At 53.6% G+C, this 126,270-nt stretch overlaps 7 protein-coding genes across 19 annotated transcripts; 3 read left to right on the forward strand and 4 right to left on the reverse strand.

The window, feature by feature from the left end:
- Window positions 1-11,868: 11,868 nt before the first annotated feature.
- LOC107322608 (S-adenosyl-L-methionine-dependent tRNA 4-demethylwyosine synthase TYW1-like) lies at window positions 11,869-55,766 on the reverse strand. 5 transcript variants are annotated; one of them, XM_015880804.3, is made up of 16 exons: window positions 55,610-55,766; window positions 54,462-54,610; window positions 54,234-54,374; window positions 53,881-53,982; window positions 52,988-53,182; window positions 52,396-52,677; window positions 51,850-51,972; window positions 44,249-44,375; window positions 41,852-41,904; window positions 39,668-39,786; window positions 35,812-35,921; window positions 32,655-32,832; window positions 30,246-30,381; window positions 21,728-21,838; window positions 18,372-18,539; window positions 11,869-12,583 (listed from the first exon to the last, which is right to left on the reverse strand). In XM_015880804.3, the coding sequence occupies exons 1-16, from the start codon at window positions 55,764-55,766 to the stop codon at window positions 12,362-12,364; spliced, it is 2,373 nt and encodes a 790-aa protein (XP_015736290.3). In that variant the 3' UTR covers window positions 11,869-12,361. The 5 variants fall into 5 exon arrangements, with proteins under 5 accessions (XP_015736290.3, XP_015736289.2, XP_015736288.2 ...); XM_015880803.3 differs by having other exon boundaries at window positions 54,462-54,604; window positions 55,593-55,634; XM_015880802.3 differs by having other exon boundaries at window positions 55,593-55,634.
- Window positions 55,731-59,663, forward strand: SBDS (SBDS ribosome maturation factor). Of its 2 annotated transcripts, XM_015880808.3 has the most exons (5): window positions 55,731-55,886; window positions 56,778-56,907; window positions 57,318-57,518; window positions 57,738-57,902; window positions 58,225-59,663. In XM_015880808.3, exons 1-5 carry the CDS (start codon window positions 55,759-55,761, stop codon window positions 58,351-58,353), a joined length of 753 nt encoding a protein of 250 aa, XP_015736294.1. In that variant the 5' UTR covers window positions 55,731-55,758; the 3' UTR covers window positions 58,354-59,663. The 2 variants fall into 2 exon arrangements, with proteins under 2 accessions (XP_015736294.1, XP_085377930.1); XM_085521804.1 differs by lacking the exon at window positions 57,318-57,518.
- A 958-nt stretch (window positions 59,664-60,621) lies between these two features.
- Window positions 60,622-65,499, forward strand: LOC107322611 (coiled-coil domain-containing protein 183). The gene is made up of 14 exons (XM_015880807.3): window positions 60,622-60,839; window positions 61,223-61,344; window positions 61,479-61,544; window positions 62,098-62,265; window positions 62,339-62,443; window positions 62,541-62,663; window positions 62,834-62,962; window positions 63,038-63,098; window positions 63,190-63,290; window positions 63,406-63,566; window positions 64,000-64,165; window positions 64,484-64,609; window positions 64,828-64,924; window positions 65,318-65,499. The coding sequence occupies exons 1-14, from the start codon at window positions 60,773-60,775 to the stop codon at window positions 65,428-65,430; spliced, it is 1,605 nt and encodes a 534-aa protein (XP_015736293.2). The 5' UTR covers window positions 60,622-60,772; the 3' UTR covers window positions 65,431-65,499.
- Window positions 65,500-67,396: 1,897 nt separating this feature from the next.
- SEPTIN4 (septin 4) lies at window positions 67,397-80,720 on the reverse strand. Of its 6 annotated transcripts, XM_085521803.1 has the most exons (15): window positions 79,482-80,720; window positions 79,286-79,327; window positions 79,069-79,076; window positions 78,608-78,727; window positions 73,214-73,507; window positions 72,979-73,072; window positions 72,820-72,906; window positions 72,030-72,153; window positions 71,655-71,789; window positions 71,446-71,563; window positions 71,162-71,263; window positions 70,734-70,830; window positions 70,456-70,618; window positions 68,933-69,032; window positions 67,407-68,718 (listed from the first exon to the last, which is right to left on the reverse strand). In XM_085521803.1, exons 1-15 carry the CDS (start codon window positions 80,620-80,622, stop codon window positions 68,659-68,661), a joined length of 2,685 nt encoding a protein of 894 aa, XP_085377929.1. In that variant the 5' UTR covers window positions 80,623-80,720; the 3' UTR covers window positions 67,407-68,658. The 6 variants fall into 6 exon arrangements, with proteins under 6 accessions (XP_085377928.1, XP_085377924.1, XP_015736286.2 ...); XM_085521802.1 differs by lacking the exons at window positions 78,608-78,727; window positions 79,069-79,076; window positions 79,286-79,327; window positions 79,482-80,720 and adding exons at window positions 73,785-73,919; window positions 77,431-77,517 and having other exon boundaries at window positions 67,397-68,718; XM_085521798.1 differs by lacking the exons at window positions 78,608-78,727; window positions 79,069-79,076; window positions 79,286-79,327; window positions 79,482-80,720 and adding exons at window positions 73,785-73,919; window positions 74,717-74,897 and having other exon boundaries at window positions 67,397-68,718.
- Window positions 75,677-81,474, forward strand: LOC146757416 (uncharacterized). 2 transcript variants are annotated; one of them, XM_085521805.1, is made up of 3 exons: window positions 75,677-75,815; window positions 76,140-76,285; window positions 76,418-77,134. In XM_085521805.1, exons 2-3 carry the CDS (start codon window positions 76,173-76,175, stop codon window positions 77,022-77,024), a joined length of 720 nt encoding a protein of 239 aa, XP_085377931.1. In that variant the 5' UTR covers window positions 75,677-75,815; window positions 76,140-76,172; the 3' UTR covers window positions 77,025-77,134. The 2 variants fall into 2 exon arrangements, 1 of the variants encoding a protein (XP_085377931.1); XR_014936415.1 differs by lacking the exons at window positions 75,677-75,815; window positions 76,418-77,134 and adding an exon at window positions 81,262-81,474 and having other exon boundaries at window positions 76,146-76,285.
- Window positions 81,041-88,950, reverse strand: LIMK1 (LIM domain kinase 1). 2 transcript variants are annotated; one of them, XM_015880805.3, is made up of 16 exons: window positions 88,734-88,950; window positions 86,853-86,949; window positions 85,147-85,285; window positions 84,915-85,024; window positions 84,632-84,838; window positions 84,263-84,368; window positions 84,003-84,187; window positions 83,740-83,923; window positions 83,543-83,629; window positions 82,987-83,118; window positions 82,843-82,902; window positions 82,693-82,758; window positions 82,445-82,601; window positions 82,322-82,377; window positions 82,085-82,242; window positions 81,041-81,991 (listed from the first exon to the last, which is right to left on the reverse strand). In XM_015880805.3, the coding sequence occupies exons 1-16, from the start codon at window positions 88,789-88,791 to the stop codon at window positions 81,805-81,807; spliced, it is 1,989 nt and encodes a 662-aa protein (XP_015736291.1). In that variant the 5' UTR covers window positions 88,792-88,950; the 3' UTR covers window positions 81,041-81,804. The 2 variants fall into 2 exon arrangements, with proteins under 2 accessions (XP_015736291.1, XP_085377923.1); XM_085521797.1 differs by lacking the exons at window positions 86,853-86,949; window positions 88,734-88,950 and adding an exon at window positions 86,503-86,717.
- Window positions 88,951-89,245: 295 nt separating this feature from the next.
- On the reverse strand, window positions 89,246-107,083 carry LOC107322692 (elastin). The gene is made up of 34 exons (XM_085521794.1): window positions 106,897-107,083; window positions 102,468-102,521; window positions 102,081-102,119; window positions 101,924-101,956; window positions 100,812-100,856; window positions 100,283-100,384; window positions 99,992-100,093; window positions 99,865-99,915; window positions 99,729-99,779; window positions 98,725-98,796; window positions 98,544-98,570; window positions 98,285-98,356; window positions 95,937-95,963; window positions 95,708-95,773; window positions 95,436-95,480; window positions 95,230-95,313; window positions 95,081-95,140; window positions 94,268-94,390; window positions 94,126-94,176; window positions 93,514-93,678; window positions 93,375-93,431; window positions 92,986-93,177; window positions 92,823-92,873; window positions 92,142-92,306; window positions 91,902-91,955; window positions 91,607-91,801; window positions 91,478-91,525; window positions 91,268-91,309; window positions 91,003-91,062; window positions 90,612-90,638; window positions 90,248-90,289; window positions 90,087-90,116; window positions 89,922-89,972; window positions 89,246-89,828 (listed from the first exon to the last, which is right to left on the reverse strand). The coding sequence occupies exons 1-34, from the start codon at window positions 106,973-106,975 to the stop codon at window positions 89,779-89,781; spliced, it is 2,412 nt and encodes an 803-aa protein (XP_085377920.1). The 5' UTR covers window positions 106,976-107,083; the 3' UTR covers window positions 89,246-89,778.
- Window positions 107,084-126,270: the final 19,187 nt, after the last annotated feature.

Consider the following 126,270-nt stretch of genomic DNA (forward strand, 5'->3'; position numbering starts at 1 on the left):
AGGAGGTGTAATGACAAAGGGTGTTACAAAGGGATAGTGCTTACCCACCCCTAAAGATCTGGGCTTGCAAAGAAAACTCCACAAAGAAGGCATCTCCAACCAGAGATCCAGAGAACTTACTGACACCAACATGTAGGTTGAAGACATAGAAGAGCACTATCTGTGTTTCCAGATAATGGCTGTTTGGGATGGGAAACTGAAAGAGGGACATTTAGTTTCCACAGTGAGCAAATGGTGTTTCATGCAAAACCCAGAGAGAGCTGCAAGCAGGCGAGTGATGGGAATCCCTACATCCATTGGCAGAGATTTTGAAAGAAAAATGTGAAGGAGCCCTACAAACATCCTGCTTCAGGACATAAATCAGCCTCAAACTAACCCTGTGCTCAGTGGACACGTTATTGATGGGCTGGTTTAGAGTTTCAAATGTTAAAAGAAAAAGCAGGAAAACATTTGCTCACAGTTTTAAGGACCGCTTTTTGTTTTATATCCTTAGTCTAAGGCAAAGCCATGGAGCTGGTGCTTTAGTGTCCACCCATCAATCTGTTCTTCACTAAAAATGCTTTGCACATGTTGGCCAACTCAACCTTAATTTTGTGCTGCAGCAATCTCAACAAACTGCTTTATTAGTGAGTTTCATCACAACTGGATGGATAAAAGAGAAGGACCAAAACAATGTCTATAAGAGGAAGAATCAGATTTAACTCGTGAGCATTTAAGGACACAAATCCGTAACAGAAGTACATCCAATCCATTTGACTACTCCTTTATTTCCCTTGGGCTGACTGAGAGACACAGTGGGAAAATTTCAAGTTGCTTTGGATGAGGAAAATGTTTAAATAAAACCCTGCAATCTGTTCTGCTCCTGAGCAGAACCTTTCAGCAAAACACCTGCAGGACTGGATGGAGCCGCAGGGCTCATCCATCACTGCGGTTCCCATCTGCCGCCCTCTGCTGTGGCCATATCGTGGTCACCATCCTTCATCTCTCAAAGCCAGGTACTGTCTACAGGAGTAGAAAGCCAAGTTTCAGTCTCATTCCCAGTACATGTTTCTTACCTTTGTGGTCATTTTGTTGTTCTTTGCTCCAGCCTGATCCATCACATGCAGTGGAGCAAGCCAAGATGATGTCTTTGCTACAGCAAGATGTCTGTGGTACCTCTCCATTCCTGTGGTTTTCACCATGTGTTGTTTCACCATCCAGATCAGATCTAGAGAGGTTCAGGTCCAGTTCCTGGGTGATCTTGGGGTAACTGGTCCTGATGGGTTACCAATCCTGCTGGGTCACCCTGGGGCTGCCAAATAACCACAGAGAATGTGAACTTCCAGCATTATGTTCATCAGGTTCAGCCTTGGGCCCCCAGCAGCTGCCACCCTAATACAACCCAAATCACAAATCCCATATAAAGAGCACTTAGGAATTGGCTGTTTCCATGTTCCCATTCTTCCATGGAAAGAGCCAAGAAGTGACTGGAGCTCCCTGAGAGAGGAGATGGCAGCAGGTTCTTCCACTGGAGGATCCCACACCGAAATGGGATCTCTCACCAATGTCCCATCCCAGTGTCCCATGCTGGTCTCAGGTCCCACCATCTCCACATGGAAGTTTTCCCTCAATGGATGGATTAGCTTGGTTCCCCTCTTCCCAATAGAAGAGCACTGCCTGGCACTCAGGGGGTCTTTCAGGATCTTTCCAGCCCCTGTGTTTAATCCATGCTGTGACTGGGGATGGATTTTGACACATCAGGTGCAGCCATGTTGGGTGCTACAGCTACACCACCTGCCTTGCAAAAAAAACACTTGAGCCCCAGCGTGTTCACAGGCACTAATTGGGTTTTTATGAGTTCCTGCACTGCTCTCATGTGAGCAACTCGGAGGGCTCAGCAAGAGCCATTAAGCAATTCTTTGAAGTGTAGCTATTATTACCTAAAATGCAAAGCACGATGTAATGCTACCAAATTGTGTAACTTGCAATGAGCCACATGCAGTGCAGCCCATGCTCACAGTTGTACGTGCAGCTGGCACGTGAGAGCACACGGGAGAAAGAGGAGGGAGCTTTCAACCCGTGCCTGGATATTCGCATCCAATGCAGACCAGAGGAGTTTCCTTAAAGCCCAAATAGCAGCAAGTGACCCTGACCAAGCTCTGTGCTTACATCTGCGTGGGGCACTTCCCTGTGTTCCATCCGAGGCTGCTGCAGGACAGGGTGAGGTCCCCACTCCTGGGATGCTGCTGGGAGCAGCCTGGCTCTAACTTGGCTTTCTGTCTCCATGGCAATGGCTCTGCGTCATCCCTTTAGCTCAGCAACCTCAACCGATGCAAAATCTGGCCTCATTTTGGGATCCCAGGGTGGAAACAAGTGTAGGCAGCTCTCCTGAATGATGAGGAGGGCACTGGAGCCAGGACAGCCATCACTTAAACTATGGAGTTGGGAGGAAAAGCTGATGTAGGGGTTTGGGAGGGGAGAAAAGAGAAATTCCATTCCCAGCAGCCATAGGTGGCCACTGTGAACACCATCCACCCCAGGGATGCTGCCACTCTGTGCCCATTCCTCTCCTAAATCATCATGGCACAATCACCAGAGTGATTTGATTATTCTTTTAACGAGCTTTAGATTAAAATGTAAGAGAAAGAGATTCTTTCTCCTAAGCTCTTCTTTTGGGTTAATCCTGTATTTATACTGATGGGAATTAATCGAACAGTCGAAAGACTGGGACAGCATGATGACTAATGTCTCCATGCAGCGCTTTCCATCAGTGTGTGCCAGATTACATCAGTTCAGTTGGGTCCTGGAGAGCAAAGATTAAACATTTGTGTGGTCCTTACCTCCTTGCCCACCCATACCCAGTATGAAGGAGAGGCACCGGGAGCAGCACACAGTACCAGCTCAGGGGGAGAATGGCCTTTTCTAGTGCCACCCAGGATGTGCTCACATTGACCCCCTCTAGTTTCATTGTTGGGGTGAGGAAAGGAATAAGAGACACTGGTTGATGCTGAATGTTAGCAGATGGGGTGATAGGATGGGAAGAAATTCAGTGACTTGGGGGAACACTGGGATTAGGTTCACTGAGCTGCCAGGATTGCAAATCCAGGACTGTAGGGGTTATTCAGACTGCAGGAACTTCCAAGACCAAAAGGAAACACACCTCTGCATTGACGTCCAGCTAATCCAAAGGGATTTGGGTTATGATTATTATCTTTCTTCTGGTGGGAGCTCATTCCATTTACAACATGATCTTTTCCAAAAGAGTAGAAGCTATTCAGCATTTAAAAAATATTGATGTCATAATATTTCCCGTGTGACTGACGGCATTACAGGCACTGATAGAGCATTAGACCTGACATCACAAGTTTCTATTATTTAAAGGGACAAAATCAAGTCGGAATTAACAGCCCTGCTTGCTCATTCCATGATAAAAGATAGGATAACAACTCTGGCTTCAGTCAAATTGCCCTTGAATTTTGTCAAAGTGATTTGATTTTTCAAATATGTGTCATTTCCTTTCCCATTATGTTAGGGCTGGAAAGAGACGTGGTGTGGTGATCCAGATCAAAGCAATGGAGCGGTAATGGAGATGGCAGGGGCTTAACAGATGGGGCTGTCCTTCAGGCAGAGCATCCCTGTGAGATGGGGCTGGTGGAGCTGTGACCGAATGCTCCCCAAAATGCTTTGACCCCCATATGTAGAGGAAACATCTCACAAGGAAAACCTTGGTGGAACAGCACGAAATGCTTAAGAACCACTATATTTCATGCCTGGCTCTAGGAATGGGCTCTGACTTATGGAGGCAGCCAGGGAGGCTCTGGGGAGGCTCAGCCTTGATGGAATGCTGCCAATTAGAGCTCAGGATATGAAGCGTAATGAACCCGAGTGAGTGTGGCTGTTTGATGGGATGAAGGGATGAAAGTGGAGCAAGGGACCGGGCTGCTCCGCCTGCTGGAAAATAATTAGCACCTAAAATGAAAAGGAAACAGAATTTGAAGATGTTGAGCAGCATCTTGGCATGGAAGGCTCAGGTAAACAGAAATAAAGGTGTAACAGAGACACTAAGTGAGATTGCCACAAGTCCTGGGCTTCGCAGATGTATAAGAAATGGAATGTGGGGCAGCCAGCAAATTTGCCCAAAATTCTTGTTCTACGAGTGGATGTTACTGAGCATCTGGCTCTGAAGTGTCGTTTTGACAACTGCTCCAAGTGGCTCAAAGCCACTAATAAAGCCCAGAGCCGCACTTGGAGTTTGTAAACAGAGCCCTGGAATAGGCAGCAGAGATCACACATGATCAAAAAGGAGAATGGAGCGATGGCAGAAAGGAGCCAAGTCCTGCCCAGGGGACACAGTTACTGCATCTGTCACAGACAAAGACGTGCCATGGAGCAATGGCGCTGCAGTGGCTCAGCTGCACAGGGAGGTGATGTTCACCATCCCTGGAGGCGTTGCAGAGCCATGGGGATGTGGCACTGCAGGATGTGGTTATGGGCATGGTGGGGGTGGGTTGGGGTTGGACTTGGGGATCTTAGTGTTTTTCTAGCCTTAATGATTCTGTGAGACTATTAGAGCAGAGCCACGCAGTGACAACAGTGAATGCAGGTGAAGTTTAGCAAACCCTAAAAGAAGGGATGGCTGGGATGGCTGCTGTGTTGTCATGATCCACAATATGATGCTTTATTCCATCCTTATTCAGAACCATTCATCTCCAACAGTGGGGTTACATTGCCCCCTCCTTTCCATCTTTAGAGGGCAGATCCATCCTCCAGGGGGAATGAGAAATGAGCCTTCTGCCATGCCCACAGCCTGACCCCAACCAGAACACCATGGCACCTGAAGGCTTTGTCTTCTGCAGGTGTTGCCCTGTTGGGTCTCATTCAAACCCACAACAAACACTGACCTCCCACCTGAGCCCTCCCAGCCTGTTGTTAGAGCCCTCTGCAAAGCAGCACCTTCCAGCCTTCAGGTGGGGATATATTATCCTGAGCACACACACGGTGCTCGTTGGAGGAGGGGATGATGTGGCTGCGGCCCCAAACTGCTGCTCTGGGAATGATGCTGGTGATTCAGCCACTATTGGTGGTGGGAAGCCAGACAAGGCCTGAAATCCCCACGGCTCAGTTTGCTGCTCTTAAAACCAGGATGTTTAGTGATTGATTCTCTCCAGTCCTTCTCTATTCTTCTATTATTATTAAAATATCTCTGCCACAGACTGAGATGGCTCAGGCAACAATACAGCCTCTGGGCTTTTCCTTAATGCAAATAAATACTTCCATTATAGCTGCGATAACCAAAAGCTCAATAATACTGACAACACCAATAACAGCGCCCTTAAGTGAGTAAGTGCAACTATTTGGGATCTCTGAACAGTCATCCCATCTGCCTAATCCTTTAGGATTTGATGTACTGCTATAAAAACATCAGCTGTGTGAAAGCAGGCTGATCTGGCCAATAACCACTGCAATACACTGAACTACCTGGGTTGGCACACACTTAGGTAGACCTGGCAATGCTCTTTGGAGAGGTAAGGGGAAAAGATGCCCCAAATACCCCACGTGGTCCCATGTAGCTCTTATGAATGATGCAATGAAGGCAACCAGATGTACACAGGTAGCACCAAAACTGCTTAGATTATTACTGCTACAATTATTACTGGAGCTGAAAAGATCCTTGGGCACAGTAAGACCATTATGGAATAAAATATGAAAGCACACCGCAGAGGAAGGCAAAATAATTGGAAGCTGTAAGTGAAAACACATAACACACAAGAAAACACTGTAATCCAATAATGGCTCTGTGTTACAAAACTGGAAGGCTTCCATAGAGAGAAAAGCCCTGAGCAACTGTGCCTATGGCTGAACCAGTATTCCAGTGCTCTCCTCTTGAACCACCTGAAGGAGCAGCCCACCCTGTTCCAGTCCCTGCAGCCCCAGCAGGTGCCACAAACGAGCTGCAGGCTTTGAAGTGGAGGAAACATCACCACAATTAAACTGGATCCAGCTTTGCCTTCCACCTGGGCACTGCACTCAGCACCAGCTCCTGCCACGTTGGGAAAGGAGAAATGTCTGCAGGATGTGAGACTGATGGTCTGGGTTCTTGGCTTGCTCACATCCAAAAGTGATTGCAGTGCTTATGGTACAATGAGTCTATGGAACAAAGAGCTAAAATGGAACAGTAATGGAGCACTGGGCAAAATCCAGCTGGAGAAAGGCACAACCATCACAGGAAAGGTCTCTCCTGAGAATTGCTGCCATTCCCACTGATCTCTTCACTAACAGCCTCAGGTGCAGGGAGCAAAGCACCTCCTGGCATTGGAAGGATCGTGCAGAGCAATTTCTTCTCCTGCAGGATTTGTTTTCCCCATGTGTCAGGGTTATCCCAGCTTTAACAGGCACCATGAGGAATGAGAGGTGCATGCTGACACCAGGGACTGCTCCCCACAGGCACTAATGATGGAGCTGTCATCATTAGACAGAGCTGCCGATGCCATTGGTGGGGGATAACGAGTTCCCCTGCAAAGAGCACCTGTGAGGAGGTGGGAGGCTATTTATGGCTGTTTTGTTCTTCCCAGCTCCTATATACCCCTCTATGTAGGGCTGGAAGGGCTCAGTCCTGAGTTAAGCTGTATTTCTCACAACAGCACCCAGCCCTCACCTACCTGCTGCTTCCAGACCACGTACCAGCAAGGCTTGTTTGGAAATATCAGACCGTACCACTCCTGATAGAGCTGGTTCTGTAGGAGGTTACCAGCAAAGCTCTTCTGAGCCCATTGCTGTGATGTTGAGGGACAGCCAACATGAGGCTGCCAGCAAAGCTCCCTCACATAGGCTGGGCTGATGGAGAGGCCAAGAGCCCCACAGAAGCAGATTCTTGGTCTTGGGACCTCTGGAACCCTTTCCTCCCCTCAGCCACCACCTGCTCCTCTGGCTGCAGGATCCCAGCTGGCTGCAGCCCAGGCTCCCACCTCTCCTCCCTCCAGCATGGCTTTTCTTGAAGCCAGGTGCCCATTTGCTCCAGAGCTGTTGCAGGGACCCATGCACAGCCAGCCCAGCCTGCTTTTTGTTTCACTTCTGGCTCCCCCAGGCTCTGCCCTGCAGTCTGCTTCCCCTGGCACTCACCCATCTGCATGTGCATGACTTGTAAAGAGAGGTGACATGGGGAGCCCTTCCAAACCCCTTCTCCTGCACTGAGTCCTGCATTACAAGTCCTCCTTTGGTGGCATCTGCTGCAGCACAGCTGACAGCTCAACACTCCCAAACAGCCCCTCCAGATCCCCGGAGTTTTCATCTGAACAAAACTGACAGCTCTGGGTGACGTGAACAGAAAGAAAAACACGAGCAAGGAACTAAAAGTTTGGGAAGGACTCACCGGTCTGTGTGTGAAACCTCACTGGTGTCTGATCAGCTACAGCAGAAAGTCCCAGGTCAGGCACCATTTAAAGGGGGTAAGAGCCTTGGAGGGTCACAGGCATTGGGCAGAGCAGGCTAATGGCTGAGCTCGGTGCTTTTAATGGCCTTTTCCACCCCAATGATCCCATGATTCTGTGCTATTAAGCTCACCTGTGTCCAGGCATGGAGCTCAGCTGGACCTGGTGCTGGTGATCAACCCACAGATCCCTTGCTCAGCATTCATAAGCACAGTTCACTTCGGGGAGGATTTCAGATTAAGCTCTTTAAGCAACAAAGCAAGATTTCTCCTCTAAACCTCTGTTTAATCACATAATCCCGAGGGAAGACCTCTCCTCCCCTCGGGGAAAAAGAGAAGTAGGTTTGCTGAGTAAGACTTAATTTCTTTATCCTTATATAATTGGATTGTATTTGCTGATTAAATACAGAAATAACTGGGGACAGTTTGATTTTTTTGATAGCGATTCAAAGATCTCTATGAAAAACAGATATGCCCTCCCCCCCCCCTTAAAAACCCTACAAAGATAATGGGGAGAAATAGGGTGTCTGGTGACATCCTGCTGTGGGGGGAACCATTGGAGCTCCATACCAGAGATGGGGTTTGGAGGAAGGGAAGGGACTCTTCCTTTTCTATGAGCCTTCCCAAGTTTGCACAGCACTACTTTACTTATATTTAATGTGATTTCGGCACATCCATATGAAGAAAACAGCTTATGTCAGTTTGAAGCCTGTTCCGTATGTTGAGCAGTTCATTGCTGCAGGTGCTCCTGCAAAGCCAATCCTTCATCCACTGGTCAGAATTTAGGATCAAAGGCTACAAAACTGTTAAGAGAGCAAGGAAATTGTTCACGGTGCTGGGAGCTGCTCCTTATGGAGCTCAGAGACCACAAATGGTAGGACTCACCATGGGGGTGATGCAGTGCTGGCACAGGTTGGAGGGGTCTCCTCTCCTTGGATTGCTCCAGAAGCTGCCGAGATCCCTGCCCACCTCAACCAGTTAGATTGGGATACAGGGACAAGAGGTGAGCAGTGCCCATTGCCTTTACCATCAAGGCCATGCTGTCCACAGCATCACCCCCCAGCACTCCAGTCTACCTGCACCTTTATCTCCCACAGAGATACGATTTCCAAGACCAGAGTGATCTATGGAGCTCATCTGCTGGGGGTGAACCAAGGTTTGGTGGCAGGTTTAGGTTTCTATTGTTTTTAATAGGTCAGCAGCCATGGCACAAGTCTTGGCTCATACCCAACCCAACGTCCTTGGCTCTTCCAGCAAGATGCTGCTGCATCAGGAGAGCAGCACAGCTCCTTTTAAAGCCGACATCAAACGGGGGCTTTGAAGAGATCAGAGCTTTGCAAGGATTCTTCAAAAGGCTCCGAATGTTCCCCGTGTTCCCATTTAATCTTGGGAGGAGGAAAGAGAAAATGGGGAGGAGGAGTAACAAAACTGAGAAACACTTGCTGCATTGGTGAGCGTGGCAGCTTGCTATGGCAATGGGCTCAGCCCAATGGGGACAAAGCAAACACTTCCCATCCCCTCCATAACAAAACTGGGTACCTGGGGGCAGCTGCCAACGCTGCCATCCAACCACTGATGTGTCCTCACTCTGAAGAGCCAGATATAAAATCGACGTGTGAAGCAGCTTTAAATAAAGCCATCCAAGACCACTCCATAAAGGCACAGCTGGCTGTGCAGAGATCATTTGTTTTGTAGTGAAGCTTCACAGGATTACAATGATGAGCAATGATCGTTTTTATGCACTCCGTTATCGCAGTAATCGTTGGGAAATAAATACCTGGGCCAGGCAGGCCAGACAGGAGTAAGAAAAGGAACACTCACCTACAGATTATTGTCTAAAACTCAAGCTTTTAATATAAATATTGGCAATTTTGCCTTATGTTTTCTTTCCCCTGGAGGTTCTGCCAGCACTGATGCGTTGCCAGACCCAGAACTGGGGCCAGGCTTGCACAAAGCCATGTAGCTTGGAACACAGGGGTGCTCCTGTGCCTGGCCCCAGGTCAGAGCAGAGCCCACACCCCCATAAGGGCTCAGGGCAGCATGGAGCATCGCGGTCATGGTGACAGCCAACACATCTCCCAGCCCTCAGCTGGAACTGGCTGAGATCGTACCCAGAGAGTGGAGGTCAATGGCTCAGTGTCTGGATGGAGAACAGCAACAAGAGGCGTCCCTCAGCAGTCAGTGCTCTGTGATATCACTGTCAACATGGGATCAAGTCCCCAGTGATGCTGTAGTGCCAGTGCCAGCAGCCCCTGTGAACATCCCCATCCCACAGCCCAGCAGCAGCAGCAACACGGGGACACCTGGGGGTGATGGAGCAGCAGCTCAGGGCACTTAACAGCAGCTTCATGTTTCCTGGGGAGCTCCCTCGAGGAAGGCAGCATTGAGCTGCTAATTATTCATGGCTTTGATGCTTTCTCTCTGATTCCCAAATAACACGTATTTAGTGCTAAGATGATTTAAACAGCTGATCTCATCTGAGCCCCCAGCGCAGGAGGGATGCAGCCAGCAAATCCCAGTCGCTGCTGTGAGGAGTACAGCACTGAGCATCCCCTGAACTCCTGGATGTAGGGAAGGAGGGGACAGTGCTGGCAGGAGGGCAGCAATGGGCTCTAATCATCCAGGATGCTGCCCTGTGGGGCATCCCAAAGGTGATGCTCTCCCATCCGAGGAGATGCTGGAGAAGGGCTGCAGGAAGGATGTGAAGGTGTGCTCAGCAGGGCCAGCACTAGGAGAGGAAAACTGGGGGTGTTTTGGGGTGGGAGAGAGAAGTTTGGGGTCTGAGCATCACCGCTTTGAGAGAGTGAAAGAGTTTTTCTTCAGACATTAGATGTTCTTTGGGAGAACCCATCCCAGCTTTGCCTCTGGGAGGGCCCACAATCAAAGCCCATGCACCACTCATGAAGTGGGGTCACTGTGCTGATGGCACCTCGTTGTCCTCAGTCTGTCCAAATAGTGATGGAGAAAATTCGTTCCTGGCTCCATTTGCAAATGATGGAATGAAAAAGATGCCCTTCCTTCAATTAATTCGGACGTCTTTTTCCTCGCCCCTCGAGGCATGATAGCAGCTCCAACATCATAAATGATTTAGGATGGGAGCCAGATAAAGAGAAAGCTGATGGATGACAATTCTCTATTTGGGGGATGTTTTCCAGCTGGAGATTTTTGGAAACAAATAGATTTATCCCCTTCAAGAAGCAGCACAAAGCCACGGTGTGACTCACACTGTGAGTCAGGGAGGGAGGGCAGGAGCTGCAGTGCCCCAACCCCAACCCTCAGCCCCTCCACTATGGGCCTTAAGTGGTTCAATTCCACTTTGCCTTTAGGATCGACCTCTGAGGCTCCAGGACATCACACCGTGCCCTGGATCTGGGTAAATCTCCCCAAACCAAAGCAGGGGCAGCATTTGGGGGGCTCCTGGGACAGCAAAGGAAGGAATTGTGCCATGCAATGCTTCTGCGATGCCAAACCTGCAGACAGACAGAGCCCAAAAGTGCCTACATCCTGCAGCAGCCCCAGCAGCCATTTGTATTAAGTTGTACAAGTGAAAGCTGCTCATGTAAGAGGATTGCTCTGGGATATGTGCATTGAAAGATTGACTTTATGCACGAGGCAACACAAGGGTAATTGCACGTGTGAATGCTGTCCAAATAGCTCTCTGTACGGCTTCCAGTTGTTAGATATGGCCCAAAAGGGACAAAAAGAGACAGCTGTGGGGCTGCTCAGGACAGACCTACACTGATAGCAGGAAGGTCAGGATGGGGGGAGCAGGGGGAGGATCAGGGGGAGGGATGGAGGAGTGCAGGGATGCAGGGAGGGTTGGGGTGAAGGCTGCTCCGAAGCAGCAGTCAATGCTCAGGTACCTGCATCCCACCCCTGCTGTTCTCACTTGGACTGCATTAGTTCTACAAAATCAGCCATGAACACAGCAGTTTGTAACCTGGACGTGGCACAGCACTGGGGATTTCTGAGAGCTCACGTTCGTCTCACAGCATCCCTGCCATCAAAAGCAGAGCTCGAGAGCACAGAGCACAGAGAAAAATACAGATGTTCTGTTAACAACTTCAAATCTTTCAGCCCAGAACTCCTGGGCTTTCCAGAGCTGCCAGCATTCCTCCCAAAGGCCAGATGTGAGCTAAATGGTGACAAAAGTGGCCATGAACAGACCAACAACTGAGCACACACAACATATACCTCCTCAGCAAGGAGAAAGAGAGCATCCCTTAATCATGTTTGTTAAGGAATCCAGGCACAATATCTGCCTCTGCTCAGCACTTTAGTCTGTCCAAGCAGCCTCCCAGCAGAGCCCTGGTGCACAGACATGTGGGTGCTCACAGACATGTGGGTGCTCTCCTCCTCTCCACCACAGGAAAGGCAGATGTTTGGCAATGCTGCACTTCTGATCTTATGATCCCATTAACATCCCCTCTTAGAGCCTCCTGTGCAGTAATGACACGTGCAGGTGGCCTAACAGAAATCACTCTTTTATTTTCTTTCTATTTTAGACTCACTTTTTAACAGTTGAACAAAGGAGGTTCTACTATGAACAGTTGCCACCTGGGTTAACACTCCCACCAAAAACACACGAGTTCCACAAAGCGCTGCCTGAAGGTGCTTATGGACCTGGACTGTGTGGTCAGAGTGATGCTGGCTCCTCTAGGGCTTGGTCTGAGCCCCCACTGCTTCCCATCAGTGGAAGTGCTGGGGCTGCAGCCTGCAGGGACATTGCATGAACCGAACGGCACATGGGGGTGGTGATTTTCCCAACTGCAAACCATCCCCAGAGATAAAGAGCATAATAAATATTTCTAAGCAAGAAACTCTAAAAAACAGGAGGGCAGGGTTCAAAGAGGCACTACCCTCCTTCCCAATATCGGACCTCAGAAAGTCTATGTGAACAGGTTTGGAAATGGAGACCAATGCTCAGCCTGGGGGCGGGCAATGCCCACCCAGCCATCAGCACCCAGAGACGTCTCTCACTTTGCCTCTCCGCTGGTATCTCACGTCCAAGGGATCGAAGCCACGTTGGTTGGACCCAAAGAGAGCCCAGAGTGGAGTCCTGGCTGTGTAGTCTGTGGCTGTGAAGGTCTTTGTGCCCCCACTGTCCACGTGTGCCCTCACCAGCTCCTGGAAGCGCTCGTAGTCGATCCACGTGTACCAGTCACCGTTGATCTTGAACTGGGGAAAGAGCAAACGGAGTCAGGTCAGGGGATGCTGGGTGCAGGTTAAACTGGGTACTCAGCTGCAGTCTTTTCCTAACCATATTAAGGTCCATGTAAAGCCATCCAGAAGCTCTAGAAGGTAACTGCTGTCACAAAGCTCACACAGCACAGGACAGATGGCCTTGAAGGTCCCTTCCAGCTCAGTCTGCAGCTCCAAGCTCTGGCTCCTATCAAGTTCTCAGCTCCACTTTGCAAACACCCATAGGAGCAACAACGGAGCCACAGGCTTTTAAGGAAAGGATTGAGATAATTCCTGAGAGGGGCAGGAGGGCTGTATTTGGGAATGGGGAAAGATAAAGAGTTTTAATGACACGAATCCTCTTCCCATGCAAAGATGTTAAGAATTGCTTATTTTGACAAGTCGGAGGCGCATTTGTCTCCCAGACCCGCTCTGCTAATTTAGCAACAGCCCCGACTGAATCCTCAATTAGGATTTATCTGAGCTAAGAGCTTATTATGCACTTCATCCAAAAGAAAAAGAGGGAAAACATAACGGCTCCCTGCTTTTTTTTTCAAACCTGATGGCGACGCATTTAAATGGCACTTGACTTTCTGCCCAAGAGCTAAAAGCTTTTTTGGTTGGAAAAACTGCTGATACCTGCAAAATCACCAATCCAGCCTTGCCAATGTTCATCTGTTGCCGTGCAATTGCAGCGAGTGCTCGCAGGAGGAGTCCTTGCACAGGGCACGGATACGGGGCTGCAGGGAGCAAAAAGCCTCCAGCACCCAGGACTCGAGGCTCTCATCGCAAGGCAGAGCTGCTCAGCAGCTGTCCTTCTGTTGTGCCATGGCTGTATTTCAATGCACTACAAGTTCCTATGTCCATCAACAAGGCTAAAAGCTCCCACACTGAAACTGCTTCCGTGGGGCAACTGGGGCCACATCCAAAAGGAGGATACAGGGAAGCACAGCACCAGACCCTGCCCCCAAACATCCCTACACCCAGGGGGCAGCTGCAGCAGGAGCCTTGCAGTTCCTCACCCCTGGGAGTAAAGCCATGCATGTGCCTTATGGAGGACAAAACCCCTCTCTGCATGGAGCTCTTCCCACTGCTCTGTGGCCACAGCAGCTCCCAGCATCCAAGCCAACCCCCCAGGCTTGTGCTAACCCTTCCTACCCTGAACCCTGGCTGGGTCACCCACAGCAGACATTACCTGTTTGCTTTGGGTCCCAGCAGCACACTGAGGCTGCTCCCCCCACTGACCGAGCGAAGGCTGCCTGGGGTTTGTTACAAAAGCAGATCAAATGATATTAAATACATTTTACTGCTGAGACACCACAGCAGTAAAACACAAAGAAATGGGGGCCATCCCTCACATGTGTCACGGAAACCATTTACTTCTGCAAAGGAATGAAAACCAGACCAATACGGGGCGGGGTGGAACAGCCTCAATGGCCCACGAGATTTACAGATGGGGTTTTAGCAATTTTATGACTATTCGGCAGATAATGAAAGATTTAAGGCACAGAACAGTTTCACAACAGCCATCTAACAGGCACCGTCAGCTCCGAGTAACGCAGCGGGGCGTTTTATTGAATCCTTCAGCACGTGGTTAAGTCTTTTAAGGTGATAAACACATCGGGAAAAGACAAATGGTTGGAGCCCTCCCCTGGTGTTTTTGCTTTAAGTTACCATCATAAAACGAGCAGTAAAGCTTCTTTGAGAGGCGCTGAGGCTGCGCTGTCTGCAAAGGGATACACAGCATCTCCCTACGGCTTTGGGGTGATGCTGGGGCCGGTGCTCGCTGTCCCCACAGCCCTCATCCCCACATCTCCAAGATCCCACTGTGGGTTCCTCCATCCAGGATCATAGAAGGGCTTAGGATGGAAGGGACCCTGAAGAGGCTGCACAAAGACCCATGAGTGGCGAGCAGGTAAAACAAGGCACAGCTGCAGCAGGATGTGCAGATCCTGAACAGCTTTTCTACTTCCAATTCCCAGCATTTAAAAAACAAAAACAGTTGTGGCCAATACTTCAACCAACGCTTGTTTTGCTTTGCACACAGCAGAACAGCCTTTTGCAAGAACAAATCCACAGCAGTGCAGCAAGGCCAGCAGCACAGCTTTTAGTTCCTCCCTTCCCTATTTATACTCTTGAAAGTCCAACCTAGGGCTGCATATTTCCCAGCACCCACACAGCTCTCTGCCAGCAGCGTGGGCTGCATCCCCACTGCAAATCTCATTGATCCACAGCAACATCCGACTCGGAATAAGGAAATAATTCTGGCTGGGAGTGGCCACACTGAAGCCAACAACCATCACTATTTTCCTCGTGGGTTCTCATTGCCGTCAGAGAGCAGAGCCACTCACCGAGCCCAGCTCTGCTGCAGCACATCATCCTGAAGAGACAGCACAGAGAACCTGTCTGCAAACCAGATGTGATGGGGCACGTGCACATCTGGATTTCCCATAACATACTGAGGCTGTGGGCTGTCTAGACGGTGCAGCTGGGCTCTTGCATGCAGAAGGAATTTAAATATCACAGGCATAGAGGCAGAGAGCAAGGCTGGGACGGGACAGCCCTACTGCTGCCTCCAGGACTCGGTCTGTGAGGCCCCACCTTGCTGAGCCACTTCTCAGGGCTGCTCTGAAATGTCTGAGAGCTCTGGGGTCTCAAAAGAGGAGAGGTGCGAGGTGATGCTCCATGGGATGTGCTGCTCAGGGAGGAGATCCCACCTCCCTCATGTAACACAACTGCTTTCAGCTCAGGGTTTCCTATTGCTGCCCTGTGCCTGGAAGGGGGGCAGCTGGAAAATCACCCCTAGGATCACAATCCTGAGCTCCTTCATGTAGACCTGAAGACAGATGCCCATTTCAATAAACACAGCAGCTCATACAGGCCGTATCTGACTGCACACACCAGCACCACGCAACTGCAATGAGTACTTTTGCCACTACAAAGCTCTCTGAAGTCAAACAAATAATTCATTATGCTATTACATGCATAGACAAGTTTCTCATCTAATTAAGGCTCAAAATTATTTAAGGCTCCCTTTCTTCAATGGCAAAAGTGACAGAACTGGAGTCATTCCAGGAACAAAAATAAAGGAGAAATACTGTGTTAATCCTAAACAGGGCCATACAGCTTGCTAAAAACTCTTCCTCTTTTTCATTACCAAACGTAACTTCAGGAGCTGGGCGGGAGAAATTCAGCTAATTCAGTTACAAAACAGGAGGTTGCCACCAACCCATCCGTATCACACAGCCCCATTGCAGGCGATGGAGCACACTGCAGTGCTGCAGCCACACTGGGACATGGAACTGCGGCCCCAGCCACTCGCAGGACCCCTCCTCTGCTTCTATTTATTACATCTAATCTCGTGTGAGCTGTTCTAAAGAACAGCCTCCTTATTGCAGGGCTGTGTTTTTTATTTCACTCTTTAATCTGTGCCCGCTGCTGAGCTGAACAACTCATCTGCCAATTACACCGGCGCTGCATCCAGACGGTTTTAATTCCTGTGGATGAAAAATGGATTACTTCAGCAGAGCTGTGATCTCCTTTTAATAACTAACAGATCAAGCACAGCACAGCCATCATCCTATTTGGAAAGGGTGGAACAAAACTCCAAACCCATGAGATGTCACAGCGCAGCCAGGCTGTGATGTGGATACTGAGATGTGTCCTGCAATGGGCAGTGACCCTGTCCTGTGTGTGCTGCAAGCAGCAGGATGGGGTATGGATAACACCAAGGTAACCTCTGTGGGAGAACAAGCACATTTACCAGGTTGGATGAGGCCCTAGGCAGCCTGGTCTGGTATTAGATATGGAGGTTGGTAGGGGGTTGGAGCTTGGTGATCCTTGGGGTCCCATCCAACTCAAGCCATTGTATGATTCCATGATTCTATGACTCTGGATCTGGGCTGCAGGGTCACAGGGACAACTTGCACTTTCCAAATGATTCTCAAGGCAGGAAGGAAATAAGCAATGGACTATTTTTCCCTAATGTAACCCTTGTTAGGCATTCTGCAGCTGGTAGTTAAGTGCTTCCTTTTCCTCCCTAAATATAGACAAAATGCTCAGCATGGAACAGCATCAGCGCCTTTCACCCGGCCTCTTGAGTCTCCTGCAAGTGCAGCTGGGATGTCAAGTCCCTGCACCCCACCAGAGCCCAGGGGCAGTGCTGGAAAATGGACAGGAGAAGGTTGAATTGGCGTCTGCTGGGGAGATCTGGCTGATGGAGAGAGATGAGCACCACTGAGCAGAGACCGCCCTCTCCTCCCTTTCATTTCCATCTGAGATACAAGCAGGTGCCAACCAACAGCACTCCCAAAGTCAAGATGTGGCTGTACTCAAGCTGCGTTATCCCCCCGATGCATCCAGACACACCAGCACTTCAATACCAGCGGTCCAAATCATGACTATTAGTATTGTTTGAAAACCTCCCATCTCACACAGAGCAGAACCCAGTGAAATAAATCACATTTTTAAATGATTTTTATTACCTTTTCCCTGCAACTCCTTAACTCTTTAAGGACGCCTTTGATTTTGCAATTACTCACCGCAGTTTGATCCTTCCCAAAGCCCACGTTTGCTGCAAGTAAACTACACTGACAAATTTTATTCTCCACTGGAGCCTGAAGTTCTGAATTAAAGGTAATAGAAATAAATTCATTTTTTATTAGTTGTTTTAGTACCGAGTATAGATTGTTTCCAAAAGACGCCCCCTCCTAATGGCTTTGGAAAGCAAAGCAGCTGTTGAATTCCTCCTGGGCTGGTATCAATCTGTGCTTGTTACTAACGGTGTTACTTGAATTATGCATCACTAACTGAGGTGGTAATCTGTTTCCTTTCTTTCCCTGGGCCTTGCACCTCAGAGAAGAATTATTTGCATTCAAGGATTTGCACAGGCACAGTTGCCAGTGGCAACAACCAAGAGACTGTAAAAAAAAGCATCCCGAAGGTGACTTGAAACAAAGAAAGTGTCAGCTGTCGTGCTTTCCTCTGCTCCTTTACAGCTGTTCCCATAAAGCAGCAAACCAAGGAAACAAAGTTTTGCAGCAGGACAGACATTTCCAACAATGGGATTCCACTTGTTTTAAAATACTGACCCAACGTCAGTATTAACCCAGGGATATGAGGGCTGCTGCCAGACAGCAGCTCCACCACCTCTTCTCCACCATCAGGATGGAGAAACAGCTTTGCAATCAGCAGCTCCAGTTCAACAGAGGCAAGCAGACAGTGTTAACATCCATCTATCAATCTGTTTTTTGTTAAAATTACCCCTCCAAAAGAAGAAAAATGAGTAATTCTGGCTCTGGTGAAGAGAGTATGGAGATGTAGAGCTCCAGTAGGTGCTGGAAAGATCAAGAGGAGGAAAAGCACAGCCCTAACCTCATCCGAAGCATCACTTCCCTCCCAAACTGCACACACCACTGCAAAACGGGAAGAAGAAAAATAAGGCAATGAGACAAAGTCAGCTGATTTAACGTGGTTTCATAGAATCACAGGACTTGCTCTTGCCTTTCTCAAAATACAAGGCAGAGAGTGTGATGAAGCACAAGTGTTACTGCAACAAGCTCTTCCTGGGCTTGTTATATCACAGAATCACAGAATATGTTTCCTCTTTGCATTGCTGTGGCCGTGTTGTGAACTACCACTACCCCCTGACACCCTGCAGTGGTTTCATGAGCCCTCTGCAATAACCCACCATGCATTTCCATGCCTTCCCTAGAAAGATTCAGGTTAATGCTGGAGAGGAAAAGCAGTTGGAAGAAGGCAAACGCACATCCCTCCGAGGTCTCACCTTCTTGTGAGCTATCAGGAGGCAGTTGGAGTGCTCGTGCTCGCAGGCGATGCCGTAGTCTGGGAGGAGCTGGGCCAGCTCCTGGACGAAGCGCACGACCTCCTCGTGCCAGGGGACATTGGCCATGGTGAGGCTGCTGGCCGAGCTGTCACCGCAGTACGTCACCCCCTGGGGAGAAACAAGGGGACAGTCAGCGGCAGCTCAGTGCCTCAAGGTGGGGCCTGTTTTGCCCTCCCTCATGTAAAAGAACGTAGATTCAGGGATGGCCTCAAACATGGCTGTCCCTTGGTGTGCTGGGAGCAGCGAACTGCTTCAGGCCCAAGCAGTGCTGTGTAAAAGCTGAGCTCTGAAACGCTGGATGCAAACTTTCCTCACAAGCCATCACCACGCATTCTGTTTCCTATTTACTTTGGCTGCTAACCTTTATTTAAGCATGAGAGCCACCTACTGAAGCCTGGATTTGCACCAGGCTTGCCTTCGCACCCGTGATCTCAGAAAGGCCCTTCTAACAGGCTGGCCTGAAGATTGGCTTTTCAACAGAACGGTGTGGCAGCTTCACTTCCACACTCCAAATTTAATCACTCACCTGTGTTTGCAATGGAGCTTGTTATCAAGCCTTGCTAGGTGCTCCAGGCACGAAAAGCACGCAGCTGCCAAGGCAAACTCCTCACACATGTCTATTAGCAACTTCTAGCTGAACCAGCAGAAACAGCAAGCTGGCTGCCTGCCTCTCTCACCCAGATGTTAATAATTAAAGCACCAGAGGCTGCTCAGCACCTATCCAAAAGCAGCCCCGTGCCTCCTGCCCCGCACACAGTGCAGGGATGCTTGCAGACCTGCAGCTTGGGGAGAATAACACGTGGCCAGTGTCATGCCGGGTTGTCTTTTTTTCCAAGCCATAATATATGGCTTGGACTTGTTTCATAGCAAACACAAGGACAGGTGACTCTTAACTTTGTCTTCTCTCCATCTAAACACAGTCTGGAATGGCACCAAGGCTCCGAACAGCTCCTTGACAGGTGGGGCAATCGCCTACAGGCGCATGTAATTAAAAACTCATTAAAGCAGAGCTCATTTTCCTCATTATTTTAAGCACTTAAGTCATCTTTACTGTTTAAGATGACAAGAGTGAGCAGACTGGGAGAGAGCCATCCCTCTGGTCCTTCCTGCCAGGCATTTACTGGGTCACTTGAATTTCACAGCAATGCCTCAGCTGCCAAGAGCTGGAGCTGCAGCCCAGAGCCTCGTCCTTAGCCCTGCAGGACACCAGCACAGCCACAGGCACCAGGGACAGGTGCTTTCAGGCAGCTGAATGCTGAGGGGAGGAAGGCTGAATTCTTCCTTTCCTTGGGTTCTGCACACCAGCAATCACTGCTAACTTCTATTGGCTTAAGTAAGAGAATAGGGTCCTGCAGAGTTCCGCGGCTGTAAGATACTCATGTAAATGAGAACAAGTATTAAGCCCCGCAAGAACCTAAATCTCTGCCCACTCCACCTCATGAGCCTCTCCGGAGCAACAGGGGATTAGCTACATTCATTTTAAATGAACGTCATTTATCTCAAGTATTTAACCAGGAAATCCCACAGAGATGAGACTCGTCTGCTGGCAGATGCTTCGCAGGATCTTGTAATGTTTGTTGTTTATTTGCTTCAAGCAGGACCTGGGCTTTGCCTTTTTCACCCATCTCACTGGGGTGGTGAAGCAGCAGAACAGCTCCTAATCACACACCATTCAGATTCAATAACACTGGGCTCCTGCATGACAGCATCCCATACACAAGCCTACAAGTGGCATCAGTATCAGGTCTGCTTAAATACAACCCAGGAAAGGCTTTACCCCTAGTTCCATGAGTTGCTGAGCTGTTGGGATTCCCAAGACATGGGACTTTCCTCGTGCCACCTGCAGAGGGCTTCCATGGCCACAGCACAACACCCAGCTGGGTGAGGAGGAACAAACTGAGGCAGGAGGACAAAGCGCGAGCTGGCCAAGGTCAGCATCCTGCCAGGCCTGGGGCTGGGAGAAGCTGGTCCTGCAGCATTGACAGAGCCTCCATTTGGACCCAAGCAAAGGAACACCCCCGACCACCTCGAGAGGCTTCTTCCTCACCTACTTCCCACAGTCCTGGTGGGGTTCTGCTAGGAAAGCCATGCAGAGAATGTTCATCTCCCCACTGCTGTCAGGCTGAGGGAACTGCAGCCCTGAAGGCAGATGTTCGCCCTGGGGGAACCTGCACTCCAACACTGATTAACTTACACCTGTTTCATCTGACTAATTAAAGTCTCAGCACACAACAGAGAGTGGAGGCAGCACATACAGCCTCCCCTCCTCTCTGCCCTCCCTGCTGCAGTGAGACAGGGAGCAGACATGGGCTGGGATGGTCCCACAGCAGCAGTTCTGCTGACAGGTTTTATTTGAGGAGCATAAACCAGTCTGATAGGCATCACAAAGCCGCGGTTCTTTGTCCCAAAGTGCACTCAGCATCTTACTCTGTATTAAGCCATCAACTTCAGCAGCACGCTCAAAAAGAACGCTCCGATAAGATCAAAAAGCTTTGGGTTTTGTTTCATAAGGAAGTCGCTGCAAACTCCAGATCCTTCTCCAAAGCGGTGGTAAATAAAGGCATCAAAATAGGGAAAGAGAGAAAGGGCAAAAAGAAAGGAAAGGATGGAAGCAATGGAGCTGCACATGGGCAGAGTGAGGCAGATGTGCAGGACTGCAGGGGAGCTGCTGGAAGGAAACGCAGGTAACGATTCTTTGCACAACCAGTGTGATTTGTCTTCTTATGTTCTCTATATACTAAATTGATTAATCCCAAGATAAAGCACCTTCTGCCCCCTTGTATCTCATGTGCTGCTGTTAGCAGCTCCTTCAGGCCCCAGGGCACTATTTCTTCCTGTTTTGCAAAGCCTGATCAATTCCACGTCAACCAGGCAGACATTATCACCTTTCCCCCTGGCAGAATTTGAGACCAGGATGGGAAGAATAATTCCACCAACTATCAGCTTGTCCTGGAGTATTTTGCTTCTAATGCTGGTTGATAGAGAAGAAGCAAGTCTGAAACTATTTATCTGCCTCTGCTTTCATGAGGAATACAAAAAAGACCCGGGGTTATGGTTCTGATGGGCAGAAATTGATGCCTGCTGCTACAAGGCTGGTTGTGCAGAACACTAAGGACTACCCCAAATACACACATAACATATTAGAAACCTGCCTGCCTCATGTTAAAAGCAAGAGATACGCTCCCTGCACCTCGGAGAAGAACTAGGTTTGATCATGTAATATTAACTCTGTGTGTGGGAAAATGGGGAGGAGAAAGGGAAAATATTGATGGCAAAAACAGCTCCGTGCAGCTCACCTTGACCTCGATGAAGTCTGGTTTTCCAAGGGACACCAGGTCAGCATAGGCTTTGAGCTCATCCACGTTCCAAGCTTTCACCAATGTCAGCCTATAGACTGTGCGCTGTTGCTGGAAAAATAAGAAAGGAAACAACATCAGTGACACTGACACAGGGACGATGATCCCATCTCCCACATTGCCTCTAAGAGGAAATAAGCAGACCCAGACCTGGAACCATCTGACTTGTTGTCTGAAGGAGGAGCCCTGTTCTACTTCTCATCATGCCCCAGATCTATGAGCAACCTGGGGCCAGCAAGGGTTGAATCCTTTGGGTGTTGGGCACAAAGAGATCCCATTGCACCCACAAACCAACGTCCCCAAGCACCGGGAGACAAAGAGAGAACTGGATTCCTGAAAGGACCCAATGGTGTTTTGAGGAAACAATTCTGTAATGCAGGGTCTTTAATGTAAGCCTATGGAAGAGTAGCTTTAATTAGAGAACTACTGAGAGAATGATTACTGAAGGTCAATTACGTGAATTGAAACACATAGCCTCTGCTTTCCACGCAGCTTATGAAAACATACTGAGGAATGAGAGGCTGCAAAAATAAATGCATCATTTACCATCTAACAAGGAAAGGAGAAACCAGAGGGAAAATATTTAACAAGAGAACAACCGATACGTGCAGGCCCTGATGTGATTAGGCACCCAATTAGTCGAGAAATGTCTCCCCAAAGGTCAGCTCTCACTGGTAAACAAAGGCAGGCAGCAGTAAACAAAGTCCCACACCAGCAGCAGCCTTCAGAGCCCACCGACAGACCCAGCCAACAGGGCCAAGGATTACATCCCACTGCAGTCCAATGCAATGCATCGTCATCCAGCTGGTTATTTCAGTAGTGGGTTACCCATAGGACATGAGGCCCCAAGTTGTGCCAGGGGGTGACCAGGTTGGATATTAGGAATAATTTATAAAGTGGTGCTGCATTGGCACAGCTGAACAGGGAGTGGTGGGGTCACCATCCATGGAGGTGATCCAAAGCCTTGGAGATGTGGCACTGAGGGACGTGGTTATGGGTATGGTGGGCTGGGGTTGGACTTGGGGATCTCAGAGGACTTTTCCAACCTTAATGATTCTATTTGGGGCTAACAGCAGATTTCTGGATGTCTGAGTTGGGTATGGAAAGAGAAACTTGACAAGGAGCAACTAGGGAAAATCCCTCCTGCTAAAGTAGAAGAGGAGTGAGTGTGACTCCTACTGCACCACTGGTGGGAGAAAAAACAGGACAACAGGACCCTTCCTCCTCCTAATGACAGGGAGCAAAGAAACACAGGAAATCTTTTGTAGGAAGTGGGGGAAAGTGTTACAAATCTGCTTGATTTTGGTACAGCTGGTGTTCATTACTGGGTGAATGTAAAGACAACACACAGGTAATGGGATGCTGGAGACAGGCCCAGGCAGAAACTGGTCTCAAGTGCTGGAATTAAGCAGAAAGAATATTATCCATATACTTAAGGGTAGCTCCAGCAGATTAATAACAGCGTCACCCCTGTCCCTGCAGGCAGGGGAATGTGCCAACAGCATCCACAGCCCATAGGTGACCCCCCTGGGGCGCTGCCTGTGGCTCAGGAGCTGCTCACATTCCCTGTCAAAACTGAACAGAAGCAATGCATTTTAGAAATAAATAACCGCAAGGCTTTTCTACTCAAGCATGCATGAAATCAGCTCGAAGATTAACAAACACGGCTGTTAAAAAGGAAACAAATGCACTTGGTTCTTATCAGTCAATCCTGCACTTTAGGGCTGTGGTGCCAACACCACCACCCATAGCACAAACCCTGTGTCGGAGAGCAGTGTCCAACCACTCCTTGAGATCCAGCAACTCGGGACCATGATCCTACAGACCCTTCCCCATCTCCTCTGGGAAATGGATGATGGGCACAAGCTGAAGGGCAGCAAATTGCACCACTGCCAGGACAGTGTAACAACAGGTTCTTCCAAAGTCTCTTTTGGGGGAGGACCAAAGGCACCTCATTCCCAGGGAACAATTTTGTGCTTCAGAGAATGCTCCCTTTGGTCAGACACAGGCTGCTCAATAAAAGGGTCTGGGGTGACAGTGGGAAGCACACACTGTGCCTGAGCAGCCTCAATACAGCAGGAGCCCTACTGACCTCCCTGCAGGCTGCAGCCGAGGGGAAGGCAGATAACCAGCAGTTCAGACCTTAATGAAGAACCAGGAGCGCAGGGAAAAGAGCAGCCAGGTGTGCCAAAGCAAAGCCAGTCAGGGCTGGGGAAGTCAGAATAACTTGCAGAAGATAATACAATAAAAACAGGGAGCGCATCACAGCAGCATCCTGCTGCTCTGAGCCATTATGCTAATCCAGCTGTGCAAATTGGGAGCATCCATCAGCAATTTTCAGCCTTCTCCTGGTGGAGATTGCGGCTGAAGAGCGCGCTCTACAAAGAGCCGATCTGAGAAAGGGAACGCTCAAGTAACAGGCTATTAAAGGATTATCATTTTTGCAGTTAGGAACTTAATGAAGCTGCAGTCCCTGTGTAAGGCAAGGCACTGAGCTGCTGGGCTCTGCTGCGTGGGATCTCCTCCATCTCTACACAGAGCACAGCAAGGCCACTGCAAGCAGGGCATGGGGCATTTACTGCTTAAGGCTGGAGGAGCTGAGGCTGCAGCCCTCTGAGAAGCCTGGGATCATTGCTGGGTCCCTGCAGGAATCTATTAGAGCTCTGTGCCCCAGGATCCCGGTGACAAGCAGTAGGGCCAAGGGGTTCATCTTGGGACGATGGGATTGAGTGCCCCCTCAGCAGCACTGCTGGCATCACCACGCTGTGCAGTGCAGTTGATTCGACAGGAGATGCTTAACACTCCCTTTCTGTTTGGAAATTGATACAAAACCCCAACTTTGGTTTAGAATCCCCAGTTTACAGCCAGAACACACTCACATACCTCCCTTCAGTACAGATGAACTCTTAGCAATAGACTCCAGACTCTACATTCAAAACAAACAGCCCAACAGCTGACGGCACGTGCCACCCTGCAGTGGGACCATCCGTCCCCCAGCCACTCGCTTTGCCTCCCGTGCTCAGGTTATGCAACGCCTCGCCAGGCAAGTATGTCCTGAATAAAGATATCAAAGCAATTTTCACACTTGGAAATCACTTGTCGCAGGGATGTGATCAGGAAAAAAAAAAATCCCTGCAGCCAAACATCCCTTCACCATATTCAGCAACGCGCATCTTTATGCATAAAACCCAGCAAGGATGAAAGATCCGAAGCGCAGCAAAGGGGAAGGCTGAAATGGCAGCACGCCCCAGATTTCACAGCTCTCCAAAGCCTTCCAGCTCAGCCTGGAGACACTACAGGTTCAGAGAGTCTATGAGACACATCCTGCCTCTGCCAGCCCCACCACGCTCTGGGAGAGTATCAGCAGGAAGAGACTCAGTGCCCTTGCAGGGATGGCAGATTAATCTATTAGTTTTTTGGCAACCGGGACCCTCCCCTTAAATAAAGGGCTCACCCCTTTGCTCAGCTCATCCATCACTGCACCCAGCCCTGAGTGCTGCAACAGGAGGCATCGTCCTCAAGTCACATTGCAGGTACCTGTGAGCGTTCTGCCAGGCAGATTTGCACAGCAGAGGGATCTTTTTCTTTTCCTTCCGAGATTAACTCAGCTCAGAGCACAGAAGTTTTCAGCTTCCTTTCTTCAGGCTAATACCATCATTAAAGCAAAAGAGTTGAATAGTCTGTGCTGCGTAGGTATCCACCAAGATGTACATTGTTGAGCATTTGCTATTAATACAGCAGATTAAAGCAAGTCGAGGCTTTGTCTTCATTGCTAAAAAAGGTGCATTTTGCCATGGGATAATTCGTGCATGAGCTTCTCTGCTGCAAAACCAGAGCAAAGCTCACAATTCAACTTTGCTGCTCAAAAAAGGAGAACTCCACAGCAGCACCCACCTGGGCCCAGCACTGCTGCCCTGCATCTCCTCACCCAAGCTCCCCCAACACAACAGCTGCACGGGAACGGCTGTGAAATGAAATGCTGTATCTAACAGTCACCACGTATTTCTTACTGTTCTACAGCCCTGAAAATAAAGGCTCTAAAAGCTCCCATCAGCAATACACACTGCCCTCTTACCTTCCTGAACGAGCATCCTAAGTCATGCTCTCCATATTATTCTTCCCTCGTCATCTATTGCTTTTAATCTACTTTATTGCTTCGTACCTGGGTAGTAATTCCTCAGTTTTAGTTTAAAACCTCTACAAATAAAGCCACGTACAGCAACAGCTTTTTTTATGAGACCTGAGAATGTTTCGGAGTAAATGAGAACCGTGACTGCCCCTTATCCATCTTCCACAGACTCACTGTTAATGCACTTCCTCTTGTAAATCACAGGTGACAACATTGCTGCAGTTAATTATTGCTTTTTATGGTACCTAGAGCAGTTTCAAGGAGCTACGTAAGATTTATACCCAGGGAAAGAAAAAACACAGTGCACCGTTACTTGAAATCAAACAGCGTTAGAACAGACCCTGTTGAGTCGTCAGCAAAACCCAAGTGGAGATTGCCACAAGCAGAGGATGAAGAAGTGAGATGTGCCAAGCCCTGCAGAACAGAGCATCACCTCCAACAAAATCCTTTACAAACCAAGTGTCCAGCTCTCCTGCAGCCTCTAGGAAGAGTCTCAAGACAAAAGACAGATCATGTTTAATTCAGGGTAGGAATTGTGAATGCATCTAAATGAGAGGGTTGGCAGCAGAACAGGCGAGCTGCAGCCCCTCTGAAACTCTTGCTCTCCCTGGTAAGGAAGGAGCAGCCAAGCCAGGAGGGGATGATGGGGAGAAAGGACAGATTGCACAGGGAAATAATGGGGTCACTGCCCATGGAGGTGTTCAGGAACTGTAGAGACAAAGCACTGGGGATGTGGTCAGTGGACATGGTGGGGGTGGGTCAACAGATGGACCAGATCACCCTGGAGGTCTTTCCCAACCTTAGTGATTCTGTGACTCCACCACAGGGTCCTGCAGCAGTGGGTCAGCACAGACTCTGCTCTTGCCTTGAGGCACCTTGCTTCCTCAACCAGACTCATCCTCGCTTCAGAAGTCATGGTAGAGCAACTTGGAAAATCATGTTGTTTTGATGATGGAGTGTTTTATGAACGTTTTCCCCTTTTCCTGCCTGCAAGCAAACTAAGAGATACTGGAGCAGACAGCAGAAGAAGGATTGCACTCCATATGATGCCAAGAATCTTGCTGAAGCCTCATTTAGACTGCTGCTTGCTCCAAGCTAAGCTGAAAGGAGATGATGTATTTCAGACACCGTAACTTAATATTAACATTGTACCTTCGTAACACTCATTTCAAAAGGCTGACACCAGAAGTCTCATTAGCAGAACCATTAAAACAAGCACACAGCTGGTGGAGAGCATTTACTGTGCAGAAGAGTCAAATTCTTCTAAATTTACCCTGGTAAAATTGATTACTGATTCCAACATCTGCTGCACATTTTGCATTTCAATTCTCCTTTAAAAAGTCACCCAGCTCTCACACCAGACTGGGCTCTACAAACCAGTTCCCCTTCCCACTATACACCCAACCACAAATAAACTCCATTCAAGTCAAATGTGCTCCTCTCATAAAGCCATCATTACAGCCACAGGCACCACAGCCTACGGAAGGGCAATGTGCTGCCAGGTGTGTGATCTGCAAGGAGAAGAGCTACCAAACCATCTTTTGTTGGTCCTTTTTTAATAGGGCAAGAAAGAGCTTTTCTACACCTCGCTCATGACCCTGTTTTGCCATGAAATCTTAATTCTCCTGAAGTAGAAAAAAGTGACGGCATTGTTTTATCCAAGATCTAAGGCAAGAACAGCAAATGATGTATAAAGACAAGGCTGTACCTGACCTCCAGAAAGTGCCAATAAGCCATTTCTTTTGTTCTACTGTGACCCTTCAGGAAGGACAGGAAGGATAAGGTTCTGCTTCGTCATCACATCCTGCAGTGCCATAACATCTATTAACCTAAAGGGCTCCCCCCCCCATTTGCTTTGTGCACGGCTCTGATCTGTTTAGAGAACATTGGCACCTGTCCCCTGAAAGTTAAAGCAGCTCAGCAGTGCCCACTTGGTGTCTGGCAGCACAGCAAGTACTTGAGGTACACCGTACCGAGCAGACAGGACAGGATTCATCATGATTAAGTCAAGAAGACACCGACAGAGGAGGTGAAACCACACCAAGGTTGGGAGAGTGCTCAGCCACGTGCCGACAGGAGCAGACCCCAGCACCAACATCCACGTTTTCCTTCAGGAGTTACCATATTGCTCCACCAGATGGGAGCTAAAAGCATGGCTCAGCATTACTCTGCTGCACAAACAGGGCATGTTCTGCTGGTATGCCCAACACCATCTTTTCTCCTGTTGTTTTTAGCGTGCTCGTGTAGAAATCTATAGGTGCTTCTGCAACCCAGGGTCACTGCCTCTCCATTTGGTGTACCAGCAGCAGGGCATTTGTCTCAGTCACCAGCTCTGCTGCTTGGGATAACACCTGTGATTGATAAGCAACACATACCACCACTTCCACGCCTTCTCAACCTGCTCTAACAACGCCAAGGGAAACAGAGCACAAAGTCGAGAAAGCAAAGCAGCAGCCTTATGGTCCATTTATCAGAGCTCACAACGTCAGCTCCTTATTTCCATCCTAAGGCAGTACATTTGGTTAATGGCTTCTTCGGGGGGCGGGGGGGGGGGGGAACCATCAGCTCGATAAAACTCCAGGGTATGTGAAATATAGTTCCTCCCTCCTGAGCATCTGAACCCTGGCTCTCAATGAGCATTTAATTCCTCATTTGGATACAGCGTTAGGAAGAAACAAATGCTGGAAGAAATGCCTTTCAACGCCAAAATACACCTCTCTGATCTGGAGGCTGATAAGTATTCACATCCCTGGTGCCTCCTCCAATGGCTCGTCCATCACACCACGGCACCTCGGATTGTTCTGATGAACTCAAAGCTGCCAGAAGACAACTCTGAGACTCTCTAACACAGCATCTGCAAAGGGTGCGCTCTAAATTGCACAGAGCATCCTTCTTTTTCCTCTCTATTACATCTGGAGGGCAGAAGATGCACTATGAGAAACAAACAGAGCCTTCCGGGAGCCTACCTGCTGCTTAACAGATCCCTCTCTTGGGAAACACTTCTCAGCACAAAAAAAAGCCAACAAAAGACCATCTCAGTGAGAAAGGCAAAAATAATTTGTTCTTGGGAACAGCAGCCGACACATGAGCTCTCAGCACCCTTCAGCCATCACAGCCCTGCAGAACAGTGCTCAGCAGCACACACCAACACAGAGCAGCACACTTCAGAGGAAGACAACTGCTTCTGCCTCAAAGCAGCTCGAGATGATTCCTGTGTGCCACAAGCAACACTGAAGGACAAACTTACACACAGCAGCTTCTTGCAGCTGCCTCTGTTTAATGATGCAACATGTGCAGCTGAGCTGGGGCTGGCAGAACAGCATACTGTCCACTGGAGCAACTAATAATTGGCTCTTCTGTTATCAGTGCTTCAAGGACCCTTCCAAGTGCAGTTGCTTTTAGGAGAAAACACACCTGGTAGCTGAGCTGATTTTTACCTCCTCTTCACCTTGACCAGAGTATTTTTAGCTGTTTGGACTGACTTGCCAATACGTTCACCTTCAGTTCTTCCCTAAGAAATCTCTGCCAACACACAGCGAGGAATGAACCATCTCTACTAAGGGTCAAGAGAGGTGGGAGAGAAGCAACGTGCAAAATCAGCTTCCCAAAAGTCATCAGCATTTGTGCTCTTGGTATTTCAGCCCCTCTGCTTTTTCCACAGCCTCCTCCACTGATGAACCTTAATGAAAGGTTTATACCCAATTTCAGTCAGCTAAGAATTTGGCCTAAGCTTTGGTTCAGCAAGATCAGCCAGTACCTACAAACACACTGATAAACCTACGTGCCTTTGCAGAAACATCACTCAGTTGCATCGAGTCCTCAGGTTCTCCTAACATAATTTGGCAGAAAATGGCCCAACACAGTCAGCTCAGAAGGTAGAAAATGTAATTCAGCTGAAGCAGTCTCTCTTGTCAGCTCATCTCAGCAGGGAGCACAAACTTCTGCCAAAACAGTAAAGAGAAGTGCTTGTTCCATCAGAGCGCATTATCAGCAACCAGGAGAGGGAAGGCACGTTCATGAAGCACTTCTTCCACTTCATGTGATGTTGGGCCCATGAGTGGTTCACTACTTACAATTTAAACCTGTAACATGGTGGACTGAATTGTGAGCCAACAGCAGCAGATGGGAGCCCATGCCTTCAGGGCACCAGCTGGCTCTTGGACAGACACAAAGGAGCTTGCTGAACTCTTACATGTCTTGTACATAAGATAGCTAACATGTCCAGCACATCCAGGGCCCACTCTGCAGTCTCCCTTTAGCCATCCCACTTTTGGCTGAGAAGGTAACATGCAAAAAGAGGAGAAAAAGAAAACATTCATAACCAGGTACCTTTTCAGACAAGGCCTTTAAGCTGTCCAGGAACCTCTGCCAGAAATCTTTGAAGAGGGGTCTATCGATTCTCTTCAGGCTCTCCTTGGTGCTGGCATCCACGCTGACGTACAGCTGAGTGACAGGCTCCAAGTTCCTTGATAAGAGATAAGAAAAGGAGATGATTCTTTTCTGACATTACTGATTTTTTTAACTTCATTTTAGCCCCTGGGGTCAGAAATGTTGAGGCTCAGCCCATTCCAAGCCATCTTGTTCTCCTGGCCCATGGAAAAATGAACTCATCCAGCAGAAAGAGAACCTTAATTCATCCCAGTTCCAGTGCTGCACACAATGAACTGACTCGATCTGCAGTTGGCCTCATCTGCTAAATAAGTTTTTTGACGGAAAAAAATCAAAGGTGCTTAAAAACATAAAACAAATCCCAGCGTCCCCACAGTGCTCTCCTTCTGCTCCCAGGACTCTTATTTCATATCAACAGTGTCCAGTCACAGTGCTGGTGAAAGCAGCATCTGTGAGTCCAGCACAGATGGAACCTTCTCTGTTGTGCAAAGAATGTGGGTCAAACCCAACCCACCCCCAAACCCAAGGGTAGAAAGGAGAACAAGCAATACCGAGGTCTGTTAGCAAAGGGATAACAAAGGGCGAAAAAAGGGACAAACTAAAGAAATCTCCTCTGCCAAACAGAGCTGATAAAGGCAGCAGTGTAACACATTCATTCCTCATCATCCAGAGGGAGAGGAGATGACAGCCTCCAGATTGTGCCCCGTGACTCCGCTTCACAGCAGGTTTAGGACAACAATTTGGTAAGTGCTTTTTGTGAAGGCTGCTAATGAGGAGGCTACAGTCCCAAGCTGATTTGGTTCTTTAGAAGATAAGAAATTAGCAGCTATTGTTCAGCTGTCAAACAATGGCACCCAAAAATACACCAAGTCTCTCGCTGTCCCCAGAGGTGAGATGGCAAGAACTGACCAGGAGGAGACTGAACACAGCTGCTGGCAGCCACCAAACCAACCACTAAACGTGAATACTCAAACAACCCATCTAAACATACCTCCTCAGTGTGTATTTAGACAGAGCACAGCTCAGAACAAATGGGACGTTTCAGACAGCAGCCACGGGGTGGTTTTACAAGCAGGAGACAGGACACGGGGTAGTTAATGATACAAGAAAATGAGAACAAGCACACAGTAAGCAAGTACTTATTTTTATGAGCAGTAATGAGCACCTGCTCGTTATTATTAATGACGCTTATAAATGCAAACACATCTACGTAAGCGTTCTTGTTCACAGCCAATAATCAGAAACAAGGAAGAGGACAAGAGCCAGGTAGCTGTTCAATGAGCTTGCACACAATAAAATGTTCTGCTTTATCTGACGAAGCTGCAGCCTGTATGTGAGAGGAGGAAGATGAGAGGAGGAAGGCCCAGGGAGCACCACCTTGGAGCCCCATGGGACCTCCTGAGCCCACTGAATCCCCCAGGCATGCTCTGAGCTCACACCGCCTATTTCAGGACCAACTTGTACACTACATCTCCCCTTTGCTGACAACAGGAAGCCAAACTTGGTGCGCACTTCAGCTTAGGTAAGTCATTTGCTTTGATTAGCCAAAGATCAGTTGCAATTTTCAATGGCAGCAAGACTTGCTTTCTATTGCTTTTTTGGTTTCTTTTTAACAACAATCAGCAGATCCTACGAGATACAGCTTCAAAATATAGTATGCTCTCCTTCTGAAAGGCTATTTTTAGGAGGGAGCAATTTCTGTCGATCAGGCACATAATACACGACTTAAAGTAACTTGATTACACAATTATTCAATCATTTGGAATGCCTTTGTAGTGTATAATTACTCACTCAAAAATTGTATGCCCTTCCCCCCCTCGCTGCCATATTCAGACCACAAGAGGGAAAGGAAAAGGAAGCTCTCCGAGTGCTCGCATGGGAAGGCAGCGAGCTGAAATAGGCTGAGCTGCAAACAGCCCTCATACAGAGCAGCTCAGCAAACTGCAGGGACATCTTGCAGTGCAAAGGCATTCACTGCATTTCCTTGCTTTGGTTGGTTAAAAGCAGCCCGGTAGCTAAAAAGCCAACAGAACCAGCAGCTCATCGTGTTTGCAAAAGGAAAACTCTGGGAGTACGTTGAGGTGTTGTGAAAGTTTAGCACAAGTCCCTCTGCTGCCTCTTCTGGAGGGTGATGTGCGCTGTGCTTTGTCCCTGCTGTTATAACCATATCCTGGATCAAGAGCCCAGACAGAGAGAGAGGGAGATGCAGGTGGAAATCCAGCAGCTGCTGGGTGAGCCCTTTTTGCTGTCAGTACTCACACCAAGCTGAGTGATGAATGACAAAATGGCATTACAGCACGGCTCAGCACTGACATGCTGTAGTGGGGACCTCTTTTGTCCAGCTCTCACCTGATTTCCTCTGGGAACTGTGCGTTGGTTACCAGGAAGCTGGAGATGCCTCGCTGGTGCAGGAGCCGCAGGAAGCGGTTGATGTCGGGGTACATGATGGGCTCTCCCACCAGGGACAGAGCGCAGTGCTTCGCTGTCATCGCCTCCTCCAAGCGCTCTGCCCTCACTCCTGTCACTCCTGCAAAGAGAGAGAACGGGCATGAAATACACCCAAAGGACATGCCCCAAAGAACAACCACAGGTGAACAGCCAGAGAAACTTCAGAGCAAAGATTAAAACAAGGAACCCAACTGCAGCATCCACATGAAAATGCCATCTGCAGGTTTAGCAGATGTGAACTGCAATTATTCCACCCATGAGCAGGCAGGGGAGAGGGAAGGCTGCTCCATCCATACCCAGCTCTGTGCTCAGGAGCCCGTATGAAGGCACCCGACTATAAGCAAGCTTTTGTTCCAGATGTGTCACATCCCATTTCCTCGGCATGCCTTGATGGACTCGAACAATATCTGAGGTTTTGGGTTGGGGGTTGGTCTGCTTTAAAAAGCAAAGAGTGAAGTTTGAAAGCAGGTCCTCAGCTCACCTCCCGTTGCCTAGATGCTGGAGCTCAAACAGCACAGAAAATTACATGCTATGCTGCAAAGCCTAGATAAAAAAGAGGTGTTGGTGGATATTGCTTCAGCCTCACACAGAAAAGCTGGTCGGTGATCAGAGTGAAGCTCAGTGCATTTAAACCAGCCGGGCTTCGTCCTGAATAGGGACAGGACAAATGGCTGCACTGCAGCAACCTGACAGCAGTAAATGAGAGCTTTATTGGGAACTTATTGGGAAAGAAAGGAGCATCTCAGCCACACACGGAGATGAAAGGACTGACTTTTGTTTTTCTAGAGCTACTGTGGGCTGTTTGGGGAATTAACTTCTCTGTCTCAGCATCTGGCAATAGGACTACAGTCATTACAGTGCCAGCTTCAGAAGAAAAATTCCAGCATCACAAAGTTGGAGAGGAAATTTCTCAAATCAGTTTACATCACAGCGGCACATACAGCAAACACTCTGCAGATGAGGGCAAGGGTTTTATATGCAATCATTTGCCCACATAAATCTCAAGCTAGACAGGAGCAAAGCAAACGGGATTAGTGGGTATTGCTGCCTCCAGCTGTTATCCTACCAGCACACGTGGAACAGGAAAGGAAAGCATAAAAGCATGGCCCAGCACAGCCCCTGCACAGGCTGCTGGATGCGGATGTCACTCTGCAGCTACCTGTGATGCAAGGGACTCGAGTGCAGCAGCAAGCACAGGCATCCCCAGATCTAACTTTAAGACCCCAGTGGGGATTGCTCACAACAGACCTCCTGTAAGCCCGCAGGATTTCCTCGTCCAGGTCACGTCTTTGTTTCTCTTTGTTCATTTTTCCCCCCCCAGCCAAACCAGGGCTGTGCTGTCAGACATCTACACTTATTTCTGAGTTATGTTTCCATTCCGTGTGTGCCCTTCACAAGGGCGCAGAGCCTCAAAGTCCCTACCTACAAAACGTATCCATCAAACAAACTGCTTCACACCTCCCCACCTCCGCTCCCTGTCAGGAAGATGTCTCTCCAACAGTCCTTCTTCAGGAGCATTACGTGACATTAACTAACACTTATGGTTTCCAACACCTGTACAAACCACGGCAAACATGAAAAGAGGAGGGAACAGAACGTTTCCAGAAGCACACAGCGAGGTTCCTGCAGGACACTGACTGCACTCTGGTTGCACTCTCACAACTCCTGGCCCTGGGTAATGCTGCTAGGAAGCACATGCACGTTTCAGAGAACGTTTGGCAATTGGTTTAATGGAAAACAAGTTCCAGAAGAAGGAACGGGACTGTCTTTGCTGAGCTCTTAATACTTTACTTCAGAGACAGCTTCTGCCAAATCACTATGGAATCTTTCCTCCTCGCCAACCCTTTTTGGGAAGCACAGTAAGGGGAGAATCAGAACCGCAGAACCATAGGGGTCAAAAGGGATCCCTGGAGATATCCCTGCTAAGGGCAGGTTCCCTGCAATGGGCTGCACAGGGAAGTGTGAGCAAACAACCTGATGTGACAGGAGCACTTGGTATAAAAAGCAAGCCTGACGTACAGATTGCTGCCAATTGTTATTGCATCCAAACTGGAACAACCAAAAATCGGGTATCCCAGGGTTCTGTTGAAGCAGAGCCCTGCTGCTCAGTGTGCTTCCCACCCCTCTAAATTAGGAATGCCTGCAGTGCTGCTGAGTGTGCATTCAGTCTCACCATCCATTCACTGAGATGTGCAACCAGGCTCCTGAATCAACACTGGAATCGCCTCGCTTGTTATCAGCCACCAACCAGACCTGACCCCATTGAGCATAACCCCTTCAACCTGCCAAAACACTTTCAGCTCCTTTAAGAGCCTGGCTACCAGGAGCAGCCCAGCACCGCACGCACACAGCAGCAAGGCTGGGTCTCCTGGCTGCCCTCCCTGCAGCTCAGAATGGGAGCTCCCAGGGATCTGAAACTGCAAAATGATGCAAACCAGCCCCTGTGAGCAGCTCAGCTCGTGAGGCCCCAGCTCCAGTTATTTTTCCGCCTACTGCATAAGTGCAATGAATGAAGCAGAGCAATGCTGCTCCGCTGACACAAGTTTTCTCGCCTGTCACATTTTTAAGCCATTGGGTTCTCTCTGCACACAGCCAACATAAACAAACGGGTTCCCAAAACGACAGCCAAGGCTGAGGCTCCTCCTGCACTTTTAATGGATGCTTCATTTCACTCCTGCTGCTCACGCAGCCTCTGCTGTCAATTAGGAGGAGCAGAGTTCTAGACCTGTCCTGCCAAGCTGGCCAGCACAGTGAGCACAGGGCTGACCTTGGCAGAGTGACCGAGCTCACTGCGTGGGGAGAAAAGAATAGAAGAAAGCAAACATTTCTGTACATACAGCTGAAAAAGGAATAAGTGAACACACGAGGATTTGATAATGGAAGCAAAATAGGGTAATCTGCAGATCAGCAAACAACTGCAACAAAAAGCTCAAGGTTTCCTACCTTCTGAAATTACAGATCTTATGCCTCTTTCTGTCCTGCAGGTGACCAGGATGCTCTGATCTAAGCCCTAGAGATGCTTCTGCACCTTCAAAAAGCATCACTGACGGGAAGTTACCTTTGAACTCCTTGATCATGTTCCGATGATTCTCAAGAGCTTCCCTCAAGATCATTTCAGGTTGGTCCATTTTCCACCTCCACTCCGTGCCCACGGGGTTTGTGTGATGTCTGGAGGAAAAAGAGACCAGGGTGACTCACTGCAGTTCGCACAGACCCATCTCTGTCACCCTGTGGACTCTGGCAATGCCTAACAAAATTGGTTAACATTCTAGATGAGGGCAGGCTGCTCAAGAGGGGCTGCAGCATTCAGAGCTGTGTCTGGTGGATGTGGTTGGGCTCCCGGCTTTACTTAGCAGGAGCTCCCATCATTTCTGAGATCTGCCGCTAACCAGGTACTGACACTCAAATGCAGACAAGTGAGACTGACGCTGATTTCCCCAAGTGATTAAAACCTGCAGTTCCACATTTGGGCTGCGCTAAGGCAGATTGTACACCCAGCATCAACAAAACCAACCTTTGCAAGCATCTCTTTATCCACTGGGCAAGCAAAGACTCAAATGCAGCTCTCACACTACATTACCATCCCAAAGACCCTTCAAGCTAAAAGCAGCCTTCCTCTCTAATTTTTTATTTGCTGCCAACATGGAAAATATTCTGAATACCAACTATAAAAAGGCATTTATAAACCACTTACATGTTTAAGTACATAGCTTGTACCCTATATATTTAACAGGGCAAGCTGGCAGAAAATCAATAGGCTCTTAATGCATGCTGGACAACTATTAATTACCAGTGCCAAGCAGTCCTTGCTTTTCTAACACATTCCAACTGTTCACAAAACACACCAAGTCGTGCCTGCAAAGCAGCTCGATGGCAAACAGCAGCTTCTCCTTCCCTAGGAAACAAAGCACTGTGTGGTGGCTGACAGGATCACTACAAAGGCCACAGCACAGCCATTGCCTGTCCTTACCTCCTGAGTTGTGCACCTCACCAGCTACTTGGGTCTTGGGCAGGTAATAGGGCATCCCTTCCCAGCCTAAAATAACTTCTCTCTCTCACACACACAGCAGAAAGCCCTTCCTTTATTAGAATATGCTGCTGCTGGAAAACCGTGAAAGCAAAGGGCATGAGATCCCTAGGAAGGGATGGGAGGGAGAAAGCAGAACAAAACCAAGAGTCGATGACCACAGGCTGCAGTGAGCCCCAGAGCCAGCAGGTGAGGTCCCAGAGGAAAGAGAAAGGCTTAAGGGCAATGAATGCTGGGGAACTGGCAGCTTTTGAAATCCTATTAAGGCAGAAGTGCAAACTGTGGCAATAAAAAGCAAAGATACGAAGTGTAACAAGAAACCAATCTGGCAGGATCACAGCACTGCTGCAACCTTGCAGTCCTCCATCTGAGAAGAACAAAATCACAGGGTCACACTCAAAGGTCGAGCCATACAACCACAGGATGCACAAAGGGGCCAGCAAGAAAGACCTCCATGTAATGACACGGGGAGCAAGCAGATGGGCAAGGAAACAGTCCAGCCGATGCACAAGGACAAAGTTTAACGTTTCTCTGTTATGCCAAGAAAATTGTTGGCACCTCCCAATGGCAAAGGGAAAAATGAGGTGAGATGATGTTAGAAAGGACAGGTAAATGATGCTCATCTGAAAGTGCTGTCACAGGGTCAGTCCCCCACTACTGCATCCACCATTAACATTAATAACAGCTGCATGAGACGCACAGATGTCAGTCCCAGAAATTGGTACCAGGATCCTTTTCCACCCCATCATGACCCTTCTGTGTAACGATGGCATCAAAGCTCCTCACTGCCCAGCAGTGGGAATCCTCCATGGCAGATGCTTCCAGGTTACAGGAATACAAACCAAATTCTTTATGGAATATTTCATTCTGTCTGGTTTGCCTCTTCCTCGGGTCCAAAAGAAACGAGGTTTAAATGAATAGGATTTATTAGCTGTTCCATCTCTCCACAATAATGGATTGTGTTTCAGACGCTCGGCCAGAGGACGTAATCAAATCACTTTGGATTGCAACACAATCACCAGCAGCGTCAGGCAGCCTCAGTCCCACACTCGCCCTAATTGATTAAGAGATTTGGTCACCCGCACATTTCCATTTAGACAATTAAGCTAAAGAGGCACTACAAACAGCGAGAGCAACTGGGAGCAATAAGGGACAGCAGCAGACTATTTTTACAGGGAGAGCTATGAGTTAGGGATGGTGCAGTAATTAAAGCCCATTTTTTAATTATTATTATTTTTTTAACACCCCCCCCTCTTTCTTCTTACTGCAACAGCCTCAGCAGTTCAACCCACAAAGGAATGATTGGGAAATAAACAAAAAAAACCCACACTGCTCTGATCTGCTGCTCAGCGCAATGAGCTGCACAACGAGGCCAAAGCATAAAGCCTCTATTAAAACATTTTGCCAGCAGCAGATCCAAACTATCACTTCCCATGTCCCCAGCAGCACAGATGGTGACTGCTAATAAGGTCTGTGTTCATACAGCTCAGCCAGTGGTGCCTGGAACGCAGCATTCAGCCTCATGGGATGAAGAGCCTGCAGGGAGCGGTGGGTTTGAAATAAAGCTACTGCTTCCAGGATTCCTCTTAAAGGTGAGGAATGGCACCTCCAGAACGATGGGTCGGAGTTGTGTGGAAGGTATGACACAGTGATTTATCCCAGTTCACACCTGGCTACTCTAATTCAGCCCCATTCTCCAGACACAGCCTGATGCTAAAGGAAGAAAGAAAAGCCAGCAGAGTTGGGTCATTTTGAAGAGGAGCAGTGTTAAATGGCCTGCACTACAATACCAGGAGCAGAGCGCTTCGTTTCGGTGATGTTACTGCTCTCTATTTGCTGTTTATGGTGTACCTTCTGTGTATGGACAAAGGGACAATAACACGCATGGCAATCTTCCCCCATCAGCACAGCCAGAGCTGCAGAATTCAATGCACCATTGCAGGCTGATAGATGGAAAAAATGAACAGGCAGTACGTTTTTCTTCAGTCATCAAATTGTTATTACACACTCTGAAGAGAAGTGGCAACTCTTGCACATTAAACATGCCATTTGCTGTGTCCTTTCAAGCCAGCACAGGATGAAAGCCCATCAAGAGAACCAATTAACATTCTGGAATAGAGTCCCAAATGCAAACTTAACAGGATAACTACCGCCTGATGCTTATACTTAATACTAACACTGGAGACAGCTTCAAAGTGCATTCAGAATTACAGCTGTATTTCTGCATGGATGCTGTCGCTTTAACATTCTCATGAAATATTTGCATTATTAGAGCTCGAAGATTGAAAAGATGGGAAAATGCTCAGAAGGCTTCAGCTGTTTTGGCATGAAAATAGTGGCACACTGGACACTGAGGCTTAGGGGTGGAACAGCTGTTACTGGCAGCCAGCCCCCTAAAGCAGACATAAAGAGCAGAGGATGTGCAGCCCCCCTGATTTGAAATAGCTAGCAAGGTAAGAGACAAGAGCTGAAAGAATAACCTGTGTCCTCCCACTCAGCACACGTCCACGTCAGCACTTCTACTTCTGCTGAGCCTCAGTGACCCCTTCGTATTCCCCAGTCCAGCAGAAGCCTCCCTCCAACCCAATCCATTCCATGATTAAGTCCCAGCCCCAGTCCAGGAGTCTCACAGCACTTGGACAGAGGAGTGCAGAGACACAAAGCAAAGGGGAGCACAGCTCCCTGACAGTGATGGAGTGGCTCAGAGCCCAGCTGGCCCACACAGGGCTGTCCAGAGCAGGTTTAGCACCACAGACACTGCCAGCCCTGCTGCTCGGGCGCTGCGCTGCCCTTTTCATTGCTATGGCACAAAAGACCACAGACACAGCAGTAATACAGTATGTAACCAGGTGACCTCTCCCGAAGTAGAGCTCCATCAGCACTTTACCTCCAGCAGAACACACATTTGTTGGCACAGGCCAGGCTCGGTGTGGCCTCCATGCAGCGATGGCTCTCGATTCCATAGAACGTGTGCTTGTAGCAGCCGCCTCTGCCTCGGAGCATCGACTGGCAGGAGAGAAAGAGACACACAAATACAAGGAAGTTAAAACTAAGTGCTTCAAATCTGCTCCCTGGGCACATTTACATTCACACTGGTGTGTAAAGTCACCTGTGATGGGTGCTGCAAGCCTGGCTGCAGCTGTGGGGCAGCTCAGAGAAATGGCAAATGCACTCCAGCCTAAGAAATACACAGCAAGAGCAGCAAACATCTGACTGCTTACATACAGCCGGACAGAAACAAGGTATTATGGTGTCAAGATTAACTGCCCTAGAGGAAACTTAAGCGTAATCAATACTTTCTCACTTTTAACAGCAAACCGTAGCAGGGTGCTTATAACTGAATTAGCCAACAAAGGAAGCAAGTGAAGCCACTTAGGCTGTAAGAATTACTGTAAAAGCCCAATAAAGAGTAACAGGGGTCAATTTAACAGCTGCACTATGAAACACTCAATTCTTCCAGGTTTTTTTGTGCAGAGTACTTATTCTAGCATGACATTAAAAGATACCCTGCCCCTCCAAACCCCAACTCACACTGGCCGCTGAGCTTCCTTCCCAGAGCTGCAGACACCTTCCCACCACACTCCTTTCCTGCTCAGCATGCAGGGAGCATGAACTGTCTTCCATTATCTCAGTTTAATAATAATAAATGAGAAAGGTTCTTCACCGCTCTCCAGAGAAAATGTGAAATATGACCGTGTAACTTTTAATCTATCTTCCTCTACCTGAAGGGTCCAAGCGATGCAGAACCAGCCTGCAGTGAGCCGTGGGGGGAGAACTGAGGTGATCTCAAACTGAGGCATCACTATGGAGCTTTCCCTACCACTCCTCCTTCCAACCCTGGTTTGTTTCTCACTGATACAAATCTGGTCCAGTGCTCCGGACGGCGCTCACACATAGGTGTGAATCTGAGTCAACGCCGCTGCCTGTAACCCATTTCAGCTCAATTTATTAGAGTTCTGTATGTTCAACTCCTGCTTAAGCTAAAAATAGTAAGGGCCTATCTAAGCACACAGAGCTGCTATTTATTTTGTGAAATGGCTTTACAGTACCGCATTAAATTTCAGTTCTTTAATAAAAATAGGTTCTCTGGTTTTCTCTCAGCCCCAGCGCTGACAAAACCTGACAAGTTTTCCTTTAAACACTTCATGGCCTTCCCTGGCACCAAGAACAACAGAAGAGAGAAATATTTGTCAGAGCGAACAGCAGAAGCATCGCTGGGATCAGCACGCCTCAGATGTTCCTGGCAATACAGCGGTGGGCTTGCTAAGCTGTTCACAAGGAGCCTTTGATGAGACAGTTCATTGATAGCGAGCATTAAATAAAGCCTCCCTGCAGCCACCCACTTCGGTGATTGCCATCCACACAGCTCTGCTCAAAAATAAACAAAGTTAATCACGTAGCAAAAGAGAGTGAGACTGGGAACTGATCGCTGCCACTGCACAGGAGCTGCTGGCTCTCTGATGAGATGCTGATCACCCTGCGAATGACAGCCTTAGCATGTTAGAATCAATGCTGCTCCTCAAATGCACATCCGTACAGAGTAGCTTTCAGCATGCGAGCTGTGAACTGTTTCTCAGGGACGTGCAGAGGCCAAAGCAAGAAACACAGAGCAAACTTCAGCCGCTTTGCTAAGCTTGCTATATGAACCTTCCAAGGGGAAGAACAGCAGAGGAGCACTGCTTGTTGCCAACCAGGTGCATCAGCCACAGAACAACAGGTCTGAGTGCCCACGTGCCATCTGAGCTCTGCTACCTTTGTCTCTCAAGACCTCACACCTCTGATACAACCTCCCCACTTCAATCCATGGTGTTCCAGTCCTGCCCTGCATTTCAGTAAGCAGGAGGGATTTCAGCAGGCAGCAGAGATCAGACAGTGATCTTTCCAGCTCTCTGCTCACACTCTGACTGCTGGCAGTGGGGCTGTAATAGCCTGGCACACAGAACTAGAGCTTGGGAAGGGAAGCATTTTCTTGCAGGTAACCGCACATTTTTAAAGGTTATTCCACTTGGAAGCTGTATACCCGAATAAGTCTCTAGCCTTCAATTTATAATCAGAAACTGTAAGAGCATACCTTTGTCCACCGACAGAGCTTCACTCCGGAGTGGCTTCCTATCAGCTTATAGCCTGAAAACAAGAGGTGAATCAAACCATCAGTTTTAATCTGCAATAACTGAGTCACGAAACAAACTAAATGCTTTGCAAAATTAAGCATCTCTATTCTCAGTACTGCTCCTCCCTGCTGGGAGGAAACACAAGAAAATGTAGCAGGCTTAACTTTGCTGGTTTGGGGCATTACCTTTACTCTGACCATGGGTATTCACAAAAGGATAATGTATATTTTGCAAACTGATGCTGAAATCTTCCTGTGGCCAGCAATTGAAGTCTCTGGCTCATTTCAGGGACTGCACCAGCGCTACCAATCCCTGACCCAGCTGTGAGCTGCTGGTGCCACCTGGAGTTTCTGAGCTCCATGTAAGTGACACTGACTACCAGCACTGCGTGCCAACATCTCAGCACAGAGCCTGCAAAGCAAACACCCCCAGCAGCACCAATCTCTGGGCAATGTCTCTGCAGCAGATCTCGCTTCCAATGCCAGGATGCGGAGCTCAGCACAGCCAGCCAAGCCGAGGCAATGAGGAAAAAAGAATATCAGTAAGAACAGGCAGCAAGAGCCACCAACTACTTTGAAAGGCAATCTCAAGCAAGGTCAATAAGCACTTGAAAAGCCCAGTCCTCAAAGTTCTTCTGAAGTCAGCTCCTGATTTTCAAAACATGCTGAAAAAACACACAGATCAAAGCTTATCTCTGTATCAAACAGTGAGTCAAAGCAGGACAGAAGTGGTTACTGAAGTAGTCCAAACTAGTACAGATACAAGCTGTCTCCTAACAGCACTTGCCTTTGGATACGAGTAAAACAGAGACATTATGGACACCCTGGTGCTAAATTTAAGCAGTAAAGACAACAACCCAACTGCAGCTTGGGGAAGCAGAATGATTTCTTCAATACCAGTGGGGTCAGCCTTTGGGTAACATTAATCCAATCCTGTTGTGTTATTGCCTACCACAAAACTACAAGTACAGCTGTATTTCGAAAAGAAAGAAGCAAGGAGCCACCGAGTATGAGCAGATTAAGAAGAATATCAGCCCGGCAAGGATTGTTTCCTGAATCTACAAGGCACTGCAGAAAGCAAATGAGAACATCAGTTAGGCTGCGCCTACTAATCACCACAGGAAACACTTGCATGAAAGGTTTGCTTCTATTTTCAGTTCATTTCATGACATTTACCTAAACAGATGAAGCAGCAGGAGCACGCTGCCAGCCTCGCTCCAGCTATACTTGTTACTGCGGGTATTAAGTGGCTCGTGCTGTATTTGTATTTTATGCAAGACTGAACAGTGATGGGAAAGAAATCGGCATCTTCTCACAGCACAGGACTGGCTCTGACTTTCAAAGCAGCAGCAGCTGTTACAGAGGACCTTTATGAAGGTATTTGCAAGCAGCCAGCCACAAGGGCCTCCAGCTACACAATCCAATACTTCAGGTTATATTTAGCGCTGGCTTTGGATTCCAGCTAAAACAAAACTATTGTTTAAGCAATATTTGGTTTACCTATGGGCTGCAGGCTAAATTTGTCCGAAGGTGATTAAAAATAAGAGTGCGATGGGGGGCTGAAGAGATGCTGCTCAAAGGCAAACTCCTGTTACACAACCACAGTTCAAAAGAACAGCTTTCTTGTGTATCACCACCACTGTTGTTGCTTTCTCTTGGGCTAATTATGCCCTTAGGGATAATGCTGAAGAGACACTGCACCTATACCCAATGCAACCAGCTGCTACATAAATTAGGTGATCTGACTGTTGCACTTGTTATTTTCAAGGGGACGGTGCTGAGGGGAGGAGCAGGTTTTATTTCCTTACAGCCTCATAACACTGTCCTGGTGTGTTTTATCTGCAAGAAAACAGCTATGACATGAAAAGAGAAGAAAGGCAGATTCTTTTCTTTCTCTCTTGTTGGCTCCTGTCATTCAGCCTGCAGATTTAAAGAACAGTTCTTTACTTTACAGTTAATGAAAATAAAAAATGAACAAATGTGCCAGACACTTGATGGGCAGAACAACACAAGTCACATACAAACGCTTGGGCTAAAGAACAACTGAGATCCTGCAGAGCACACATTGTGATCCCCCCAGCTGCAGCACAGGGGAGCTCACATCGCCCTCCATTGTCCTTCTCCCAGCTTTACTCAACTCGTTAGCGTGTATCATGCTGAGACGCATTGCAGAGCTTTAGATTCCTCCCCTGGAACAACGAAGCAGACAGCCCTAGCCCAAGCTGTTCTGTAGGCTCTAACCAGGGGCAGGACTGGCAGTTCCATCAGCAGCTTTCTCCAACAGCAGCAGACTCGCTTGCTCCATTCGAAGTCTGCCATCAAGCCTGGTCCAGCACACCCAGGCTCACAGAACCTCACCTTGTTTTGTGAGTGCATCCCTCAAGGCTGCAGTTATCATTTCTCTCCTTTCACCAGCCTCCTTCCTCCCAGATGTCTCTCCAAGCAAACTTGTTCCAGCATCTCCATCCTCCAGTTCACGTTCTCTCTGTTTGAAGACAGGGAATTGCACTTAGATTCAAGCTTGTTTTATTTCTGGGACAGATGAAGGAAGACAGACATCACTACAGCGATTTAGACAGCCCTGGGAGCTGTGCTCTCTACAAATCACACCAAGAACACCACCAAAATTTGGTGATCACCAAAGACCCTGCAAGAAAAGGCTGTTTCCTTCATGCAGCTCCAGACAATGAGCTGCTGCATCCCACACATCCGGCTTCCAACAGCTGCACCTTTATAAACATGCTTAAGCTCCTGGAATTTACTTAAAAGAAAGAAAACAACACAAATACTGAAGTACCAACTATTAGCATAAGTTAAAGGAGAAACAAACAAGCGCGTTAAGAAAAGCGTGAATCTGCCACTATGTAAGTGTCACTTCTGAGACTCTATGGGTATTTATTGCTTTATGTCTGCACAAAGAAGCATGAAAGTGGAAATAATTACTTTGATATTTCATGCTACTTGTAATCTGTCAGTTCTTTATGGCTTTTTTGAAGTATTAGAGAAGTTACGGATAAACAACACAGACCAACAGAGGACATTCTGTTTCCACGCAATAAATTCAACATAAAAGTCCTTTTTGTGCCATGAAGTCATGAAGAAGTTCGTGTTGCTTCCAGTTTGAGTTTACCCATTATTAGCATCACTAATGAAAGCAGTGCTCTTCGCTACCCCAGCTGTGTTCTTTGCACAGAGAAAGCATCCCAGCCCCATCACTAACCTGCATCACCCAGCACCACCCTGAACACCTCCAGGGATGGGGACTCCCCACCCTGTCCATAAGGAAACTCTTCCTAATGCCCAATGTAAACCTTCCAGCTGCAGCTCCAGGCTGCCTCCTCCCAACCTCACTTGTAGCCCCAATAGATGACTTTGCAGCCTCCTTTCAGGCAGCTATAGAGAGCAATGAGGTCTCTCTCGGTCTCCTTTCCTCCAGACTCAACAACCCGAGGATGCTTCACTGGTAAAATATTAACATTGCTAGAAAAGCCTCGTGCATAAGGAAGGAAGGAGATAAAATCCTCAGCTATTAATTCTTAAACAAAGAGCTTCTCCCACATCATTTAATCCAGAGCTAGGCACAGCCATCCATATACAAAGGAAGGGCACTATGTCAGCACAGATTCATTAGCCATCCAAAGAGAAACACAGGGCAGGATTTCTGAACAGATTCATCCTGGCATATCTACTCCCCAATCTCATGCCAGGTTAATTCCCCCAGAAGAACTCAATATGCATTATGTAGCACATCATAATATTAAAAATGCAGAGATTCACTTCACTACAAATAAGATATTGGATCCCAGGCAGCCTTCAGGGAAAGTCCTGAATTAAAGGGTTTTGCATTTCTACCTGCCTGTCGCGCTGCTGCAACAGCAGGGAAAAGCACCTAAACATGAAATAACAAATAAATAGAATTGCCTTGCTGGCAAGGCAGAGGCATTTATTTCAATAATCATCTTCCCCTCAGAGATGCTGTTAATAAATGTTTTTCCCCTCTCATCCTGATGCAGAAGGCTGTAAACAAAACAATCATCTGTTTCCCTCTGATCCGCAGTACCTGACTTGCTCTGCCTGGCAGGCGACGGGCTTTGGGCATTCACACCCCACTGAGTTTTACTTATTTGCTTAATAAACCTTTCATATCTATTATTTAGGGATTGAACGCAGAGAATGAAGTTAAACCTGCACAGAGCAAACTTCTCCAGCTGCGGTGATTTAGCAGAAAGCCCTGTAGTAAATCTAAAGCAAGTTACAATCTTTCCCTAACAAATCAAGCGAGCGGTGACAAGAGCCAGCTCCTCGTGTCCTTGAAATACCTCCCTGCCAGGAGACTGCAATCACACCCACCCTGCACTCACACAGCGCCCACAGTCAGGAAGAAGCAGGAATCAATCCCAGCTTCTGGGATACTCGCAGCACAGCACAGCTCCTGCAGCCCCGTGAGCCCAGCAGGACCTGCCCTGCCCTACACAAGAGGTGTCTGAGCTCTCCCTGCATTCCCATTTCATCAAATGCTTTCCCAACTACGATTGCGAGCAGGAAGAAAGGCAAATTGCATCAACTCCATGCAAAAGCAGCCTTCCCTGGGCTAAACTATGTTAGTGTTTTTAGCCTCATTGCTGTATTCATGTGCCAGAGCTGAAAACAACACATTCCCTGAAAAGCTTTTACTCCAGGAAGGAAAACAGACAGAATACAGCTCAATTTTGGCTGAGCTTGTTTCCTACTTCACCTCCCCCTGGGCAAACACAAGGCAACCCCAGCCTTGTCCTGACTTAGTGCATCATCCATCAGGGCCGCCTCCACCTCCTAACGAGTGAAAGGTGCACACATTAAGAAAGCAGTAATACATCAGAGGCCGCAGACAAGAGAAAAGGAGCTGAAGCTAAGGGAAAAATGTTGGCAAGGTTATCGGGAAGAGACAGCCTGGCAGCAGTAGTACAACTTGCTCAGGGGAATGGTTAAATGAAGTATTAAAGTTCATGAGTTCCGTGAATGAAGAGCTAAAATCCCAAGCAAGCAGAGCTCTGGTGACAAGGGAGCAGTTAGAGCACGGACAGATCTCCCCTTGCACAGTCCCAGCCATTGGGACACTACAGTTTTCCTGGCAGAGCAGCCTTCCCATGAGACACAAACCTGAGTGGAAACACCAGCACAGGGCATCAGCTTGCACTAAAGCTCAGAACAGGGACAGAGCAGGACTGCTGCTCCAGGTTCAAAGTGCTGACTGTCCTAACCAACGAGCTGAACTGCAGTTTGTTCAGCCCGTGGATTAATGATATCTAGCTGCTGTCAGTCATCACTAAAAACTGCCCTGAGCATTCCTAGGAGAGCACAGAAATGAGTATTAGGAACTCAGACTGAGTAATCAGTGAACCAGCGAGCACCCTAACAGCAAGGAAACCTTATTAAGAATAGCTGCTGGTGTGTATATAATCACAGGTTACATACCCACTGCATACACCAGTGCCCAGTTAGGCATGCGAGGCTGAACTGAAGCAAAAAAGCAGACAGGAGGAAAGCAGAACATGACAGCTGAGGAGCAGGGAGCTCAGCAGTTCATTCCTCTGCCCTGGATTGAAAAAGGAGGAGGTGCGATCAAAATCATGGTATGGATTTTTGGGCAGTGTCCCAACAACAGCCAAACCCCACAGAAGGGCTGATACCTACAGAACAAAAACCTGAGAACAGAAACTTCCACGAATCTTCAGTGAAGAACCAGAGAGGAGTTTTCATCTGTATCTGCCTTATTCTATAATGCCAGGAGGTCTGAGCAGCAGGCACTGCTCAGAATGCTGCTCCAACAGCCCTGCAGCTCAGAGCCCATCGATGCCCATTTTCTTGTATGCTCAGCATCAGAATCTTCAAGAACACTTCCCAGGGTGCACACACATCTGCAGGGCTGCAGAAGGGATGTGGGGATTGCTTCACAGTGCTGTAATATCACGGCTGTGCTGTAGGGAAGGCTTTTTACAAGCTGTAGTTAAACCAAGTCTCCATTTCACACGCTGCTTTACGGTTCTGTCGATATTTGTTGGAGTTGGGAAGCTTCATTGGACACACCATAAAAACGACTGATTTTCAAAGCAAACAAGAATCAAAACTGAAAGAAACGCGCCCGTCTCCCCCCAAAAGTGAGTAGTTTATATTTGAAAACTGGGACATATATTCACGTTTTTACTCCTTTCTCCCACGCTACAAGAATCAAAACTAAAACCTAGGAAACAAGATTTCACAAGCATCCTCCGTTCCATTTCTTTCTCTTCCTTCCAGTTCAGGACTAAGGAAAGAACCTTTTGTGTCTACACCCATCTTTCACATAACCCAGACACTACATGGCCCCTTAGTGAGAGCCCCAGGCACAGCTCCCATCTCAAGAAGGTCACTTGGCCCAAAACTGCATGTGAGCCTGTGATCAGCGAACTGCAGAGCAGCAAGGAAAGGTCCTATTTGCACTTCTGCTACATCCCCAAATAGGGGCCATATGCAAGTCTTCCAAGTACTCAATTAACAGTTCCGGCCTATAATCTGTTCAATTATTTGCATTAGCCAGCTTTTCAGGACTATTAGATCAAAGGACACAAGATTATTGTAATTATAATCTTCTAAAGAATACTTGATTAAACCCAAACGGAAATTGCTTGGTTTCCACCATAATTAATCTTCATTAACTGTAAGAAAATATAGACCTGACACCCAAAGCCCTGCTCAGCATCCTTCATGAGCAAAGTCCCACTTTCCAAAGTTAGGAGCTGTTTGGCACTCCATCCCCAATCACGGTGACAGCTGGGTTACAACAACCCTCCACACACAGATATTTGCCAACACAAACACAGACCCAGGCTGCCCACTCTGGAGCTATAGCAGCTCTGCCTGTACCAGTAGCCAAAAGGATGAAGCTTTCCCCATGCAAAAGTTTAGCCATGCTATTAGCAGAAAAATCCACAGCACGGTTTGGCACACACCTAAGCAGTCTGTGCACACTGTGGAGCTCATCTAGGAGAACACAGATGCACACATAGGACCTAACACCTTACTCAAACACATTCCTTTGGCAGCAGATGCTGTGCTCCAGGCCATCCTTGTGCTCGTCACTCCTTGGATACAGCAGCAACACCAATAAGGCACCTCCTCCCTGCTCCTTTCCATCAGCAGATAATCATTCTGTGCATTGATTTGTGGATTTCAGCTGCGTTATTTGTCTGGCAAGAACCTCAGAAAATGCAGAAGAAAGAAATACCTCAAGAAACAGAGCAGAAAGTTTGTGGGAAATGGTAAGCAGATGGGCTGGGCTGCTGCAAGGCAAAGCCTGATCACCTCCAGCAATGGACAGAGAACAGAAAAGGCTGCAAATAAAGAGGAAGCTCAATACTCAGGGGGACTTCAAACTTCCAGCCTGTTTTACATCTTGATATCTAACAGCTTTGCCTCACTACCCATTTATTGACTAATTTACAACAGACTAAAGAGCAGCAAGGGGTATGGGGTCTACCAACCAGCTCAGAAATAAGGCTCTTTATTCATAGACCTCAAAGCTCTTTACAGAGGCTCATCAGGGAAAGACAGTATCACACTGCATGCCAAAGGCTGCCCAGGCAGAGGTAACCTTTACAGCACTTTTCCTCCCTTTTCCACCAGGTACTCCCAGGATTTACAAGGTAAAGTTAAGCCTCAAAATCACTTTTGTTTGCCTAACATGGAGAATTACAATATATTAAGACACAAAGAAGAATGTCTTAAAGGAAGTGGATAAGGTGAAATGTCCCTGGGCCAGATTTCAGGGATGGAAGCCCCCCCCCTCCTTTGTATTTATGCTCAGAATGTGACTATCAGAATCATTAAGCTTTGTTTTAGAAAACAGGAACATTCATCACTGAACTGTGCCAACAAAACCTGCCCATTTGATTACTCCACAGCCCATCCAAAAACATTAGATTATTATTACTCCTCATGCAGCAGTTTATAAATATGAAGGTTAAAAAAGCCATTTAATTCCCTGGGAACTGGTCTACATTGATCTGCCTTTCCAGTTTATCGCCATCTCCCAGCTGTGGGAGATAATCTACATTAAGAAATGGTTTCCCTGTGATTAATTGCAGTCTGGCAGGCCACAAACACACCCATTAGATTTCACATTGCACTGATAAGCATATTTCAGGGGTGCATCAACAGCTTAGTAGGACAGTACCGCAACTACACAGAAGTTTCCCTTTATACTAAATATATATTCAAATATATTTGAATGATTTCCCTTTGATATCTCCTTCTGCCAACTCCTGAAGTGTAATATAATCCTGGGATACCCACATTTGAACTCACTGGCTCCTATACAGGTAATGCAGATACAGAAACCCAGAGCACTTGCCTTTATAGGCAAAGATTACTGCAGGAATGGATGACATCGGTGTAAAGGGAAAGAATGTCAGAATGATTTCACACCAGTCAACACTCTGAGAAAGAATAAGTGACCAAAAGGGACAACACAACTCAGCTGAAAAAAGGAACCTCTCATTGCACGAATTCATGGCTACTGGAGTGAGGGGAACTTAAGAAAGCCAACAATGCATTGCATTTAAAGAACTGTGTCTCCCAGCCTGGGAGCAAAATGCCCCATCGCAATGAATTACTTCCACAGAAACAGATCTTCCTGCTCCTTTGTATCAAGTCTTCAGCATTTATTTTCATTAGAGTAAATAACATCACCTGTGGGATCTTTTTTTACAATTCAAGTGTTCACATAAACCTGCTGGCAAATGAATACATTCCCCAGGAGATTCACCACCAAGACAAAGTCATTCTTTCTCCCATCTAATGCAATGGATAGCCACCAGGTCAGGCTCCCTCATGAAATATTCACCCAGCTGTACACTGCTGTCACTCTGGAAACAACACACCTGTCCAAGAGGGCTGAAGACTTACACTGAAGTCATCACTGAAGTCTGTTTCTCCGTTACCTGCTCAGGTTACAGCAACATGAAACCAGAAGTGTATTTTTAATCAGACAGTGAGAACTCAAGGCCTAAATTTTCACAGAACTGCCCGTCTCAAATCATCTCTCATTCCTGCTGCTACAGAAAACACAGTTCCCTTTTTGTCACTGACCTCTAGTGGTGAGCACACACAGGAGAAGCACCACCTCACAGCACGATTACTGTGAGCAATGTAGACCCTTTCCCCATCAACAAATGAAAAACACACTTCATTTTTTCCCCTTTGCAAACCACAGCAGGTAAGACAATGTTCTGCTATTCAGGGATGGAAGCTCTCACCCAGCAGGGTGACTAACCCCAAGCTTAGCAGAGCTATGCATTAAATCAGACTTGAAGGCAAGCAGTAGGGTTTACCTTCCTCCCACTCTACAGACTAAGGATCAGAGATCCCAGTACTCCCGTGCTAGCTGTCTTTCCTCCTAAGCCTTCAGCTTGCTGTGACCCCAGGTTTGCCTTGCTACAGTCCAGCTGCGTAACCTTGGCTCAGGCTGGCAAGGTTTCAGGAAAGCAATGAGAAATCCATACTGTAGAGTTGTGCAAGGCAAGAAAGGTAAATTGCAGGTTTGTTGAGATGAGAATACAGTACGTGTACTGTTGGCACTCCACTCTCTTGCCATGACATATCAGCACTACACACACCTACATTTCAGCCAAGTATAATAACGGGATTTGTGTTTAGACACAGATAACAGTGGCAGAGTTGTACATTCAGACATTTGATATTCACCAGGGAAGTCATTTCCCTCAGCCTGAGAGCAATGGGTTATGCTGCAGCATTTGCTCAGCGAACAAGTCAAAGCCAGTTAGCAAACAACTAAATGCAACATACTTCCAAGCACGTTCTTTTCTGGGACAGGTTTGCAAACAGTTCATGTTTAACTAGACTCTGCAGGTTTTAATCCAGCAGGCAATATTTTAATCAATAACAAAGACCTGGCAGCTCTGCAATTGCTATAATAGCAGTACCTTGGCTTTCTTCATGTGGTTCATGATTTTGCCGAGATCTTCAACATCAACAACAGAATCTGCGCCTCCAGCTTCCTCAGCATCAGCTTCCTCCTCACTGGTGGTTTCAAACAATTCTTCAGCCTGTGTAAGTGACCAGAGGAAAGAACAGGAACATATCTGCTGTGATAAACAGAATAAACTTCACTCACACTAACCAGTGAAAACAATTAACACTCATAAAGACTAATGAGAAATATGCTGTAGGCTGCCAATAACTTGTACAAGAGGAGATGCCCTTATTTCTAGCTGTTCAGTAGTATGCAGACCACATGAGCCACAGAGCCACTCAGTCAGATCTGCACTAACCACTGGTCCCTCTTTTTGGATTACTTTGTCCACTAACCCCCATCTCATACCCATCTCCCCTCTCTATTCCATACTAAAGAAGGATCAAGCCTAAGCCCCTCACAGCACTTCTCTGGCCCATGGGACAGGAGGAAAAAGTCAAATAGCACTTCAATATGCACCACACCAGAAATAAGAACCCACAGATTTCAGCTCTACCTCAGTGTTCTCAAACTCTGGTGCTCCACGTTCATTATTTGAACTCTCCTTACTCTGCTTCCCTTGAGATTTGCACTTCCCCTTCTTGCACTTCCCACTGCAGGGCTTCTTTTCCCCTCTGCAGAGGGCCTGGAGACGACTGAGGAACTTGGTTTTCCAGGCATCAAAGTCAGCCTCAATGCTGCCATGCTTGCTCTGTACCACATTGCAGTCCCCCTCAGCACGAGTCATGATACGCCTGGCACTGAGCATCCACAGCCACCTGTCAATGTTTCTTCCAACCTGGGATGGGATGGAAATTAGAGAAACTGAATGAAGATCAAGTGAAAACGTGCAATTAAGAAAGCAAAGACAACAGAACTGGTGAGCTACAGGGGCTGCAGGATGGCAAAGCAGGGATTTCTGGACTCCCCATCACCTGCTGACTCAGATTGTGGACACAGGTCAGTCTAATCCCCACTACACACCCTCAGGCTTTCATTGTAAACATCTCTGACCCCAACCACTCACTGGTGCTACTCAGTGTTACTGTAGTTAGGAAGATTTAGCCATTCAGAGGAGCAGAATAGAAAGGTAATGCGAATATACTCACCATGTTGTAATGTTCAACATAAACTGAGTTTCCCAAGCCAAACACAGCGTATCTCAGGCCCTTCAAATACGTTTTGCCAAAGCGAAAGTCATTTGAAGTCTCTTCCAACCACTTGCAGAACCAGGCTGCGCTCTCAGTTGGCTGCCCATCTGTGTACGTAGCCACCAGGAACACACAGATGTTCCTGCTGGTTGTCTGTTGTATAATAAAGAGAACAGGATAGGAAAGATCACTGTGGTTTTCAAAGCACTTTACATCAAGACAAACTCTAACAACACACAGAGAACTGGAAGGAGTCAGAAGACATGGGGTTTTTTGTTAAGTGGATTGGAAATGCTACAGGGTAGTAATCTCAACAATGGTGAGTGCCCATCCTCTATGCAGAGCCTCCCAAAATCAGCCAAGAAATATCAACAAAAACACGACAGCAAATTCTGACGTCCACCTCCCCTACCCAATCAACAGCTTCTTGAACAAACTCTTGCAGTGATATCACCTCCCACAGATTCAAGAGGCAGCTATCAATATTTACAGGTGAAAAATCGATCAAGGATTGCTCAATATAAATATGTCTCCAAGGAATTTTCTTACTTCAGGCTCTGAAGGTGATGGAGGCATCACAATCCATTCATTCTGGTGTTCAGTCTTTCCCCAGGTGTACCCCTGTCAGAGCCACAGAACCAGCTCACACAAAATCAGGCTCTGTATCAGCATATTCTACACGATGTTTTACAGTAACTTTCAAGATCAGTGCTGAGGACTGATGAGCCGTGCTTTCCTACATTGAATATAGTCAAACCAAGTAGCTCTGGGGACTTCCAGGACTACAAGAGAAACCCCAAGAGGAAAAGAGCCTTGACAATCTCCAGAAAACCTTGTATTAAAGTACCTACCTCCTCTGCTAGACAATCATCAGGATCATAGTCTCCCATGCTAATGACTTCCACGGGCAAATTAAAGCAAGTAACAGCTTCAGCCAAATCCTCTGCGAATCTCTAAGAAGTTAAAGGTAGAAAATTATCAATGACAAACCCAGCTACAGCAAACGCCAAGGAACCTCCATGTGCCCAGTCATAAGATTTCTTACAGTGCAGACACTCGAAAATTGGACACTGCACCACAGCTTTCACATCATGCGCTATTTTCTAATGAGCTTTCCAATAAACTTTCATAGCTCAGTGTTTACAAGGCAAGTAACACACTGGAATCTCAACTTCAGGCGTGTGGATAAAGTAGTAACTTATACCTTTGCTGTGCCAGTCTGAGACCCATAGAAAATCTTCACCCCAGCGACATAGACCTCCTTTGTCTGCAGAGCAGCATATCCATTGACTGCTTTGTCTTCTACTAGCTCAGATGATGATAGATTCCCATTGGAATTTTCATCCTAAGGAAACAAAAAAAAAGCATTGTGTCTCTTTTCCACACACAGATTTTGGGTTCTTCTTAAGAATGTACTTAAGAACTCCCTCACCTTCCTCCTGGCTTTGGTAGTGAAGAACTGAATAGCAATCCAAAGGCCGATCCCAAAAGCAGTAACAGAATAGATGTAAAACCTGTACAGCCATAAGGACACCAGGCAAGTGTAGAGAAAGCTCCACGTATCCATTGAGACATCTAAACCTGGAAGAAATCACAAATGTAGCAGAAGCAGATTCCTTCAGAAGGAAATCAGAACAAGAAAACCACACTACACCCACATTCTTATGCTCTCAGGCTCTGCAAAAAAACAGCTCTCAGCTGAAGACAACATTACTATTGAAACACAGACCTCCACGTTCTCAGCAGTGCATATGCAGTTCCATCTACATACCCAAGCTCATGTTTTAGGCTCCCATATGGAAACACAGCACTTTTCTGATCTAGGGCCGGTTCTGATCCAAAGAAAAGCAGAAAACACTCACGCAGTGCTACTGCCTAAAACATCCCTAAGAAACATCAGCTGGAGTTTAATGGCCTTCACTTCACCCAGAACCAACAAACATAGATCTCTGCAGATAGGAAATGATGCTCCAAGGGAGGAAATCAGCCCAATAGAGCTTGATACAGAACCGAGACCTTGTACATGCACGACACTGTGCTGCTTCTAACAGGGTTGGTACAGAGCTTCAAAAACAGACTGAAATCTGGATTCAGACTGTGTTCTCCCAGAGTTGTACATCACAGTGAGGTTTAATTTACAGCCATTGAGAATGATATAAACTGACTTGAGCCACAGAACTGTAGGGGTCAGACGGGACCCGTGGAGCTCCCCCATGCTCAGAGATGGAGTATTTCCCAGCAGCTGGATGCAAACACCATCATTTCCCCCTCGTATCGCTGGATGAGGATCCCAGCCGGGTCCCTCCCGTTCCCAATCACTGTGCCCATTAAATCTGTACCCCAATAACAGCCATTCCCGTTCCACCCACCAGAACACACCCGTTAACCCACTGAGGAGTCTCTATACCCACAGCTACACCCCCACTGAGGGTCAGGCAGCCTCTAATTACCGCACTGAGGGTTAAACCCTCTGCCCTCCCCCCCAGCACCTCATAACCCCCATCAAAACACCCGACCCCACAGCCCCCAATTAACTACCCGACCCTCCACCCCGAGCACCCACCGCCCGCCATGTGCCACCTCCATCCCCTTCCGGCCCTGCAGCTCCTTTTTCCCCCCGGACGGCTTTTTCCGTGCACAATAGGGCGGAAATTACGTAGAGAAAAACCAATGGGAAGATCCTAGGCACAGTGCGTAACGAGGGGGGGCAGCCCGGCAGATCCGCCGCCATGTCCATCTTCACCCCCACCAACCAGATCCGCCTCACTAACGTGGCCGTGGTGAGGGCACGGCGAGCCGGGAAGCGCTTCGAGATCGCGTGTTACCGTAATAAAGTCATGGGATGGCGAAGCGGAGCGTGAGTGCCCTGCAGGCCTGGATGGGAATGGGGGCAGGACTCGGTGGGGCCTAGTTGTGGGGCTGTGGTGGGACTTGGGGAGGGGGAGGCCTCGGTGGGGCCTGTGTGAATGTGAATGGGGAGGAGCGGCTCTATGGGGTGAGACTGTGCAGAACAGGGTGTAAAGGGAGGCAACGGGGAGTTGAGGGGAAGGGAGAGCCCGTGCTGAGGGCTGGATGTGACATAGAGGGTGTGGGTTAGGGTTTAAGGGAGGAGGAGGCCCCCGTTGGGTTGACTGTGAGGGAGGGAGGCCTCCATGGGGCCGTCTGTAGGGGAGAGGTCCCCTGTGGGACTTTAATGTGAGGGAATAAGGCCCCCAGTTTGCAGAGGGAGGGTCTGTGGGACTCTTCTTCACTAGGAGAGTGGTGAGGCCCTGGAACAGGCTGCCCAGGGAGGCTGTGGATGCCCCGTCCATGGAGGTGTTCAAGACCAGGTTGGACGGGGCCATGGGCAACCTGATCTATGGGGTCTCTGTTGGGATCTGTGGGGTCTATGGGGTCTCTATGGGGATCTATGGGGTCTCTATGGGGATCTATGGGGTCTATGGGGATCTATGGGGTCTCCTGGGCAACCTGATCTAGTAAATGTATATATTTGGTGGCCCTGCCAGGCAGGGGGGTTGGAACTACATGATCCTTGAGGTCCCTTCTAACCCAGTTCATTCTGTGATTCTATGGAGAAGGCCCCCAGTTTGCAGAAGGAGGATCTGCAGGACACAGATGTGGAGCTGAAGGAGCCCAGGGAGTGCCTCAGTTTCTCCATACTGCCTCCACCCAGCTGCTCTGACTCAGCCCTTGGCAATAGGGTTCATTTCACCCCACAGCCCTTTCTAACACCGCTGTCCTTTACTAGGGAGAAGGATATTGACGAGGTCCTGCAGACCCACACGGTGTTTGTCAATGTTTCCAAAGGCCAAGTGGCAAAGAAGGAAGACCTGGTCCGGGCGTTTGGAACGGATGACCAAACAGAAATCTGTAAAGTGGTAGGTTCTGCATGTTTTGCAATACATAGTGAAAAGGTTTATAGAAGCTTGGAGATGTAGATGGCAGGCTGACCTGGTGGGCTGGTTTGATACTAAAAGGCTTTCATAGAATTTGTTCAAAAATGGGCAGAAAGCTCAAGGCAGCTCCTTGTAGTGTTAAATTTATTTATCTTGTTGATAAGAGTTCTGATTATTCTGCATAGTGTGCTGCTTTTATGTACTGATCTGTGCAGACAGAGATGGGCTGCAAGGATACTCAGAGGGCTGGAGCACTGTTCCTATGAAGACAGGCTTAGGGAGTTGGGCTTGTTCAGCCTGGAGAGTATAAGGCTATATAAGTATAAGTATATTGGGCTTTTTAGCTAATATGTGGCATTGATTAACCTCTTTATTTTTAATGAACTCTACAGATTCTATCGAAAGGGGAGTTGCAGGTATCAGACAAAGAACGACAAACGCAGCTGGAGCAGATGTTCAGGGACATTGCAACTATTGTGGCTGACAAATGCGTGAACCCTGAGACAAAGAGGCCATACACTGTAATCCTTATAGAAAGGGCCATGAAGGATATTCACTACTCTGTCAAACCAAACAAGAGCACTAAGCAGCAGGTTGGTGTTCTCTAAAATCAGCCTGCACTCACAGGTGTTGCCTTCAAGTGAAATTTTGCTATGGATGTTCTCACAGGAATAAAAAAGCCCTGCTGTCAAAAGGGTTTGTCAGCTGGCTGATAGCTGAATGATGAGTAACTTCTGATGCTGATGGAAATTAGAAGTTTTGATCTCTGTGGCGTTTGAATGTTCTTTCTTCTTTTCTGAATGTCTTTGTAGGCACTGGAAGTGATCAGACAGTTAAAGGAGACCATGCAGATTGAACGCGCTCACATGAGGTTACGATTTATTCTTCCAATAAAGGAGGGGAAAAAACTGAAAGAGAAGCTCAAGCCACTAATTAAAGTTATCGAGAATGAAGACTTTCATGACCAGTTAGAAATTGTAAGTGATAAAGCAGATTTTGGCTTTCACACATGATTTGACTACATCTATGCAGTGTAAAATAAATGTAGGGAAGTCATTTAGATAAGCTGCAAAGGTATCAGAGATGTGGTTCTCCTCTGTACCATAAAGATTGGAAGTAGACATTATTGCACAGAGCAGGTTGGTTTGGGTTGAGGAGAAACACAGTGTAGTTTCTCTTAGCAGTCATTATGCTGAACTGAACAAGAACAATTTTTAAAGGAAAATTAAATATTAGGCCTTGAAAAGTTGATGAGAATCAAATATTATTGCTTGACTGATGATCTGTGGAATATTTCAGGTGTGCCTTATTGACCCGGGCTGCTTCAGAGAGATCGATGAGCTGATCCGGTCTGAGACCAAAGGGAAAGGAACGCTGGAAGTGCTCAGTCTGAAAGATGTGGAGGAAGGAGACGAAAAGCTTGAATAACGAAAACCCTCCTGGAGCTCTACAACTACATCAATGATGTTTAACAGCTGGCGTTAGCCGCTCATTTCTGTTTGGCCTTCTTGTTTTTGTCCAACCTCTTGCTGCCAAATACCTTCTGACACATTAACCCTTTGGGATTTTTCCATGCAGTGTGGTTTTTTAATCATCTTTCGCTTGCTTGGTTTACAGGTGATTTGCCTGTAGGAACATTTTGTGTCAGAGTTGCACTAATGAGAATTGAGTGAAGACTTGATTGTGAGTTCAGCTTTGGTGAATGTTCAGGGTTGCTGATGGAGAGTGTTTGACTGATACGGTGCCAATCACTTTTGCTTTGGGTTGTCAGTGTTGAGTGGAAGACTGCATGGGCCACTGAGGGGTGGGTGTTGTATGTGAGGAGAGAAACCTTTGGGAAGGAGAGATACATTCTCACTTTCAGACAAGTGCAAAGTGTGGATCACGTCTGCTCATCTCTTGGCAGCATGAAAACTGATGTAGACATCCATAATTGGCTGCTTAATAATTACATAATAATTTAAAGGACCATTCTTGTATATTTCCTTCACTGGGTATAACAGCACTTGCTAGCTTAGAAAAAAAAGTTCTCCAAATAATTTATTCATAAAATTATATTTAGCTACATTGGTAAAAATAAGGATAATAATAATTATCATCTATTTATGTATTGCAGATACAGAAAGAAATAACTATTTTTGTTATAGCATAGGAGCTGTCCCTGGTGCATTTGGAAGCTGAAGGCGTAGGCTGCATTTCTGAGCTGTTGTCATTCATGGGATGTAATGAAGCGGATCTCTGCCAGGCAGTGGCCTTTGGCCATTGTGCTAGACAGGCTTTTGTTGGGCCCTCATTCCCTCGTGGTAACCATCCTTTATCCTGTGGCTTTTTATGCTTCTTTCTAGCACAGCATTTCCAGCCAGTTCCCGAGGCACAGAGTTCTGCTTGCTTTTGTTAAGGCTTGTTTCAGCTGTGCAGAACGAATGCTTTCAAGTTTAACTTGGGCATCTCAAACAAGAGGGGAAGAGGACAGAAGCTGGAAAGATAATAAAAATACAGGCCTGGTTTATACCCCTGGGTGTCTGGAGGCTACGCCAGCAGGAGTTTAAGAGGAGCCTTTGGTATTCATGTGCCTGTTTCCATGCTGATAATATGCAGCAAATCGGGATTTGCAAGCTGGCCAACCACTGGATCTGTGCTTCAGATGGATATGTCTCGTGTTCATTCCTTGCTGCGTAATTTTAGAGTAAATTACCTTTTATATGACAATTAAACAGAGCTCTGGTTTCTACTCTTCACATGACCTTTTCCTTTGTACCACTGACAGATGTTGTGAGTTTTCTCAAGCTGATGTGGGGAGAGTTGAAGTCAACCAGAGAAGGATTTGAAATGTCAGATGCGGAGGAGATGAGCAAAAACCTCATCCAACATTGTGGTGGTTTATTTGATTCCACAGTTCTGTAGCTTCATTGCTCTCTATGCACTGAGTGCAGTCAGATGGCTGCAGGTTGAGGACCTTGGGTTGCAGAAATGTGATCTGAGCTGATTTCTGAGCTTGGTGCTGGGAGGTCAATTTCCACGTGTCCTTTTCTACAAATCAAACATTCAGGATTTTCTGTGGTAAAGGGAACTTGATTTTATTTATAAACATGCTCATATTTCTTGTCATGTTTGTATCTCACCAAGAATGGATGGTAAGGATCAAAATAAATATCAGCATTGGCAGCCACTCTTTCCATTTTCAACTTTTACCCATTTGGAGAAGTAGTGTAATGATTTCAGGGCTAATTAACAGAGATTTCCAAAGGTATTTACATAGATAATAACAGTCGCCTCTGAAGTACACAGACAACTTTGAGGTGAGACAAGACATTGAGGTTGAGTTACACAGGAGTGGGTGAAGGGAACTGAATCAAGGCAGGATAAAGAAGAATGCAATGGATAATTAGCAGCTAACAGCTCATCTTTCCTGATCTGATGGTCCCCAGCCATCCTCTCCACAGTGCTGAGATGCTCCTGGAGTAACGAAGCCCTTTCTTTTGGGTGTGCCCTGTATCCTGGAGGTGCCGGGTGGAACTGGGCAGGTTAGAACTGCGGTAGCCATGGTGATTGGATGCTCAGCAGGGTCTCAGTCTGCATCGTTGCTTTTTGGAGCTCAGTAATTTCTTAGAGGTTGCTCCGTGCCCTGCAGAAGCAGAGGGGAAGGGGCTGTGGGTGCTGTGCTTGAGCTGTCGGGGCAGCAGGAAACCAGGAGATGAGAGAAGGCTGGTGCAGGTTGTGCGGTGCCCGGAGGAGCCATGGTGCTGGTTCTGTTTGAGGTCACAGCCAGGCAGTGACACTCTCCAACAGACAGAGGCTGCAGCAACTGTCAACACACGCTGAACGTGAAGGCAGAGCTGCTGGCACCATGCTGAGCCGCAGGGCAGACATGAACCAGCAGATCCAGGAGCTGCGCTACATCATCGCCTTGCAAGGTGCTGCTTTTACAGCATTGAAGGGACAGCCCATGCAAAGCTGAATCCATGGGGACCCTTTGGGGCACAGGGGTTGAGGGGTAGTGACTGTGGTGGGTTTGGATGTTGGGCACTTAAACAAAATAATTGACAGTCCCACAGGGAACAGCCTACAGTTCACACGAGCGCCATGACCCCCTGGGGAAAGGGGCCATCAGGTTACCAATGGGGCTCAGTGGGGCCCAGGCACTAGTGAGGCAGCATTTGGCCCAATGTCCCATGTCTCTGCCTGGCCACTGCCCTTTTCCCACTTCCTAAGCCTCTGGGGTAGAGGAGGGGACTCATTCCATGCCTGGTAGCAGCAGTGGGTGGTGTGGCATTAACAGCTCCTTAACGTCCTCCAGAGAAAGGGAAGACGTTTGCCAGGCAGTTGTGTGAGGAAAAGCTAAACCAGAACAAAAAGCTGCTTTCCCAGCTGCATGAGGCATTGCAGGAGGACATCCATGCGCTGGACGTTGCCCAGAAGGTACCTGCCATTCCCATCAGGTGTGACCCTGATCTGCTGGGTCCCTCCAGGAGCAAACACTGTCCCCATAGAGCAGCAGTGGGCAGTGACAGTGCCAAGACAGACACTGATCTCTGCCCCTTTCCTGCCTGCAGTATGACCAGCGCATCATCGCTAAGTTCAGCAGAAAGCAGAAGTACTTGTGTGGCAAAACTGCGCAGGTAACAGGAAGGGTCTGGGGCCAGCAGCCCCTGGGGCTGGTGCTGTGAGACCCAGGTGCACAGGTCCCATGCGATGAGAAATGCTCTTTGTGCTGTGGGAGCCATCAGTGCAGATATCTTCCAGCTCTTTGAGCCGTTCCCCAGCAGAGCTATGGCTGTCCTGCCTGTGTTGTCTGTTGGGTTCCTGCTCTCTCTGCCATCCCAAGGTCACAGCCCAGCTAGATGCCCGTGGACATGCAGGCGGTCCCAAAGGATCTGCTTTGCCCAGGGGCCTCTTGCAAGGACAGAGCAGTGCCACCACGTGCTGCCAGCATCCATATCTGGGTCATGATCGATTTAGTTATTTCAATTGATGCTCACTCAGTCCTGGGTCTGCATTCTATGTCCTACACCCACCTCCACCTTGCTCTGCTGCCCAGGGCAAAGCTCTCCCACGCTCAGCCCTGCCTGGGACTGACCATTTTCCAGTGTCCCCACGTCCCCAAGCCTCTGGCTCTGCCCTACAATGAGGTTCAGGCAGGTCCAGCCCACAGACTCCTACATGCCCATCCAGGGAGCCCAAGAGAAGCTCCGGAGCAGCATCTTCAACCAGGTGAACTCCTGCAATGCGCTGCTGCACGAGGTCAAGCAGCGGAGCCAGGCCCGGGATGTGCTGAAGTGGCGGCTGCAGCAGCTGCTGGATGAGAGGATCGCTGACAAGCGGCTCCAGGAGCAAGTGCAGGTACACAGACCCTCCCCAGTCCCAGCACTGCCCGGGCTCAGCACATCACGTCACCCCACGTCCCACCCTGCAGACGATTCGCCAGCTGGAGAACAACATTGAGAAGATGTACATGAAAATCCACGCCGGGCAGAAGGTGACGGTGCTGTACCTGGCACTGCGGGATGTCCTGAAGAAGGTGAGCTGCCCCTCGCTGTCCCCACCGTGTGACAGGGCTGCTGGGGTCTGATGAGGACCACCCTCGGTGGGTGACACATGGTGGCTCTGTGCTGCAGGAGCTGGACTATCTGCTTTTGCATCTGGATCTCGTACACATCTTGGCTGGGGCGTATCAAGTGGAGGTGCCGGACAGGGAGCTTTTGGCTTCGGTTGCTCTCAAATCCAGTGAGATCAGCAGGGTGAGAACGGCCCCCACAGTGACAGCCCTCCATGCCCTCTGTCCTCCCTCCTTTCCTACACAGCCCCTTTACACAGCAGTCCATTTTGGCCATCCCACATGTCCAGCTGATTCACAGAGGTCCTTCCCAGCTTTGACTTCTCCCTTCTCTCTGGCTCTGCTGTGCTCCAGAGGGACCTGACCATGCTGGAAGCCCGGTTCATGGAAGAGGAGGAGTTCAGGCACCACACTCTGTCTACCCAGAAGGTGCAAACCGACTGGCTGTGGCTCAAGGAAGCGAGCAAAAAGCACACGAGAGGGGTGAGTAGGTGGCAGCTCAAGGACCACCTTCCCTGGGTGCAAGCAGCACAGTGCTGACAATGGATGTCCTTGCAGCAAGGCAGGTATGACCTGGGTGCGGACTTCCCCTCCATGCTGGCGCAGGACTCAGCGCTGGGTGAGTACTTGGCAGGGCACAGGGATAGGGCTTGGGCTGGAGGAGGAGGAGAAGGAGGGCTCCTTCCCCTGCTGCCTGTCCTCCCACCCAGGCTACCAGTTGCATGCCACCAGGTCGCAGATTGAGCATGAGTCCTTTGTGACGGCGGAGGTGGAGAAAGCCAAGGCTGCGGTGCAGTGCTCCCGTGTCTGGGTAAGGGAACATCCCACCCTGGGCAAAACCCTTCTGCCAGCAGCCGAACCCTCTGCTCGTGGTCTCATCTGAGGTTCTGACCTGGTGGCTGAGCCCCTGTGCCATCCCTTGGCAGGACATCACCAGCAAGCTGCTGGCACAGCAGAAATCCACAGCAGAGCTGGAGGAGCACATCAGGGCCTGCAAGGAGAAGCGGCGGGCGCTGAAGGACACGCTGCAGGAGCTGGAGCTGAAGCATGCGGAGCTGAAGTTTCACCAGTCCCCAAGTACTATCAGGTGCTGCCATGGCTTTGGGGCACAGCCAGGTGCAGATGCAGCAGTGATGTGTCCTCCTGTCATTTGGGCACATCCATGTCCTGATAAATCCTCCTGCACCAGGAGCTTTGTTCTGCAGGGTGCTCCTCCCAGCAGAGCACCCAGAGCTGGGACAGCAGGGACACGAGGCAGGGAGGGGTGGGTGAGGTCCTGCAGAGCCCTGGTGGCAGCAGGTCCTGAATCCATGACATGGAGATACCCCTCAAACCCAGCCTGCCCAGTCCCAGCACACTGCTGGGCACAGGGAGGACCCTTCCTCCCCATTCTGCTCTGGGAGAACGAGAGCCTGAGCCCACTCTGCTCCGTAGTGTTGGGTCCACATGGGCAGCCTGTGCAGCACATTGGGGTATCTCTGCACATGGACACTCAGAGGGATGTGTGTGGGTCTGGGCAGCTGCAAGAAGCTGGAGGCAGAGCTGCGGGAGCGCCTGCAGCAGGAGGAGGCCCGGCTGGAGGAGGTACGAGCCCAGTACGTGAGGAACCAGGAGCTGCTGCTGCAGTTTGAGAACGGCGTCGACAACCTTGTCATCCGTCTGCATGGCATCGACGTGCCTGACCAGGTATGGGGTATGCAGAGGAGCTGTCCCCACCGTGTGTCTTTTCCCTAGTGCATGACCCATGGCAAGAATCATTTAACAGAGCCATGGGATGGCTTGGGTTGGAAAGGATCTCGAAGGTCATCCAGTTCCAGCCCTCCTGCTGTGGGTTGGGTGTCCTCCACCAGTTCAAGCTGCCCAGGGCCCCATCCAGCTTGGCCTTGTGCACCTCCAGGGATGGGCATTCAATACTGCGGAGCGTCACTGTGGCACTTGGTGCAGCCACCATCACCCAAAGCAACACATTGTCCCCATCATGATTGTCCTTCTCTCCACCCGCAGGATCTCCCTGTTGAGTTCAAAGGGGTAGATGAGAAGCTGCAGTACTGCAGGCAGAAGCTGCAGCACCTGGCTCAGCGTGTGAGCTCCCTGTCTGCCCACGTTTATAGCTCTGACGAGGACAATGAGGTGCGTGGATGCTCTGTCCTTGCTCTGGTCTTTGGGGGGTCCATTTTGTGGCTTTGTGGCACATCCAAAGTGTCCTCCCTGCTGGAAGGATGGAGGTGGCCCTGGGGGAAACTGGACGCTGTGGAGTGTCCCCTTCCCCAGAGCGACATCAAGGTGGGACACTCCTCAGGTTCTAACTCCCACCTCCCCTTCAGCAATTAACCCTAAATCTTTCACAGACTTTTGTGAAGGTCAGGAATTTATTGGAGAAAACGACTGCAAAAGAGCCATGGAACCTGAAGATTCCCTTGGAGGACAAGGGCTCTGGGATGCAAGGTCAGTGAGCACAGCAGGGTCATGTCCCACAGCCACTGCCCCATCCCTGAGCACTTCTGGGGGTCCTGTGCTGCTCTCCTCTATCCCATCAGACCCCAACCCATGAGCTATGTTTGTCTGCAAGGCTTTGAGGGGTAGGTTTTGGGCTAGAGAAGAGCAAAGGCAACTGGTCAGTGGGTGACGGAGTGCTGAACCCTATTAGGAAACCAGGAGAGCTGCCTTGGGGCAGGGGGTGGAGGGGGCTGTGTGTCTTACCAGCCAAATAAAGGACCAGCATTACCTGGTTCAGAAGACCAACCAGTGCTAAGATTGGTGGCTCTCCCTGGGGATGGAGGCATGGCAGAGGTGGCCCCACAGCCCCATAACCCCACTCTTCCCTGCTCTCTTCCTCAGCTCCCTCTGATTTTGTTGATGAGGACCAGGACCAGGTTCTCACCCGGGAGGACATCAAGAAGCAGGGGCTGCACCTGATAGAAAGCAAGATGAGAATCAAGAGGAGATCGTGATTGCTGCCCCTGAGCTTTTGATGCCTCTCCTTTTCCCAGCAGGTTTAATAGAGCAGAGCTTTCTCGTTCCTTCCGAGTCTGTGGTAAGGCTGGAAAGGGAGAGCTGGGATGGGTGTCCCAATGTCCCTGCAGAGGGGAGATGGGGCAGGGCCAAACATCAGATGGTGCCACAGTCCAGAGCTCTCCAACCTCTTCTTGGACCTCTCGTGCCTCTTTCCTCCTCTGTTGCCTGTACACACATCATTCAGCTCCGACTGCCACCCATATGCTCAGAGCAAAGTCCAGGCAGCAGCTGGGGACCTGGAGGTGACATCTTCCCACTGGGACCTGGACAGCACAACATGGGTCACAGGCACCACCAGGAGGCATTTTGTTCTCTGCAAGCAAAGACACGCATCAAATAATGCTGCAAATAGATGGTGCTGTTTCCCCAAATACAGCCATCAGCAAAGGCCTCTGGCGGTGACCTGCAGTCTGTGCTGGAGACCCAGCAATGTTAACCCCATCCCTGCCCTCGGGGGGACATCATCACTGTCATGGCCATTCATGCTGATGTCATTTGTTTGTGACCCATTTGCCAACACTGGAGCAATTCTGGAGTGCTCCACCCACCTCTGAAGGAGAAGAGCAATCACACGCAGCAGTGTTGTGGTTTTGGGTCTACTGAAACTGTTAGGAGAGGAAAATCCAAAGGCAACCAGCCACATCACGAGTGCCACAGCATCCCAAATGCTTGATGTGTCTGAAAAGCCATCCTGCAACCCGCTGCCTGGGGTTCTCATCCTCTCATGCCTAAGTGATGGCACAAGGAGGAGAGGGAAGGAAGCAGCAGCAGTTGCTTGATTTCCTTGTTCAAACATCTGGATGCCCCACAACACAGAGGTGATGGGGCAGGAGGACCTCGCAGGGTTGGTCCAGGAGAGGGTGCAGAGCATTCACTTGGCTGCTGGGAAGGGAGAGCTGGTGCTGGATGGAGCTTCAGCAGACACAGGGATAGCACGGCACAGGGAAGGAGCAGAGATTTCCTCTCCCTGCCCAGAAGCATTTCCTCCCACAGCAAGTGTTGCCAAAGGGTTGAAGGGAGCTCCAGAGCAACCGCCTGCAGACAGTGCCAGTGCTGGCGAGGGACCCAAAATAGGACATCAGAAAGGCACATCAGAGACTTCGCTGCACTAAAATATCTCTGCCCTGGAAACGCTTGTGGGAAGGCTGGCTTTGGGTGGGTGTGGGTTTTTTTTAAGGATATGATCAAAATCACATGAAAAGAAGCAGAGCTGAGGGAAGGAAGACAGGCTGGAGCTGGTATCAGAGCTCGAGCACTGGGGTTTTCCTGCTGAGGATGCAAGCAGAGAGATGGGTGAGGGGCACCAGGCCAAGTCAGCTGCTCTGAGGTCACAGCAAACAGCTTGGCCAGCTGTCCTGGGCAGGGAACAGCCTGCAGAGCCACCACAATGAGCTCCAGGAGGCAAACTCATGCATCCAGAGAAACTGCAGCATTTCTCCATTCCTGTGTTGGCATCACGATGATTGATGTCAGTGAAGGTGACTTCAGGCTCCCTGAGTAGTGCTGGCACAGCCTCTTTTTGCTGTAGGGTGACAATGGGGTCATGGTGCCCACAGCAGCTCCTGCCCCCTCAGGAACCCTGCCCAAAGCGGCCCTGAAGAGCAGGGCAAGAAGGGAGGTAACGACTTCCTGGCAGCAAAAAGAATGTAAGGAAAGAAAACCAACATGTCTTGGGTGGTGCAAACACAAGAGCTGGACTTAGCTCCCATCCAAGGAGTGCTAGGAGGGGAACTGTGCAGCTCAGCACAGTCGATCCAGGACATGCTTTAACCATCCATTGGATCCAGGAAGGGATGAAGATGTTCCCTGAGCTCCTACGAGGTGAAGCAGGAGGTGGAGGAAGGAGGAGTCTGGTCACCCATCACCATCCTCCTGCGCCCACCCATGGAAGGGACACATGGGTGCAGACAAGCCAGGTCAGCTGTATTTATTGAGAACGTTTGTGGAGGGGTTAAAAATATTTCCACTAGCTCTATAGGAATTTATAAACCTAAACTCTGTATATCTTAATAAATGCGTCTATGGCCATCATGCAAAGGTAGGTTCTTCAGTAAGAAAATAGCGAGATAAAAAAGGAAAGCACTCATCCAGCCCTGCAGGTCCCTGCTCAGGGGTGAGCTGACACAGGGACCCCTCAGGCTGTGGCCAAGGCAGGGACGCTGCTGGCATCATCCCTACTGCCACCCAGCCTGAGCCAGCCGAACTATAACATGGGGACTGTGGGGATGAGGCTGAAACCCATCCATGGGACACCAGAGCGGGTGGCCAAGGTGGGGAGGGGACACGTCCCCATGCCCCCAGCTCTCCATCCAGCCCTCAGGGCCACCGCGCTGCCTCAATGTCCCCTTTCTTCTTTCCCCATTGCCTGAGCGAAGCAGGGAGTTGGGGTGCACTGCCAGGAAGCAACACAGGTGGGGACATCATGGGGGACACAGTGTCACGATGGACAAGCAAGCAGCCAAAACGCCATCGGGGGACAAAGCTCTTGCTGAGGGTGGGGACAGTGATTATTGCTTTGTAGGGCCAACAAGGTAAGGGCAGGTCTCTGCTCACTACAGTTTGGGGTTGGAGGGATGGTGTTTGGGGGAGATGGTGATTTCCCCCCCAAGGTTCCTTGTGCACCAGCATGGGATGATCCCATGGGATGATGCTCCATGGGGAAAGGGAATGTGACAGGGCTGGACACCACTGAGCTTCTGAACCTCTTCTGCTGTCATGGGAGTCCCTTGCCAAGGGTGACCCATGGCCTCCAGGAGCCCCTATCTCGAGTGGTACAGACCCCAGTTTGTGAGGCTGGGACCAGTTTTCTCCTTCCCTCTTCCTTCACAGCACGGGTAAGCAGCCCCAGGTGACACAGGGACAAGATCACAAGCAGCAGGGCCATAGTGGCCTCTTGAAGATGCCCAGGAGGGGAGGGACATAGAGCCAAAGCCACAAGGACAACACTGCACCCATCCCAGGGGTTGCAGGAGGGGCTGGGACAGTGTCTGGGGGAACCCGGGAGGCGCACCCCATCCCCTCGCCATCCCCAAGTCCATAAGGCGATACTGCAGCAGCTTAAGGTGAGAGGTGTTGTTGGTATCGAGTCTCAGAGCTTGGCTGGGATGGAGCGTGATGTAAACATTTCTGATCCATGTGGGGCGTGGGCAGAGGAGTGGGGGGGGTTAGTGGGTGTCCTTCATCTGCTTCTGGATCTTCTGCAGCATCTCCTGCATCCGCCGCAGCTGGAAGGGAGCAAAAAGGTGAACAGAGGGAAGGTGGCATCACCATGTGCTGCCCATGGCCACGTCAGCCCCCCTGATCAAAGCTGCCAAGTCTGAACCACCAAGAGTTGCACAAACTATGATTTTCTTCCCCACCCTGTGTGTCCTCCCACTGCAGGAGGGCTGGGGGCAGCACATGGGGGCAGCAGGGGAGGAATGGAGGCTCAGTGCTCACCTCTTCATCCTTCTCCCGGATGAGCTTCTCTGTCTCCGAGTCCGGCACTGGGGGGATGACAGGGATGGGGAAATCCGTCCCGCTCTCCCGTGTCAGTTTGCTGCAGGGCAGAGAAAGGAGGTGAGGACGCTCCCATGCCCCCACCCCCAGACTCGAGCTGTCCCAGCTCACCAAACACCTCCAAGCCTCATGCAATATCACTGTCAACCTGGTGTCCCACAGCTGCTGGCAGTGCAGCTTTCCCAAAGCATCGCTGAGGACAGGCATTGCAGCACAGCACATCCCCCCCACGGCCACCCCATTAGGCAGGACTAGGGCAATCTGAGTCAATGGGTTCTGCCATGACAAGGGCACGGGGAGGGTCCACGTTGGGTGACACGTGGTGGGGCCATCACTGTCACTCACAGTGGTCACACGTGCCACCAAGCACCAGCGACAAGCAGAGCAGTGACGGGTTCAGTGAAGCTGACACAGGCTACGTCTGCCCCAAGGCACTGGGGTAGGTGTGGGTGTGCACAGGCAAGGGCTGGCTGCATCCTGAGCTGCTTTGGGAAACCACCACCCACTGTCACTGCTCCTCGCTATGGGGGTCACTTTGGGATGGTCACTGGGGATGGCAGCAGGCATAGGCCAAGCAGTGTCACCAGCCCAGGGGACCTGCCCCAGGGACCCTTCTTAAAGGAGTCAGTGGCTGCACCCTCCGATGGCTTCACCCCAGGATGAGGCGCTTTGCTTTGTGTGCCTTAGGATGGGGACAAAGTGGTGCAGTGCCCAGCGCACCCATCCCCATGGGCATCTTTGGCTGCTGGAGGTGGGTGCTTGGTGACAGTGGCACAGGGTATCCCTGCAACCTCACCTTGCCCAAATGAGTTGGGCATCCCCAGTACATGGGCACAGCATCCTCCCATTAGTGTTGCACCACGGGCAACCAGATGCTGATCTGGGCAATGGGTGGGTGGCTGCAGGGTTGGCCCAGGAGCCCCCCCCAGTGCTTTTGTGCACAGCCCTTGCCAGGCACAGAAGGACCAAGACAGCATTGGGTACCATCAAGCACTTTATAGAGGGGCAGGGGGACGCAGCAGTGGTGGCACAGGGGACGGGCACCTTCCCAGCTCAGTCTGCAGAGCAGTCGGAGCAGCACAGCCGCAGCGCCGAGGGCTGCCTCCTTCTCCCAGTGCACATGGAGAGACAAGCTTAGGGCACCCATGGCCATCACCAGTGACTGCCCCACAGCTAAGGACAAGGCCCCCCGCAGAGTCCCCACACCGTGCCAACCCACTGGGCACCCATATTTTGGAGTGATAAAGGGCATGCAAGTGCCATAATCTGGCAACAATGGCAGAGCCCTGGCACCTGCTGCCTGCTCTGCTCTGCCCCCAAAGCCCATAAACACAGGGTCCCCATCACCCCTCCAGCCACCAAGGCAAGGCCACCCACTGGGACAGGGCACCCCACAGACAACCCAAGGAGAGGAGGGGCTGCCCCAGCCCTCCCACAGCCCAGCCCCACTCCCAGGCCCGTACTTGCGGTTCCTCTCCTTCACCACCATGCGGGTCATGCTCTGGATGCACTGCGTGCGGTAGTTCTCATAGTGAGTCTCACGCGTCACGTCCTTCAGGTCCTGCATGTGGGTCCTCACCAGCATGGTGCGCAGCTTCACAAAGTCACAGTGAGACGGATTCTCCACTGAGGGGAGGAACCAGGGGTCAGGGGACCCCATAGGCAGCCACATGGGGACCAGATCATGGAGAAGGAGCATGAGAAGCCCCCATCCCACAGGGACACGTCCTGGTGATGTTACCTTCCACGATGCCCCAGGGGTAGAGCCGCCCACGGATGCGCCGTCCCTTGGCTTCCACCACCGTGTTGCTGCCGATGACAGCGAAGGGGATGCTCTCCTGCAAGAGGATGGTCATAGAATAAGTGCAGGTCTTGGCCCTGCTGCTGTGGCCCACAGCCCTCCACCTGCATTTCTATGTCCATTTCCAGCACTGATACCCTGGAGCTCTGTCTATGGGGTGGCAGCATCACGGCATGGGTTTTCCTATTCCCATTCCTATCACCATCTCCATTTCCATCCCCATCCCATCCCTTCCCCCCAAGTTGGAGGTGGCACCAGCAGGATCTCCATGGGATATCCAGCATCAATGAGGTGTAACATGGCTTCCTTAGCTCCAGCTCCCCTCCAGGACAAGGTGCCCCCACCCTGTGGGGCTCTGCCCAATGCACCTTCAGCGCTTGGTCCTGCAGCTTGAACTCCTCATCCTCATCTGAGTCACACTCAGGGAACTGATAGATGCGGATCCCATAGTGGTCGATTTCCTCTCGGATCTGGAAGCACACAAATAGCGTATGGCAGGGCTCTGCCCACCACCCACAGAGAGACACGTCCTTGGGGTCTGTCACTGCTGGGAACACAGAGAATGCTCCACATGGAGCCCAGGCAGGGGACTGGAAGAGCCAGCAGGTAAGTGGAGCAGGAGGTGAGGAGACAGTTCAGGGCAGCACCTCACCTTATTCTTCATCCGCTCCACCTCGGTGGGTGTCAGGGTGTCAGCCTTGGCCAGGACAGGCACGATGTTCACACGCTGGTGCAGCGCCCGCATGAACTCCACATCCAGGGGCCGGAGGCTGTGGGAAGCCCCATGAGCCCCGAGCTCTTCCCTGCCCCTCCAATTGCTGCTGCCAGCCCCAGGTCTGCAGGGGATGGGGGTACCCCTACCCGTGGCCAAAGGGTGAGATGAAATAGATGCAGCAGTGCACGCGGTTGTCCTGGATGTTCTTGCGATTGAGGCCGCTTTCATCGCGGAAGTACTGCTCGAACTGCTGGTCAATGTAGTCAGCCACTGGCTTCCAGCTGTGGGGACAGCGAGCTGGGAGGGAGGTGACCACCCCATGGCCCTTCCACAGCCCCAAAATCACCATCTCCAGGCTCAGCGCCTCTTCCTAGGGTCAGTATCATGACCCAAGGACAGCATAAGCCATGGCATCACTGAGCAACGGGGGAGTGCCCACACCCACATCCCCATCCCCACATCCCCATCCTTGGGGACATCCCATCCCCCTCCCCACGCTGGGGGTGCACCCTGTGTCGCACCACTCGGTGTTGTTGACAGCGTCACCAAAGCCCGGCGTGTCCACGATGGTCAGGCGCAGTTTGACGCCCTTCTCCTCGATGTCCACCACATGTTTGGTGATCTCCACCGTCTGCGTGATGCGCTCTGCAGGGATGGGAGATGTGCAGGGGGATGAGCAGGATGTGCCCACAGCCACAACAGCACTACACTCAGCACTGTCCCCATGAAGGGATGGCAGTGACACAAGGAGATGTCACAGCCCCTGAGTCAGACCCAGCCTTTGGGGGCAGGGGGACACTACCAGGCTGCCTCCATGTCCTGGTCACCATGGGCACCAAACCCAGGCACATCGTGGGTGCTTTGTGTCCCTCATGCTGTGTCCTTACATCCCGTGTCCCCGAGGATGCTACCATTGTGTGCAGCCATGCATGCATTCACTGAGGCTGCACATCACTCCTAGCAACCAACAGAAATCCAATAACTCTGCTGGATCCCGGGGATCGGGACCGTATTTCAATTCATGAGGACACGTGGCACTGCGCCCCAGACCTGACTGTCCCCAGCACCCTGTGAGCCCCAACAAGACCAGCTTTGTTCTGCCATTGCTCTGGGACAAACCCATGCCAGGGGACCCCGCTGCCTTGGCAGAGCCCCACGCCTGCTTCCCCCTTTAGGGAAAGCCCAGAAGTGACAAATGTGGGTGTAGGGGACCGGAGGAGCCCAGCTGGGATGGAGAGGAGCTGCCAGCTCCGAGGGTCATATTGGAGATGGTTCCCCAGACCCATCCGTGCCCCCTCCCTGCTGCCCTACCTTCAGCATTGAGAAGCTTGCGGTCCCTGTACATGTCTGTCAGGAAGAGGCTGTTGACAAGGGTGGATTTGCCCAGTCCGGATTCCCCTGCAATGACAGGGAGTGGTGAGGGGACACTCAGGTCACTGTCCCCACTCTGGCCACCACACTTTCTCCTACCTGCCACCATCAGTGTGAAGTCAAAGCCCTTCTTCACTGACTTGCGATGGACCTGGTTGGGAAGCGTGGCGAAGCCCACATACTCCTTGTCATCCTGCAGGCAGAGGGTACAATGTGCTCCCTATGGAGCTGTGCCCCCCAGGAAGGTCCCATGGGGTCCCACGGGTTGGGCACACACCTCATGGTGACCCCTCCATCCCCTCTACCACCCCTTCTCCCCAGGGGCCCACCACACCTCAGAGGAGTCGTAGGGGTCCAGTTGCCCCCAGGGGCTGCGCGGCCGTGAGGGGCTGGGCGGCGGGGGGGCCATGATGTGCTGCTGGGTGTCCAAGGGCCGGGGACGAGAGAAGGACCTCGAGTCGTGCTCATCGGTGGGCTCCTCACCGGGGGCCCTCCCGCACAGGGGGTGGCCGGAGTCCCGCCGGCCCTCAGGGGGCTCCACTTTGCGGGGGCTGTCGACAGGAGGGCAGTCCCTGAGGAACTGGGTGAGCTCAGCCTCTTCTGAGTCCTCCTTCAGGAAGCGCTTGATCTGGGGGGGAAGGGACAAGGAGAGAGGGGTCGGCTGTGGTAGCAGTGCCATGCCATGATGGCACCACGGTGGCACCGCACTGTGATGGCTCTGTGCTATGGGAGCCTCACATCAATACAACATCAGAACCCCAGATCTCTGCTATCAGCCTCATGCACCCCAAGGCAGGGACACCTTGGGGACAAAAGAAAGGGACAAGAGTGCCAGCCCCAGGACAGGTTTGGGGTCAGAGCAGGGACAGCATGGTGCCATGCAGCAGAGCAATGTGGGTGCTTACAGCTTGCTGCATCGGGAGGTCGGCCGGCTCCTGGCACTCCTGAGGACACGGGTTGGGGCTGTCCCCCCTGGCCCTGGGAGGGCCCTGGGCACCCCCACGTTCCTTGGGGTCTTCTGGCAGAACCCCCACGTGTGGCTGTGAGGGAAACGTGCGCCAAGGGACAGAGGGTGAGAGCAGCAAGAGAGATAAGAGGTGACAGCCCTGGAGCTAAGGGGGACCTTCGGGGGTGGAGGAGTTTGTGCGTGGATCCCCATGGGATCCCTGGTCCTATAAGGTGGACTCCAATAGAGGACATGAAGGGCCTTGGAAGCTCATACTCTGCAGGATGGCACCTTGTGGTCTCAAGGTGACAGCCCACCATGGAACACATATCCCCCCTCCCATGTCCTATGTCCCTGCCCGAGGCGAGGCAAAGCATGCTGAGTTATTAGGCTGGAAACGAGGTCACACCACCGCCGGGCTGCAGTGTGTGCACTCAGCTGTCCCACACTGCCCAGCACCCCCCCACAGCCACTAGGATGGGGACAGTAGTGTCCCCACTGGGGGGCTGGATGGCCCCTGCAGTGCCCTCCCCCACCATCCCCAGCATGTCAGCAGCACTCAGTATGTCCCTACAAACGCAGCATCCTCACCCTGATCAGTGCACTCAGGGCACGCTGCCCACCTGGGAACCACACAGGGACAGGTGACAGTGCCCCCTGTCCTAAACAACTCCCATCCCCGCTGGCCCAGTGACCCCTGGGGGTCCCCTCCCCAACACACAGCTCTGTAATGCTATGAGGGGCTGCTCTGCATCCACGGGGACCCTGCAGCGAGCATGTCCCCAGGCAGGGATGTCTTGGCAACAGAGCTACTTGCCCCAGCTCCCTCCAGCCAGATGAGGGCTCCCACTGTGCCCCCCCACCCACGTCTGCCCCCTCTGCCCCCCATACCTCCTGCAGAGGCTGCAGCTCGGGGCAGGTGGCCATGGCCCGGCCGCTGTCACTCGTGGCGGGGAGATGCTGCGAGTGGCACGGGCTGCACCCAGGCTCAGGGAGGGACAGGAGGAGCATTAGCATAACTCCACCCTGCGTGGGCACCCAGCACCCTCAGCACCGAGGCACGGCTCTGGGGGAGGTGCAGGAGCAGCACAAGGGCACAGGGGAGCACCGGGATATGGGGAGAAGAGTGAGACCAGCTGTGGGGCAGGAGAGCAGCTCTGGGGGTGGCAAGGGTCATAAAGCATCACTGGCCAAGACAGTGGGTGGATGGGAAGAAAATTGGGCTGCCTGTCTGCCAGGCTGAGTGGGACATCCATCTCAAAAGCAGCACCTCCATTCCAAACACCTCCATCCAGCTCTGCTGCCCACCTCATCCTCAGGGGTTAACCCGAGCGCTCACAGGGCCCCCGCAGGGCAGCAGCACGAGCTGTCAGGGCTGGGGTCTGCTCCCATCAGCCCGACACTGATTTGCCTTGATGCATGTCGAGATGCATTGGGCGCGGGGCTGGGCACGCTTTGCTTGCCTGGCTTAGCTGGGAAAGTGCTAAAAAGCCCCAAAGCACCAGGGGGGGGCGGAGGGGGGAGAGCTGAACCACGGGGCTGTAGGTGCAGAGGGACCCAGCAAGGATTGATGCACCCCATAACACAGAGCTGCTTCATGGGACCTCACGCTGAGCCCCAGCAGCATCATCAGCACAAGGCCCTGACTATCCCACCTGTGAACAGGGATTTACAGTGCAGCTCCATGCCCCGTAAGCAGATTACACACCCCGCTGCACACACTGGCAGCTCCAGCGAGGCGGCATTTACTGCTTCGTCCCCACCTGCCACCACGCATCGCACCTTCCTGCAGGTGACAGCTCGAGGGCTGTGAGGGGGGAGGCTGCAGGGGCACTGGGGCAGCAAAATCCCTGCTGGGAGAGACACCGTCAGCCTCCCCATGCCTGGCTGCTCCCCTCAGCCTTCCCGGGCTGCTGCGGGGATGTTCTGCACCCAGGATATGGGCACCCCCTGACCCACACTGCACTCTACCCCTGCATCTCACCTAGAGGTGGCATCCAACCATGGCACAGCCCTGCACTCACTGTTCCCCACATCATAACTTCACTAACACCCTTGTCCCCGTGCTGCCTGCCAGTCCTCTCACCCCGCATCCACATCCACTGTGCTCCTTGCAAACTGCAAGAAGCTTCCCCATAACCCATCCGCACAGCTTCCCCACTCCCCTTAAGTGCAGTTATCCACGGAGCAGCCCTGAAGGCTCAACAATCCCTGCGTCCCTCCCCAGTGCTGTGCTGCAGCCACACGTTGCTGAGCTGTGCTGGGAGCTCCCAGCTGCCACCAATATCCTAAAATCAGAATTTCTCACTTCCAGCTCTCACCTCCCACCCCATCGGTGGTGGTTCTGATGGAAAACCCATCCTCAGGCTGCATCTGTCACACTTGGACAGCCCGGAGAGGCGGCGATGGGGCTAAGAGCAATTCCAGGGCTGGGACTCGCTTTGGACACGGGAAACACAGGTGAGGAGCAGGGCGGAGGGTCGGGCAGTGGGATGGTGCCCAGCTCCGGGCAGGGTGATGGCATCGGGCGGAGGAGAAGCTCCTTCCCACGCATCCCCCGGCTCAGCCCTTCCCCTCGGGGCATCTTTCCAGAGCCGCAGGAATGAGCGGGCCGGGAGCGCAGGGCAGCCCGGCGGTGCCGCAGCCTGGAGGTGACACTGGGATCCACCCGGGCTGGAAGCAGCGCAGCGCTCCGGTACGGATCGCTAATCGCACCGCAGCACGGAGCGGGGGGAGGCGAGCAGGAGTACTGAGAGCGCCCAGAGCGCAAAGCGGCCCCGACGTGACCGGGAGCGGATGGCCCAGCAACGGGGACGGGGCGTCCCTCGGCTCCGTCCGCCCTCCCGGCCCATCCGGCATCGTTCGGGGAGGGCTCCCCGCGGGACCGCCGAGCTCCTCCGGCCGCTCTTCCCTTCCCTTCCCTTCCCTTCCCTTCCCTTCCCTTCCCTTCCCTTCCCTTCCCTTCCCTTCCCTCCTCACTCCCCGCGTCCCGCACCGCAGGAATGCGCCGCTCCGGTTCCCACGGTGGCCGCAGCGCTGTCCCCACCCGTCCCGGTGCCACACGGACTGCAGCCCTAACCCTAACCCTAACCCTAACCCTAACCCTAACCCTAACCCCATCCAGGCACGGTTTCCCTACGGGGACCGCAGCGGGCCGGAGGAGCGGTGCCACCGGTGCGGGACACGGGGCTCCAGTTGAGGGACCTGGAGGGTTCGGTCGGGGCCGGGGCTCCGGGGGTGACCGAGGGGTGTCAGAGCGGTGACAGAGGGGGGGCTGTGCTGGGGCAGCCGCTGCCCGCCCCGACCCGGGGGTTCCGCAGATACCGGGGTGCAGGTGGAACTGTTGGGGGGTCCCGCCTCGATGACACGGCGAGGAGCAGCCTCACATCTCCCGTGCTCCTCCCGTGGCTGTCGGGTCCGGCCGGGCGGCCCCTTTCCCACCTCCCCCCCCCCGCCCCTCTGCGGCACCGGATGGCCCGGCCCGGCCCGGCCCGCTCCGCCCCGCGGCACCGTCACCTTCACTGAGGGCACCGGGATGCGGCAGCGCCGAGATGCGGCGATCCCACGTCCCGTGCTCCGTTCCCTCCCCACGCCGCTCTCCTTACCATGGCTGCGGCCCGCGTGGGGCGGGCGCCGACCGGGAGCGGCGGCTGAGAGCGGCACGGCCGGGCCCCGCCGCCGGGATTAGCGGAACGGCAGCCGGCGGGGCGGAGCGGGGGCGGAGCGGGGCGGCACCGACGGCGGCATCACGGCTGGCACCGGTACCGGTGTCAACACGGGCATCCGTGCTGGCATCAACACCGGTGTTGGCGCTGCGTGCTGGCACAAGGCATCGGACACCGGTACCGGGTACATCGTGCTCTGTGCACTGATGCCACGGACCGAGTGCTGGCACCGGCGCTGTGTGCTGTGTACCGGGCACAGGGCACCAGTGTGGGTACCCACTGAAGGGTGGTGGCACCAGTACTGGGTACAGAGCACCGGCACTGGCACCGGAGCCTGGTACTGGTGGGAGGGGGCAGCCCCAGCACCACGAAGAGACTCAAGGAATTGGGAAACGATGCTGAGTGCTGCCAGCAGATACTTGGTACCAGTATAAACAGCGCTGCTGGGAGGCGCTGGGGAACACGCACAGCCCCACCAACTGCAGAGTACTGGGCACTGAGTACTGGGAACGTGAGCAACCCCTGTCCCCACCCATATGGGGCAGGGCAGGTAGATGAGGATGGATGCTTCAATCCTAATCCCTGCGGTCAGCGTTCCCTTCTGAGACACGGCTTTACTGGGGATTACCCGCCGTAATGCTGAGCCCTGCTGCCCGCTGCCCTTCAAGGAGCAGTTCCCCCTGGAGAGTGGAGCTGGGCACTGCTGTGATGAGCTGCCCGTGCTCAGCTGAACCTGTGGGTGATGTGCTCAGCCTCCAGCAATGGGATTTGGCCTCGCTGGAGGAGAACGATGCCTGGCTGTGTCAGAGGGATGTGACCACAGAGCCGCAGCCTGGGCATTAAAAATAGAGCATTAAAAGCTGAAGGGATCAGCTGCAGAGCCGGGGGGGAGCAGGGGGGGATGCAGCAGGGCAAGGCCAGGCGATGTCGTGGCAGCTGGAGCCAAAGGGGGTCACGCTTTGCCCATGTGTGGGTGGGGAATTGAACTGGGTGTCCCCAGTGTGGCCACATAGCGGTGGGAGTGGAGCCTGTGGGATTTGTGTGCCCTTACTCCACGTGAGCAGGGCAGTGCCAGGCACAGCAGCCCCATTCCCAGCCCTGGTGATGCCACACTGACCCATTTTTTCTTGTCCAGAGCTGACACAGGAAGAGGAGCAGTGACACAGAGGGTGGGTGGTTGTCCCCAGGGCCCCCAGCAGCCCAAGTGTCCCATCCTGCCCAGCCCAGCTGGCAGCAGCTGGAAGGGAAGCCATGAGCCCAGGAGGGGCAGCTCTGTAATTACCATGGGAGGCCGAGTTATTTTGGGATGAGGCCACGTGCTGCCAAAGCTGTTCTTCCTCCAAACCCAAACAAGATGGAAAGAGCCCATCCCAGGATGTGGGGTGATTAACCCCTTCCCTGCCTGCTGCCCCCTGGCTGTCCCCAGGCAGCGGGTCCCCAGACTTATGCCATGGGTGGGAGGAGCCTGGGGTGAGCTCTGTGCTACCCCCCCCAAGACCTCCTGTCCTACATCCCCTGGCACCAGCCCCAAAACCCCCCCCACAAGGGTCCTGACAATGCTGCCAGGCCATCACTTACCTCCTCATCTGGAGTCACAGCCGAGGAGGGGTCAGCACCAGAGCAGGCAGAGGATGGCACCGGGGTGGGAAGAAAAGAGATTTTTCATCAGCTGAGGTCTGCTGGGCTCTCTGGCTGTCCCCATGTCCCCCCAGCACATGTCAGTGCATGGCTCAGGGATACCCAAAAGACATATTTATGTGGGCCCTACAAAAACTGCTGTGGGCACCTGCCTCACCTTTCAGGGTCCAGAAGAAATCAACCTTCTTGTCATTCATGACTGCAATGGGGAGGAAGGCTGTGAGCTGCAGCTCCCTGTGGCCATTGCTGTCCCCTCCAGCTGTGCCCCCAGGGAAGGGCAGAGGGGACGCAGATGTCCCTGGGTCACACATCACCATATTCCCTGTCTGCTCACCCCAACCACCCAAACTCACCCATGAAGTAGGTATTAAATTCGGTGGCCAGATCCATGTCCACCTTGCGCCCACCATCAGCCCCACGGATAAAGTTCTTGGAGCTGTTGTCCTGCAGCAGAGCAGTGGCAGGAGCTCTGTCACACACTGTCACATTGTCACTGAAGCCACCTCTACCTGTCGTGTCCTCTGAGATGGCATCCACATGCACAGGGCTGCTCTTGGAAGTGCCAGGCTCCATCACTGGGGTGACAGTGTGCTGTGGGTGCAGCAGGGGCCACCAAGCTGAGCTGCGACCCGGCTTGGGCAGAGCCCTGGTGGTGACATCCCAGGGCAAGGGGATGGCAGGGCAGTGCTGGGGACAACAGGCACAGGGGGCTTTGGGGAACCCAGGAGCAGGGTGTGGGTGCACAGACACAGTGCTGGCCTGGGTGCCCATGTCCCTGGTGGGGGGTGATGGCCGGGATGGTGCCGGGATCTGGCGTGTCGGCTGCTCAGCCCTGTGGTGCAGCACACGCAGGTGCTCATTCTGCTCCCTGCTGGGCTGGGCTGGAGGGGGCTGCGAGGACAAGGAGCCCTGTTCCGTGTGGTCCTGGTACCCTGAGAGTTGGGAAATGGATTTTTGCCCGAGGGGCCGTAGAGCTCTGCGGGGCGGTTTGGGGTTGGTGATGGTGCTGCGAGGCGGTGGTGGTGTTGGGGTGCAGAAGATGGGGTGCGTGGCACAGGGATCTTGTGACAGTTGGGTCCCCACATCAATCACGTGAGGTGACAAAGTCACCATGCAGGGCTCGGTCTGTGTCATTTTCTCCTTAAGGATGACTGTGGCCACCTGGGTGCCACGCGGAGGACATCCCCCACTTGGTGGCTCTGCCCGGGGCAGGTCTCTTAGTGTGAAGGTGACAGAGTGGCCACCCCTCCGCCCCTGCCCTGCTCCAGGCTGCAGACAGCTGCCCACTGCCTGCTGCCTCTCACCCAGGGGACGTTGCAGGGCCACCACCAAGCGGCCTGATGGCATCGTCTGCCTGCCCATCCTGTCCTGCAGCCCGTGGGGCGATTCAGGGACATGAGATGACATGGGCACCTTGCTATTGGGCTGGGGGATGGTGGCTGAGGGCCCCTGTAGGGTCACACTGTCTGGTGGCATCAGTGGGTTGGGGGCCATAGGGCTGTGTGGGCAGTGGCCAGAGATTAGATGAAATCTGTCCCCAAGGAGCAGGGCATGTGTGAGCCCCACGGTGCCTGTGTCCCGTTCCCAGGGGGGAGAAGTGGTACAGAATGATGTCACCAAGGGAGGTGTGACAAGGGTTCCAGGGGTTCCTTCATTGTGGGTGCAAGCTCCAGAGTGCCCAAGTGCTGCTCCTTGTCCCCTCCCTTGGAATCAAGGTCTTCTCCATCTAGGGCTCAAACCCTCCCCGGACAGGGATGCCCCAGTACCCAGGAACCCATCCCAGGGTGGTAGCACCTGGAGGATGATGGAGGTGACAGGGACCTCAGGGTCCACCTGGTCCCACCCTGCTCCAGCAGGGACCCCAGGGCTGGGGCAGCCCCATACGAGCACACGAGTCCCAAAGAGGCCGGGCAGCGAGCGGGGAAGGATTTATTGACCGAGGGCCGGGGTACATCACAGTTTGAGTTCCCTTCCCGCCTCCGCAGAGGACGTCACGTTGGACTTCCCGGGCAAAGTGCGCAGAGAGGCTTCACAGTTTCATCCTTCGGTAAAGCAGAACTGAGGCAGTGACAAATGGCAAAACTACGTCGTATGAAAAAATAATACAAACTCTTCTTTTTAAATATCTTACAGAAAATGAACCTGAATTAAGAGCATGAGAAGCACCACACGGCGTGGCCATCCCGGGGGGGACCGGAATGTCCCCACACCCGCCAGGACCTGGCTCAGCCCTGGGGGGATGCACGGCCCCCCAAGGGACACGGCGGTCACGGCGCAGTGGGGACATGTGGAGCGTAATGTGCCCATCCCTGTGGTGCCACCCCGGTTGTCCCCATTTGTGAGTATATGAGGACATCCGAAGAGGGGGATGGGGACAGCATCCCCCCACTGCTCAGGGGGAATAGGGATGCCCCTACTGTGCTGCAGTGCAAGTTCATGGAAACCCAAGGCACCTCCAGGCTGGGACAGTGGGACCCCCAGGTGTGCAGATGGGGGGGGCATGTGGTCACCGAGCGAACGCAGAGGGGACGTGTCCCCCCACCCCTCGCTCCTGGGGGGCCCTATGTACAGGGAGGGCCGTGCAGGCTGTGCAGTCTGGGGAGAGCCAGCTCCCGGGGACAGGGGGTGCTGGGGAGGCGAGGGGGCCAGCCCCAGGCCGGGGGAGATGCTGTGGGTTTAGAGGGGGTGCAGGTGGGGGGCTGTGTCGGGGAGCTCAGGGTGGGGGGGCAGCCCCCCGTCTCCCCGTCGGTGTGTCTCCCAGAAGGCGCAGGTGAGCTGCTCCAGCTGCGAGCTGAGCGGGAGGCGGATGTCCAGGTGCATGCGCAGCGTTTCCAGCCACTGCTCCAGCTTGCTGAAGGACGGCCTGCGGGCAGACAGAGGGACACATGGCATGTCACCACCCCGCCATGCGAGCATCCCCCAGCACAATGCAGGACAAGGGACACAGGGTGCTCACCGCTTCTCAGGGTCCAGGTCACAGCAGCAGACAGCGATGGGGAAGAAGCTGGGGGGGCAGGCAGGGGGACAGTAGCGCTCCAGGAAACCACGGACGTTGAGGCCGAAGTCGGTGGTGCGGGGCAGGTAGTCGGGGTCGGCACTGACCCGGCCGATGATCTGCGGGGAGGAGAGGGGTGAGGGCTCAGCTCCAGCGGGTACGGCCGAGCAGCACCACGGACAGCGGCACGGCACCCACCTCGCACAGCACGATGCCGAAGGAGAAGATGTCCACCTTCTCATCGTAGCTCCTCCCTAAGGGAGAGATGGGTCAGGTCACTCTGTCCCCTCCCCACGTGTCCCCTGCCCCGGCCGTGCCCACCATTGATCATCTCGGGGGCCATCCAGTAGGGGTTGCCCACCACCGTGTAGCGCTTCTTGCGGTCCGGCTTCTTCAGGTTCTGGAGGTGCTCGGGTTGGTTCTTCTCATCCACCATCAGCCGCGCCAGCCCAAAGTCGGCCACCACCACGCTCTTGTTCTGGGTGGAGGGGACGGGTGAGGTGTGGGGCCAGCAACATTGGGCCGGTCCCATTGCTGGGCCAGTGTGGGACAGCCATGGTGGGACTTACCTCCCGCACCAGGCAGTTGTGGGAGTTGAGGTCACGATGGATGATGTTCATGGAGTGCAGGTAAGCCTAGGGAGGCACACACTCAGCAGGGATCCCACCATCAGCCCATCCAAGCCCACCACCCCACAGACCCCCACATGCGTTGCTCACCATGCCAGCAGCAATGTCCTTGGCGAAGCTGACCCTCTGGCTCCAGGGGTAGTGGCTGTCCTGCGGGAAAGAGAAGACAGATGGGAGTCCTGCCATGGGCTGAGGGTGGTTGAGCTGCCCCCTGCCCACTCCCCCCACACTCACCATGCTCTTGATGAGGCCCCGCAAGGTGCCCCCCTTTATGTACTCAGTGATGAAGTTGAGCCGCTTCTCCTTGTAGAGCACTCCGATGAACTTCAGCACATTGGGGTGCTCCAGGCAGCGCATCACCTTCACCTGGGGACCACTGCACCATCAGCACCCCAGGGTGACCATACTCATTGCCCTTGGTGACAATGGTACAGAGCCAGGCAGCCACCAATGCTATGACCCAGCACCTCCCAAGTACCACTCCCAGCATCCTGCAAGGAGCAACCTTAGAATCTTTAATGTTGAAAAAGACCACTAAGATTCCCAAGTCCAACCCCAACTCACCCCACCCCCACCACGTCCACTGCCTACATCCCTCAGTGCCACATCCCCACAGTTCTGGAACACCTCCAGGGGCAGCGACCCCACCACCTCCCTGGGCAGCCGATGCCAATACCTCACCACTCTATAGAGAAACTGTTCCAAACACCCAACCTGAGCCTCTCTTTAAACAGTGCCAGACTGCCCTGCCCCTTGTCCCCCCACCTGGGTACACAGGTGCCTCACTTGCCTCTTTGAGGAAGGTCCTCTGCGTCTCCTCATCAAAGCGGATCAGCTCCTTCATAACCATCACCTCACCCGTTTCCCTGTGCGTCACCTGGCAGAGGGCAGGCACTCAGCACCTCCGGGATGCATCACTCACATCCCCACCCCACACAGCTAAGACCACCATGCTTATAACTCAAACATCATGGCAAAGCACTGCACCTTGATGGCCTGGCCGAAGCAGCCCTTGCCCAGCACCTCGCCGTGGATCAGGTCAGAGGGCCGGAAGATGCGGTGAGCGCGAGAGACGACACGCAGCGACTCGGAGCGGCCGATGTCCTTGCGCTGGGAAGCAGGTGAGCCCACCGAGCTGGAGCCTGGAGACTTGTCTGTGCTGCAGCTCCTCCTGTGGGACAGACAGATGTGTGGTCACTCTGGAGGCTGCGGATCGAGTGGGGGCACTTGGGGAGGTGTGGTGGCCTTACATGACAGCACGTTGGCGCATGGTGCCAAGGTCTCCATGGGGTACAGGGACTGGAGAGCGCAGGGGGCTGTGTGGGTCAGGCAGGGGGCCACAGGGCAGCACTGAGTCGCGGGGCAGGGGCTCGTGGGGGTCGTGCTCAATGGTCAGCTGCAGCAGGCGGCTGGTCTCCTGGATCAGCAGGTCGATCTGGGTGGAGAGCACACGGGGTGGCATGGGGCACCCCAAGGGACAAACACGCTGGGGAGCACAGGGGGAACCTACCTCATCCAGTGGGACGTGGCCAATGGGAGTGCCATTGATCTCCAGGATGCGGTCACCCACATGGATGGAGTTCTTCACGTCAGGACTGATGCAGTCTGGGTCCACCCTGCAGGGCCAGCACACAACAGGGGGGTCAGCCCCACCCAACAGAGAGATGAACCCAGTGCACCACTCCAAACTGTGCTGATAGTTGGGGACATGTGGACACAGTGCCACTCCTGCCTGATAGGGACATCCATCACCATGGGCCACCACGGGCAGATGGAACTGCACCTGCCCCATCCTTCACCCTCCCACCCCAAAGGTAGAAGAGACCCAGCCATGGGGTGTGCCCTTGGTGCCAGGGTGCTGTGGGGATGGGATACGCACTCTCGGACGCGGACGGTGCGTGAGTGCTCAGCGCCGCAGCCCTGGGCACCACAGTGCGGGTCGATGGAGACGGAGAAGCCACGTTTGCCATCGGAGCAGGCAGGGATGGAGACGAGGGTGACGGTGTGAGGGATGCGGGAGCCCGGAGAGTCAGGGAGGATCTGCTCGATGACCGGCGTCACCACCATCTGGTAATAGCAGTGCCCACTGCGGGGCAGGGCTGGGTGGGCACAGGGACAGGGGGAGCACGGGGATGCAAACCCCTACTGCCACCAGGACCTACCAGTACAGCTTGGAGCGCTCCACCAGCGCATAGGTGTCCCCATCCCCGATGAACGCACGGCAATTGAGGCAGCTGAAGCACTCAGGGTGGTACTTCTGCTCCCCGGCCACCTACAGACAGTGACATCACTCACTCCATCCCCTCGCCGTGCACCAGGGAACTCCAGCAGCCACAAAACCCACACAGGAACGGAAACCCCCGGCTGAGGGTCCCCTGAGCCCCTCCCCCTTACCATGACCAGCCCTTTGGTGATCTGCTCAGCACAGCCGTGGCACAGCTCCCCATAACGCGCCCAGTAGTCCTTCTTGCAGTACAGCCGCCCATCCTTCTCATAGTACTGGTGGGACAGCGAGGCCCCGCACTCACCACACCTGAGGCACAAGGACACCGGGGGTGTCACGGGGTGTCAGCCCCATTTGGCTGCGAGCACCGTGACGTGTGTCAGCCCCCCCTCCAACGCTTCCTCCCTGGGGGTGTGTGGGAGGGTTGGGGATGGCATGAGACAGTGACAGTCACACCAAGGGACTGCAGCCCTGCCATGAGTCACAGCCCACTCGCCCCCGTGCTGTTCCCCTCTATGTGCACAGTGTGGGCATGGCAATACGCAGCTCCATCACCCCCCCCCCTTCAGAATCTGGGGGGGACAGCAGTGGGGGTGTGTTGAATTAAAGGGGCTTATTGGGGAGTTATTAGTGTGGTGCAGTGATTGAGGAGGACGCAGAGGGGCAGGGTGTTATGGGCAGCAGTGAGGGGGGGTCAGGAGGGTGTGAGAGTGGGGGGGGCACTGAATTATGGGGGAGGGGGGCTGAGATGAACAAGGGGCGGTGAATTGGAGCCCTGCAGGAGGGCTGTGATGTGGGGCTGTGTCAGGCTGTGGGTCCCACACCGCAGCCCCCCGCTCTGTTCTCTCCGGGGTGGTGCCGGTGAATCCCCCCCCCCATCCAACAGACGTGACGTCACGGTTCGGAGTTTCCCCACCCCATGACGTCACGAGGACTCCACCGCTCCGCGCCACCCGGGGGGGGGCTGCAGCCAATGGGGAGCGGCGCCTCGGACACGCCCCCTTAACCCTTTCATTGCCGCCGCCCTCCCGTTGGACCCGACGGGGCGGCCGCGGTGCTCGGTGGGACCGACGGGGGGGACACGAACGGGCACCGAACAGCACCGGCAGGCGGGGGGTGCCGCGCTCCGCTCCCTTCCTGTGCCACAGGCTCCCATAGAGCGCTCCTTTACATCCACAACTTCCCCCCGGCAGCAGGAGCAGCTGCCGGCACCGCAATGTGTCAACGGGGGACGGCAGAGCCCGAAGTGCAGCGGGAAGAGGAGGAGGAGAAGGAGGAGGAGAGGCCGAAGGCTCCTGCAGGCGGCCATGGGCCTCCGGAAGCCCGGGGAGGTGCGGGGGGGGGGGGAGGCCGGATCCAGCAACCACCACACAGGACGATTTTCATGGGGCTGATGGATCAGTGCGTCCATCCATCCCTCTGTCCGTCCATCCACCCATCCCAGAGCACCCCGGATGTGGAGCAGCACCCCATGGAGTGAGCTGAGGACACGAGCAGCCCCATCACATCCCACCCCTGTCCCTTACTTGGCTCCGGCGCTCAGGGCACGGCTCTTCCTCAGCACAGCTGCCAGCATCGTCTGGGCGCAGGGACGGGGATGGGACGGGGATGGGATGGGACCGTCCTGCCCCCAGCACCCCCAGCTCCGGGCCACCCCCACACCCCAACTTCCTCCAGCAGCTCCCACCGCAGGGAGAGCGCACGACAAAGAGGAAGCGGGGACAGACGGGGACGGTGACATCAGCCCCCAGCACACGGCCACGCGGTGCCTGCGCACCCCAAGGACGTGACACGAGTGGCTGAGCTCCTGGTGGGCTCAGTGTCACCCCCACACCCCGCTGTGATGATGATGAGTGTCCCTGCACCGTGGTCCCACCTGAAGCAGTCAGCGTGCCAGTCAGCGTTCAGCGCCTGCAGGTACTGCCCATCGAAGATGCCCTGGCCGCAGCTCGCACACACAGGCAGGTCGCTCCCTGGGGGACAGGGCTGTCACCCTCTGTGCTGTCACATCCCCACCACGTGCTCCTGCTGCCCCTCTGACACCGATACCACCCCCACCCCCACATTGATCCATGGATCGATTCCCCAGGCTTTCCAACTTGGGGACAAGGTCACCAGGCTCATGTTCCCAGTGCTGGGGATGGGGCAGCGCCACCAGTGCCAACCAGAGCCGTACCCTGGGCAGGGGGCTGGGTGTTCTCTACCCCCTGTCATGGCAATGGACATTCCCATGGTGCTGGGTGGCACCAGGGGGATACTGTGCATCAGGGTGGCAGCAGGACACAAGAGGAATGGGGGGACATGGGGCATTCATGGGACAGCAGTGGGGCAGGATGCATGGGGCACACTGGGCATAACAGGTACAGAGCTCCCTGGATGAGATAACAGAGCAGTAAAGGGCTGCTCAGCACAAGAGGAGGCTTTGGGATGCAGGGAGGCACAGGGATATGGGGTGCAAGGTGCAGGGGGGTGGGGGAGACATGGGGACACACAGGGTGCAGCAGCAGCACAGGGATACAGGATGGGGTGCAGGGATATGGGTTACTGGATGAATGGGAGGCAAAGTGGGGGGATGCAGGTGCACCCAGGGATGTGGGGACACAGGGATGCACAGGTGTGGGGTGCAGCAGAGTGTACTACAGGAGGGGTGTGGGATGGAGTGGGGTGCAGGCAGGACAGTGCAGGATGCATGAAGGGTGCAGAGTGGGTGTGGGGTGCTGGGAAGGATGCGGGCTGATGGGTGCAGCGGGTTGTGGGGTGCAGAAGGGGCTCAGGCTGGGTAGGGGTGCAGTATGGGGTGAACGTGAGTATAGAGGGAGATATGGAGGTGCAGAAGGGAGATGCAGGCTAGATGGGGGCTAGATGGAGCTGGGAGATGCAGTGTGGGTAAGGGGGTGCATGGGGAACAGAAGGGGGCATGGATGGAGCTAAAGGGGCACAGGAGGTTTGCAGACAGGCATGGGGGTACAGGAGCAGATGTAGGGGTGCAAGGGGGATGCAGGAAGACTGGGGGCAGGGATGTGGGGGTACAAAGGTGGGATGGGAGGAGCTGGGGTGATATAAGGGTGCAGGGGAGGATGGGGGCTGGATGGGACTGCAGAGAGGGAATATGGGGATACAGGGGTGATGCAGGGGTGATGTAGGGGTGCAGAGGAGGATGCAGGCTGGATGGGGTGACGTAGAGGTGCAGAGAAGGATATGGGGTCCAGAGAGGGACACAGGATAGATGGGGGTGCAGGAGGGATGCAGGGGTGCAGGAGTGATGCAGGCTGGATAAGGGAACGGGGATGACATAGGGATGATATAAAGGTGCAGGAGGGATGTAGGGGTGCAGGAGGGATGAGGACTGCAGGAAGAGGATATTGGGATGCCGAGGGATAAGAGGGAACAGGGCTACGGGCTGGATGCAGAATGATGTAGGGGTGATGCAGGGCTGCGGATGGGATGGGAGCTGCAGGGAGGGGATGAGGATGGAGGAGTGATGCAGAAAGGGGATGTGGGTACAGCAGGGGCTCAGCGGGGAGCAGGCCTGGTGGGGGGCACGGGGGGCTGTATGGGCGCACGGAGGAGCTGCGGGGGGGGTGTCTGGGAGCTGCGGGCAGGATGAGGGGCACGGGAAGGACGCGGGGAGCGCTGCTGGGCCGCGGGGACGGGAGGGGGGTCGCGGGGCGGCCCGGGGGCGGCGGAAGCGCTGAGTCAGGCGGGTCAGGGGAGGGGAGGAGTGTATGGGGGGGGGGATCGGAGGGTGGTTACGTACCTTCCTCCTCTCCCATGGGCTCGTCCCTCCAGGTGCAGCACAGCAGCATCAACCTCATGCAGCCGCGCTGCCCGGCACCGCGCCAGGCCCTGCCGCCCCGGGGCTGCCCTGCTGCCCTCCCGGCCCCGCCGCTGCGATGCGGCTCCGGCTGCGGCTCCGGCGGCCACGGGCGGGCGGCGGGCGGGGACGGGCCGGGGGCGCAGGGCGCCGGCGCGGGGGCTGGGGGGGGGCGGGGATAAGAGGAGGGGGCGGGTCCGAGAGGAGGGACCTCGAAGGAGGGGTCGGGGGCGGGACCAGAGCGCGGGGAGGGGGCGGTGGGGGATGTTGGGGTCCGATGTGTCCTGGTTATACCCATGGAACGGGGAAACCGATGTTCGCCCCCCAAACCCCCCCCCCCCGTGGGTCGGTGTATGGCTGCACCCTCGTGCCGTCACTGCGGGGCAGAGCACGGGCAGCCCCTGTGACTGTCACCGCCCCACTGACCGGCGGACACGGGCACAGCACGAGGCAGATTCCATTAAAAACTTGTCCTTTATTAGTCTGTTGGCAGCGATTCCCTCTGCTTAGGGCGTCCCACCCAGTTATATCAAAGTGAGTAACATGAAGGGGGCCTGGGGGGGGGGGGCCGCGGGCCGGCAGTGTCCCCGCGGTGTCCCCCAACACCGGGACCCCCTTCTTTCCCTCCCTCCTTCCCTCCCTCCCCCCACCCCTGAGTGCCCCTCGTGCTCAGCCCGGCCCCCCCCCGGGGTCAGCCACCCCTCGGGGGGAGCACCGGGGCCGGGTTGGTGTGGGGGTCCCAGGCCCCCCCCCCCCGCAAGGAGCGATAGCACCAAGGGGGATGGCTGCTCCCCGCAGTTTATTCCGCGCTCCCTGCTGGGGATGGGGGGGGGGGGGAGGTTCCAGGGGTGGGGGGCGGCCCCTGACGCTGCCGTGGGGTCCCTGCCGGGAGCGTGGGGCCGGGGGGGGGTCTCAGCTCGGTGGGGATTTACATTCTGGACCATGCAGTAGCACCAAAGTTCATGAGGTCATCGGTGACGGTGGGCGGTTACTTCCGCTTCCTCCCGCAGTATTTCCCTTGTGCGCAGCCAACTCCACCTGGGGATGGAGGGGGGACAGTGTTCAGCCCCCCCCCACGTGCCCCATAAAGGTTCTCGGAGGAGGGGTGGGGGGATGCCGGGCAGCGCTCACCTCTAAAGCCCAGGGCACCCAGGGCTCCTCCGTAGGTCTTGGGGGGCTTCCCTGTGGGGACAAGGCAGAGCAGTGAGTGGGGTGGGGACAAACGCCCTGTGGAGGTGAGGGGACCCCCAACCCAACGTCCCCATGGCCCCATGTGTGTGACCAGGGTGCACTCACCGCCAAATCCCAACTGGCCGCCAACCCCACCTGCAAGCAAGCACAACCCCATCAGCATCGGGATGCTCTGCCCTGTGCCCCACAGCCCAGCTCTGCCCCGCTCCCCCATGCCCCACGTGCTGCGTGTCCCCATGGGCACAGCAAAGGGCAGGGGAAGGTACCTGGAAATATCGGTGACACACCAAAACCGGGAACTCCAGCCCCTGGGGGGGGAAAAGCATCAGCAGTGACAAGCAGTGACAGCCCTGCATGGCCGCAGTGTCCCCAGCCTACAGCTGGCTGCGAGCTGCCCCGAGAGCCACGTCCCCACCATGGCTGCCCACCCAGTGCGCCCGCTAAGCAGCGGCATGGAGACAGTGAGCACAGCAGTGCAGGCAGCGACACGCTCCCACCTCAGCCCCCAGCCCCAGCGCTCACTGGGCTGCAGCCCCCCAGCACCAAAACCTGTGCGAAGGGAGAGCCCCGGTGAGGGTGAAGGCGTGGGGGTATCAGCAGGGTGCAGCCAGGGCCGTCCCTGCTCCTTACCTGGCTTAGGAGGTTTTCCAGCAGCTCCTGGATACAAGAGCCCTACATCAGAGAGGGGCATCAGCACAGCCCCCACACTGAGCCCAGAGGGTTCCCAGGTGTCTCACACATTGCAGACACTGCTGTACTGTTCCCTGTCTCCATTGCCCAGACCATACTGGGGCTGTGGCCATCCCCACCCTGTTGTACCCCAGGGCACAGATAGGGCATGGTGACAGTGCAGGATGGGGACTTGGGGACCATGTGCCACTGTCCTTCCCTGCTCCCCAAAACCCAGCCTTACAGGTCACAGCTGGGAGGGGACAGTGTGGCTCTTCATCCCCAAAATGCCATTTCCTTTTTAGCCCTTCCATCCCTGGCACCCCACACCAAGCCCACCAGCACCACTCACCAGCACCAAGGCCACCAGCACCAAGGCCACCAACTCCGAGGCCACCAACTCCGAGGCCACCTGTGATGGAGAGTCCAGGTGAGCACCCACAGGTGCCCATGGGGATGAACAGTGAGGCTATGGGGGCTGCACTCAGAGAAGCCTGTGGTGGGCTTCAGACCAGGGTGGGAAGTCCAACCCACCCCTCACCCAGCCCCACAGCAGCCCTCACCTTCCCTGTGCAGCCCCATACAACAGAGAAGCACCCAACCCCTGCATCACCTACCTGGGATGCCACCAACCCCTGGGACCCCAGCCCCGGGCACACCTGCAGGAGAGAGACAGTGAGACCACAAAGAAGTGACCCCAGGGGGGTGGCCCTGACCCCTGGGCTACTCTGCCAGGGCATGCAGGGATGTGGAGCAATGCCATCACCCCAATATCAACAGGATGCCCAAAGGGGAGCAGGCTGGGGACTGGTGACCATGCTACGTACCGAATTTGGGAGGCTTAGCACCAGGCTGCACCCCAACCTGGGGGATACCTGCAAAGCAAAGCAAGGGCACTGCAGTTAGGACAGGAATCCCATTCCCATCACACACAGCTGGATGTGTGATGCCCTCACCTGCCCCAGGAAGAACACCGGCACCGGGCACCCCTACGCCTGGCACCAAGCCGGGGACACCGCCAACACCAGGTGTCACTCCTGGCACACCGGGAGCACCGGGCACAGCACCAGGCACAGCACCGGGCACAGCACCGGGCACAGCACCGGGCACAGCACCGGGAACAGCACCGGGCACTCCTCCAACACCAGCACCTGCAGGGAAAGGGGCTGAGGACACAGCCTGGGGCTGCATGGAGCCGGGGCAGTGCCTGTGCCAGCACCGCTCAGCCACGTGGAGATGTGCCCAGCTCACCATATTTGGCTGCCTTAGCTGCTGCTTTTGCGGCTGCTGCTGGACCTCCAACACCTGGAACAGCGAGACAAGGGGCAGTGTCAGGGTCCTGCCTAGCAATGCTGGGTAAAGCTCATCCCTTTCATCTTGGCCACCCACAGATGGCTTCAAGCTGATGGAGGCCACCAGGATGCTCCTCACACCCACTCTGCACCAGACCTGTCCCCAGACCAGCTGAGATACCACCACAACCTGCCTCACCTGGGACACCTCCAATGCCGGGGGCCAGGCCACCTACACCAGGAGCAAGGCCACCTACACCAGGAGCAAGGCCACCTACACCAGGAGCAAGGCCTCCCACGCCAGGTGCCAGGCCACCTACGCCGGGAGCCAAGCCACCTACACCGGGAGCCAAGCCACCTGCTCCTGCAAGAAAAGGGAGAGAATGGTTGGGGTCCAGCTCAGGGAGAAAGATGGTGAATAAAAGAGGGGAATGGCAGGCTGGGATGACTGTACAGATAGAGGGGTTGGGTGGATGGGTGGTGGGATGGAGGTATGGATGAATAGTGGAATGCATGGATGGATGGATTGGTGGGTGAAGCTATGGGTGACTGAATGGATGGTTCATGGATGGGTAGGTAGGTGAATGAATGAGTGGTGGTGTGGATGGGTGTGTAGAAGGGAGACAGATGAACAAATGTATGAGAAATGTATGGATGATGAACCTAGGAGCCTCCATGCAGGCCAGCTCTATGGAGAGCATTCCCTGACACAGCCAGGATCTCATCCCATGCACAGCCCTACAGAAAGCTCATCCCTCACCCTGACCCACAGGGACCCCATGCAGTGCCTAGCCTTGGCCCAGATCAGGGAAGCAGCCTGGGGTGGGGAGGTGGTAGGAGGCAGGATCTGTGGGATAACAGCAGAGCAAGCCCATCTTACCATACTTAGCAGCTTTGGCAGCTGCTTTGGCAGCAGCAGCTGGGCCAGCTCCTAGGGGAAAGGGAGAGCATGAGGGGCAGTGAAGGCTTGAGGTGGCCATGCCAGCATCTATCAGCCAGCACCACCTCAGACATTCCCAAGTAGCCTTTAGAGAACATCTCACCAGGAACCAGACCAGGAACACCAGCTCCAGGAACACCAACTCCAGGAACACCGACCCCAGGCACTCCAACTCCTGGTACTCCAACTCCAGGCACTCCAACTCCAGGTACTCCAACTCCAGGTACTCCAACTCCAGGCACTCCAACCCCAGGCACTCCACCAGGCACACCAACCCCAGGTACACGTCCTGCTCCTGCAGAGAGGTTCATGAATACATCCAAGCCCCTGACCTGGCCATTTGTAAGCGTCCTTCCTTTCATCCATCCCTTCCCTCCATCCATCCCACATCCATCTATCCCAACATCCACCCCTTCATCAATCCCTCCATCCCACCATCCATCCATTGCCCCATCCCTCCATCCATCCTGGAGCGAAGGATGAAGATCTCACCAAATGCGGCTGCTTTTGCTGCAGCCTTTGCTGCTGCCGCAGCTGCTGGGCCACCCACTGCAGGAAAAGAAAAGAGGGTGTCAGGGGGACAGGTGAAGATGGCACCGTGTTGTCCCTTCATGCCAGCCCATCTGCTCACCTCCAACACCAGGTACCACCCCAGGAACGCCAGCCACACCAGGCACACCGGGCACACCACCTACACCAGGAACACCTCCAATGCCAACGCCGGGAACACCAGCACCAGGAACGCCGACACCAGGTACACCAACACCAGGAACACCAACACCAGGAACACCGGCTCCTGCAGGCAGCAAGAGAGAACAAGCTGGGTATGCTAAGAGGTGGGATGTGGAGGTAGGGCTGCTCTCACCATCATGGCCCCCTGCCTCATCCCAGCAGCTGCTTGGGACACACGCCTGGTCCGGGGTCCCCCAAGAGCTAGTCACCAGCAAAGGGGGCTCCAGATGATGCTTACCATGGGGAGATGGAGCCTTGCAGCCAAATGGCATGGAGACATGGCTGGTGGCCCCCAATATTCACCTGGAAGGGCTGGGGGCTCTGGACACTGGTCAGACTGGGAACTGCCCAGAGCAGCCACAGCCTTGACCCTCATTCGTGCCACAGGGATGAGTGCCAGGTCACTTCTTGTGATAGGGACGAGTGCTGGAGGAGCTGTCTGCATGGGACACTGCAGATGCCCCAGGACAATGAGGTGGTTGGGGGGCTCTTTGAGTGGTGCAGTGCTTACCGTACTTAGCTGCCTTGGCTGCTGCTGCTGCTCCTGCTGGTGTCCCAACTCCTGGGGACAAGAGAGAGGGACCTTGAGCCACCTGCCCTGCACTGACTGCAGCGGGGACAGTGCTCATGGGGACAGTCATGAGGACAGTCACCTGCCACCCCGGGGACACCTCCGACACCGGGGACACCTCCGACACCGGGCACCAAGCCGGGCACACCGCCGACACCAGGCACAAGACCTGGGACACCACCAACCCCGGGCAGCACCCCTGCACCTGCAGGGAAGAAGAGCAGTCAGAGCGCACCAAAGTGCTGCTGGGGGTCACGGTGTCCTCAAGTGGCACGAGATGGCACAGGGCTACAGATAACACAAGCAAAGCTGGAAGCTGGAGTGGGCACAGAGCTCCCAGATCGGGTGCCCCGTGCACACCTCCTGGGGCTGCACCGTGGGCCAAGGGTGGATGAGCTCCCCCTAGCACTGCTGGCACAGGCACAGGATGCAGGAAGAAGATGCTCGCCAGCTGCTGTGCTGCTCTGCAAGCGCTGTGATGCTCACGCAGCAGTGTGCACGATGCAGCGGCCCCACAGCATGCACACACCCGGGCAAGGGATTCCCAGCTCCTCAACCCTACAGCCCACGTGGCCACTTAGGGGTTGGTGGCAGCTGGCGGGACCCCGAGGTCCCCCAAGGACGAGCTCATCAATCCCAGCTGCTGCCGGGGCTGACGCATTTCCTCTGGATGCTCCAATGAGCGCAGGGTTTGCTGCTGTGAAACCCAGTGCCTCTGCCAAGGAGGGGAGCAGAGAGCTGCAGATCTCAGCCCATCCCTCTGCTGACAGACTGCAATCCCTGCAGGCACCAGGAGCTGTGAGTGCCTCCATGCAGGGATGTGGGGTGGGAGAGCATCCCAAAAGCAAAGCGCCCCACAAAGCCACGCCAGCAGGGCTCAGGAGCAGGGACTCACCATAGGCTCCTGCCTTCGCCGCTGCCTTCGCTGCAGCTGCTGCTGCTGCTGGGCCTCCCACTGCCAGAGCAGTAGGAGAGAGTCAGGAGTGTAGGATATGGGGATGTGGGGATGTGGGCCTCGTGCCCCGGGGCAGAGCCCAGCCTCACCTCCAGCTCCTGGCACAACGCCGACACCGGGCACCACGCCGCCCACCCCTGGGATGCCGCCTGCCCCGGGCAGGACACCAGCTCCTGAAGGAAGAATGGGGCATCAGCTCAGAGATGGGGAAGTAGCAGACCCCCAAGAATGGGAGGGGGCACAGCCTCCCCAGTAGGGCTGTGGGTCCTCTGTGTGCCCACGGATGGAGGCTCACCATATTTAGCTGCTGCTTTTGCTGCTGCCGCCTGCGCTCCAACACCTGGGGAGGGACAGGATACGATGCTGAGGAGATGAGGATATCCCCAGCACAGCCCTCCCTTCTCCTTAGGGAGATGGCACAGCTCTGTCCCCTCTCTGGCTACTGTGGGACCACCAGGCAGTGCCAAGAATCCTGCCCAAGCACCAATGATGCCAAGGAAGTGCCAGCTCCCCATGCCACAGTCTATGCCCCTGCACCCCCCAGAGCAGCCAAGGTGGGGACCATACCTGTCCCAGTGGGGTACCCAGCCTTCCCAGCTAGAACCCCTGCTCCTATCCCGCCTGGTCCAAGACCTGCAAGCACAAAGAGAAAGCCCAGCAAGGTCAGGAGCTGGATGCTGGGGCAGGGGTGTGGCAGAAACAGCTCGAGCCCCATAGCTGAGGACACGCTGGGGACACAGGGTCTGCGAGGAGCTACAACTATAGAGCTATGAGTGCTCCTCACAGGGCAGCTTACCATTGACGAAGGGCAATCTATAGCCACCTGGAGAGGAGAGAAGGCACTGGTTAGCACCCGGCTGCCAGTGGCCGTGCCTGCTCTGCCTCGCAGTGTGGCCCCTCTTTGCCTGCCAGCCAGCAAGCCCTCAGCACTGGGGCTCCTTCCCAGCCAACTCTTCTCTGGGATGCAACCCCACATCATGATGGGGTTCCCAGAGGTCCTCCTCTCCAAAAGTGAGCCCCGTGCTGAGGGCTGTGGTGCATGGAGCTGGTTTCCAACATGAACATGTCTTTGCTGGAGCCTCCCGTGACCCCACATGAGCAGCAATCCCCCGAGAGCCCCGCGGCGAGAGCCGTACCCGGCCGGCCGCGCCAGGCTGCAGCGCACAGCTTTAATTGGAATCAGGGCTTGGGAGCTGAAACGTGACCTCACTGGGAGGTCGGCGAGAAGGGACAGGGGGATTACGAGAAGGAACATCACGGCCGGGGATACAGCTCCTTGCGAAAGAGCAGAGTCCCATTGCAAGTGACAGCACGGGGACTCCCGATGCACAACGTGGCAGTGGCCACAGTCCAAGGAATGGTGACAAAGTGGCATCCAGGGCTGCACACCATGGCAGCCTGATCCTCTGCTGGCACCACGGGCTGGACCATCACCCACAGACAGGATGAAACAGCATCCCCTCCCACAACCAACATGTGGGCTCCAGATTTCCCCCATCCGTTTGCTGTTCCCACTGGCTGCCACGCGATGCTCAGAGCGCTCTGCAGGCGGTGGCCATGAGCAGGGTCCCTGCGGGCACCCAGCAGCTGCATCATCCTGCTCACCAGGTGACACATGAAGGTGGCACCAAGGGCCCAAACCTTTGAGTCTCTGGGTGTTTCTCTGGGTTCTCGGTGCCTCAGCACCCATCCTGTGACAGCACATGGATGGATACCAGTGTCATCAGTGCTAACAGAGCAGCGCTTCTGGCACGGAAAGCCATTTTCCCAGACCTGAGGCCACCTCAATGCAGTTCCCATCCCTGTGACATCAATGAGGACCCCGTTTTCAGCCACAGATCAGCCTGCACCTCCAGCAAATGAGGGCCCTGGGGCCCCCTCCTGCTCCAGGACAGCTCAGTTGCTGGCTGGGGCACCTGGAACAATGCACCCTAAAAGGAAACTTTCCTCCGAAAATGCTGTTTTCAGTGCTGTCTCCTTGCCCCTCCTGTCCTGCACCCACTGGTTCCTGCACACAGCACAAGGGACATGAAGACATATCACACATCTCAGCAGCCCCTGATGAACTGCTTTGCTTCAACCAAGAGCCACACACTGCTGGAGAGCGACAAGCCAGGATGCACCCAGCACCCAAAAACACCAAGAAACACCATCCTACCACACAACCTGCAAGAGGTGGCACCGCACAGCAGCCACAAGAGAGGGATGGGGATATGGCAGCCACTTGCTGCTGTGGGGCTCACTGCTTGCAGCCAGGCACAGCAGCTCCCCAGAAAGTGGGTCAGCCCCGTCTGGGCCGTGGGCCACTGGTGGGGCCGCCGGGACGTGGCCAGGTGCCTGCAGCAGGAACCCCATGAAAGGCCGTCTGGGGCCGGGCGGCCAGACGGCATCCGATCTGTGCGGGGCCGGGTCGCCCTAACGAGCAGAACGAGCCTCTGCGGGAGGAAGCAGCAGCTGGCCAAGTATTTCTGCCGTGGGCCCTGCCGGGGGAAGCTGCCAGGGCTGGCGGCCGTTGTGGGGAGGGATGCGCCCCAGGGGGGGCTGCACCCCAGGAGAATGCCCAGGGACCTGCGTGCTCCTGCACCCCAGGGATGTGGGACCCCACTGGGCTCTGGCTCCCATCCACGGCCTGGGTGTCACCGGGGTGCTGCTGGCACCTCCAGGCAGGCAGTGCCCCCCTGTCCCCACCACTGCCACCCCACTGCTGTTCCTGCATGGGATGGGTGGGTCTGGCACCCGGTGCAGGGATGGGTGATAGATGGCACTGGGGCAGCGCAGGTTGGGAGAGGGGGGTGCTGAGCACCCCTGGGCTGGGACTGAGCATCATCTCTGCGGGCAGTGAGGAGGGAGCCCTGCCTCTGTCCCCACTGCCATCCTGCTGGTGGTGGCCTTGGCGAGGGGTCCCCAATGGGGGACACACAGCCTGGGTGAGCGTCTGGTGAGCAGCCCCTGGCCCCCAGGAGCCACAGGAAGCAGAAGGTCCCTGGATGGATGCTCCCAGGAGCTGCGGAGCACTGTGGGGTGGCCCAGCCCAGCATTTGTCCCAGGGCCACCCAGGGCCACCGCGGCTCAGCCCGGGGCAGCGGGGACGGCGGCTCGTCCCCCTGGCCCCCACCCGCATCCCTGGTGGCTGTGGCCGCTTACCTGGGAGCTTGGGAGCTTTGATGGGATACCCCAGAGGGACACCGGGCTGCTGGCCTCCAAAGCCTCCCAGTCCTGCAAAGCCAACAGCAGACGCTCACCTGGAGCCCGCGCCCAGGCTGCCACCAGACCTTGCAGAGCGGGGTGCCCGTGGCACCCTGGGTCCCCGGCCACGTCTTGGGAAGCCCCTGAGGCACCTTCTGTGGTGATGGAGAAACTTAAGAAGGAAGAAAAGAACTGAAGGGAGAGAGGAGGCACTCACCAGGGATTCCTGCGAAGGCTCCTGCTCCTGGGGAGAAACAAATACACAGCCTTGAGTTGTGGGGCTCCCAGCAAGCCCACAGGGCTCAGCTGTGGGCAGTAGAAAGGCTGGCATGGGGACAGCTCCAGTAGGGTGGGGGGTGAGCCCTGGACCTGATGTATGAGTGGGAGCAGGGACATACCTGGACCTTTTGCCTTGACCCCGGTGCCGGTAGGAACGCCGGGCAGCACGCCTACACCGGGGAAGCGGATACCTGGGGTGGAGCAGAGGGGACAGTGAGCACCCTGCGGCTTCATGGTACCCAGAGCCGTGACCCCTCCTGCCTGATAATGCCCAGAGATGGGAGAAAAACCCTCTGGACTTGCCCTGAGCCACCTGCACCTAGCACCCCAGGTTTAGGATCACAGAATCATTCAGGTTGGAGAGACCACCAAGACCATCCAGTGCAACCACCAGCCATCACCATGACTCCACTAAACCACATCATTCCATGTGACATCTGCACTTCTGAAATCATGGCACCTTCCCTGGGCTGCACTGAGCCCCTCAGTGCCCAGCACCAGAATGACAGGAAGGGACACAAACTCCACTCATGGCACATCTCTGTTCCAGCCCCATGGCACCGGGGGGGAGGTGGCTCCTGCCCCTTCAGCCACCACCCTGTCCAGCCATCCAAGGCTCCATTTCTGCCCATCAGTGGTTGGGATCTGTTTTTATTACAGTTGTTTGTTTTTTTCCTTTTCCCTTTTACAACTGTCTTTTATTATAACTCATGCCATTTTCAGACACGGAAAGACATTCCTGACCAACGACATGTTTCCCATTCCCACTTCCCCAGTGCTGAAATATCTTGTTTTCACAAGTTTTCCTCCCCTGATTGCTTTGTGGTGTGTGTCCCCCTCCACTCCTCCTGCCCCCAGAATTGGATCAGGGAGTTGCTCAATGGTTAGGGTGCTGCAGTGAGATGGAAATCCCTTTAGAGGCTGGAGTGCTGCTGTGGGATGGGGACTTTCTTGAAGGTGAGGGTGCTGCTCTTGGTTGGGTCCCCTTGAAGTCTGGGCTGCTGCTGTGGCATAGGGACATCCAGGCAGAGTTACTGCTATTGGATGAGAACCCCCCTCAAATGAAAGTGTGTTCCCATGGGATGGGGACCTGCTCAGTGATCATGGATGGGACCCAGCTCACCTGCTCCAGGGAGCACGCCACCACCTGGGAAAGCTCCGGGGATGCCAGCACCTGTGGGACAGGAGAAAGGCAGCACTGAGCACCTGTGTGGAGGCACTGCCCCCTGCCCACTGCCCCATATGGGCCATGCACCTACCTGGCACTTTGGGGGGCTTCCCCGCTGCGCCAACCCCGGGCTGCACTGCACCTGCAGGAGCAGAAAGCCCTGAACACCCATACAGTGCTCCCATGGGCTCATTGTGTGGGAATGGGGCATTTCCTACCTGGAACACCAAGGCCTCCAGGAACACCGAGGCCTCCAGGAACACCAACTCCACCCACACCTCCAAGGCCACCAATTCCACCCACGCCACCAAGACCAGCACCTGGGGATGCAGGGATAATGAGGGCACAGGGTGAGATGTCACCTTTAGGCTACAGATACCAAAGGAAGGGATGACAGCAGAGACACCCCAAGGCAGCACAGGGCTGAGCAGGTGAGTTCCAGAGCCCTAAGGATGCCCAAGTCCAGAGGTCCCCCCCAGCCTCCCCACACAGACAGACCCGGTACTCACCAGCTTTTGCTGCAGCCTTAAGAGCGGCTGCAGATGCAGCACCTGGGAAGGCTGCCCCGGGGAAGGCTCCCAAACCTGCTCCCAAACCTCCGACCCCAGCACCTGCAAGCAATGGTTTGGTCTTAGCACCCATTTCTATGAGCACCCACCCAGCCCTGCAGCACCTGAGTGCAGCAGGAGGAGTGGGGTGAGCCAGGGAGCAGGAAGGTGTCTGTACCCCAGGGCTGCAGCAGAGGCGAGGGGCAGTGAGCTGGCATTAGGCACAGCGAGGCAGCGTTAGGTGACATCTGCATGGGGACAGCTCTGCGGTGCCAGCCTGGCTCGTGTCCTGTGCTTTGTCATCCCACGTCCCCCCAGACACCTCCTGTCACTGCCTGGGGCCACCCAGCTTAACCCCACAAGAGGAAATGGCCATGGGGGTCACCCTGCTGTCAGTTCACAGTGGACAAGCCCTATGGCCAAGGGGAAAGGCCACCCACTGTCCCTGGGGAGGATCTCTGTGTTGGGGACGATCCTGGTTCGTGCTCACCTGGTTGCAGGCCAAGAGGGCCGAGTCCCCCGAGGCCACTGACCCCTGGAAAGAGAATTGGGCTGAGGGGCACTGCACAGGGACTGGGAAGGGGCTGGGCTGCAGCAATGCTTTCCCATCCCTCTTCCACGCTGCTCTGGCACCTGGGCCACTCTATGGGGTTCCCTGCCATCACCCTGGCAGTTGCTCCCTGCACAGAGCAGGTACGTGGATGTCACAGCAAATAGGGATGTGCGTGGGATGGGTTCCCCCAGGGCCAACAGGAGGACCCTACTTGCATCATCCCAGCCGGATGCATCAGTCCATGGATCCCAGCCCACCATGCCCCATAGACAGCCACAGGGGGATGGGGACAGGACATGGACTGTGGCACTGTGTGCCCACCCGATGGTCACTGCCACCCCTTCCTGCCCCACCCATCCCCCACCCACCGGGCCACGAGGGGACGGAGCCGAAATGTTTATGGCTGAGGAATGAGTCCCTCCGGCTCTGGCCAGCGCTGCCTTCCAACATCTGGGGCTAATCAGCGCTCGCTCCCTCCAGGCGCGAATTCCACTGCCTTTGGCTCACGGTGCGGACACCGCTCCGGCTGGGGCTTCGCGGCTGCGCCGCGTTTGGTTTTAATTACGCCAAAATAAAGGGCCTTGTTTTTCTTTCCACAAGCTGAAATCTGAGTAAACGGAGGTTGCAGGCCCCCGCCTGGGGCTGGCGCTCCCGCGGCGCAGAGAGGGGACGGGGCAGGCAGCACAACCCGCCCCAGGCACTGAGCTCCACATCCCACAGAGCATCCCCTGCGCACACAGTGGGCATCTCCATCAGCACCCTGCCGCCACTCCCCACCACTCATCCCCTCCTCTTTGGGCAGATGAGCCCCAGCTGAAGCTGTTGGGCTATGGGACTGCTGAGGACATCTGGGATATGGGAACAATTGGAGAGAAAGTGGCAGCGCTGAAGCCAGGGACAAGGGCGAAGGCACGCAGAGACATTGTGGTTATTGAGAGCCTGGTGAGCGGAAAGCACTGGCGGGTGTCAGGGAGCATCCCATCCCCATGGCCTCCTCCTGCAGCCTGGCTGCTGGTGCAGTCAATGAGAGATGGAGGGAAGGTTCGTACCTGGTTTGAGAGGTTTTCCTCCAGCCCCGAGCCCTGGGGGAGATGATGGAGAGCAGTCAGGTGCAGCATCCCCTGCAGCATGTCCCCTTCCAGCATGGATACACCATGCTGCCATGCCACCCCCTCCCCATCCCAGGCAAGGGTCCCCAGCACTTACCTGCTCCCAAACCTGCTCCCAAACCTCCGACCCCAGCACCTGTGAGCAACAGCACAGTTTCAGCACCCACCTCTGCAAGCTCCCACCCAGTCCCACACTCATGCTGTGGGCCTGAGGTCCCCAAGGCTGCATGTAGCCAGAGCACTGAGGATGGGCTGTGACCCAGGACCTTCTCACAGTGGAGCTGGTGGAGGTGCCACATGTGGGCAGGTGGCCCCAGTAGAAGCTTGACACAGCCTCCTACCCACACCAGGAGGGCTGCAGCCACACAGAGCTGGATGCCCCATGTCCCCTGCTCCTGCTCTGCTGGTCTCACAGGTGTCCTGGATGCCGCCCCAAGGACCTGCCCCATCCCCACGGTACCCCAAACTGCCCAGCTCCCCTTACCTGGAAAAAAGCCTCCTCCTGGGACTCCCCCTCCCGGGATAGCACCAGGGACCCCTGAAAGAGGAGCGAATCTGGTTAGAACCCCCACAGGGATCTGTGCAGGACTGGGATGGGGGCACTCCCTCGAGCAGGGTGAGCTCCCTGCCTGTCCTTTGCACATCTCCATGCTCCAGAGCCATGGTGGTGGTAGGGTCTGCTGTTGTCCCAGGACCAGCTGTGGGTGTCAGCAGGATAATGAGCAGGCTGGGATCCAGCTCTGCCTCCCCAAATCTCTCCCCAGACTCCAAAACCCAGTCCCACCCAATCTGCATCCCTCTGCCCATCCCTGCAAAGTGGAGAAGCTCCTCAGCCCCTCTGCACTTGAGAGCAGCTGGACTGGGGCTCCCAGGTGGTGTCTGAGTGCCTTTAGGATGGGTGCACCTCCCCCTGCAGAGCAGATGGATGCTTCCTGCTGCATTACATCAATGTGTGGGGTGCAGCATGGCAGGGATTTCACTCAGCAGGGATGGTTGGGATACAGGAACACAGTGCAGGGGTGCTCTGCTCCTGGCAAGACTTTCCGATCATGAACAGCTTGTAAAGGGATTTGCAGTGTGGTGGGCATCCACACTTGCATCCTGCCACCCTATGGGGCACCAGAGATGGAGTGTCATCCTCTCCATACTGGGATGCACACACATATGTCAGGTGGCAGACAGGGTGCACACACAGCTGAAGGACAAGTGTCTGCACACACATGGAAGATGCACACCCCTGTGCACACACACACCGGGGGACATAGACCCAGCAGTGCCCTCTGGCTGATGTGTTCCAGCAATGCCCCACAGCAGATTTGGCACCACACATCCCCAAAGCAGCCCGGGGCACAAACCCAGCTGTGTTGCAGCTGATGTCCCAGGGAGCAGCGCTGTCTCCCCGTCCCCGCTGACCTCCCAGCCCAGCCCATCCCAGCCCAGCGGGGCGGCAGCCGGCCAGCGCTTACGGAGCGGCTCCTTTTCCTGGCACATTCCCCCGCCTGCCCTCCCTCATCCTCCCCACCCCCACCAGCTTGGAAAAACAAATCCCAGCTCCTCGCCTGTTTCCAAACATACACACATCCCTCGTCCTCCCCACCCGTCCTGCTGGGCAGCTGCGTGGGACACCCCTGCGGTGTCCCCAGGGCTCAGCCCTCTGTGGGCAGGGTGGCATCTTTTGCTGGGGGAATGCTGTGCATGGGGACACCCAGGTCCATGGGGAAGGTGGGAGGAGGTGGCTCTGTGCCCTTTGAGTCCCATAAGGATCTGGGGGATGCTGTGCAGAGGCTCTTGGTGCCTGTCCCGGCTCCATACAATCCCAGTGTTTTGGAGGATTAAAAGGGGAGGTGCTGGTGTCCATGCCCAGGTTAGGAGGTGGATGGGGACCTCCTGCCTTGGCACCAGCCAACCTGGCTGCACAGAGTTTGCTCAGGGCATCACAGAAGGCTGCTTCCCATGTGCTGCTGAGCAGGGCCAGCTGTGACACCAACCAGCCCCATGCCCTGTTCTGCTGCACCACAGCCATGCCATAAGGCAGCAGCAGCAGCTCCCTGCGGCTGTGTCTCCATGCTTGTCACAGACCTCACAGCCCCATCCGCAGCCTCACAGCAGGGAAGCAGGCACTGCCTGTATTCTGGTCCTAGCACCAAGGATCCTCCTTTGCTCCCTGCATCCTTTGGCACATTGGAGGCAAAGAATCTGAGTTACAGGGACTGGTGGGACCCTGTGCTATCTGTCCTGCTCAGAGCCTGCTGGGGGTGGAGGAGAAATGCTCACCGGTCCCTTTCCCCCCACCCCGGTCTGGGGCTGTGAGACAGGAGAGCTCAAAGCACAGCTCCAGCTGCAGGGGTTTGCTCATGGAGGTGCTTCAGAATCTGATGTGGAGCCTTGTTTATAGGAGCTGGACTTCTCTTCCGCAGCTCTGTGCTGTTTGGTCCCTGCATTAGCAGCACAATCCCGTTATCTGCACTATTTTCTGACTGCTCTTTCTGTTACCAGCCCCATTTCTGTTTGTCAGCCATTCCCGTTAGTCACACAGCTCCCACTACCTGCACACTTACTGGCAGATCCCTTCCCGAGCAAGAAACGCAGATGTTTTCTGTACTCAGCAGCTCATTTCCCCTCGCATCCAAGAGCCGCCTGAGGACCATGACACGCTGGGGGCACACAGCCCTGCTCAGCCCCTCGCCACATGTTGGGGCAGCCAACCCCGCTCCTCTGCAGCCCCCCCCCGGCCCCTTCCCACAGCCGGCTCAGCGCCCGACCGCTGCAGACGTTTCCCTCTCACTGTTTGCTTTTTTGGAAGAATGGGTTTTGGAAACATGCTGTTTCCAGGCAACTTTGAAGCCGTGCCGCGTCCCGAGCCCACTGGTAGCAGCTCAGGAGGAAGAGAGGAGAGGAAGGCTGTCACCACAGCCAGGCTCCTATCTGGACCCCAGAGCCCCAGCTTTCAGCTCTGAGTGTCTGCAGACAGGCTGCACAGGTGCTCTGGGCTGAGCTGTGTAACCTCAGAGGGTCTCTATGGTGTCAGGGTGTGGGGGGGAGAGGAGGCAGGATGCCAGCACATCCATTGCCTGCATTTCTGTGCCCACTTCTGAACCCTGAGCCCACAGGGTTGGGATGCCCGTGTCCCTCTGTCCTCTTTGGGGTGTCATTTGAGGGGAAGCACTGGAGTATGGGTGCCCCCCTTCATACACTTCCCTTTTTACAGCAGCTTTCCCATACAGTAGCCCAGATTCATCCATGGGGCACTGCATGCCACCATGGTTCCCAGAACAACCCAGCTCCCTGGGGCTGATGCTGAGCCACCACTGGAGGATCCCGTTTGCCACCAGCTCAGCCCCTCGCTGGGTCAGCACTCCAATGGGCTTCCCCACAGTGCTGGGACAGTCTGAGCAAAGGGCACTGCCCCCATCTCCATGCCCCCCTGTCCCTGGCATCTCTAAAATGCCCCTTCTGTGCCCAGACTGGCACTTCACTGTGTGCCATGGGAGGCAGCCCTGCAACCCTTCCAGGTGGGTGCATCCTGACAACCCACCGGAGCCTTTGGCTGTGCCGTTATCCCAGCTCTATCCCCAGGGGCTCACAGAGCACAGTGCCAAGCAGCAGGGACTGCTGCAGGGACAATGGTCATTCCTCCATAGGGAAATGTTCCCCAGTGTCACCATCAGCACAGGGACTCCTCAAGGAGCTGCTCCTAGACCAGCCAACACCCCAGGACAGTATGCCATGGGCTGGAGCAGGGCCAGCAGATCCAACTGCTCACACACCACTGTGGGATTTCACTCTGGGGCCAAAGCTGCCAACTGCATGAGAGCTGGCGAGCAAAGCAACCAGGGTGAAGGGAGCCAGCACGGAGCATCCCTGCCAGGCACAGGGAGTGGCCAGCACTGAGCTGCAGCCCGGCTGGGAAGGCTGCTTGGCCCCAGGCTGCAGCTCTCCAGGATCAGGCAGAGCAGCAGTTATGCAGGTGCCTGGCACAGGAGTGACATTATGTGCACGGCTGGGGACAAGCAGCCTGCGACAGTGCAGGGAGCTGCAGGGCATCAGTGCAAGGAGCTGCTGGCTGCAGACTGCGGCCCTGAGGACTCTGCCCTGGGCAGGGGTGGCACTGCCCATGGGGTCCTGCCCTGTCCCTGAGCAGCACCATGTGATGGCTCCTGCACTGTCCCCATCACCACCACTGACGGTGCCCCATACAGCCAGACAGTGGTGCCCCATACAGCCAGACGGGCACCGTTCCCCTTCACCCCAGGCCCTCTGGAGGAAGCTGTCCCATTCTGCAGTCCCCACTTTCACCCACTTTTCCCATTGTGAGCAGCCCTAACTCTGCACTCACAGTGGCCCCAGATCACAGTCACGCACCTGCTGTGGGATCCCACAGTGGGATGCTCTGCCTTGGTACCCAGTGCCTTTTGCCCCCTGCCCGTGTGCACATGTGCATGCACTATGTGGTGTCACACAGCCCCAGAGGCTGATGCTGCCAACCCAGGGGCTGGATGGCACCAGGGGGACTCACAGTGACCACGACACCGGTGACACCAGCAAAAGGCTTTTCCACGGCCACACACTGTGCACACACGCAGCCCCCAGCTCACACCGAGATCACACCAGGGAGCCACGGGTGCCAGCCCCCAGCCCTTGGCACTTTCAGTCACCCCACGATGCACATCCCCAGCACCTGGGCACGATGTGGTACCTCGGAGCCATCCCCCAAAAAGCGCCCCGTGGTGCTGCTCCCTGGGACCCCACACACGGGGAGGTGGCACCCAGCTGAGCTGCTCCTGCCACCCCGGGTGTCCAGAGCGGGGCAGGGGCTGCCCTCCCCCGGGACACGAAGCCCTCGGCCGGGGCTGGACGCAGGGTCCCGGCAGAGCCGCTTCAGGCGCAGGGGATGGAGCCCTTTCATTCCTTACCTCCTTGCTGAGAAGCCGGGAGGATGGAGAAGAGGAGGAGGACTCCGGGGAGGAGGGGTGCAGCTGCCTGCCTTGCCATCTCTTGAAGCAATGCCCCCGTGCTCTCGCAGTCAGTGTGTTTTATCCCAGAGCTGCTTAATTGTTGCTTCCAAGGATGTGAGGGGAAGGGGGGGCGTGGGGGTTGGAAGGAGGGAGGGGAAAACGAGTGAGAGAAGGGGGGAGAGAGGCACAGGACACTACGTCATGACGAAAGGGCAAACACTCAGCCCTCTCCAGGCTATTGGGCTGCATTGCTTTTTTTCTTTTCTTTTTTTTTTTTGGTCTGTGTGTGTGTGTGTTTGTGTGTCTGTGTGTGTAATTTCTCTCCCTCGCCGCTCTCTCTCCAATTCTGGCTCGGCGCTGCCAAAAGTGCAGGGGGAGCTGCCAAGGAAGGCGGCCTGCGGCGGGCGGGGGGTGAGGGGAGCGGGCGGAGGGGAGCACAGAGCCCAAAGAGAGGGGGTGGCAGTGGGGGTGTCACACCTCGGGGGGCAGCGGGCCAGAGGGACAGGGGGCTGCCAGGCAAAAGGAAGGGCTGGAGGCGCAGCTTGGGTGTCAAGCGAGGGAGGGAGACGTGAGGGATTGGGGTGTCTCGGGGGGGTCTGGCTGCAAACCCCGCAGTGGGGAGCTGGGATTCTCTTAGTTCTCTCCTCGTGTGGTTCGTCCCCTGAGCCCCAACACCTGCCCGCTGCCGTGGTGCTACTCCTGGGCTGGGGACAGACAGGGACAGCTTCCCCAAGGGATCCCGGCACAGCGCGGTCAGGGGTGGGGGGACACGGGGAGACGGGAGACCCGCGGGATGGGACACGGGGAGATGGGCTGAGCCGCCCCGCGTTGTCACCGCCGCCGCCACCCGCCGAGCCCCGCGTGGCCATTAGGTGGCAGGCGTGGGGTGTCGGGCGGGGGGAAGGAGTCGGGAACCGCATGGGAGGTTCAGCCGTCGGCAGCGGGGGGAGCGCGGCCTAGCGTGACCGTTACGGTGCAAAACTGCGCCCCCGATGTCAGCCCGAGGAGCCCCCAGCCCGGGCTGGGTCACCCGAGGAGCCGCGCAGCAGCCAACGCGGCTTTGCAGATGTGTCCGTGTTGCATCCACCCGCACCGACGTGCAAGGTTTTGTGCTGCCCCGGAGTGACACTGGGAGCAGAGGGACACAAAGACGAAGGTCTTTGAGGCAGCGTGGCTGTGGGCATGCAGAGCACAGCAGCGCCGGTTGGGGATGCATCCTCAGTGCGTGTGTCTGCAAAACATGCAAGGAAAGGGGCCGGGATCGTGGCCACGCTGGGAACCAGAATTGGGGCAGCTGGACGTCCCCAGCAGCTTCCACCCTTGCCAGTGAAACGGCTCTCGTTTTTGAAAGCGTGTTTTGTACCTCGAAAGAATAGACACGGGACACGCTTTCCCCGCCCCTGGCACTAGCGCCGGAGTCGTGGATCCAAACCCTTCGCAATTGGGCCACGACGGAGCCAAGCCGTTCTCGAAAGAGCTGGGAGCCTTTGCGAAGTGTCGGGGAAAAGCTGTGAGATTCGGCCCGTGCTGGGAAGACGCGGTTCTGGGTACGCGCTGATGAGCAAAGGGGAAGGCAGAGAGCAAGGGACCCGAGTGGAAAAGACTCAGTTTGTTGCGTAGGGATCCACAGCCCTGGGTCTCACGGCTTCCCCAAGCAGCCTTGCCCCGCTGTGCGCACACACACACCTACACCCTGCGCTGTCCCCGGGGTAGCAGCGGCAGCCAAACACCGCAGTAAACACACCTTTGCCATAGATACGGAGCAGCCCCGCACCTGCCCCGCCGGGAGCCGCATCCGGCTCCGAGCGCTGTTTGTGGCGTTGTCCTGGGAAACGGCGCTCGCTGCGAGACACCGAGGGGTGGGACACGGCTTTACGGGAGCACGGCGGATGCATAGCTCAAAGGAAAGCTATGTGCGAAGGGCAGGTCGTGGGCACGCAGGGGAAGGGGCCCCCGAGGTGTCCGACCCCGGCGCTGACCGATGTACGACCGATGCTGCGAACCCTGCGCGGATGGGGATCTGCCCCTCCTGGGTCTGACGTTTTCCCCCATCTGAGCCTGCGTTGCCTCGAGTGGTGCCTGTCGCAGCTGTGGGGAGGCTGAGGGCTGTGCTCGGCCCTGCCTGGCATCGTGTAGGCTGAAACGTTCGCTCCACTTGCCCATCCCTCTGCTAAGCAAATGCCTCGTGTTCATCTGCTGCTTATCTCCCAGGCAGTGCAGTCTTCATCTATAGCAGGAAGGGACAGGGCAGCCAACTCTGCCCATTTCCAAGCATCCTCATGTTTTCCTGCCTTGCTTCACTAGCTTTTAATTGATAGCCAATGGGTTTTCACCTCCACCTGCATCTGAAACTCAGCCCTCTGTAGGTCTGCCTGCTGCAGCATCCCAGAGGAGCACACCTCAAGTCATGGGGCAAGGGGGGGCAGGCTGTGAGGATGAATGGGGCTGTGGAATACCTGGGAATCAAACCGATGCCGCTTAGTCTTTATTTTGAGGAAGCAAAATATTTGGTCTTGTCAAGTTCTTCATTCAGAGCCATGCAGGAGCTCAGTGGCCCTTGAATAAAGCTGTGTATTGAGTCCAATATCTTTCCTGCTCTCCTTGCACTGACACACAGTTGTGTTGTTGGGAGTTGCACAGCTCTGGGACATGAGCAGTCGGGTTGGTGGGGTCTCCATCCTTGGCCATGTCCAACACTTGCCTGGCTGGAACAGCCTGGCCTGGCTCTGGCACTCTCCCTGCTCACACAGGGGCTGGGCTGGAGACCTTCAGACATCCCTCCCAACCTTAAATCCTTCCATGATTTATATTGAATTCTCTTTGGTATTTGTATAGTTCTGGGAAGCCTTCAGTGATGTATCATTGAACTGCTCTAATCTGAATCAGGCCAAGGAGGGATTTAGTGGTCCTGGCTCCATATATCTCATTCACATCGTCCTTCTCAAGGACAGTGAAACATCTGCTGCCAATAGGTAACTCCAGGCCACGGCGCTCGCCCGGTGGTGAGCAGGGCGCGTTGGGTCGGACCTTTGCTGAGCTGCTTTCATCCTTCCTCGCTCTGCTGTGAGCTTTCCAAGCTCTGATTAAGAGGTACCATTGCTGCGAGGCGTGCTGTGCCTGGGTGGATGTAGCTTTCAGCACTAAACACAGTGTTTACTGGAAGGCTCCGCCGTTCTTCTCGCATGGGTCTGATTCCCTGCCAGATGTCAGCTCTGACCCCCAGCAGTTTCGGCAGCAGAGCCGCCTAAAAATTGGAAGATTGTTTTGTATTCTTGCAAGGAAAAAAAAGAAGAAAAGAGGCATGTTTATTGTGGAGATAGATAGTGCTTTTTCCTGCTTTCCTACTCTGAATTGGCCAAGGCGTGTTAACAGAGATTCGCCTTCAATCGGCCTTTGTGCAGAGAGCGAGGCTGGAAAATCTCAGCCCAGGAGGAGAGAACTGAAGTGAGTTGTGGGCAACTGAGTGCGGGGATGTAAGCAGTAACACTCAGCCAGCACATGAACTTTGGACACTGCTCCGCTCCGGTTTGTGTCTGCAGCACTGAGGGGCCCAAAGGAAAAGGCGGTGGAGAGCCATTATCTCGCAGCCAGATCCTTGTGGTGTTGAGGGGAAACATATAGCAGGGCTGGGCCGCTGCCTCCTCCCTGCACGCCCTGCAGATGCCAGTCGACGTCTCCCAGAGCGCTGATAATCCCAAGCGTGAGTCAGAGCCCAAGAATCACGAGCAGAGCTTCAAATTAAGTCTCATATTTAAAGAAAAAAAAAAAATGAAGGAAAAAGGAAGAAAAGCACGTACGGGGTACGGTCCCTCATGTTCTGCTTTTTAGGCTGGAAGGTTTGTGCCTGCAGCTCTTCCATGCACCCAGAAGGGCTTAGCGTTTTCCTTGCAGCAGAGTGAAAGCTGAGTCTGCCCCAGCCCTGTGACTGCAGATGGGGAATAGCACAAGAGGAGCGATGCGCTCGCTGGTGCCGGTGAGGCCATGGGTGCAGAGCTGTCCTTGCCAAAAGAGCACCCTTGTAGAGAACAGCAGCTCCCTATGAGGTCCCCGGGATGTGTCCTGTCCCATTCCGTGGTCACCTGAGCCTGGAAGGGACCTGCTGAGACACAAAGGCATGCTGAGCTGAGTGCCCTGTGCCAAAGTTCCCAGCAAGGACTGGAGCTGTTCTGGCAGCAAGTAGAAAAGGGAGTGAGGGGCATTGATAACACAGTGAGGAACCTGGAGAAGTGGTGGAGGTCACAGACCTGTGGTCCCATGCGATGCTCTGCAGGTAGAGGGGAGCAGGGATGGGCTGAGATGGTGCAAGGAGAGATGGATGAGCCAGCAGCCCACTGATGTGACCTGCATGAGGAAGGTCTGGCCAGCACTGTGGGTTGGAGTGTCTGGGGCAGCGTAAGTATCATCAGTACAGGAAAAATTGAGGGGACCAAGGAAAGTGAAGGAGTCTGGTGCTGAAATCAGGGAGGAGACAGAGAAATTAGAGCTCCACAGAGGGAACAGAAGAGAGAGATGGGGTGCCCAGTGCTTCAGAGCAGTGACCATGGAGGAGATGCCAGCACCTGGGGGTGGGTGACACCAAGTGGGCCCAGCATGAGTGGGTCTGGGGCTGGAAATACAGGGCTGGGAGCAGCACAGAGGAGGTTTGGGGACCTGAGCTGGTGGCACTGGGGGCACCTTGCCCAGCTGCCTCCTCCAAGCCCCATCACGGCTCTTGCCTTCCCTTGGGCTCTCTGTCTGTCAGGGTCAGGTCTCCTCTATAGGAGACTCCAGACCTGGGGGATCCCTGCAGCTCATCTGTTTGGAGGAGCAAGCCCCGAAACTCAGCCCCCGGGGGGAGCACTGGGGCGGGCCCAGCCGCTAGCCCTGCAGTCTGGCAGTGAGCTGCAGCACAACGCAGCCCTGGCCCGCCACCAGCGCACGCTGTTTCCTCCCAGCAGGCTGGCCAACAGGAGTCAGATGAGGACACAGAGGAACTGGGAGTGCAGTGAGACCTTCTGGAAGAGGGGGACATTGGGGGCATGGAGCTGGGACCCCCCCCCACAAGCAGGGTGCAGCTGGAGGGGCTGAGGCTGGTGGTCCTGCTTCTTGCCTCCGCCTTCAGTGCTTGGTCCATCCCCAAGGCCCCTGATGTTCGAGGCACTTGTGTAAGCTCAGGAGTTCCTTTCTGTCAAATAAAAACATCCCATTTCTATCACAGCATCCCCTGTGCACTTGATCACATCCATCTCTGCATCTGTTTCCCTTCTAGCAGCCCTCAGGTCCCTTACACCCAGCAATGTGACATCTGCTGTCAGTGTCTCATTTACTCCTAGGAGCAACATCAGCATGTAGACCCACAGTATGAGTACCCCAGCATCATCCACCTGCTAAAACCAGGGCAGTTTGCCTCGAGGACATGCATGGATGAAACTCTTTAATCCACCTCTTCCCCACCAGCAGACCCTATCGCCTACAGCACGGCATCAGTTTAACAACGCTAATTAAGAATTAAGATGTCATTTGTAGACAGCATGTGGCTAATATTTCAAACTAATGAACGCCTTTTTTCAGCTGCAGAATTTTGTCTCTGAGTGAAGAGGCTCCAAGCAATGTATATAGACACATATAAATATATATAAGCAATTTTTCACATTACAAGGTGAAATCTTTGGATTTTTCTCTCCTGCAGGGAACTGTGGTGCACATCATGGTTGAACACATACAGCAGAGTCAGCCATGGTGCTTCAGAGTGTTTCCCTCATGGGTTGAATATTTTACAGTTGGGTTTTGATTTTGGGGATAGTAAACACTGGGAGAACTGGGGGTGTGCTCTGCCCTGCCTGCATGGCTCCAGGTGTGTGTGTGTATGCATGCAAAGCCTTGCACAAAGAAATGATAATACAGCAAAGCAGCCACACTGCAGGCTTCCACGGGAGCTGCTGCATGAGAGCATCCACTGTATGTCTGAACATCATGTTTGTCAGGTTTGGGGTGGAATCCCTTCTTGTTTTGCCCCAGGAGCTGTGGTCCAAGCTGCTCCAGCTGCATGGTGCCCCTGGTGCAGCATTTCCCCTTGGGGGAGGGGGCTGTGCTGACATCACCCCCTGCCATCTCAGCTTTAACTGCTTTTCCTCACTGCGCTTCACAACTCAGCACTCTCGAGTTAATTAGAGAACCATATGCCCCTTTCTCACACATCATAAAAGCTTGTGTTTAAAGCCAGGTGATAAAAGGGAGAATTAGTCTGGGTCATTGCAAGGCTCTGATCTCAGCTCCGCTCGGTGCTGCCTCTCTCTTCTGGACGGCTCTTAGACCAGGTGGAAACGATGTTGGAGTCCAGCTGAGCTCGCTCTGCTGCCAGCTTGAGCGACTCCCAAGAATTTCACAGCTCTCTCCCAGGCACGCTTTGTTCCCTGACACCCTCCTGCATTCTGCTGGTCACTGTTGCTCTCTCCCAGCTCCCCCCTGCTCAGGGTGCTGAGATTCCTTCTCCTAAATAAAGCACAGGATCTTGTTTGTGGGCTGTGGTCTGCTCTGTTGCAAGGTTTGGGGATGGCCAGGAGGGCAGAAGGTCCATCCCTTCTCCAGGACTCTGGGTGCATCCCCACGAGGGATATCCCATTATGCTCAGTGAGGATGTGGGAGCATGGGCCACATGGATACCATGTCCAACCACTCTTGTGCCCACTGTTGGATACATCCAGAGATCTCCCTTTTCCTCCCTTCTGACCAGAAGGTACATTTCTCTCCCATTCTACTGTGCAAGGCAGAATAACATGCCAGATGTTTTATGTTAAAAGTTCCCTTTTTCTCTCTTCCACTTTCTTTAAATCCTTGCACGAGTCTGAGCCAGGGAGGTGAGGACCCTGTCTGCTCTGGTGAGGACCGCCTAATATGATCAGATCCCTTTCGGCACAAAGCATATCCAGGCTGCTGTGAGCCCAAAAATTGGACATGAGATGAAAGAGTGCGGTCCTGGGCAAGGAGCCATGGGGGTTGAGTGTGTCTGATGAGCAGGAGAGCTCTGCTGCAGATGAAGACCCCGCAGCATCCTACAAACAACCGTGGCTGCCCCAGGAAGCCCAGAGTCATGGAGAATCATCAATGCCACAGGGCTCCGTGGCCCAAGGATGTTACCAGAGATGCTTTTTAGAATACACCCTTCTGGTTGTGCCTGCTGCTCCCCAAGGAAATGTGTGTGCTAGCCCACTGTACCAGGCTGAATGGCAGGGCCACCTTGGCTGGGTGGTCCCATTGAGCAATGCAGGATGGGGAGAGGAACAACCATGAACTAGGGATCAGGACTCGGTGGAAGGAGATCATCCTGGGAAGAGTGGCTGAGGAGAGCTAAAGTCATGGAACTACAGAAGGTCTGAGGTTGGAAAGGATCTCCTGCTCAGGCAGGGTTACTTCAAGCAGGATGCTCACAGGTAGCTTCCATTGGACCCTGCCCACAGCTTGGACCATGCCTGAGTCCTATTGCCAAGATAGAGTCATACAATCATCCCGGTTGGAAAAGACCTTCAGATCATCAAGCCCAACCACCAGCCTGACCTACCCAGTCCCATCACTACACCATGTCTGTTAGTGCCAAGTTCACATTTCTCTTAAGCACCTCCAGGGATGGAGACTCCACCACCTCCCCAGGCAGCCCCTTCTAATGCTTGATCACCCTCTCTATGAAGAAATTCTTCGTTATGTCCAACCTAGATCTCCTGATAGAAATTTCTCAGTCCCCATGGCCAAGAGTGTCCTCCATCCCCCAGCAGAGCAGAGGAGGCCTAGGGAGAGCTGTACATTGTGTCCCTGCCTCTCCAGGCACCCGCGGTGCTCCTTGGCTCCAGGACAGCCCTGGCGTGCTCTGCAAGCCCCATATCCCCAGGGCCTCACTGCAGAGAGGGCAAGAAGCTGGTCTGTGAGAAGTGAGCCCAGGGTTATTTTTGCTGTTCTTGAGCATTGCCTTGTGTTCTTGTTTCCCTGTGCTATGTTTAGATAACTTTGCAGGACTTTCTCCTGCTCCCAAACCATTTTTTTTTGTTGCAAGATGGAAGTCTGACAAAAGAGCAGAAAAAATCAAAGGCAAGTTCCTGGGGCCATTCAGACAGCACAAGAGGATGATGAAGTTGGGATCCCCTGGGCTTAGCTTGAGCCTCTTGGTGAATCTGTGTGGATGACCTTTGTCTCACACACTGCATCTCCAGGACTTGGGGCATCCAATCATGTTCTGGTGGATGGAGCTCTTTAGGAGGACAGAGGCACCATGGAATTCCCTGTCCTCACACACCCTTGAGAGATCAGAGTAGCACAGGGTACATCTGTCCAAATTCCCCTCACAGGGTGGTCCAGGAGAGTCCAGGTCTGACCCTGAACATGATTACAGCTTCTGCAACACTTTTCTTGCTCTCGTTGACTGCTGAGGCCTGGGAACATGGGGTCATTTCTCAGGGAGACAAGTGTTAAGTGTTCCCCTTCTCTGTCCCTGGCAGCCAACACTCATCTCAGCAGTGCCTAAGAGGGGAGATTATTAAGTGAATATGAACATCCTTGAGTCTAATCCACACGCAAATGCAAACTTAAATTGAAACCAGAAGATGACTTTAGCGGCGTGGTTTGAAGCCATTAACCCTTGGGTGACACCAACTGGCCTCCCCTGGCAGTGCCAAGAGAGCATGGACAGCCTGAAACCCCAAGCACCTGATGGGAAAGAAGGGCAGAGGACAGTCATGGCCATGGCTGGAGTCCTAGTGGTGCTTCCATCTGCCAGGCCATGAGCCTGAGCCCATGTGTGCACCAGGACAAGGCTGCGTTATTGCTGTCTCATTGGAGTCTCAAAGTGCAGATACAGCTCCCAGCCCATGAGGGCTGTCAATCACTGTGTGCCCAGAAGGGCTCCTGGCTGCCCTGTATGAGCTGGAGACCCTGGCAGACCCTTAGACATCTTCAGAAGAAAGGTAACCAAGAGGAAAACACCTGTCCCAGATAGAACAGTGGTCTCCATAAGCTACAAGCTTATGGAAGGTATCTGAAGACCATGCTTCTCTCCCCAGCCCTTCATTCACCACCTTCTCTCCTGTGGTGCCATGGCCCATCTCTTCTACTTGCTCCATTGCTCATGTGCTGTTCCATCTGCCACCAGTCCTTGCTCTGGTACCAAGCTGGGAGCACATGATGGGACTTCTCCAACACATCTGCACAAACCCACAAGCAGCCCCTCTATTATCCCAAAACCTTTGGTCTGGGATTTCTCCGAGGCTCTCGGTTACCTCTTCTACATTACATTCCCCTTCGTGTCCATGCCAGCATCCTGTCACCGCACGGATTGCTTGGCAGGACGCACGGTGACCTAAGCAAGATGGAGCCCATCAGGTCCTGGGGTAGCGCATTCCAGGGAGCGTGGGGCCGCCAACAGCAGCAAAGGTGAATGGGGGGAGAGCTTAGGACATGGTTGGCAGGGCCACCACTGCCCCCGCTCCAACAACCACAAAAATATGTAAATGAGAAGCTCGGCCCCTTATTTATGAGACTTCACAATTCATTTTTCATTTGGGGAATGCGAGCGAATGAAAATATGAAATATTTCTCCGATGACACAGTTTCCACCCAGAAAGCACATTCCTTGGAGGCAATGTGCATGTGCATGGGGCCACACGGGACCAAGCCTGAGCGTCGGTGCAAGCCCTGTCTGATGAAGGGTAGAGGCTACAGAGCCAGGACCCATGGCAGGGCTGTGGTGGGAGAACAGGAAGGGTCTTGCTGAGCTGAAAAGCACTGCTGGGATGCTGGAAGGGACAGAGATGAGCACTGGGTAGAGAGCAAGGCTGAGCCAGGTCCAAGGGGAGAGAGGGCAGATCGCACCTCCTGCTACTCTCTGAAAAGAGATTTCCTCATCCTGGTATCTACAGAATACTCACTTCTGGCAGTGCCTGAATTTCACAAGGATGTGCAAGCATCCCTGTTTATTGCCTTAGCAGTTAAAGTTCATTACCAGCTGGCTCCTCCGAATGGCTTCTCAAGGTCAGTCTTTCCATCTCCTTCACAGACCCTGTGGGGAAAATCCACACTGCTAACATATGTAAAGATCATGATTTCATGGGCCAGACCTCACTGACTTCCAGCACTGGTACCTTTTAAGCCAAGCACGCTCCATCATATTGGGTGGGGGCAATCCCCCCAGACTGGGAGAAGAGCACTGAGAGCAGCCTTGCAGTCAAGGACCGCAGGGTCCTGGTAGATGAAAGATTTACCATGAGCCAGCAGAGTGCAGCCCAGAAAGCCAACAGCAGCCTGGGCTGCACCAGCAGAGGGGTGGCAGCAGGCAGGGAGGGGACTGTCCCCCTCTGCTCTGCCCTCGTAAGGCCACACCTGGAGTCCTGCATCCAGATGATGAATGTTACTGAATGTTACAGAGATAAATGTTACTTCATTCATCTTAGTAGCTCATTCCCTACACTTCTCCCAGTAAAAGAAAGAGAAATATTCCACCTGAGCCCCTGCTGCAGCAGGATTTTCCCTTTATTTATTTGTGATGAAGCCTATGTGGTTGATGTGTGTGTTCTCCAACTGCTGTTTCTATCATGTCTTCTCAGGAGCAGAGACCAAGTCTAAAATAGCAACTTCTGGAGCCATCTATCAAATGCCACATCCCAGAACAGTCAGTGGTGTTTACTCTCTAATCTATATCTGGAAGTGAAGGGCCTCCGTTGTGACAGCAAGATTTATTTGCCATCATGATTAAGGGGCACATCAGGACTGCCTGCTCTGGAGCCTAAAAAGGTCTTGAGCAGAACTCATGTAAATACCCCCGCAATGGGTTCCTGCTCCATGGGGCAGGTCTGTGGGTGGGAGAAGTGTGCTGTGTCCCATGGTGGGACCTCTGTCGCAGCTCCCAGGGGACAGAGGCAAGGGCTCCATTCCTCCCATCACATCTTCTCCATGGTCTTACTCTCCATAGTGTTGGGGTAAGTGCAGTGCTTACCGAAATCAGAAGGGTACATGGGATGTACAAAGGTACACTGAGGGAAGTGGGATTACTCAGCTAAGAGGTTAACTGTGGTCTTCAGCTGCCTAATAAGCTACGAAGACAGAGCCAGGCTCTTCCCAGAGCTGTGCAACCAGAGCAGGATCCTGAAGCAACTAGCACACATGGTGGCAGATCCTGAGTTGAAGGAAAAGCGCCTTCACTTTGAGGGTGAAAATCCTACTTGGAGATGCTCAGAGCTGGCCTGGGCAAGGTGCAAAGCCACCCCGTCCCTGTCTGGAGCTCATTCTGCTCTGCGGAGGAGGCTGGATGGAGGCACCAGCACTGTGGAATGCCGTGATGTCCCGAGTGCTGTGGTGAGCAGCACACGGCCTCAGTATTCCTTCCAATTCATGGAGCTTCTTTCCCCAAATATAAACAGTCTGCTCTTTTCAGGAAAATCTGCCGGCCTGTCCTCAGAGCCAGGGAGCCACATTGCTGGTTATAGCACGGCCATTGATTTACTGGTGTGACTTCGGCCAAGTTGGACGGCTGCTCCGTGCCGAGATCCAGCATCCTTGAAACGCAGGAGAAAAACGGGCTATCAGCTGGTCCATCTCATCCTCATCCAGCACAGGGCCTTCACAACGAGCAGTGTAACGAGCTTTCGGAAGAAAGCCTCTGGGGGAGTGCATCCATCACTCTTAGCCCGATTAGAGCTAATTCACAACAAGCTGGGTTTCTAGAGATTGTCTTTTGCTCTGCCTTGCTTCCTGTTTGTGAGAAGATTGCAGCAACCTCTAATTAATTGTGGCTTGAAATTATTCAGGCCCTTCTCAGGGAATAAATCTTTCCCGACTGATCAGGCTGTGCAGGGAAGGCACGGTGCAGAGGAGCGATCTCTGGGCAGGGCTGTGCTTGCTCTGATGCTTGCCCTGCTCTCAAGCCGTGCCAAGGCCCGGGGCTGACCTCCGTCCTCGACGAGTTTTGGAGCGCAGCGTTCCTGTTCCCTCGTTGTTCCAAGGGCTGATCACTCTCATGCTCATGGACGGGTGGTACAAAGCGTCTACAGCCGCATCCCAGCCTGCGGCCGCATCCAAGCAAATTTTCCTTGGGAATTACTTTCACTACTCACTCCGCAGTTGCTGTCAGAGGGCCATGAGAAGTGATTGCCATAATAATGGTTGAAATCCAGTTTCCCTTCTAAGCCCTTTTTTATGTTATTTAGAGCTCGAAACGGCTCGTTTTTGGTTGAAAGTTTCCATTCTTGGGCCAAGGCCAAAAGTGAATTTTTCAAGAAATTGGAACCGACTGGGTTCAGTCATTTCTGAGTCACACACATGGAAAAATACACATTTCCCTCTCGTGCTCCACGGAGACACTTTGGACATGTACGACTCAAAACCAGCTGGAGCAAGAGACTTCAAACTTGGCTTGTTCGAGAGTCCACACCAAGGTGTCAAAATCAAGCCAGGTTTGGAGAAGATTGTATTGATGTTTTCACACTTCCCTCCCCAAAAGGGCCATCAACCAGTGCGCGATAGCAAGGAGACGCGCTGTTCTCTTCCCCCATTGCTTTACATCGCCTTCTCCAATGGGATAATCCCAGGGGATTAGCATTTAAAGTAATGAATGTTTAAAGTTAGCAAGAGAAGAATTTCAGCAATGTTCAATTCTTCCTAAGCCCCTTAAATGGAGCCGAGCTGAGGGGGCCTCGCGCGGGGAGACATCACTCAGCTCCAGGAATAGGATGGAGCACACACAGGCTTCTGTCCCTTCCTCAACCCAGGACTAGCACGGGGGGGACTGCAGTGCCTTAAACAACCTCAGGTGGTGATGGGTTCTGGGACAAGGGACTGCACTTTGCTGGATGGGTGGCCATCACCAGGCATTCCCTGCTGTCATTAGAACTGACAGGCAATCTACATCCTCACCCTATAGGTGTGAGGTCATGCCATGGTCCTTCTCTGATGGACATGGGATACTCAGGTTGGAAGACTCTTGAGGAGATGGCCCAGGACATGGGACGCTCCAGGTTGGAGGACTTTCCAATAGCCATCCTCTGGAAGCCGTGCCCAGGGTGACCAATGGGAGCAGCAGGAGGGTTGCAACCAGGCTGGAGCCCCATTGCATTCTCTGAACCCCCATTAAGATCCTCTGCCCCTCTGGGAGGTGCCTGCACACGAGAGCACAGCAATCACTGGGGAGTGGGGCTGCAATAACTTGTGCATTTCACACCCTTCTCTGCCAAGGAAGGGTGGGAGCGGGTGGGACAGGCCAGTAGGACCAAGAGGCTGGGAGAGGAAATCAGCTGCATGAGTCACCCCACAGCCCATGGGCAGGATGGCCGCAGGAAACACGGTTTCCCCTGGATAAGGTGCAGAGGACAAGCTGGCACCAGCCCTCAAGCACTCAGCATCCTGAATGCCGGGTGGAGCTGACCAGAGGGGTGGCAGATTTTAGTCCATCGCTCCTGATGGACTGCATCAATTGCACAGTTCCTCTGTGCTGTGGGACCCCTCGCCAAAGCCATATGTCTGGTGGCCAACATGGATGAGGTGTAGTGGACATGGTGGTGATGTTTGGACTAGAGGATCTTAGTGGTCATTTTCAACCTCAATGATTCTACGATTCAGTGCTGAGGCTGGCAGTGTATGTTGCAGATGGGCAGCTTTTGCCAGGGCTCATTCTGCACAGGGTCCATGTGCATGCTGAGCTGAAGGGCTTTGCACTGTAACTTGTGTCCAAGCCCAAGACAGAAAACACGCACCACCACACTGAGAGCTGTGGCTCCTCCAAGAGCTGGGGATGCACACTGGGCCAGCAAACTGTGGGTCACCACCTGAGCCCCTCGTAGTGGTAACAAAGGCCATGAGTGAGCAGGATGCACAGGAGTGTCTCAGCATCCTGAGCCTTGCCACATGAGATCCATCACTGCTCACCTAACCACGGCACCTCATCCCAGCTCTCAGGAGCAGTGCCATCCTCCAGTACCCCCAGCAGCAGAGTCCCCACTGCATCTCTCAGGGATGGGTGGCAGCTTCAGGAGGAGTCAGGCAGGAAGGGAGCAGAGCCCGGTGCCCACAGTGATGCCCCAGGATGCAGGTGGGATCCAGAGATGGTGCTGGGTCCTCCGTCCTCCATCCCTATTTTTCTCTGATAGCTTTTCCCCGTGTTTAACCTGACTTTCCCCTGCTATAACTTCAGCCCATTTGATATCCTGTCTGCTGCAAGCCGGCAGAACAGATTGTTCCCTTCCCCTCTGTAGCTGTTTTATGTCTCAGCGAGGACCAGCACGTCTGCCCTTGGTGAGGCTGCACAAGCCCTGTCCTGCTCCTGGGATCCACCCTTTTCTTATCAAGCCACAGAGCCTGGCGTGGGCACTGGGCACACAGCAGGAAGAGCAGAGAGGGCATGTGGCCCAAAACACCCCAAAAGTGTGTCTTTAAAAGGGTGAAATGTTGTGAAGTCCATCAGGACGGCTGCAGTGAGGCCAAGACAGCATGCCATAAAGCAATGACATAGCTGGCACCCACATGCATGGCTGTCTCAAAGCGGGTGTCCTGTGGTGCCAGGAGACACAGCACAGAGGGACACCACTAAGATCCTGGGGAGTGATGCTAACACCCACAGGGATGCAGGAACAGCCCCCAGATAAAAGAGACGATGTGAAAACTGAGTGTTGAAAGCTGAGGTCTATCTCAGCAATACACCTCCAGGCAGATGATGGAACTGGGCAGCGGTGAGGATGTCAGCATGCCACCAGCCATGACCCTGCATGGAGATGTCCCCATCAAGGTGCCAGCACAAATGTCTGGGGCTGGAGCAGAGCAGGGCCATGCTGGGGTCAGGCAGGCACAGGCCGGCTCTTGGTCTTGTTCCACAACAGGGTTTTGGGGCGGGGGGTGTTTTATATCTAGATTTGTTTGGAAGCATTTTGGTTTGATTTCCTCCTCCGCCAAGCACTAAGCGATCGTTCTTTCCCCCCTTGGCAGGAGCTGCCTGTCTCGTGGTGTTGACCTTGGCTGGGCTCTCGCTGCGGCTGGAGCGGAGTCACACCATAAATTCCCTGTCTTCTAGGAATCTAGCATGGGAAAGAAAAGAAACACGAAAGAGGGCCGTGGATTAAAATATTTTGCATCTTAGCACATAAAAAAGGGGGTTTGGCACTGAGGAGACTTCTCCGAGCATAGAGGTGCTGCATGTACAGCCTGGGCACTGGTGGGCTCTATGGAGGGGCATGGACTGCCCTGGGGACAGTGGTGGCTGTGGTGGTGTGTCCTTGCTGTAGGGACCACAGGACAACCCAAGAGCTGTGTGCACAATGGGGTTGTGACCCAGACTGAAACCAGCCCAGACCCACCAGCCCGGCCGCAGCACTGCAAGCTTCCCCTGATGATACCCTGAGCAGCATTCAGTGCTGCACAGTTCTGGGGATGCTTTAGGACACCTGACAGCCATAGTGCAGGAGCCCTGGAGTCAAAGTGTGGAAGCAAAGCGGGAGGAACCAAGTGGGCCAAGCCCCGGTTGTTCTCACAAACAGGCAAAATGCAGCACAGCCCATAATTGAATCCAGCAGGGCTGCTCGGACAGACAAAACACGGCAGTGATTCAAAGCGTAGGGCTGAGCAGACACAACTGTCCCAGTGCCTGGGGACATCGGCCAGCACCCAAGGTGGGGGGGATCACCCATCCCCACCTAAACATACTGCCCCATGGAGCCCATGGGCTGGGCACTGGTTGAATCCTGCAGCAGGCAGAGGGCAGGGATGGGTGAAGCTCACCCAGGGAAGGAAGAATGCAATCACACCTTGAGCAGCAGCAGGTTTTCCATGCAAGAGATAAAATCTGTTCTAAGCACATCTAGGAAGTCTGCAGCACAGAGCCCTTCCTAAAGAGAGCTCCTGCAGGGACCTAAAGCATTATAGGGATGGGAGTTTGCTGTGCTGGGGGGACAGGTTTACATCTCATGTGCTCTGAAAATGCCAAAGAGCTGCAGATTTGATACTTTAAACAAGCTCTTTCCCAATGCTGTAACCTACTTTAGACCCAGAAGGCTGGAGGGAGGCCCCGAGCCCCCGAATGCGAACAATGCTTCAAACCTATTTTATAACACTTTGCTGCAGCCATCACATCTGCCCGACCACAAACGTCAGTGGAGCTCACTCACACTTCCCCTGGGCTTCCAGGGAAGGGGAACCAGCAAGGCGTGAAACTTAAACAAAGAGTCCAGATCAGCTGGAAAGGAAGAGGAAAGTGATAAGAAACATGGAGTAATCGGGGTCACATGGAGAAAATGTGAGCGGCAGAGCTGGGAGTAACCAGGAATTTCTCAGGTCTGTCCAGGAGTGGAAGTTCACAGTGTCCATGGGGAGGGGGATTAAAGGAAACCTGAGAAACGCCAAAAACCTGAGAGGGAGATAACAATGGCCCTGAATAGCAAGTGGGAGCAATGTGAGCTGCCGCACAGGCAGGTGGTTCTTACTGCGCCTCTGCATTGCTGATGCTGATGGCAATGCATTGGGGACAAAAAGAGACTGGGACTGTGAATTCCAGCCAGAAACACACTGGGAGCATCAGCCCTGAGCTTCAGGCAGGCTCAACACAGGGGCAGAGGGGCTTTTGTCCACCATGATGTGGCTGTGGTGGGATGGGATGATGGGAGTATGTGGGACAGGGAACACCGGTCCTGGAGTGGAGCTATGGGGGGGACAAGGAGTGGGCAGCTCTGTGCACCTCAGCTCGCACTGTGTACCACAGCAATGGGATGTGAGTGATGAGAGGTGATGGGAGACTCTGAGTAAGTGCAGGTGATGGGGGAGCTGATGGATGGCTCCAGCACAGCAAAGTGGTGATGGGAGGAGGACAAGGTCGGATCAGGGAGGGTGGGAGGATAGAAGGTGCCTTTTTGAGCGCCTCCCTCATATGGCTGAGCCACCAATCCAGTGACAGCCCCATATGCAGTGTCCAGACCATCAGTACAGCATCTCCTCTGTATTTTTCCTAACAGAAAAAGAACCACAAGCGTTTGGGAGCACAGCCTCAGCCTTGCAAGCTCCTCCAGTCCCTCTCCTGACACTTACCTGCTGCCAGCACCTCATCCCAAGCAGTGAGGGGATGATGCAGGTGCACAGTGCTGGCTGGGGCTGAGCCACATCCTCACGCTCCGGGCTGCAGCCACGGGTCGAGTGCCTTTGCAAGAAGTGCTCTTGAGGGACCCATTCCCATTCCTCGCTACCACAGGCAACCGCTTGGGTAATCCTCCCCATAAATTTGTCAAGCTCCATCTTGAAGCCCATCAGGCTATTTGCGGAGCTGGCCTGGCTCCAGGTTCTCCAGTTCACCAGAAATGTCATGTTTGTTTGTTTGCGTTTGTTTTTTTTTTAATCTGTGTTGGGGCTGAACTGGATCCCAACCAGCATTTTTTGGAAGTTTCCGGTGAGCTGCAAAGCTTTCCAGCCCAGCAGCGCTCTGTGGCTGCAGAATGTGGTGGCATCTCTACCTCAATGGCACTGAGAGCTTCTGAGCATCTCCCATGGTGATGGTGGTGGTGGCCTCGTGGGGCCACCCTGGGTGACCCTACTGAGGGTGTCTGCTTTGGCCGCAGCCCCATGGCACAGGGATGTTTGGGGCCATGCAGAAGGCATCTTGATGGGGCTGCTGGGCTCTGGGTTTGCCTGTGCAGGGAGGGGATCCTGCTCTCTCTCACAGCATAGCGGTATTTGCAGCCAGCTGATAGCCATCTGCTGGGCTGCCAGCACTGTCCTCAAGCCTAAATAGCTCTTCTCCGTCCTGCTGTTTACTCCCAGATGTATTTATAGACCAGCTCTCTCCCAGCCATCATTTCCTAGACTAAACAAGCCAAGTGCTTTGGGCTTCTCTCAAAGCCAGCTCTCCTTCCATGTACTGTCCTACCTTCCTGCTGAGCCTTTCATCCCCTCAGTAGGTCAAGGCACCTGACTTTGCCCTATTGCTCCTCCCATCTCCTCGTCCATGTCTTTTGTGCCATCCCATCTGCCACTCCAGCAAATTCCCATAGTGGGGTCACAGCTTCAGAACCAGCCGCCAAGGAACTACTCCAACACCTGCCTTGGGGCAACACCTCATCATACATCACACCCTTCTGCTGCCCTCCCCTTGCTCAGCTCCTCTTCGTTCTCCCAGCAAACCTCTGCCTGCAGGGACAGGCAGCCCTGGAGCACACACAGAGCATGCAAGCAGTCTCCAGGCCATCATGGGGCGCTGCCAAAAGCCAGAGCTGATTTCTAGATCCAAAATGCTTCTGGTGATGTTGGGGTGTCCCTCAGCACGGCAGCAGGAATGGGGCTGTTCTCTGGCTGAGGCCTGAGGCACCAGCAAGCATGGCTCGGCAGCAAGTGGAACGCAATCCCAGAGAGCAGTGCTGCTTTCTAGGTCTCAAGAAGAGCCAGTTTCCTAAATCTGAGAACAATTACAACCGAGATTGTCTTAGAGGAAAAATTTAAACAGAACCAAATAGGAACAAAGGCTGGGAACCATTCAGAAATACTTTCCGAAGCGCCCAAGCGCTGGCTGTGGGCAGCAGCATGGAGATGGGAGGACAGCGAGTCCCACCAGCTCAGCCTGGCAGCGCATCCCTGTCCCCATCCCGAGACTCCAGCAGCTCTCCCAGCACAGCACATCTGTATCTGCTTCCCAGGGAAAGCCAGCAGCCTCCTACCACATCTATCACCCAAGGGCTCACCAGAACTGTTGGTGTGACCCTACCAGAGCACTCAGCCAAAGTGGGACCATATGAGCACATCCCCTACTGAGCATGGCTCAGCCCTGCCCTCATGCCCCATGGCTTAGGAACAAATCACTGTATCTTTCTCAATTCAGTACAAGATTTTTGCTCATGAAATGGGATTAATCTCTAGCAAGACATTAAATCAAAGGAAAAAGAGTTCTGACCCCAAAAGAGATGCTCTCACAGGCTCTTATTTCTCCCAAAGCAAAATCTGCTTGTTTCAGACCTGCCCTGAGCACTTGAATGGAGCTACTGAGCTGCCATCATTGACATTCCCCATGCAGCTGCCTGGCCTTAAGTCCATCTCCTCCTCTGGCTGCTGCTGCACACCCGTGGCTGGGGCAAACCCTCTGCAGGCAAAAGCAACTGAGGGGTGGCAGAGCCCAAGCGGAGCATGGAGATCAGAGGCCTTGGATGCTCTCTGTCCTTCTTTTGGTGGGGAGTTCTTAAAACCTCCTCCCACAGGAGCTGGACCATCCGCTGTGCAGCTGCAGCATTTGCTGCCCATGTGTGCTCCTCCGCCGCTTGTCCTCCCCTCTGCAACCATGAATTGGCTGCTCACAGAGGAAGGAGAGACACCAGAACACATGTAAACATGCGGAAAAACTGCAGGGATCATCTGGCTCCT

The sequence above is a fragment of the Coturnix japonica genome, chromosome 22 (genome assembly GCF_054131305.1).
Source record: "Coturnix japonica strain WE chromosome 22, WE-NBRP24, whole genome shotgun sequence".
In the NCBI taxonomy this organism is placed as follows: domain Eukaryota; kingdom Metazoa; phylum Chordata; class Aves; order Galliformes; family Phasianidae; genus Coturnix; species Coturnix japonica.

Coding starts and splice junctions, on each gene's coding strand:
- LOC146757416 (XM_085521805.1), top strand. CDS start 76,173: ATGGAAAACCCATCCTCAGGCTGCATCTGTCACACTTGGACAGCCCGG. Junction 76,286..76,417: donor TTTGGACACGGGAAACACAG/GTGAGGAGCAGG, acceptor GCATCTTTCCAG/AGCCGCAGGAATGAGCGGGC.
- SBDS (XM_015880808.3), top strand. CDS start 55,759: ATGTCCATCTTCACCCCCACCAACCAGATCCGCCTCACTAACGTGGCC. Junction 56,908..57,317: donor AAACAGAAATCTGTAAAGTG/GTAGGTTCTGCA, acceptor TGAACTCTACAG/ATTCTATCGAAAGGGGAGTT. Junction 57,519..57,737: donor ACAAGAGCACTAAGCAGCAG/GTTGGTGTTCTC, acceptor ATGTCTTTGTAG/GCACTGGAAGTGATCAGACA.
- LOC107322608 (XM_015880804.3), bottom strand. CDS start 55,766: ATGGACATGGCGGCGGATCTGCCGGGCTGCCCCCCCTCGTTACGCACT. Junction 39,787..41,851: donor AGCTCTGTCGGTGGACAAAG/GTATGCTCTTAC, acceptor CTCTCCTGCCAG/TCGATGCTCCGAGGCAGAGG. Junction 35,922..39,667: donor AAATGTGTGTTCTGCTGGAG/GTAAAGTGCTGA, acceptor TTTTTCCTCCAG/ACATCACACAAACCCCGTGG.
- LIMK1 (XM_085521797.1), bottom strand. CDS start 86,717: ATGTCACCGTCCCCGTCTGTCCCCGCTTCCTCTTTGTCGTGCGCTCTC. Junction 85,025..85,146: donor TCACCAAAGGGCTGGTCATG/GTAAGGGGGAGG, acceptor CACTGTCTGTAG/GTGGCCGGGGAGCAGAAGTA. Junction 82,378..82,444: donor GGCCCCCGAGATGATCAATG/GTGGGCACGGCC, acceptor TCTCTCCCTTAG/GGAGGAGCTACGATGAGAAG.
- SEPTIN4 (XM_085521803.1), bottom strand. CDS start 80,622: ATGGCCCCCAACCCACTGATGCCACCAGACAGTGTGACCCTACAGGGG. Junction 73,073..73,213: donor ACCCCTACGACTCCTCTGAG/GTGTGGTGGGCC, acceptor CTCTGCCTGCAG/GATGACAAGGAGTATGTGGG. Junction 69,033..70,455: donor GTGAAGGAGAGGAACCGCAA/GTACGGGCCTGG, acceptor TCTGCCCTGCAG/CAAACTGACACGGGAGAGCG.
- LOC107322692 (XM_085521794.1), bottom strand. CDS start 106,975: ATGGCAAGGCAGGCAGCTGCACCCCTCCTCCCCGGAGTCCTCCTCCTC. Junction 95,481..95,707: donor TGGGTACCCCACTGGGACAG/GTATGGTCCCCA, acceptor GTCCCTCCCCAG/GTGTTGGAGCGCAGGCGGCA. Junction 94,391..95,080: donor GGCGAAGGCAGGAGCCTATG/GTGAGTCCCTGC, acceptor TCTTCCCTGCAG/GTGCAGGGGTGCTGCCCGGG.
- LOC107322611 (XM_015880807.3), top strand. CDS start 60,773: ATGCTGAGCCGCAGGGCAGACATGAACCAGCAGATCCAGGAGCTGCGC. Junction 61,545..62,097: donor TGTGTGGCAAAACTGCGCAG/GTAACAGGAAGG, acceptor ATGCCCATCCAG/GGAGCCCAAGAGAAGCTCCG. Junction 64,610..64,827: donor GCTCTGACGAGGACAATGAG/GTGCGTGGATGC, acceptor AATCTTTCACAG/ACTTTTGTGAAGGTCAGGAA.